General features: G+C 40.7%; 6 protein-coding genes across 11 annotated transcripts in view; 3 read left to right on the forward strand and 3 right to left on the reverse strand.

Moving 5' to 3' along the window:
• lrba (LPS-responsive vesicle trafficking, beach and anchor containing) overlaps positions 1 to 19560 on the reverse strand; it is a 176210-nt gene extending 156650 nt beyond the window's left edge. For 4 of the 5 annotated variants that reach the window (XM_082537101.1, XM_082537100.1, XM_082537098.1 and 1 more), the window contains exon 1: positions 18355 to 19559. In XM_082537101.1, the coding sequence (XP_082393227.1) occupies positions 18355 to 18540 (186 nt within the window). In that variant the 5' untranslated portion in view covers positions 18541 to 19559. Of the gene's footprint in view, positions 1 to 18354 lie in introns of all 5 variants that reach the window. The other variant, XM_082537099.1, reaches the window with a different exon arrangement.
• A 4091-nt stretch (positions 19561 to 23651) lies between these two features.
• On the forward strand, positions 23652 to 27502 carry rps3a (ribosomal protein S3A). Its single transcript, XM_082537133.1, has 6 exons — positions 23652 to 23775; positions 24352 to 24455; positions 24811 to 24998; positions 26603 to 26811; positions 26953 to 27062; positions 27334 to 27502. The coding sequence occupies exons 1-6, from the start codon at positions 23714 to 23716 to the stop codon at positions 27459 to 27461; spliced, it is 801 nt and encodes a 266-aa protein (XP_082393259.1). The 5' UTR covers positions 23652 to 23713; the 3' UTR covers positions 27462 to 27502.
• A 453-nt stretch (positions 27503 to 27955) lies between these two features.
• On the reverse strand, positions 27956 to 43607 carry sh3d19 (SH3 domain containing 19). The gene is made up of 21 exons (XM_082537105.1): positions 43343 to 43607; positions 37459 to 37501; positions 35668 to 35708; positions 35418 to 35454; positions 35051 to 35156; positions 34603 to 34759; positions 33482 to 34519; positions 32791 to 32904; positions 32505 to 32611; positions 32325 to 32365; positions 32025 to 32235; positions 31865 to 31933; positions 31638 to 31775; positions 31467 to 31518; positions 30344 to 30474; positions 30194 to 30258; positions 29884 to 30107; positions 29066 to 29118; positions 28731 to 28917; positions 28333 to 28436; positions 27956 to 28251 (listed from the first exon to the last, which is right to left on the reverse strand). Exons 1-21 carry the CDS (start codon positions 43404 to 43406, stop codon positions 28141 to 28143), a joined length of 3093 nt encoding a protein of 1030 aa, XP_082393231.1. The 5' UTR covers positions 43407 to 43607; the 3' UTR covers positions 27956 to 28140.
• A 1386-nt stretch (positions 43608 to 44993) lies between these two features.
• Positions 44994 to 80360, forward strand: fhip1aa (FHF complex subunit HOOK interacting protein 1Aa). The gene is made up of 14 exons (XM_082537264.1): positions 44994 to 45258; positions 59919 to 59979; positions 61802 to 62022; positions 65225 to 65905; positions 67408 to 67566; positions 67695 to 67781; positions 68362 to 68529; positions 68781 to 68860; positions 69048 to 69250; positions 76141 to 76767; positions 77026 to 77145; positions 77241 to 77419; positions 77571 to 77691; positions 78355 to 80360. The coding sequence occupies exons 3-14, from the start codon at positions 61897 to 61899 to the stop codon at positions 78552 to 78554; spliced, it is 2751 nt and encodes a 916-aa protein (XP_082393390.1). The 5' UTR covers positions 44994 to 45258; positions 59919 to 59979; positions 61802 to 61896; the 3' UTR covers positions 78555 to 80360.
• A 438-nt stretch (positions 80361 to 80798) lies between these two features.
• Positions 80799 to 99820, reverse strand: gatb (glutamyl-tRNA(Gln) amidotransferase, subunit B). 2 transcript variants are annotated; one of them, XM_082537032.1, is made up of 13 exons: positions 99610 to 99820; positions 96105 to 96258; positions 95906 to 96019; positions 91191 to 91389; positions 90506 to 90628; positions 90281 to 90394; positions 87310 to 87394; positions 86753 to 86797; positions 86276 to 86468; positions 85938 to 86071; positions 81477 to 81555; positions 81216 to 81350; positions 80799 to 81131 (listed from the first exon to the last, which is right to left on the reverse strand). In XM_082537032.1, the coding sequence occupies exons 1-13, from the start codon at positions 99753 to 99755 to the stop codon at positions 81006 to 81008; spliced, it is 1647 nt and encodes a 548-aa protein (XP_082393158.1). In that variant the 5' UTR covers positions 99756 to 99820; the 3' UTR covers positions 80799 to 81005. The 2 variants fall into 2 exon arrangements, with proteins under 2 accessions (XP_082393158.1, XP_082393159.1); XM_082537033.1 differs by lacking the exon at positions 95906 to 96019.
• A 69-nt stretch (positions 99821 to 99889) lies between these two features.
• dctpp1 (dCTP pyrophosphatase 1) lies at positions 99890 to 101359 on the forward strand. The gene has a single exon (XM_082537034.1). The coding sequence runs from the start codon at positions 99992 to 99994 to the stop codon at positions 100472 to 100474; it is 483 nt and encodes a 160-aa protein (XP_082393160.1). The 5' UTR covers positions 99890 to 99991; the 3' UTR covers positions 100475 to 101359.
• Positions 101360 to 144179: the final 42820 nt, after the last annotated feature.

A 144179-nucleotide genomic window follows, 5' to 3' on the forward strand; every position in this document is an offset into this window, starting at 1 on the left:
ATCGGTATGACATTTGATTGATTCCACTGTGCAGCTAGCAGTCTAAGTACATCCCTAAACCTCATGTGTTGCAATACCTCACTACCAGAAAAAAAACATGTAAATGACTCAAGGCCAAGTTCAATTTGTCCTTTACAAGAGCACTAAATGCCAGATTGTTTTCAATCCATTTTAATGTAAATCAAGTCCAAATAAATAAATAAATAAATAAAATACTCAAATGGGCTGTCAAGAGTAACCATGCTTTCACCACACACACACACACACACACACACACACACACACACACACACACACACACACGGCCTACTTTTTCAACAGCTCTCTTAAGTGGATCTATTTTAACAAGCTATCTTGTCAAACCAAATGTAGTTTAGCTTATTCTTCCATGAGAGCCCCCCACTGCATGACCCAAAACAAAGCATCTATCAAAGTGACCCGAAACATGATTTGTGATATGACAACATCTTATAATCCGGCGCTCTTCACTGCTGATAAACACTCACATTTCAAACATATTGATGTGAGATGTTGAAATAGCTCCAGCAGATAAGGAGGTCAACCAAATAATCTGTCCCACTCAAATCCCTCTAGCGCTAGCAGTGATACGGTGGAATGGGCTTCTGATGGAGGAGATGAGGCGAAATAGTGAGCCGAGGTCTTTGAAGGGGCTTGTGATACAAATTTTGGACACAGCAAATTTTAATTAATGTTATCAAGCCCTGTGACCTATAAATCTTCCAGCTTGCTTAAAAAAAAAAAAACAAAAAAACCAAGTCAAAACCAACTGTTGGTAACCACTTCATCACGCAAATCTTGGTCATATTAATTCACCAGCTGTTTGTCAGCTAGAAATAGAAAATGAAGGAATACACAACCCAAAGGTGTTCTATTGAATACAGGTCTGCAGACTGTGGAGTACAGTGAACTTGCTTTCATGTTCAATTAAGCAGTTGAATATGAGCTGAGCTTTGTGACATGGTGTATTATCCTGGTGGAAGCAGCCATCAGAAGATGAGTACCCTGGGGATGAATAGATGAACAGCAACAATACTCAAGTAGGCTGTGGTGTTTAAACAATTGGTAACAGTTGGTAATAAGGGCCTAAAGTTGCCAAGAAAACATCCACCACACCGTTATACCACCACCACCAGCCTAAACCATTGACACAAGGCAGGATGATCTAGTTATTGATACCATTAATGCAAAACTCTGAGCCTACAATTTGAAATCAAGACTCATCAGAGCAGGCAATGCTTTCCCTCCCAATCTTCTATTGTCCAATTATGGCGAGACCATGCAAACCGTAGCCTCAGTTATCAGCTGACAGAAGTGACACCTGGTTTGACCATTCTCCTCTGACACAACATGCCCAACAATTTTAAATCAAGAGAACTGCTGTCACTGAATATTTTTCTCTAGACAACCTGTTGTCTTACAACTTAGAGAAGGTTATCTGAGTAAATCCCATCAGTACCACCGTGCCAAACAACCATGCCCTAATCAAAGTCATTCTGATGCTTGCTTTAAACTTCAGCAGCTCATCTTGACTGTGTCTACATGGCTAAATCAAACTAATAAAGTGGCCTGTGAGTGTATCTTGAAAGCAAAACCAGAGTTTGATGACAGCTGACAAAGTCACTGAATATTATCATTTGGCATTTCACATTATTGATAAGACCCAGCAAAAATCAGTTTTCTATAAAATCAAACTTTGCTGCTCAACATTCATGATCCAGGTGTCAGACATCAGACCCTCCCACCCCCACAATCCTGAGTTGGATAAATGGTTAAGAAAATTGATGTATGGATGGATGTTTACATTTATCTCCACTCATAATTATACTACAGCACATCCAAGTAAAAATGCACTGAATTGTACTAGTTTCACCATGCTGTAATAAGGCTTGTTATTACAGCTTCAGTATTGGAAAAGCTATTCACATACCACCCCATCAATATTCTGCCTTGTGCATGAGCCTGCCACTTTGCATTTTCTAAAGCAGAAGTGGAGAGCAAAGTGGTGAAAATTATGCATGCAATGACCATGAAAACGGCGGTCCAATGATCACAGTGCAACATAACCTTTTAAAGTGGCTCACTCCATTCATCTTGTATGACAATTTGTTTTTCAAAATGTAATACATTGTTTTCCCGAGCCACAATGCTACCTTCAATACCATATGAGACGAACATGATGAGAGGCAGAGTGGAGAGGGAGGAGGGAGATATTTTAATAGCTGGATTTCTAAGAATATCTTCAGAAGTGCAGTCTGCCAAGCTTTTGTTTTTAACAACGGCTGGCATTCATTTTTACACTACAATAGGAGTGATGATGTCTTGGCTTTAGTTTGATTAACACATGATTTCTTTTGTTGCATCATTTATTTATCTAAGAACAGATTTACACAACATGCAGATGGAGTATAACGCACATGAACCTGCAGAGTTTTTGGATTATTTCATGCAATCACACAGCATTTATTTTTACTAAAACTATGTGCACACTGTGAAGGAATAAATGAAGCAGAAACCAAGACAAGAAAAGGGAACCCAAGCCTTAATTAGGACCATTACATCTGATTTAATAGACTGCAGATGAAATGTTGCTTTTACATATTTTACCTGCCGAGATTGTAAGGTGTGTGAAAGGTGGGTCCACAAAAAGCAAATCAACATTCCTGTATGAAACACTTTGTGCCATCGTCCTTTAAAAGATGCCACAAAAGATCTGATAAACTGCCATCAATTCTCATCAAAATATACTACCTGCCTCGAAATAGCCTACATGGAGGGGCGTGACTATGATCTGTAGTAGCTCTTTTCCACATTTGCACAGAAAGATAAATATAAGCACTTCAGTGATACTGTGAGAAGCTGGATTTTGACCTTTTCTCCTATTAAGCAAATACTCGTACACATCACATGAGTTGGTGAGCTATTCAAGTCCCCTGTTTAATGCTTGCACTATCTGGCAATCGAGTTCGAGTTGCAGGGTGGCTGCTATTGTCAACAAAAGGAAAAGGCTTGTCAGGAAATAGTCCTCATTAGTAATCAGACTTCTTGGTTTGGAGCAATCTCTTAGTTTTCATGGACAGCTCTGACCAACTAAACTCCTTTTGCTTCAGGAATAGATGTTCAACATCACAACAATAAAATCCTGCTTTGTACATCACATTTTAGGGGGAAAAATCCTTACATGGCTTCTGTTTGGAGCGGGTTATTGAGCTAATTCTGGGGGATAGGTGTTCTCTGCTACTGTGATGTGACTTCCATAAAAGCAGACATGGAAAGAATGATTCGATCAAACAAAGAAAGTCAAAGTGTAGCAGCTTTGCTTGTGGTTTTAGTTTGAATAGCAGCCGTACAATAAGTTAAAAATAGCAGCTACAGGGCTGAAGAAGGAAAGAGATAAACATTAGTCATTACAGAGGAATTCCAGCCCGTTTTGATACATGGGGTGAAATCAAAATTTAAACACAAAGAAGCCTCCATTAATACATCTCTTTAACGGAAAAGGTGGGCTGTAAAGGTTTCCTTATAAACAAAATACTGATTTTTTCCTCATTCACTGAGGTACCAAAAGGTACCACACTTCAGACTAAAAACATAACTGTACTTTATTGTGCTTGAATAACAAAGCACACTTTTCCAATCACAGGTTTTTTGGTTTTTTTAAACACCTTCAAATCTGTTTTTTATGAACGTCCCATCAAAATAAAATTATATTTTCCAGCACTTTTGTACACAGATTGGGGAGCTTTGGAAACTTTAGATTTTTGAGTACCTTTGTAAGTGGCAAATTGAAGGTTAACATAACATGTCAATTTAAGCCTAAGAGCTCATAGTCATAGTAGTACAGTTACTGTATTGCAGCCACAGGCATATATTACCACCGAAGCAGCTTTTTTATTTAGATTTTATTTATTGCAAGCTCCTGAATGTGACACCAACCTGCTAACCTAAGAAATTTGTACTCTGGTACAAAGTTATAATGACAGCAGCTCTAGTATTGTGCATTTTGCTTTGTTATGTGAAAGAATATTAATGCAGCTTGATCCCAAATGCAAAGAATGGGCTATATGATCCATATCATTTCTGTTTGACCTTTAAAAAAAACAAACAAACAAAAAAAAAAAAAAAAACACAACAGATGTAAACAGATCCAGAATTCAAATTCTGTTCAAAAAGTTACTGGAAGGTTTTATCACCGTTTGAAATCTGGGAAATCCCACATGGGGAGGCAGGAAACCGTCTGCACCCTCCAGCATATCCCAACAAAGTTGCTCTACTCTAACGGACTTCCTGTAGTTTCCTCTGCATATCATAAAATTCTAGTCAACAAAGACCATGCATGAAGGCCACAGAAAATGGCACGATGCACATTTACCTGCAAGTAAATCATTACCCAAGTGTGATTTAGTATTTCCATCCTGATGTAGAAGCACTCTTTTAGTATAGGAACTCAACAACTGTTTTGAAAGCCGTACGTTGTATTTGTATATGTGGTATTATGATTGAGTAGTAGTAAAGTAAACGTGAATTGTGGGGATAAACATTCAAAATCCTAAGTGGCAGCATGGCCTTTAAAAGCAAGAGAGCTACATTTGTGTCAAGTCAACTCAAATTTATTTATTTTGAAGCACATTTAAAAAACAAAAACAAAAAAAAGATTAAAATTACATTAAAAAAGTAGAACAACAGATGAAAAAAAATGTCTATCCATGTTTAATGTATAGACATTTGCCTCTGGGAATCCAAAGCTAACTGCTGAACCTTGATGACTTGAGTGCAGCTCAATAAAACAAAGTGATGTAAGATGTCAAACTGATAACCCCAGTGCGGTACCAGCATGAATACCCTCGACCTTTTAACATTTATTTCAGTGGTTTGAGAGCAGGTGCTGCCTTTCCGATCGTCCTATAGACCTTTGATGGCATCGCTCGACGTCTCAGCAGTCATCGTTTATGGGTTACTGCATCATTCTTCTGACATCTCAGAGAAAACTGTTTGATTTGGATTAAAGGCAGGGTGACTAACTTCATATTCATTGCTGCCCTCTTCCTTTTCCAGCAATAAAGTGAGAAAAAAAGCAAAAGCAAAATTATTTACTCTTTAATTCTGGCAGAACTACTGGGAGAGTCCTCCCTCAGCCTTTCACCTAAATAAGTCGTTCAATAGAAGCTATGTGCACTCCACCTTTTCTAACAGTTTATAATACTACTCCCTGCCTACAGAGCCTAGAACATAAAGAAAACTAATCAAAAATCTAGACTTTATTTTCCAACATAGAATATGCAGTGATCAAAAGCTTCATAAAGGTTTTATATCCATCTAGAAAAAGAGAAACAAAATGCTGCGATGCCCCAAAATCCAGATCTCAACCAGCCTGAAATGCTGAACCTTAAAAGAGCTGTGCATCAACAAATGCCCACAAACCTCAATGAACTGAAGAAACACTGTAAGGAAGAGTGGGCGAAAGTTCCTCCACACAGAAGGTCACACAGGAAGTTATTAATCAGATGCTGATAAATGTGCTTCTACAAGCTGTTGAATCATGGGGTGTACTTAGTTTTTGCCCCCATACGCTGCATCTGCATTTTGGTTTAGTTTGTTTTAAATCAATTATGACATGGCGTAATATGTCATGTGTTGTTCTTCTTCAAAAGTTGTATTTAGAAAACCTAAAACTGAAAAGGGATATACTTTCCTTTTCACTGTAGAGCTGTGTGAACTTGACCTTTTGTTTTTGGGGTATAATTGAATTCTTTCTTCTGCTTTCGAATGGCCAAAATGTGTTTTGTTAGGTCACAGAGAACTTGATCTTCTCCTCCAAAATCAAATCGTTTCATTATGACGGTAAAGTAAACATTTGTGGAAAAAAGTTTGAGGAACGTCCTCCAGATCAGACTTATCACCCTGTGAAAATATTTGATGAATTGTGAAATAAAAATTATGACCAAGTTGACCCAGATCTATTTAGCAGCTTGTGATGTGTCGAATAAGAGTCCAAAACCTTTTCAAAACTAGAGTGTTTTCAAAGAGCTGATTGATGTGGTGAATAACACCCTGTTGAATCTTTCTAAAACATGCTGCTGGCTTCACATTTAAGATGGACATTGAAAAAAATAAAAAATTTATACAATTTTAATATTTTTCTTTTTGAAGTCTAAATCGCAGCAAAAAAAATAAAAAATTTCTGGCACAACTTCACTTGCTTCCAAGGTGCATGGAGAGGATGAAAGAATTCACAAAGTAGGAACTCCAGCAACACTTGAGGGAAGATTAACAACTTAAATAATTGACCAACGCGTTTCGGCTTGTGGCCTTCATCAGGGTCATAGTAAAACATTGTAAAAGAATTGCTTAAATACAAGACAGGAAACAGAAAAAGATTCAAATTAACCAGTCAAAACTTCATAGATAGGTCAGCTGACATATAATAGGTAGGTATTGGTTAATTGGCTAAGTCACGCCCAAGTAAATACCAGACTAGATCATTACTGATTATTCACATTTTGCTCAATGTTCAAGCCTTTTTGAAAATGGGGTTGTACAATAACCAGATTCATACAAATTTTCAGTTAGTGCAGCCGCTTTGACTCCAGCAACCTACGCATTGTGGGTTAGCATGTAGGTATGCAATCACAAGGGTGCAATTTTGCTGGTAAAGTGAGCTTTAACTCAAAACACAATTTCAACACACTGGTTTGAATACACAAGTATTACCTGGGTATTCTACACGTTAATACTTTGATCAGTAAAATAACCGGATAAGTAAAGTCTGAGGGAAAGCAGATGATCCCTTATGAAGGGTAGAATCATTCAATCATGCCCTTTACTAATGCAGAGGAACACGCCTCTAGTTACAGAGCGGCTTCAACTAGAGGAAGTGAATATATCACCAGTGTGTCTGTCTGAAGTGAAGCTGAATATCATTAATTTATACTAACACTTTACAGTGTTCATAGCTTTATGGTAAAGTGTCAAGAGTGTCAATAAACCATCTGTTCTGTGCTTCTAAAACTACTGCACATAACAGACTTCAGGTTTCAATGTAGAAAACCTTTCTGAATCAGAATGACAGCTGACTTGGTCTGAATACAACAGTCAAGCAGCTGACACTGGGACACTTCTCCCCCCTTTCTTAGTTTTCAGCCTAGTCTGTTGCATTTACTCATGTAAAATATTAAGACATGCACTTTATCAACTTGATCTCAGATAGGTTCTGATAAATGTCTCTAAATATTTGCATAGAGTGCAGTAAAACTAAATTAATTTGAGCAATTTGCAAAGCAGTTTACAAAAGGTCAGGGAAAAAAGTTTAGTATTAATCTCTTATAACACTTTTACTGAAAAACAGTTATTGCTGTATGATGCAATTTCAATAGAAATAAAAAAAGTAACTTCTCATGCAATGCTGTGTCATACAAAACAGTTTGCCACATTTTCCACATTCTTAAGTCTATCACAGATATCCAAGGGCAGTTCATTTTCACATTATCTAAGGTTTACCTAAATTGCTAATCAACCTGCCCAAAAACAAAGGAAAAGGTAGACAGCAATGCTATGAAACACTAGAAAGAGAAAAAGCAAGAAAGAACATTTAGACATTAACATTTACATTACTTTCCCTTTAAATCTTTGCTCACACTATATTATGTTGTATCCAGCACATATTATGTTTTAACATTCACAACCCATCTAAGCATCTAGCACTGAAACTTGACTATCTGCCAAATAGTACTGCAATATCATCACTGTGAAAAGAAAGGTTAACACTGCTTGGCCAGAAGCTATAGCGTTCAAACATGTCATTTTAACTAGAACTTCAAGGTGCCAGCATTCAAAAAAGCACATGCTTTTCACATAACAATGCTTAATATAATAGTTAATTATCTCAGGTAGGTGCAACTCCTAGCTGGTCAATGTACAACTTTATTTTAACAACAGCTGACCTGAGCTGTTGTTAAGTCCACTATCATAATTGTCCTTCAAGTGATTCCACTATTGTTACCATAAATGCTGGAACCAATAAAAATGATGAGTAGCCATTTTATCTTTATATCTCCTGAAGTCAATTGTTGATAGTCCTGCAGTCTCAATGCATAAAACACTTAATACTGTTACCCCTCTGAAAAAGAAAGCTATGACTCAGGAGGCCAGTCCCATGGTTCAATTCACACTTTAAAGCATCAAAGCATTTATAAAGAATTTCAGCCAGTCTGGGAAGATAAGCTAGAAGTGCACATTACTCACTGTTATTGGAAGGAAACAAAAAAAACAACATTTTTTTAACAGGCCGAGACAGTCATAGTAACTCAGTTCAGCCTTTCATTGATTTAGCTGTCAGGACTGAGTCTTTCCAAACTGTCACAGATGTATCATCAAATGGAGCCGCTTTAGAATAAGACCAGATTTAGACTGTTTCTCTGTGAGTTAGCATTAACAATAAGTTGATTTAGACCATAAACGGGCCCCAAATGGATTTGACAAATCTTGAAGACATACCTTGCAGACAATACCTGATTGGAACTGAGATTACTCCAGCAATGACCCAAGGCATAGCTTCAAACTATGCAAGAACTATTCAGACAAATGCAATAAAATGCTACTCTGTCTGTCCATGTATCATAACGTATCATACCTCACAGCTACTGAGATGTTTGTTACATAAGGAGTACCTGTCAAACTGAGTGAAAGGCCTCATGAAGCATGTGGGGTAAAGTCTCCAAATAACCTCTGCAAGTTACCAGCTAGAATGTCAAAAGAATCTGGGTGTACTCTGCATCTCTGATCACCAGCGTTTCTTCACTGGCTCTCAGTTTAAAAAAAATAAAAAATAAAAAAAAATAAAAAAAATCACAAATAGCATTTAAAATCCTTTTCCTCATGTACATAGACTTTAATGAACAAGCTTGATAATATCTTAAGCTGATTCCACACATGAACTGAGAAAACTGTCAGAGGAATTGTCCAAAGCTCTCTCAGATGTAGGACACAGCAGGAGATAGTTCACATCAGCCATGCCCTCAGTACTGGAAATACTCTGTTTGGTTCAAGCGAGGGTGCTGCTGGGTAGCGTGATCATGAGAAAGGACACAAGACAACAGACGAACTAGGAAGTTTGTCGGTCAGAGACTGTTGAACATCCAGTCAAACCATGTCAGATGTTTTACATCCTGACATGTTTTTCCACTGGGTAATCTCTATAATACTATAATGCATGAAAACAGCTTTAAAGACTTATCATAATATCATCCTAGTAGAGCTCTTTGTAGTATAGTGCAGACTTCAAGAGTATCCAAATTAGGACGGCAGGCAAAGCTATAAGGATCCTGTGTTGTGGACAGACACCCTGCTCTACTTTAAACAAGCGGCCCAAAACTTCTCTTCGGGGCAAAAATTGCATAAAGATTAAATGAAACTTAAATGAAGTGACCCTAGCCATTTACTTAACGGTACAGTATTAATCTGTGTGCAAGAAAATACAAATGATAGCGGGCATAATTACCCCTGTGGCTCTTGGGCACAGTTTTATTATCAGCTTGTTGGTGTTTGAGAGCCTTCAACAGCGCCTGTTCCCAGTTTCCGCCATCATAACCATTAGCATCTTGACAAAATGCCTTTGTGAGCTGGCACAGTTACAGGCGAAACAATAAGTAGAGATGTAGGCCAAGTAGTAGGCTACACTACCCTGACCCTGTTTCTTAAAAGCAGGCAGTCACTGCAACAACCGCAAATGGCGAGAAATCTATGAGCAGTTAATCTTTTACTATTTGTTCAGCATTCTACATTTAAAAGCAAACCTAAACCAGAACAGTTTGGAGAATGGTACAAGTGACTCAGGTTTGAGTGAAAGAACAACACTCAAAGAATATTAATTTAACAGAAGTTGCAGGAAGACAAAAACCATTAATCAAAAATAATCAAATTAATAACGCAAGTTTTTCTTTTGGTTTCCTGGAATGTTTGTTCTCTGACAATAATTGGAAACTTTAAAACTAACTTTCAATTAAAAAACATATGCGATTACATCTAGACTACTGTGTGTGCAACAAGACTTTAAGTTGGATGTGTTGCCTGCTTGATAAATGTATTCTAGCCACACTTTGCCAATTGTGCATACGAGCTGATTAGTTTACAAATAAACTTGCAGAATGTAGTAATTCTAATAATTGGAATTGTGCTCACTGAAGTAAAACTTGTATAAACAATAAAGCTAATTGGTTATTCACTGCTGTGTGTTACAAGTCTACATTTGGTGGTCGCCTGAAATCTAAGTTTGCTCACTTACAAAGAAATGAACAGTCTCTAATTTTTTGGTAGTTTCATTTTAATACACAGAGAGAATATCAACCAAAAATCCAGAAACAAACCCCACATTTCATTAAAATTAAATATTGCTTTTAGTGTCATTGAGTAGAATGAGTATTTGATACCCTACCAACCAGAATTTTGACTCCCACAGATTGTTTGTGGGCACACAAATTACAATGAATCAATTACAGATACTCCCAACTTCAACTAGTTGTGTGTATATAACACACGCGTCCACAGAATCAATTTCTTCCATTACAACTTCTCCACCACCATAGGTGAGACCAAAGAGCTGTCAAAGGATGTCAGGAACAAGATTATAGACCTGCACAAGGCTACATGTGCTAAAAGACCATCTGCAAGAAGCTTGGTGAGAAAGTGACAATGCTGGTGTGAATATTTGGAAAGGGAAGAAATATAACGCACTTAGAAACGCAGTCTCCAACAACACCATTAGCAACACACTATACAATAAGGTCCAACCGTTCAAGAAAGAACTTGTACAGGTCCAACTTAAGTTTCCCAGTGAACATCTAAATGATTCAGAGAAGGCTTGGGAGAAAGTGCTGTGTCCAGATAAAAATCAAGCTATTTGGCATCAACTCAACCTGTCGTGTTTGACGGAAGAGAAATGCTGAGTATGACCCAAAGAACACCATCCCTACAGTCAAGCATGGAGGTGGAAGCATTATGCTTTGGGGCTGTTTTTCTTCTAACGATACATGAAAACTTGAAGGTACATAAAGGGCAGGGCTATGTAATGTAAAACCTTAGACTTCCTGCCCTCAGCCAGAACACTGAAGATGACTCATGGATTGGTTATCCAACATGGCAGTAACCTGAAACATGCCACTAAGGCAACAAAGGAGTGGCTAAAGAAGAAGGACATTAAGGTCATGGACTGGGTCACTCAAGTACATGTATTGCTTGAGGATCAAATACTTTTTTCACTCAATGACATTTAAATGAATTTATAACTTTTCTGTAATATGTTTTCTTTTTTTTCCTGGACTTTTGTTTGATATTTTCTCTCTCTGCATTAAAAGGAAACTATCAGAAAAAACAGAGACTGGCTTTTCTTTGTAAGTGAGCAAGCATACAAATTCAGCAGGGAACAAAGTAATTATTTTCCCCACTGTACTCCAGAGGTAGTTACCACTAAACTGTCATGTGGAACAAGTTTCCCTAACCACACTCCTGAAGTAGGATGTGACACCAGGCAACTGTTCCCACCCAGTGCTTATCAACGCTCCCATTAAATCTTTTTAAAGCAAAAACAGGAAAAACAAAGCACACTTCTCAGAGATATTTCATGTAACTACAGTGTTCCAAAATACTATATCTCAAGCTTTTAATGGTCTCTAAATTCTTGTTATGCAAGACATTATATCTCTCCGATGACACGCATCTCTTTCAAACCCTGTTAAATCCTGAGGCCATCTGCCTATTTGTCAACAAACAGCAGACAATGAGGCATGATGGGTGCATTATCTGACCTGCTCCAGGGCTAAATAAAGACACTGCATAAAGAAGGAGAAAACAGGCATTCCAGTTGTGGCTTTTTAAACCCACTTACACCTATAGCTCATCCAGACCAGCTAATCCTGTTTACCCTCAAGAAAACTCACTGTGGTGATTTCACTGTTATTTCTATGAAAAAGACATGACTGCCAAAATGGTGCAACGAACACAAATGCCCTCTTTTGTTTAGGGAAACAAAAAGACCATTTACGGAAACAATGAGCACTGAATATTATTCTGAAAATAAAATAAACAGACAGTCATGCTGACAGTCAACAGTCCTATACCACTTCGGACTACCTTCAGATACAGTGATGCAAGAAGAAAGAGGTGTGACCCTGAAATTGGGCTGATGCGACAGATAATTGAGAGAAGCAGATAGCATTTCATTCATGTGACAGATTAAAGGGCTCTTTGTTACTGCCAGAGAGGGCAAAGCATGCCTGGAGAGAGCACAAGCATCGCCCTCACTCTTACAGCTTTTGTGCCAGACTGCTTGCAAATGAAGGGAGAATGTGTGTGTGCTTGTGGGCAACATATGCACACAAGCAGTGAATTATGAAAAAGAAAAAAAGAAAAAAAGACTCAAGTGTTCATATTAACACTTGTCTACCATCTTGGAGATTATCTTATTGCAACCATCGCTAGTTTCTAGTCAGGGCAAAAATAGCCTGTATCTGCTGATAAGAATAAAGCTACTAAACTCAATTTCACAGTTTTAAAGCGTGACACATAATAATTCCACAGAACAACTACTTTTCGGGATTTATTCCTGCACTGGGAAGTAATAAGGGTCCCAGGCAGCCTATTTAAAGAAATAAAAAGGGAAGATGCAAGTTTAGAACAATTAATTTCACTTATGACAGCCTATCTCAAAGGAGGATCCTCTGTGTCAACATCAGTCCCACAGATGATAAAGTGGGCAACAAGGCACTATCAAACACAAACTGCACATGCTCAGAAGCACAAAGACAAAGAAAGAGACCTTAAAATATCACTGAAGAAACAGAATAAAACTGATTTGCCTCGTTGACACAACTAGAAATACAGAATGCCTGGAAAACAGTAGCCTCGTAGAAGGGAAATTAAATGCAAGTAGATATCATAAAAAAGGATAAAGACATGCCCAAAAAGAGGCCATCTAAGCTATAGCTACAGCTAAATACAGATTTAATACATAGTGTTGCAGCAGGTAGTTCAAATACAGTGGCTCAAGACAAACTGAAGCACATGGACAGACAAATTCCAACACTCCACATTTTAACATTTGAAAAAATGAAATGAGAAACGTCAACTTTATGAATGAAATTATGATTTTACTATACGCCATCTTCCAGAAAGCCCTGTAGCATAACAAGATCACTTTGGTTAATGAAGCCCTGTGGCACAGACTGCATTTTCAGATACATGAATAAACCTATCCCATATTAAATAAATCATAACTAAATAGAAACATCACAGAGTTTTATTTGTGGCTTCTTCTGCTACGAGCCTTCAGGCTGTAGTTCTTTGTGATAAACACAAATACTTTGATGTGATGCATCATTTTCATAAAGGAAATCAAAACTAACACTTAAATGATCATAGCCAGTGTATTCATATAGTTGTGGGCTGCATAGCTGTCTGCCATCGGCTCTATGACCTTGTATTCAGGTAATGCCGCCGTTACATTCCACCCATCTCCTGTGTCACCTAACAGAGGAGCCATGATTCCAGCTCAGCCTGGCTCCTCTTCACAGAGCGTCACATTAGTCAGTGCTTTATTGGGCCTAGGAGATTACCTACCCTATGTAAGGCAGCGGTATACCTCTTTCATTCTCTTATATTGGGATAACCGCAAGAGCCCCGACGTCCCACTGCTTCATTTTAAAGTGCCCATGTATTAACAGTATTTACACCCTCTGAGATGTCCATTAAACACAATAAACCCTAATGAAGGAATACTGATGTTGCCTAATTGCAGCCTTTTATTTCCTCATTTATTTCTATCCTATGTAGCAACATGTAATTATGTGTGATTATGCATTACAAGGCTGTCTTTGCAAATCTACAATAAAGTCTGCTAACTAAAAGAGAATTACATCAGCAGACAGATACAGACAGTAACGTTTATTACTGGCTCAACTGAGAATTAACACCCCAGTCTGCAGCTCTTTCCAGCTTTCAGCACACCGTTTCAGTTAGCCAGAACAAAAACAAAACAGTGGCACTTCCTCTAAAGCTGTGGGCAGCCACTTAAAGCACAAGGGCGCAAACAAACCGATTCTACACTACCTGCCTTAAAAAGGGGGGAAACAAGTGTAAACGAGTGACTACTAGACAAAGTCAAACATTTACTCAAGCCCAAGAGACCCACACATTTTCCCCCTCAAAAGTTGGCATGGGGTTAAAACACCAGTGACCATTGGACTTAACATTTTGACAGAAAGCCAGATATCAATATCTCAGACTTGCTAAATGTTGAACTTTGTTCACCAATTCATCTGTGTTTCAAGAAGTGCCATGTATAATCTGTAATCTAGTGGGATGAAAACTGTAACTCAGCTTCCCTTTGTCCTAACCAGTGTGGTTTGGGGATTGTTTGGTTTTTTAAGCCCACTGATTGGCCAATAGAGCAGGCTGTAACACTTTGGCAATAATTAGTTTCACTTCGTTTTAAAGAAATATTCATTACTTTTGTTTTAATAGTTAAAAGGTTAGAAAACATTATTTAAAAAAAAAAAAGCTCAACTATCAATTTGTGTGGCCTGTTGTCATAATGTGCACAAATCATGTTGTACACCCAATAACATCTTGACACAAGTGCTTTCAGTTTCTCTGGCTCCATTCAGGGTGGGTGCTGCTATGCTTTAGACATGCAAAACAAACAACAACAACAACAACAACAACAACTACAAAAAACGTGGACACCTGTTGAACCATTATGAACATGTATGATCAAGAGTAATAAGCACATAAAGACATAGTAAAAAGAAAGTATGCCATCTTTCAGGTCTGTGTCTTTATATATCAGGATATAACAAAAAAAATTCTGTTCCTTAGTGGGTCCGCTAAAGAACAGAGCTACTATTTAATTCCTGCTAATCACTGATAACCTCTATAAAAGCAGACGTTTTGGTAGTTTGTTGGTCTGGAGCATTCAGCTGTGTGTTATCACAATGCCAAGGAGCAAAGACATCCACAGTGATCTCAGAGAAGAAGAATTGTTGCTGCCCATCAACCTGCAAAGTCTAATAAGGCCATTTCCAAATGATATGAAGTAATTCTGCAATGGGAAATATTATTGACAAGTACAAAACATTCAAGACTGTTTCCAGTGTTCCCGGGAATAGAAATCCCAGTAAATTGACCCCAAGGTCAAACATTATGCTGCTTTTGGTTTCTACCTTATTCAGAAGGGGTAGCAACAGCAGGTAGCGCTGCATATTTAAGTTAACAGTTTAAATCCCAGAAAGTTGATTCTGTTTTAGTGGGAGGGAAGTCTCATCAATCAAGTTTCCTGACATCTTCACTCCCAGCTGAACATCAAGTCCAAGTGTGACTGGGAATATGATCCCAAACACAGCCTCAGATCTACAAGCAGAATGGCTGAAAAAGAAAACAATCAAGGTGCTACAATGTCCCAGTCAAAGTCCAGACCTCAACGCAATGGAAATGCTGCAGCAGGACTTTTAAAAGAGCTGTGTATAAACAAATGCCTGCAAAACTCAATGAACTGAAGCAACGCTGTAAAGAATAGAGGGACAAAATTCCTCCACAGTGATGTGAGAGACTGAAAGTCATACAGAGAATCATTACTTCAAGTTATTGCTGCTAAATATGATTGTACAAGCTACTCAGCTCTTCATTCACCGCTAAGCATTTTGACTTAGCTTTTGTTAAATAAATAATGACGTGGTGAAATGTGTCGAGTCTTGTTGTTCATCAGAGGTTGTATTTAAATTATTTTAAAACCTGGTAAGAACCAGATGATTTTTTAACTACGTCTCAATACATAAAAACTTAGAATTCCCATATTCTTTCTTTACCATAAGTGTGAAAGCCACTGCAGAGGTAATCCGTTTGAAGCGAAAATATGCCTTTTTTTGCACATTGTTCCTCTGGCTGTGTGCAAACTTGTGTATTTGATGCAGACTCTGGAAAAATAAAAACTTTCCATACTCAGATCCAAGAAAATAAAGAAACAAAACATGTTTATGCTGTGAAATTCATCCCTTGTATTACACCAGTGCTGCTTTAAACAGATTGAATTTGTTAGCCAAGACAGGTCCAATGAGCCATGACAGGGCAAGACTTCATAGGACCAAAATATTAAAAAAAAAAACTGTCTCTGAATACAGATATTGTACTCTGCCACACAGATTACGGTTTGTTTGTTTTTTTTTTCCTTTCCTCTATTTAAAAGTAAACTTGAATACCGGATTATGTATCAACAGTTCAGCTGTTGCACTGACAAAAATTCAGCTCTCTATTCTCTGGCCTGCTCATCTTTACTTTCACTTTTAACTGACAGCTATATACCCCTTGAACCTTGTATCGAGATAGCGTGAAGCAGATCGACCAACTGGGGGGGGGGGGGGGGGGGGGGGGGGACAAAACAGCGTAACACTCAGACTGTGACTGTGTGAAGCAAACTCTTCTTTGCCCCCATCTATAGCAAATTCCTGACTCCAGGCACAAACAGGGCCGGCACATGAGCCCGTTTTTCTAAAAACAACTGAATAGTGGCGTTTATAACCCAAGCCCACGTGCTGCGAGTCATCACAACCACTGCTGATGAGTTGTGACACAGAGAGACAATACTCTTGGGGAAACCATGTAGTATTTAATCAATGTAGGGCTCTGGCAGATACTACCAAAGAGAAAACTATGACCACTGTGATAAATCAGACTATCATGTGGAAAGCTGTAGAATGTTGTAAGCATAATGAAATGCACAGCACCTCCTGAAAAATGACACTGTCCATGATAAAAATGCAGTCCAGAAGAGCTGCAGTGAGACAGAGGAGCCTGTACAGATCATATTTGTACAATGATGGCTTTCTCAGCTTAAAGGGGAAAAAAAAACACACACACACAAAAAAAAACAATTGTACATATAGTCACTGGAAGCTGCTACTAAAAACAATACTTCCCCGTGATACTGCATTTACATTGTCTGCTTTTCCAGTCAGCGGTCCTCGCTTGCAATCACATGTCTGTCTAAAATTAATAATAGCAACAGACAGACAAGACTGGACACAAAAAATAAAGAAATAAATGAGGAAAAAGCGAAAAAAAAAGCTTTGCTTTTGCAGCATCCTGGTGACACTACAAACGTGTCCAATCAAAGTAGGTCAGTGTAACATGGGTCAGTATAAGAGTGGAAAGACAAGTTAACTGATCGCTTTTTGTCTGAAAGGCATTTAATCATCATCTGCTTTGTTAATCAATTCACCGCTTAGTTTTTCTTCTTGGTTAAATGAAGTTTTCAGGCTCTCAGCTGTGCTGATATTTAGCTGATGGGATAGTTTGTGTTTAGTAGTACTTACAAATATCTCGCCATGAGTCAGACATCTACTTGCAGTTCATTAGCCTCCTCTGTGGGGGTTGGCGTTGGGAGTAAACTATACTATATGACTATAGGCGAGCCTCCCCTATCTAAAGGATTCCATTGTTGTACCACTGTGACAAAGCAGTTTTGCAGGTTCTACCTTCACGTCTCCTCCCTCTCCCTTCCTCCCACACCTCACCAGTGAAAGCTGCAGTTGAGCATGCTCCCATTCATCACGGTAAGTTTCCTTGTTACATTCATTCTCATGCAGACACCGCAAAGTCACTTTGTGAAAAGCTTTGAGGCAAGCGAGGGCTATCAGTACTGCAGACAGGCCAAGCTGGGGTACATGCTTTAAGGTGGCCAACAGGTAACAGACAGATAAGGCACCCAGTATGACTGACCTGGATATGTCACACACTCTCTCACACACACACACACAAAAAAGCACTGACTGATTTGCTGCTGCCGCAGTATTTTCTCTGCCACGATTATTCTCACATTGGTCATCATGTCATGTTCAATAACAACCTTAGCAACATGTTTTTAACACTGATAATTACATGTGTACATGCAGGGGCCCAATAAGACAACAGAACAATGCAGCATAAGAAACTGTATGACATGCATGTCAAAATAATGAGAACCTGCTCTGATGAGCCCAATCACTCCAGCTATCTGTAAACAACAAACCAACAATATACCATTTAATTTACAGGGCCACATGGATAATAAGGGTTCATTAGAGAGAGAGGTCCTATAGCTGTGACTCACTGCAGTTTCCAGTGTAGGCTGCTTGCCTTTAAGTCAATATGGCCACACTTAGTAGAAAGTATCGATTTTGTCAGTGCTGACAGACGATCAACGCCTTTCTTTTATGCAAATATGGGTGTAAGCCAGACTTTCCCAAAGATTCACAGCCAGTACCACAGCGTGACAGTGCTATCTATGGCCTATTCTGAGCCCCATAATCAGCTTACCAGGTTGAACACCGTCTCCACAATGTCTCGGTTGGAAACTTCCCCAACTTCCACCAGGCCGGTGAGCACGGCGAATTTCATTCTTATCCCCCTGATAGGCACTCCGGGGTTGAGCCCCACGGCGCCAGGTCGCCCGTCCTTCCCTTCACCTGGCGGTGCAGCGCCCGCTGTCTCCTCGCTAGCCATTGCTAAGGAAGCGGACGGGACAGGTGGCGTTCACAGGTAAGGCACCTGTTCACCTCCAATGGTGACAGTGGAGCCGATGTCAGAAGAGGGAAATAAGGGGGAGGGGGGTTTATCTCCCCTTCAGCTGAGTTGTTGACAGTCTATAGGCACATAAGCAAGACGTTTCCCTCCCATCCAAAAACAGCCTCGAAAGTGGGTAAAAAAAAACAAAAAACGAGAGAATTTGATGACCGCTGACACCGCGAGGCTGGAAATGTCAGTGCTCCTCTCCACGGTGAACTACTCCTCTGCCCTGTAACTTGATGCCACACGGAGGGTTTTACACTGTTAAAAGCCGTGGAAAGTGTGGTGCAGGTAACAAGGGCAGAAGCAGGTGAAGAAGAGTTCGCCCTTTTACCTGTGTCCTCCCGTGCTCCTGTGCACAAACGGCAAGCGAGGATACTTTAATATCTCCGCACAGCAGTGGAAGTTGCTATTGTCACTGAGTCCACTCACTTGACAGGTAGCGCTTGGCATAATAATAAAAAAAACTCAAACTGAATGGAAGCAAGTCCGCCAACAGCTCCGGAGAAAGCCGACAAAGAGCTGAGGTCCGCTCGGTGACCCCCTCCTCCTCCTCGGGAAACTCCGCACACTTGGCTAAATGGCAACGTTGACCCAGCTGCGCTGCATTTGCTTCCTGATCTACCCCGGTAGCTTCAGCTCGTCACCGCCATGACAGTATAGCCCTTGAGTGAGTGGCGCATGCGCAGTACACAACTGGGGACTGTTAAGCTCAGTGGCAGGTGTGCAGCTCAGGTGGTTTTCTAGCTCCGTGCACAGGGACTGCGTTCAAATCAACAGCGTGTGAACTGAGTTACTGCGAAACGTTAACGGTTTGAGCCCTGCCGCTTAGAAGTCCTCTCTAAACAGGCTCCACACAACAAAACTCGCGATTTCACAGTCTCTCTTCACGCACACCACATCATTAACATCAGTAACACAAGGAGGCAAAATAAAATGCACAACAGTAGTCCGCTAACCTCAGCGAGAGAGCTACATTATCACCGTTTAAGCAATGCCAGCTAAAATTAATGTGGGACTATAAGCTTGGAAATTTTGCGTCTGAGCTGTGTCTGTCGCACAGTATGCATATTTACACATTACAGGTTACTGAAAGTGTCTTTGTTCCGTTTTCGGGAAAAGCAGCTTGCTACCCTAACCTCAGGACAATGCACATGTCACGTGAACCCAATGTAAACTACAATGCTGAAGGGAGGACGTATAATAGTAAGCAGATAATGCTGCACTTTAATATTTCAAAAAGTTACACAGACCATGGGGCTGTTTATGATAATCCAGGTTTGACTGTATGCTGTGTATCAGCATGCATATAAACCTCAGGGGGATATATTTCAAATACTGCACTTGAAATGTGGCTATATTTTGAACATGTTAAAAACATAAGGAAAAGAATAATCACAATGTATAACTTTACATGTTGAAAAGGGAGCAGAAATAAGTCTAATTCTATTAAATCCCACCCCCTTTCCACAAATAGTAACAACAATCATAATTTTTTTCTTCCTGTTTATGCCCTCTCCTAGAGATAGAGAGAAAAAGCAATTAAAATAAGGTAGAGTGTACAAGACAAGTGCCTGCTACATACACACAGAAAAGTAGTAACTGTAACACAAGCACCAACAAATCATGTTCTGAGTGTTGGAGTCTTAATTTAGAAATCTTATGTACAAACTGTCAATGTAAATCACACATCATATAATGGATAAAAAGAGGATGTTATAGCTTAAACTAACACAACAAACAAAATGAAAAGGCAAACAGGAAATACATGCAGAACAACGTTTTTGTAGGGCACAACAGCGCACACTGACAGATGTGTGCATCCCGCGGCGCTGAAAACCAAACATTAAAGCAAAGTGACGGCTCTGCTTTGCTTGCCTTTTCAAATCACCGCCACAACCATAACCCCTGACACGTGAGGGTTTTTTTTTGCACGGCTGAGGAGAAGAGACAAAACTCTAATCAGACACAATCAAAGCAGTCGAAGTCAAATAATGCCCATATTTGATACTATCTGTCTTCCCATCTCTGTTCTTTCTAGTGACTTCACATTGGCTCTGTGGGATGGATGTGCAGCCATGAGTGTTGCCACAGAGGCAGCTGGCGTCACCGTTCCCGCTGACCTCCCAGTAAAGTGTAGCTGAGCCCTCAGGGACCCTGGGAGTCATGGAAGCCAGCAGCACCACCCATGAGATGCAGGCCTTGTCTCTGATTTAATGACCTCAAATCAGCAGTCTTGTTCACTGAGCCCAAAGACTTTCTTAAATACGACCTTCAAAAAGAAGAAGAAAAAAGAACAGAAAAAGAGCAGAGAAAGCTTTTACTGACCTTTAAACTGAACTGTGCCTTCTTATTCTCCTGCAGGCTTTATGCAGCTAATGAGTGGACAAGTTTGTGACACAGCGCCACCGTAATCGTCTCTTTCTCCCCTCTTGCTGCCATCCTGTTGGAAGCTCTTATTATCTCAGAAGAAGATTATAACATCTGCAAATGATTTAGTGTCAGAGATTGCAATTAAACTGATGAGCCCTTGTTAAGAGCTCAGAGTGTGTCAGAGCAACTCTTTGAAAAATATCTTTTTAAACCATCTTGAAAGCAAAGATGACTAAAGTAATGACGGCAAATGTAATAAGCTTCTCATCCGAACCACAAATGTAAAGTTGTTGCTCATGCAAACAATACAGCAGAGGCTGTAGATCAGGGGTGTCAAAGTCATCACGGGCCACATACAACCCTACTTTGATCTCAAGCGGAACAGATCAGCGAAACTCTTCTTTCTGTCTATCTGAATTTAACTGCACATTTAATCCCCGACATATCTCAATATAAGAAAAAGAAGTGCAATTTCAACAGTAGCTCTCACTTTTCTTTACATGATAAAGAAATGCCGCTGTTGTAAATGAACAAACCCATCAGCGCCACTCTTTAGACTTAAACTGTAAGAAATTAATATGTAAAATTACAGAAATGAGTCTGGTAGCTCATTGATAAAACTGCCCTGTAATTATAAAGCAGAAAGTTACTGTCAATTCACAGAAAAATGACCTGTTTTATTTATTTATTTACATTGGACACTTTATAAAAAACTAATAAAACAACCTTGTAATTTCTATAGTAGTGAAAAAAAACGTGAACAGGTGAATCGTATCAGTAGATGGGAAAATGTATGGAGTATGTTGGAGTTTTTGCTGGACTGATTTTTACCCCTGGGCCTTATGTTTGACACACCTGCTGTAGATGAAATAAAGGCAAAAAATGTCAACATAAATCAGATTTTGAATGAGAAGACACAATAAACAGCTGCCACGTCCTTCAAATAATTTTTGAAAACATCTGTGGCACTAGGAGCTGGATTTGTCAAAGTACTAATAACCTTGCTGGCATATTAGGAAGAATTAAGGAGCAAGACTTTACATAAAACAACACCTTTTTACCTGTTTACCTGGTTTACATTTGTCAATATTGGTATATGAAAGATGAAGTCCACTAACGTGTTTACTTTGTGTCCTCCATCAGGAATCAACATCTTCCACAGAATAATATGACCTTCATACAGGTGGAAGATTACAGGACTATTGTATTAGGCTTTGTGGGTAAGTGGATAAATAACCTCCGAAGTGTATTTTCCCAACAGACAAAATTCTTCCCTTTGTTACAGTAATAATGTTGGTGGAAAACAGGCAACACGCCTATTTTACCTGTTTGCACACCTTGAGACTAGTTCATCCTGTTCAGAGATGTGGAAGAACTTGTCTCCCAGTTAAAAAAAATTGGTGTGGATCACTTTTTGCTATATGACACAAATTACTAAATACAAAAATGTTGTACTATTGCCTTTCAGCATTTGACAAATTTTACTTTGAAAACTGTTGTTCCCTATGGCTGTAGTTAGTTATAAATTATTGTTGAGCTTTTTTTTTTCCAGCTTCCATTTATTTAAAAAGATTATTTAAAAAATGTAGGTTTTGTCTTTGTTACTTTGTCCTCTTTGGCCCTTCCACTGTTTTTGCGCTGTGGTCTTCTATAATCTGCCAGTAATCAAATACTTTTAGCAGGCCAGGCTATTTTATGTTGTTGTATTTGCATATCAGCCTTTAATACTAAAATGATTGTGGTTTCTATATGATTTTTATTTTATTGTTTTTTATTCTTATTTGCTTCCTTATCATTGTAGTGGTGGACCGTCAAACTGATTCGCCATTTCTGGGATAAAAAAAAAAGTTTCCTGAATGTGGAATCTGAAATCTTTTCAAGCTTGATTAGACTACCCGTGGTTTAAACTCATAGAATTAAATGGGATGACCAGATCCCAACAAACTAAATGTAGGGCAAACACTGTGTTTGCGTGGGGCAAAGTGGGACAGGTTGACAATGCTGAATTTTATTTCACTGTTATTTCAGCCGCTGTTCTGCCTGGTAACAGTTTTTGGCTTTCAGTTGTATATGTCAATAGACTGATATACCTTTTTTGAGGCATGTCTGACATTTTGGGCAATTTTTTAACAAATCATGACTAATAAAACTGCTACTTCACACTCCTGTGTGAAGCTAAAAAATAAATAAGCTCAGTTTGTCAGTATATACTATGACTTCATTGTCTTTGTAGTTGTTTCTGTCATATTCAGCAGAATCTGCAAAGCTTGTGACTTTTTGATTTGGTTACTGTTCCCTGATGAGTATGGCATTAGAGATGCTGACCTGACTATAATTTAAAAAAAAAGCCTTGCCTTCACATGCTTTAACTTTAACTCTTTATTATACACATTTGGTAAAAACGGTCTCTTTGAAAAAGCATGTCCTGCAGAACCGATCAAAGTGTGGGACACTGTCTGAAGATGTGGGAGAAGGGCACAGGGGATAAAAATGCTGCACATTGCCACATAAAGCGGAACGTCTGCTCACCTTATTGTTGCTGATTTCAAAACTCTATTTTTTAATGTAGTTTGTTAGTTTTTTTACGAGCGTGTTAGACTGTGCTTTCACCGGCAGAGGGAGACAAATGAAACTGCAAAAACACTCGCGAGATGAGACAAATCTCACGAACCCCGAGCCGTCTCTTTAATTCTCGCGGGATTTCCGAGTTCCTCCTCTTTCACTCCCTGTAGCCAACATGGCAGTCGGCAAGAATAAGAGGCTGACCAAAGGCGGCAAAAAGGGTGCCAAAAAGAAGATGTAAGTTGGACATTCAGACATTGTTGTGTGAGCAACACTTCGCTTTTTTCGTTGGTGTCGTTTTGGTGTGAAATGGGTGAAGGATGAAGCCGATTTTAGGTGGATGTTAAGCGGCCAGTGCTAGTGTCGGCACCGCCGGCCCCAGTGGCGCTGAGCTGTAGCATGATGTCTCCTTTCATGCTCTTAGACTTTATGTAGTTAAAGTTGATTTTATTATGTGCGAGCAGCTCATTTGGAGTATCACCAGCACAGTAAGGGAAAGCTCAAGTAATTTGGTTGCTAGCTAGCGCCTGCAATCTTATATGCTAAAGGCTACTGAATGTTAGCTTAACTGTAGGCGAGCTTGTCTGGCAACATGGCAGTCGGATCCTACGGCTAAGAGTTAATGTATCTAACTTATAACACCATGTGGTGCAGACAATCAGTACGACCGAGCTAGTCCGTTAGGAAATCGTGAAATCGATTAGAGTAGTGGTTATTCCACGGTGTTTGCTAATCCGAGCAGTGTCCTTTCTCGTACTGGTATTCAAGCATGGCTGAGATGATTGTGAATTAATACTTTCTACTCTCCTGCAGTGTGGACCCTTTCTCCAAGAAGGACTGGTATGATGTCAAGGCACCAGCCATGTTCAACATCCGCAATCTTGGCAAGACCTTGGTCACCAGGACTCAGGGAACCAGTAAGTCTGCATTGTGCGAAGGCTGTTGTGGCTGTTGTGTGTGTTGTATGCTAATGTTGCTTTCTGTAAAGAACAGAAGTGTCATTCTTTGATTCAGTGAAACTCTGGCAGTAGTAGTAAAGATCAGCTTTAGAATTGTGTAGGTGATGCATTGTTTTCTAATGCTGTCCATAATTATCTGAGAGTATCCTTGGCGTACAGTGGGAATGTGTGATGACAAACTGTTTCGTCCCAAATGAGGGCCTGATTACTTACGAGATCAACTGCCTTTCCCATTATCAGTACTTCAGCTTCCAGAGACTTCTCGTTACCTTTCAACCCTTTAACCTTTTTTCGTACCTCTTGTACCACACAGGAATCGCCTCAGATGGTCTGAAGGGACGTGTGTTTGAAGTGAGCCTCGCTGATCTCCAGAATGATGAGGTGGCCTTCCGCAAGTTCAAGCTCATCACTGAGGATGTTCAGGGCAAGAACTGCCTCACCAACTTCCACGGCATGGACCTGACCCGTGACAAGATGTGCTCCATGGTCAAGAAGTGGCAGGTGATGGTCACATTTTTCACCAGTGGTGCCAGATAGCTGATGATGTCACTTATGCCAATGTGTTTGTTGAGATTTGGCTACAGGGCTACACTATGTATGGTCTTGGTGTGAACATTCAGGTTTGTATACGGTATATTTACGCTGCAGTGTAAATATTGGGACTCAACACATTAGAAGGAAAAGAAAGACTTATGAGAAATGTCTTCCATGACCAGTATAAAGGGGGAAGTAATCCAATGTAATGTGGTATGTTTTAAAGCTTTTTAGATATACTTCTTTAATATACTGTCTTTTAAAAAATAATAATTACAAAACAGGAGCTTTGAGAAGTCAATATAATCACCAATGCTGCTTGGCGATGGAGAATTCTGAGTACTGGCATCCTCACAGGGCTTTTTGTCAGTGCCCCTCATGCTCTGCTGGGAGAGTGCACAGTTGATGTTTGTGCGAAGCTCTTTCACACATGCGATATGGGTTGCTGAGGATACTGGGAGCTTATTTTTGCAATAAGCCTCCACCTTTCCACAGCATTGTGTGTGCTGTTCGTGCTGTTCTTGTTTCAGAAGTGAGTGAAGCCTGTGCTGATGGAACCCTTCATTGTTTGTTAATGACATGAAGTTAATTCTGGTCAGTGGCTTAAATGTTGGGCCTATGAGATGTGTCGGCAGTTAAAATTATCTGAAGTGGTCAACCACTACAGTAGTAAGCTGGTGAGTGCAAGCAATGGGCCATCGCTAGTTAAGTCCATTCACAAAACCCTGTTTGCGTAAACATAAATTCAGGTTCACAGCGGGGTTTCATCCAGTCCCAGAGGCAGAGTGCACTCTAGAACTCAGTCTATCAAAGGACTAACATGTTGTTTGACTTTTGCTTGCACGAAATTAAAATGATAAATCATGTTAAGACGTAAGTGCGTACAGTCATCTGATCTGTAAATTGTATTTATTTTTTGGCCCGAGACAGCGGTTATTAAAGTGTTGGGTCTTCTCAGCAGGCGCTGGTAAAATATTTTGGATTTGAGTGTGTTGGTCATATATTCATAATTTTGTAGTGTTGTTTACAGCAATGGTAGCAGCAAAGTCTGAGTGCACCAATGCTCTTTGAAACGCAAGCAACAAAGTGTCATTTCATGTTCCCATTCAAAAACCAAAGGCCACTTTATTAGATACACCTGGGATATCTAGTGTGTTCAGCTATTCGTTATACTTTCAAGCTTGTCAATGTTGTATATTGGACTATTACATCTGAGATTTCCCAACATTTTATCCGCTCAGATGGCATACATGTGGACAGCGAGCAGTAGAATCATAGACTGTTGTAGAACAAAACTGGAAATGTAGAAGCTTTCTAAATGTAGAATATGTGGCAGAGTTGTCGCATTAGACTTCACAGCTATACCTAGTGCCTTGGCAGACAAGTGTACACCTCAAACCATTTACTAGTGACTCCAGATTAACAAAACTTTCAAGTTGGGTTTTAATGCATTTTGGTTCGGAAAAAGAAACGTGAGAAGCACATTGAAGGAACACGAGCAGAAAAAGTTTGTTACAGACCGATGCGTTTTAAGGCGGCACTGTTAATGTCATCATTATTTTTCTGCTCAGACCATGATTGAGGCCCATGTGGATGTGAAGACCACCGATGGCTACCTTCTGCGTCTTTTCTGTGTGGGTTTCACAAAGAAGCGTGCTAATCAGATCAGAAAGACCTCCTACGCCCAGCACCAACAGGTCCGCCAAATCCGCAAGAAGATGATGGAGATCATGACACGTGAGGTTCAGACCAATGACCTGAAGGAAGTGGTCAACAAGTTGTAAGTCTCATGTTTCTGACTAAAGCACAGATGGCATTATTAATTTAAGATTGAGCTAATTATATCTCTGAGTGCACTCAGGTTTTGTGTGTGTCGCAATTGATGGTTTTAAATGAATGCGTTTGCTTTTTCGTATTCCAGGATCCCTGACAGTGTTGGCAAGGACATCGAGAAGGCATGCCAGTCCATTTACCCTCTGCACGATGTGTACGTTCGCAAGGTCAAGATGCTTAAGAAGCCCAAGTTCGAGTGTAAGTAATGCATGTTAGTATTTACAGTGTTTCTTTTGTTTGTGGGAACAAAAGATGACAATGTTTCGGTCCCATATGATCACCTGATTACCTAATTGAGATCAGCTGATGTTCCCTTGCAACATGCTAGTTGACAAGCAGACATTCTTGGTTTAATTGAATGAAATGTTACAACTATGTCTTTGCCATTACATATGTATGACAAACTGTCATTTGCAAGTTGTCAGTAATGGTTTGATCAGTCAGTTAAATTCCCTGTCCTCCCTTGCAGTGGGCAAGCTGATGGAGCTCCATGGTGAGGGTGGTGCTGCTGGTGCTGCAAAGGCTTCCGGTGATGACACTGGAGCCAAGGTGGAGAGGGCTGATGGCTATGAGCCCCCCATTCAGGAGACAGTGTAAAAACACCCTGATTTGAATAAAAAATGTAAATGACCAACAAACTGTCCTGTTTCTCTTTGTCAGTAAAGTAATGCAGTCGTTCAGTCGGTGCATGTAAGGAGGGGATAAAATGCTACAAAATCCAGCACTCTCGAAGGAACTAGTCACCAGATAAAAGGTGGATGCTGCAGAATTAGCAGTGCATTAGGTCTTGTTTGTATAAAAGGTAACTGACCTGAATTCAATTTATTCTTCAGTGTAGAAGATGCCTGTGTTTCCAGTATCTGTGGTAAAACTCTTGCAGTATGCACAGGTCCTGTTAAATCACATTACTGAAGCTTACTAAAATTATAGCAGTAATATTCCCCCCCAAAATGGTGTCATTTAATTTCATCTCAGTAAAGAACACTTTGAAAGTGAAATTCATTTGTAATGGGAAGAAAATAAAACCACTAGATGGTGCTAGTGTACATCTGGTCAAATCGAAAATGCTTACCAAGAAACCAACATCGTCCACCATTTGTAATATTTTTATTGATTATTCAGTAAACATTTTTCAAGTGGACTTAAAGTTGGATTACTTGTAGGTAAAATACTGCATTCAACTTAAAGTCAGTTCAGGCTTCTGCTGCTGTGAACAAGTCACTGGAGCTTCAGGTCATCCAGCTGTGCTTTGCACCGAGCAAAAGTCCATGTGGCTTTAATCCAGTACTTGCACGTAGTTTTTAGGAACCAAGGCCCGTTTGCCCCTCAGGTCCCCTAAAAACCATTCATCATCTATGGACTCGAGATTGGTTACAATATCCCCAACCTGTAAAAGAAGAGGAAATGTGGTTTTACATGTAATGAGGAATTTATTGTTTACTCATGTAAGATGGAATCACATCAGTACCCGCAGGGAGAGCTCCTCATCACAGGTTGATGCGAAGCTGTACAGAGCCCTGGCTCTCCCGCCTCCAGCAGCTCCATTCTCCTGGTTATTAAACGGCTGCTGGCCTGTAAAGGGCAAGATTTGAAGGAACACTTGCAAATCAGATCTCATTGAGCATGATCCTATACTCTTGTTTCTTGAACTTTTAGAACAGTATTTAGTGGATGCATGTGATAAACAGTGAAGCTTTGGGGGCAAACATTGCTTCTCACTGTGTCATGCTACAGAGCAGCATGACATAAAAAGCGAGGTCTTTGTCCATCTTCTCACACCTGATTTTCTCTACCAAAAACGCACAGTATAAAAACACGGGCGTTTCAAAACGAAACTCTTCAGCTCAAATGTTAATGACATCACACCTGTGGTGCTTTCCGCATAATTCCTGGGGAAGAGGCCCTCCCTGCCGTTGAGCCTGCCACAGCTCCACTCAGCATCCATGTGCTTGGTGACGAGGATACAGTCGCCCTGTTGAAAGGACAGCTCTTCCTCTGTCCTCCCTGCATAATCATACAGAGCCACCACCCACTCCACGTCAGAGTGAGACGCCTACAAAAAAAGAGCAAAATACACAAATGTTCAGTGCACCTGCGGAAAACTTAACTATAACAAAACTATTATATATTTTGCTCAAAACACAGGGTCAAATTGCATGACCAACATTGTCTGGATTTATTATCGTGCTTGTGTTGGTTACCTGAGCAGGTTTGCCAGCCTCAGGGTGCATGCTTGGAGAAGCGGCAGCCATCCCTGTGTGAACAAAATTAAATCAAGGAACAAACAAAATTCTGTGGCCACATTTTGTGACAGTCCTCAATAATGTATTGGTGTGCTATTAATAATTCAATATTGCTGCCATTGAGGAGACTGGTGTCAGCCTTTTTGTATTATTTCTTTTACTGAGCAGGAGTTTGCATTATTCATGTGAATGCTTTGCTTTAACTTTTCAACGTTTTTCCTCAATTTATAGTATTTAAAGCACAGGTGTCGAACTCCAGGCCTCTAGGGCCGGTGTCCTGCAGGTTTTAGATGCGTCCTTGATCCAACACAGCTGATTTAAATGGCTAAATTACCTCCTCAACATGTCTTGAAGTTCTCCAGAGGCCTGGTAATGAACTAATCGTTTGATTCAGGTGTGTTGACCCAGGGTGAGATCTAAAACCTGCAGGACACCGGGCCCTCAAGGCCTGGAGTTCGACACCCCTGATTTAAAAAGTATTTGTAGGACAACAATGCACTACTCGTAACCTCTGATCTGTAATTCTAAACTCCTGTCTATGGCTGGGCTTTTGTAAACAATTACTTAATTAAAGTCAAACACAAGTGCAAATTCTTGACATGCCACAGAGAGTATGTACCAGCCAGCATGAAGTAAAGACGCTCATAAAAGCTCTTCAGTGAAAGATACAAAACGTCGGCATGTTGTAGTGTGGATATTCACACAGATAAATGTATGCATGTACAGTTTAAAAGTCAGCACATAGTGAGCGTCTGAGTGTCTTCAGAAAATCTTACCGGGCAGTGCGACCTTCTTACTGGGTTTCTGACTCGGGGGTGGAGGCAGATCTTCAATGACGTCTACAAAGTTAAGGGGGAAGATGCCAGTGTGGCCGCCGATCTGTCCCCGTGCCCAGTCCTGTCCCATATACTCCTTCAGCTGGATCACATCACCCTCAGAGAACGACAGCTCATCACTGTGCTCCCCTTCAAAGTCGAACCTCGCCATACACCTGGGACCACTTTAAGGGTATATTAAACATCCAGTTAGCCCATCATGCTGGTTTGTAAAGGCTGATCCAAACATTTTATGCTGCAAAGACAGTACCTGACTTTTGCGGGTGTTGGTGGCGGCTTTGGTTTCCTTTCTGGGAGGGGTTTTGGTGAATCCAACTAATCAAAAAGAAAACAAAAGTTAAAAGCATTTGCCTTGCTTTTTGATTGTCACTAAATAGGTGAAGAATGCACTGAAACCTACCAGGACTTTGACATGATTGATGGGAAAGAAACCAGTAGATCCCCTACAGGTGCCCCTGTACCACTCGCTGTCCACCTTCTCCACCATGGTCACAATATCTCCCGCTCTCAGACTCAGCTCTCCGGGGCCCTCTGAGGACCAAACACTTCACAATCAATCATTCAGTGCAAACAATCAAATACAACAAATACATCTACACTTACAGGCCACTTCATTAGGTACACCCGTTCAACTGTTTGTTAATGCTGATGGCTGATCAGCTGATCACATGGTGGTAACCCAGTGAATTTAAGTATATAGACATGGTCATGCTTAAGTTTAAAGCATGGCACACTGGCACACTTTGGGCCCCTTAGTGCCATCAAAGATATTTGATGGTTTCTTGAATGTGAATTAGTTCACTGTACTCAAATGACCTCCACCTGTGATATGTGGTATAGCAGGAGTTCTGCATCGTGGATGTGCAAATCTGCAGTTGTCTATCAGGAATGTTTCCGGCACCGTGTTGAATCTATGCCATGAATAATTAATACAGGCCAAACTGGTACTAGCAAGGTGTACCCAATAAAGTGGCCATCAGTGTCTATGCTTCTTTTCAGACAATATGCATTTTATCAGCAGGAGAGGTTGTTGTTTAGAGTGTTCACTGTAGCACGGACACAAAGAGGCCAGCAGAAATAAGAAACTATTTGTTATTTAGGGAGCATTAGAGGTAGATCTAGGCGTGGTTGTCAATTTTGGACTGACCTCCTTTCTATTGCATTTCTTTTCTGGAAAACAAGCTAGTCTTGGTCAAAGTTAACGCTAATTCTTACTAGTTAGCCCCCATTATCTTGTGCCATATAAACCATCACCTCCTGACTTCACCAGAAAGAATTGTCTCCAAAGATTAAAAGAAAAAAAAAATGCATATGCATATGCATTTCTAAATTTAGTGGGAGGCCCTTGGGTTAGCCCCCTGTCTACAGAGATTACACTATACTAACCTCCCTCCCCTCTTGACTGGAAACCTATAATTGTATTTGTCCTCTTAATTAAAATGCCACAACAAATCCAGACAAAGAACAGCCTGAAATGTCAAAAATATTCTATTAAACAGTTATTCAAGAAACCGATGCTTCACCTGGATCGAAGTCATGTACGACCTGCACCTTTAGCCCAGTTTGGTCAGAATCCTGCACAAAAAGGAACAAAGACTTTAAAGTATAACACATCAGGACAGACTGGTAACAACAGCATCAACGGATCAGGTGGCAAAAAACATTCACTGACTCATAATAAAAGGCTGAGTCACCTGTGGTGAAGATTCATCCGAGGAAAGGGGAGTTATAATCTTCATGCAGGACTTGTGGACTTTTCCTCTAGTTTGTCCAACTTGGCACTCCAATTCATTGTGATTAATTTCTCTGAGCAGCAGCAGCACTTCGTTTTTCTATTGAAAGGCCAACAGTACACAAAGGACTTAATGATGTGCTTAACAATGATGAGCTGCATATGTGCTGGTAAAACTAGTTTGGTCACCTGGAATGACAGCTCTCTTGAACTACTCCCTTTGTAGTCAAAGCTTGCAATCCCATGGGGAAGCTGCAACTAGTAGGAGAAAGAAAAAAATAATATTATCAAGCCCTCACTAAGCCGTTGTAGAAACAAGCCTGGAGTTTTTATGCATGCAGTCTCTCACAGTGTATTTGTTGTAGAGGCGGTGGCCTGGGTTGGGCCTTGGGGGTAAGACGAGTTCTTTCCTGTGGGGCTTCTCTGGCTGGAGTTTAGGTGAAGCGTCCCATGACAGCGACTGAGAGCGACCTGTGGCTTTGAAGCTTTGGGGAGGCCTTCCCGGGGCTATTTTGGCAGCAGGTGGGCGAGGTGGGAGGCTTTTGTTCACACTTGGCTTCCTGAAGTGCAAAATTGTGCACAACTTGAGCGGGACATACTCAAAGTGTCCTACAGTTTGATATCTGATTGTTTTCCCCCCTGCACTTACCGAGGTGGCAGAGATGGCATTGGCATAGCACTGAAAGGCTCCTGGAAAAAGAATCAGGGCAAAAGATGTGAAGCACAACTAGCTGAAGCTCAACAGCAGGCAGCGGGTTTAGGAGGCAAGAGTTTCATCAGAAGATGCACTTTAATGAGGTTTAAGGCTTTCCTGTGATCCAAATCATACCTGGAGGGACAAGCTGGACTGCAGGCTTTTTTTGTGGTTCATTGAGTTGTTTAGTGAGCCCACGGGGTTCTGAATTGGAAGAGGAGGAGGATCATCCCAGGAGGAATCTGACATTAAAAAAAAGGCATACTGAGCAGCAGTGCTTCATGTGTACAGGATAAATAAAGTGAAGGTAGGTAAGAGTTCAGTGCGCAGTTACCACATGCTGCATACATGTCAGATAAACACATCAGTGTTTTGACATAAATCAAACATCAGTCAATCGCTTAAGGCTTACTGAACCTACCTGAACTGGTTTTGCTGGGGACCCTGATGGTGGTTGGTCGTTTCTGCAGGCTTGGCACGGTGACGGAGCCTCCATTGATGTTAGAGTTACGCGGCGGTTTAAATGGCATCGGATCTGAGCAATGAGACACCTCATGAGTGTACAGCTTTGCTTTTGTGTTGCACCAACCTAACTCAGGACCTCCGGTGTACATTAATGTCATAAAAGTCAAGCAGAACGTTGTTGTTATTTGCAATCGAGATGAGAAGAGCTTAAGGTTTACTTAAAGGGAGCATTTGGCATTGTAGGAAATAAGGCTGGGGGGGAAACTGTGCATTCGCATTTCTTAGCCATTCCTCCAGTCACTACATAGTTTTGTGCAGCATCTCTGACCACGATGTAACCAAACAACCATTCATTAGGTTTCTTTAAATGTCAAATATCTGCCAGTGACACCAATCAAAGATTCTGCTCTCTTTTCTCAGCTTCTTATGGTTGTCACTTAAACACCAGTAAGATCTTTGCAGGCAAGATAACCTTCTTAACCACAATTTATAGGATTTCTTCTTACATTAATAAAGTCAAATAAAGGATTTTTATATGAAAGCAGATTGAAAAACCCAAAACAAAACAGTAGGTCGATTAACACAGAAACTGGAGATGAAAAACGTAAACACGTGCTTTTGGAGCAGTGCATTTTATTTGCACTTACTTATTGGAGTCTCCACATACTCTTTCTCTCTGACCACGGAGGCCGAGTTGTGGTTGTTTATATTCAGATTGGGTTTGAGTGGTTCCTTCACCGGAGGTATAGGTGGAAAAGGTGAATATTCAGGTGGAAAAGGTGAAGATTCTTCCTCATACACCTGACTGATTCTGGTCAGCGGAGAGCGTGATATTTGTGACATTGCCCCCTTGCTGTGTAAAGCCTCCAGTTCCTCCCTTATTGATAGACCTGCGGGTTTCTCAGGAGGCTGAGGTCTGGGGGCTGTCATAGCGTTTTTAAAGATGTTTGCCCCCGATATGTTTTGACTGTCATCGTCTATACTCGGGGTAAACGGAGGTTTGAGAGCTACAAAAGGTTTAGCAGCAACCGGAGGTCTAATGGATGGCTTCCTGGCAGGAAGCTGCGGTTTGCTAGATTCATTCCCATTTCCGTCCTCGCCGGTAGCCTGGCTCTCAAAGGCCTGGATCGTGGCCCGGATGCTACGTTGATTGTTGCTGCCGCTCATCTCGTCAGGAGCATCTTCACTTTGCGAGGATTCGTCGGCTTGATCAGTGATGCCACCGCCCTGCTCGCACTCGTTATCTGCACCGAAAACCTCCAACAACTCCTTTAAATACTTATTTGAGTGGAACTCCTGGTTATCAGATTGAATATCCCCAAAACTTTCACAGATTTCAACCAAAGTCTGAACTTTAGCCTCCTCTTCGGGTGCTTGCTTAAGGGATTTCGTGCGAGGGCGTGGAACGGGACGTTGGCTGCGATTGGAGTTTGAAGGTGAAAGAGTGGCGTCACCAGGTTCAGGGGCAACAGAAGGATGGTTTACGGGAATGTTCCAGTGGACAGTTACAGATCGGACGCACGTGTGCGTGGAGTCTTGCTGTCGAAGTTGCTTTCCATCAGAGCCAGGATCACTTTGGTCCTCAGCGTTTGTGAGCGCTGCAGTATTTGTCACAACCTTCTCTGCTGCTTTTCTGTCTGCTTGTTTCGGCAGCAAGGGCCTGGGTGGCTTTTGTGGCTTTGTACCTGGAAACATGAAGAACCACGGTGTTTAGAGTCAAACCTGCTATGAATGCTCAGCAGACAGTAACGATCCTTTTATGCCTCACCAGCAGGTCTTTTCTCCGCTAACGGTGGAGTGTCACCACGCTGTGTGACGGCAGCGGTAGGGTCAGCCTGTGTGGCGCTTGTGGCTGTGCAGCTGCTCCGGCGGGGGGCTGGAGTGGGCTTTACAGTGTGTTCCTCCCCAGTCTTCTCTTTGATCACCTGGTCATTGGATGGTGGGAGTGGAGTCATTAAAAGAGAGATTTTCCCACATTTTCTCAGTTGCTATGACATTTCTGTGTCGTGTATCTAGAATAATAGAATTATTGAACTTTCTACTATTGTTATTATGACTCTTTTCATTAGGCATGCTTTCATAGGTTGATCCAGGCATGTTTGGACCCAACATTTGAACCTTTCAGTCAAAGCATTTGAGTCTGCGTGCCTGTGTTGTTGTTTGTTTGTTTTTTTAAATAGGTAACACTGAGACACTGTGGCTCAGGTCAAACCTACCTGGGACACAGAGCCTGGCTGAGGAGGAGGGGAAACCACCGAGGATCCTGTGAACCAGGTGTTACTTGTCAGAGGCTCTGCTGCTACAAAAGTGATCTGTGGTCGCCTGGAAGACAAATCGCCATAGCACCATGAGGACCCCCCCTCCATGAAACCACCCCCCCGACAAAAACACATCTACACACCCACTTCTCATTTATCTTTAATGCAGTTTATTTACTGATGATTACTTTTTAGATTCGTTAGCAAAAGCACAGTTCTCTGAACCACATGGCACAAATCAGATATTTGGTTTCATTAAGCTTTTAAGAAGCAAACAATACAGGCGAGATGTAAAGAGTAGGAGGATGGGAACATTTTACTGTACCTCCTGTCTCTGTTGTTGCTCTGAGAGTTTGTTCTCGCTAAAGGAAGAAAGAAAAAAAAAAGTAACATGAACTTTGTCACCATTGCACTGTAAGATGTCTGTTCAAGTTAATCATACTACAGATATATTTCTCTCTTAAAAAAAAAAAAAAGCCTGCTGACTCATTACACTTCCACATGAAAAACGTGTGAAGAAACACACCGTAAAAGGCTCTAAACGCTTCTCAGAAGGCCGGTTTAGGCAAACTTACTTCGTTTGATAGCAGCTCGTATTGAGGAGAGAGGTCCTGGACTGAAAAGAGCAGAACAAGAGTCTTGTTTATCATCAACAGCAGGGTCATACTTTTGCAGTGACACCATGGTTAAACAGAAATCTCGTCACTCTTCATTTTAACAATCCTTGCAGTGTAACTCCATGCAGCTCCTCCTTATTGTTGATGATCCAAAAATAGATTGACAATAAGGCAGAGATGAATTGCTTAAATATTTTATAGATGTAAATGATAAAAATGTAAGCCGGCAGATGGCAGACTATATTGGATTATTATGGTTAAGGGAAGAGTAAGGTGGTTTACATCAGGTAAAAAGACAAAAATATTTTATACAAGCAGAAAAAAAAAATGTGCTGAAATACATTGAAATAAGTTCTTAGAAATTTCTTAGAGTCCAGAGTTAATTATGCAATTCACATTTCTTAGACTGGGCTGTCTGAAACGAGTAGTTTCATTTCCTTACTTCTGATTGGCTACCTCTCTCAAACGGACGGTTTAAGCAGCAGGTGGGCAGCAATTCTGCTTAAATACAGACTTATTTGCCTCAGACAGCAGCATTAAATGACATCATAGAGATCCAACAGTAGGAAAAAAAACACTGCTGGATGCAAGTGCTACTTCTCAGCCTCCAATAGACAGTACACACCATGGTATCAAAGTCAATGTCGCCTTGAGTTATTAGATTCAAAAGGTATTCGGAATACTTGACCTCTGACCTTGAGGTCAAGGCCACTGGGATTCAAACTTGTCGGAGATTTTCAGTAGATGAAAATCCAAGGTGACTTCCTTCTTGAGTTATCGCATTCACAAGATTTTCAGAAAACTTGACCTCTGACTTTGACATTGTGATCAAAGTCACTGGGATTCAAAATTGTCCACTTATGATATCCTGCTGGTATCTTACTCCATCAGTATTTTACAGCTGAGGGGTAAAAACTGTCTGAATCCAAATGTTCAGCACAGGTTGAAGCTTTTAAAAACACTGACCACATTTATGAAACTTTATATGCTTAAAAAAAATGCATCCACTTTTACAACCACACACAAATAAAAGGCAAAGAATAATAAGTTTCCGCCTTATAGGACAAGAGTAGTATCCCAACAAACACCGTTCATTAATCTGTTTGAACACATCGGGCTAACAAAACCAGGAATCCCAATAAACAGGACAATTTCCTCTTTTGTAACTCTTTTACAAAATACAGGAGGCGAATGTATTGACATCTTCCGTTTGTTTCACTTTCAAACATTCTTTCCTTTTGATCGCAGCACTCTTTGTGCTGGTTGAAAACTATAGAGGTTGAACTAACGTGACAGGGAATTTTCCCTGCTCGTTAAGACCCGAGTCCTGGATCTAAACTATCTGACAAAAGCCCAACAATCCTCCTTTCCTTGTGCTGGGCGGTTAATTTAATTGACTGCTTGAGTTGGAACCACATGGACTTAATAGGTCACAAACAAATCCACGATGCATGAAAGCTTTAAAATAACTGGACAGATTTTCAGCTCTACACACATTTGTCTTCTTAACATGTGTAAACACCAAGTGAAAAAAGCAGCACGGTGTCTACTCGTCATTGTGTTGACCTCCTGTCTGTCAGCGAGGATAGATCACCGCATTGTTTGGTCCATTCACAACCTCACCATCAGCATATCTGGCTGTTAAAGGGGACAGAGCCCTGCTTCCAGCTACAGCTGAAGTTTGGTGAAACTGAACAGCTGTAGCTGGATCGAACATACAAAACTTCAGCTCGGCATGAAATCAAATACCTGGAATGCAAATGTTCTTGGTTCTTGGTTCTTTCAGCACCATCTGCAGAGGAAAACAGAGAGAAACAGGTTTTATAAGTGACAATGAATGACGTATGAGAAAAGTTAGATGTATCATGATTGATCATTTTTAGTGCAGTGACTGAGATACTACAGGTCAAGTAACCAGAAGCAATGGCTGCTTTCACTGAATCCAGAAACAAGCTATGTTAACATGACCTTCTGATCGATCATGTGCAATTAACTTAAATCTTTCTGAAAAAACTTGTTATAATGATTGTTATGAAATTTCAACCTTATACGTCAGATTTTTTTTTCAAGAGATATTTTTGAAAAATGGTCCATTGGCTCACTACCAGCATGAGTCAGTGTTTGGACATGAATATTTCAAACATTATTAAAGATAAAAGCCTGAGAATTTCACTGGCCTTTCTTATCATCAAAAGGAATCAGGATCTAAAATTTAGTACAGATACATCAAAAAATGTCTTAGTATTGGTCAGTTAAAATATTTAAATAAATAAATAAATAAATGAAGCGGTTGTGTAAAGTCACATTTGAGCGCTTACTTAGAAAAAAGCTTCACAAATCAAAAGACAACCAGTGATAATTTCTGAATGGTACAAAGTTGAATTTTACAATGATGCAATTAAACCTGTAGAATACTTTAAGTTCAATACTTAGTCACAACTATGATATAAATGTTATTATCAGATAGTCCTTTGGGTAGAGTAGGTCTTGAAAATGAAAAAATATGCATATAATCAACAAAATTAGTTTCTCATTTATAATTAGAGTACCATCTGGAAACGATCTACTGATATTTTTGTGGTACAACTTGTTATACTTGCTCAATCCAACTTGAAGTTTGAATGAAAATGGCACTTTCTTCGTTTTTGTAACCAGAAATTTGACATTGAAAAGGATTCTGCACATTTTATTTTGTATTATTGCAAAATACAACTATATTCATTCAGAAATTTTTTACAATATCAGTTTAAAAACAAACAAACAGAAAAAAAAAACAACCCAAACTTTTACTGTGAGTTCAAATACAAGACATCACAGGACTGCTTGATTATTTTTCTTCAAATTTTAACTAGTCAATAATTGGACATTTTTAGACGTTGCTCTCCCAAGTTACAGATCCTTATTGACTCTGATGGCAAGGAAGGTCAGAGAAAATCTCATCTTTAATAGCCTTTCAGTCATCCATATGTAAACATTGAAGTTTGGGGAAAAAAAGTATTTGATAGATAAAATTTCACAGCAACGATTAAATAAAAATAAAATCTGTAAGCGAATCAGAGACGGTTGAGCCGTAGGTGCAGGTTCATTTGAGATAGAATGATCTTTCTAAAACATGAGCTGGTCCTACTGGTAAAGCAACTTCCTGAGGATCAGAATGAGGATAAAAATGCACAAAAGAAGCAGCAGGTGAAGATGGGAGTTTTTAAAAAGGCAACTAAATATGACATCACGGTCCACGCCAAAGGTCTGAGCCATTGTTTTATAAGACACAAACCCCAGACTCTCCCACTGCTTCCAGACAGTGCTGTGTGAACTAGAAATACAAGAACTGAAACCATACCAGCAGGGTGGACAGAAACATGTTGATGAACCAGTTTGGCTAAAATGAACTGGTTTCCTTCAGGAAGCACCATAAACATACGTATAGTTATTTCCTGGACTAATGTGGTCCATGACCTGATCTCTAGGTTTTTACAAACCTAAAGCAGATTTCCAGCATTTATCAGCACAAGCTAAAGAGTAAATTCAGTCATTTAAACTAAAGTCATTTGTCCTTGAAGTTTAATGAAGGCAAGCAGGCAGAGACAGAGGAGGCATTGTTTTTAATGCCTCAAACCTGACGCCCTGACCTAGTTGTTCATGACACGCACCTGTCACACCTGTTACTTGTTATCTGTTTAAGCTATAGTGCTGCTTCCTCAATTTACGCAGCATGTGAGAACACAGCTTCTGTACTTTCACTTGATGACACAGACATTTTTAAGTGGCTACATGATGACACTTTTACACTTAATAAAATGTCAACACTTCATAACAGAAGTCACATAAGTGACACAAAAGCACACCTGCCTGGTCATCTGTATCACTAGAAGTGACACCATGTGCTGACAGCCTTACCTGAGAGAAATTAAAGGAAAAGACATGAAGCGTTCAGCATCCAAAAGGTTATTTCCAATCAATATTTTCTCTCCTGGTCCACCGAGCGTCCCTCTGAACGTGCCAGTGAAGCTGAAGCAAGCAGTCGCACACCCACAGGCAAGAGCAAAAAAAAGAGGGACGGCCGATAATGTCTCAGTGTTTACTCGGCCAATCTGATGAAGTGGAATGTGGTCAATCAGGAAGTGGAGGTTTTCAGTGTAACACTGCACCATATTAATCTTTTACTTGTGAAGTCACAGAAATGTTCACGCGACTCTGTCATCCATACTGTAGGTGACGCGGGTCTACAGCCGTTAAATAATGAACTTCAGCAGCTTTGAATTTACATTTACTCTCTCACCAGGTCAGCATTTATTTCAGGCTTAAACAGTTAACTGTTATATTTCCAGTGCAATATAGAACCTGGCTCTTGAGTATTTGCTTAAAATGTTGAATTAACTAAAGGATTTTAAAAAGAAAATTAAAAATATGATGATAAATGGAAGATCTATTTAAAAAAAAAACAACGATTTCTCAGAGCACCTGAAGAGCACTCATTCAAAGCACTTCAAATATGAGTCCTTGAGTAAATCCAAGTAAGCTAAATGGACTGGTACTTATATATTGCACCTTTCTACTCAGGTGAGCACTCAAAGCACTTTCTACTACTAATCTCATTCATCCAGTCATACGCACACTCATTCAGCACTTTTATCTATGCCTAAGTACTTTCTAGCGTTCACACCCTCACACAGATTTATCATGTGGCAACTCAGGGCAGCTGGAGGAGTCAGGATGAGTTCACTGATCTTCTGATTGATAGACCTGCTGGTCTACTAGCTGAGCAACCAAAAACCCATAGCTCTAATATGAAGATAAAGTAACCAGCAGTGCTGTGTGATACTGCATGATTTGGCATTGATCTGATATCAAGTCAATGCAGGGCCCGTATTGCCAATACTGATATGAAAATTTCTTTATATATTTTAAAACTGGGCTTTTCTGGAGACCTGGAATGTAAATGTGCCTTTTCTCTAGAGCACAGTCAGCTTCTGCTGTTTAAATCTCTTATAGGCTATAAATAAAATAGACATGACAGTCAAAACTAAAAGATTCAGATATTTTCTGAGTTTGCAGGTTTGAGATGTGTTTTTTCATTTTTTTAAATACAAATCGTTGGGCTTTGTTTCTATCTTAGAGGATAGAAACAAAGTATCTGGTTACACTTTAAGTAATCATGTAAGCCAGCTATTTGTGTTCACAGATTCAGGCTTATAGGAATGCAAACGGTACATGTTTTCAAGTTCTTTGAAAGAAAAAGTGAGTTTGAAATATCTGAAAGGTACCAAAGTGAATCCATTTCTCTGTCTGTTGGTGTGAAAAAGAAAGTGATGCAGGCTGATACATTTCGCATGGTTTAAAGTATAAACTCTAAAGCTGAATGCACTTCTAAATGTACTGAATGTAGTTCTGGTTTAATGGATGTCAAAAACCTCCCTATTAGTCATAATTGGCCTCTGCACCAATAACAGCACTGCGGTTTTGTCTTGGTTAAGCTCACCTGTGCGTGAGACGTTAGGCATGAATACCTCACACACACAGAGGTGTGACAAATTAACTGAAACTCTTAACTGATCATGCCTCCCCGTCGCACAGAGATGGACTGATTGTCAAACAACGTGAATCATATGAGTCACCAGATCTCAGTCCAACAGAATGGCTGTGGGAAGTTTGAGACAGACAGAGCTCTCCGCTATCATGTTCAAAACTTCAAATAAGGGAATGAACGAATTAGGTTTCATCCCTCTAGTAGAACTGCAGTGATATAGGGAATCAACAAGGCATAAATGAGATTTTTCCAGAGTCCTGTGGAGGTTTTGCAAAGTGAACACTGATTTTTGATCCCACCATAACCAGCAGCAAATGCCAGAAACGACAGATTATATCAGCTGGTGAAGGCACACTAGTTTGAATAAGCTTCAGGCAATCTTGTACCATACTTAAACATCATGAAGGTGACTTCAGGCCAAGAACTACCTCATTGTGGTAGGTGAAGAGAACAACAGCAATTAAGCTTATAAAGAGATAACATTTATTTTAAGCAGAATTGGGTTCAGCTTATTCTAAATCAGTCCCTATTTCCCGTGTGGCACCCTGGGAAAATGGATTGACCACACATGCATCAGATGGCTGTTAAGGTATATTGATAAGGGCCAAAGTGGAAGAATAACCAACACACTGACCAATGAAGCAACAGGATCATCCCAAATAGAGAAACTGAAACATGTGTTGCACCTGTGAGTAACAATAGAGGCTTTCTTTAAGAGAATTATTTACCATTAGAGATTCACTGACATCAGAAAGCAGCTAAAGTCAGCAGGAAAGGTTTCCCCTTCACAGCCATACTCTCCCTCGAACACATGCTGACGTTACTCAGCACAAGTGGCAGCAGTCACAGAGCAGCTGGTGAAACGAGCACCAAATGGAGAACAATCTGCCTTCAAGTGTCACGCTTCACCAGTATGAGTTAAGAGAGCAGTCAGTTCGATAAGCAAATTTGCTCCCTATCCTGTACAGGTCATCAAGAACATGCTGAAGCACCTTTGGGAGGGAAAAGATTCTAAAGTGTGACTAAGGTCAAAATCCAGGAAGTGCTGCTGCTAACTGTTGAAAACACATTTGCCTTCACTCTAAAAACAAGAGAGCTTAAAGCTGCCAAATGACGATGTCACGAGTGAATAACACAATGTCAGCAGCAGTGTCCGGGAAGATTAGATGGTGTCGATGCAAATGAGTGATTCACAGTGCAAACTTCCCGAAGTAGTATCTGAAGTGGGTCAGACGATTTTCTGTTATTATCACAAGTTCTGTCAATTACATACCACAACGTGTTCATCACACGGCAGCCTGCCTGTTCAGACACTGACAGGAATTTCCATGCAAACAGCTGGTGGAGTCAGGTTGTGGTATGAGAGGGTCTGACACTGCTGGGTTTGACATGGGGTGGGGTTGCTTGCTAGAAAAAACAAAGATTACTTGGGGTAAAACTATCTTGGTACTTAACTGTTGTGGGCAAGCCGGGGCTAAAATGAAGAGCAGCAAATTATGAGTACAGAAGCGGGTGGGAATTTTCTATAATCACAAACTGGATGATTAAAATCCACAGCGCTGTGTGATTATAAGAAACGGAGAAACTGATGTAAATGGCACTTCAGTCAGAGCGTTATTAAATAAAGTAATGGTTTGCTTCCACGCAGAAAATCAGAGCATTACAACAGCCTGCTGCTTTATACTGTGTTCAGATTTCTGAAGCAACATCAAAACATAGTTATTAAAAATCCTTCTGCATTTGCCCAAATTAACCCTAACACCGGTCTCTCAATCCTGCCAGATGGCAAGATCCTGCAGGTCCAAGAGAGGTTTGCACACCTTTTATACATTTCTAGGATTTCTAGGGATCATTCCTCTCTCTCAGTTTCTGTGTTTATATTAGAATAAAACGCTGACTCCTGAATTGTGAGCTTTAAGCAACAGGTTTTATGAATGGAGCATCGTCCCCCGCTTAGCAATGAAGATTTTTCACATTATTTGCTGTTCACATTGCGTTTCTACATGATTTCGTCAATGTTGCAAGTGTTCACACTTGAACCAAGATTCAGCTTTTTCCTAAAAAACGCGCTCTGCAGATAAATCAAAGCCTGATACACCACCATACCCGATGCCTGGCTTGTGCGCTCCCCTTCGTTCTCCTCCTCCTCCTCACGCCTGGATTCTGCCATATTGGTATGAAACGATGTGGAAATTTAAAAAACAGATTAAAAAAAAGAAAAAAAAAGTTAGATCTTGTGAGCAGCTGGCCACTCAGTCATCTGTGAGCATAACACGACGACGCAGTCGGATGTTGTCCTGTCCACTAGAAGTTTCACCGAGTCCTGCCCCGCTGTGGACAGACAGAGGTGACGACATCCAGTGACCGGACCCCCCGGCAGGAGTCGTTACTGTCGATGTTTGTACGCGGCTTTTTTTTTTAAAAACATTATTATTTTATGTCTAATATCTACGTTTATATTGATAAATACCGAGCCGTCAACAGTAATCTTTAGCCTTTATTCTGACTTCATATCACTAATGATAGATACGTGTCGCATTTACGGGTCAACAAGTCAACAATATGATCAATTAGAAAAAGAAAAAAGAGGAAAAAAAGAAAAAGAAAAAACCCTGAAAAAACAAACAAACAAAACTTCAGATGATAAAATAGATACCACCACAACAACTTCATCCAAGGCTCTTGTTGATGGATCCCTCCTCCTTGGATATTTTGTATTGCTGAGACAGATTTTTATTTTTTCGTTTCAAATTTGTATAAATCTTTATTTAGAAAATGTCACCGTCAACCAATGAGATTGATGTAAGCTGAAAGTTCCGGGTGTGTCGATAGTCACATGTATCCCGATCCATTTCACATTCAACATTAATCTTCACCATTAACCACCCTGTATTAATTTACACAGCTTTAATATTCATACGAACCTCCAGTAAGTCAGAACTACACCTACGACCTGCTGCTATAATAACTCTTGACGGTCGTTGACACGTTTCCTTTGAAAGGCTACTCTGGGGAGATGTAATTCATCTGTCTTGCCACCAGATGCCGCTACAGGCTTGCTCATCTTTATAACCATAAACTAAAAAACCCCAAAAACGTCCCTCACTGTCATGGCCAAATCTGTCAAAATATGCCCGATAAAAGTCCCCCTATAAGACTCAATGTAACTACCGGAAATCATGGACAGTTAGATACGTTTGCATCTAACTTCTTAAATTACGACTTGGGCTAAATATATCTTTCAATCAAGCATAAATGGAGGTTGTGTCTCTTCTATAACTCTACAGTATAATTTCATGCTGGAAATCACAATGATTATGATCCCGCTGGAGATATGGGTGGAGTTAGACATGCTGAGGCCCAGATTTATACACAACTTGGAAAGTCGGGGAAGAGTAAACCGTTGTACAGCACCTATTCTTAGCCTGCTTGATCTCAAACCCACACTCTAATCTCGACTTCAGATCTAAATTCTCAAAAATAAATAAGGCGAACTTTTCCCAGATCAGCTCGATTTGGCAGATCTTCTTATGCAGGACGAAAATGATCGAGAGGTTGTGTGCGTCCGAGTGGGACAGTTCAGAAAAAGGTAATAGTTAAAAAAGTACTTACATCTGACACCATTAATTTACAGACTATTATGGCTCCCTGCTTTACAGAATTTACAGGGTGCTAAACGCCGCTAATCATATCGTCACGTGGTTATTTCCCAAAAGGTATTACAAAAAAATGAGAAACACCTCTTCAGTGGACATGACCACTTGGTATTGTGGGAGGAGCGATCAGAAGAGGATCAGTGTGGGCTCACCTCCACTGTGTGCGCCACGGACCAGGTTAAGGATTTTGGTTACGTTTAGGTTGTCTCTGTGTACTATTTCTAAAGTGGGACGTTGTGGAGCTGTGGAAAACGCGGACATTTATTGCGGGGGCTCAGAGAGCGAGTGCGTGTCTGTGGTTGGAAACCTGCTGCTGATCGTCACTGTGCGCTCTTAACCAAGGTGGGGATCTTTACGAGTCCGACGGTAAGAAAAAGACGGGAAAGGCCAGCTCGGCAGGCAACACTTGGCAGTGGTAGTTTGACTTGTATGTTAAGTTTTGCTTGCTTGTTTTTACAGCTCCAGACTCTGTGACTAACATGTGCGGGTGGGTAGGCGGGTGGAAGGGTTGGGTATCTCCAAACTGCGGGGTGTTTTCCTTTGGGTTTACCGGGGGGAGATACCCAGGATCACGGCGACAAGTTTGCATCCCTGTGACGTTAGAGAAGTGAAAACCTAAACTCTGTTTTGCCTCGTTTCCTCTTTGACTACTTCTGCCCGACCGTAGAAAACAAAGTAGACCCACCCTATGTCTAATCTTAGTTCTGTACACCAATAAAAAAACAGCCAATGCTTCATAAAAAATGTTCGCGGATCTGGTTACATAATAACGCAGAATCTTCAGGACGAGACAAATATTGTATCCACGTGCTGCTGCTGTTATTGTCATTGTTATAAACTTTATGTTACGCTCTCTATCGCCTTTCAGCCTGCTCTTTTCTGAGCTTTGAACTCAGGTATCCACTCCCAGGCAGGACGCCGTGTGCGGGTGTTGAGTTACCTGCAAACATCATGAATTTTTCATGTGTGTCATTCCTGTGCAGGTATCCTATTCTACCCGCTAAATCACTGTTTTGTTTTGTAGGGTTTTCCACAATCACCTGATGCAAACTGCGCTTCTGAGCGTCGATTTAGGCAATGAACAGATGGCGGTCATGAGTTACTACAACCTCTGTAGTTTATTAGTTGACGTTTTATCTCAAGGTAGAGGTCACCATATTTTAGTGCAGCATATCAAATCATTAATAAATATTTGAAACAACGTGACAGCGAGACTAGATCTCTTGATATGAGCTTTAAGGGATTCACTACAACTTTCAAACAAAGTCATGGTTTTCTCACTTGTGTGTTGAAATGTTTTTTTTTTTTACTACCAAAGAAGACATTTTTTTTAAAGGAATTTATGACGGGACAAAATGCATGGAGCTGCAAAACAGCCGATTATGCATGTTTAATCCCATAAACCCCACTAATACGTATAAATGGAAAGCTGTGCAGGTTGCTTTAAGTCCAGCCTGTGCTTGTGCAAATTAAAATGAGCCTAATTTTGATAATCAATAACATGTATAGCTGGCTGATACCTTTTAAAAAACGTATGTTAAAAATTTGGAAGTGGTAGGTACTCATTTATGTGTCCATATTCATGCAAGCGGTTCAGTAAAATGACGAAGAGAAGGCTATGATCCACATTTTAATGTTTTTCCTCCTTTAGAAAAATCGGTGTATAGATTATATATACATATGTACATATTTTACAACTAGAGAATAGAATGAGGATTACAAATAGTCCTCATAGTCTATGTTTGTCCTCTATCTCCTCCTAGATGAGTGAACTAATCTTGATGAAAGTGCCAGTATCTTTATATATTTTGCTTAGTCACTGAAAACAATTAAACAGCTGTCAAAAAAAATTGTAGATAAAAGACAAAATCATTTATTGTCAGTATGCGAACTGCTTAATCGACTAATTGTTTGACTGCTACAGTATACAAGTACATTTTCTCCCTAAGTGTTGCGTGCGTGTGAACATAAGGCACTGAAAAGATATAAATCTGTTTGTGCACTTGGTGTTTTAGGCAATCCTGTTATCAATGGTTCACTTTTTATCACTTCAGATCTGACAAATTGAGGTCACTCACACGTCCCTCGCACAGTAAACCGTGTTATCACGTGACTGAAATGCCAGCTTGGGCTATGTGATTTCTGGCAAACTGCTTGATCTTTATTTTAGGACCAGTGTCCTCTTCAGATGTCTGCATGTCATTGTCAGATGTGGCTACTGTGGTGGCTGAACTGGTCTTCAATGGATCTAGTTTAAAGGCATCCCAGCACACAAGCAGTGACCTAAAACCACACTCTGGTCACAGCTGGACTTCTGTGCATGGATGGCATTTAAGCACATCAGGGCTTCTCTGCAGAATCGTCTCTTTAGAGATATTCAGTGAGAACTGTTCATTTAAAAACAAAAACAAAAACTGGATGGAGCCACTGTGATGTCAGCTGGCGATGAAGCCTTGTGCTGAGCATTTTGGATGCTGCAATCTTGCCTTTTCGAAACCAGACATCATGAGTCGGGTGTGGATCTGAGTAGGAAACAGAGGAGCTCATACCGTAGTGATTTGTCAATCACAAGATGGTCCCACTGGATGGTTTTGCAAATTTTGAAGGAGGGCATAGACTTTGTATTTTTAACAGTATTTTCCTATGTAATGTTGAAACTACACTTCTTTGTTCTTATATTAAAATACATGAGGGACTCGATACGTTGTTAAACTTCTTTACGCTGGAAGAAAGGGGAGTTTTACTGGTCCGGCACACATGCAGCCCACAGAGGTCAAAGTGGGCTGCACGTGTGACGTAATGTAAAATGAGTTTGACCTGGCTGGTCTGCCGTATTTGCTCAGGCTTGTTTTTAAAATGCCTCAACTGCAGAGGATGTAAAAATGTGAGGTTGTTATGGCGTCAGGTAATTTGAAAGTTTAGCAAAACTTCTGTAATTCGAGGCAGTTTTACAGACTCTCTTGTTTAACGCAGTCTACTGTCTGTTGTTTATAAGTGCTTATGAGCTGTGGTGGGCCTGCCTCCTACTTTCTCTCTCATCTCTCACATCATTTTAAACTGGAGTAGATTAAACATGCAGCAAGAGTGCAAGTGAAGTTTAAACCTTATGAAGAGTTGAGAGCAGTTTCTGAGGCATGAGAGGAACGTACAGTTAATCAGTCATCTGTACGATTACTGCTGATGTTCAGAGGGGGAGCTCAAGCAGTCCAACAATGTGTTTGGCTAAGATCAATGCTCAGACCTGCTTCCAGGGCCTTTACACACACAGGATCTACTGCAGCATGCTAGACACTGAAAGCTGGTCATGCTGATGTGATTTACATGCACAGCTTCAGGTCACAAGTTTTTGATTTGCTTTACCTTACTTATTTGTGCCTATCTGTTGTTACTCGGTCTGAAAATACTTGACAAGACATAAAGCTGTGAGAAATCTAAACACATCAGTAGGTGATTCTGTGTGTTTTCCCACTTTGCCCTCCATAAACAAGCCAGCTCAGTTGTCCCGTGGTTGGGATTAGCTCCACCTTCCCCTCTTGTGTCTCGTGACCCCGAGAGGTGACAAATATACTAAACTGACCAGTAGGGCTGCTCGATTATGGCAAAAATGATAATCACGATTATTTTCACTGAAATTGAGATCACGATTATTTGACGATATTTATTTAACCCTTTAAGATCTACCATAGAACCAAGTCCGCCAGAGCTTATAATATTTTTTTTACATGCTGTAGTGCCATTTGTGGGAGCATTTCAAGTTGCTATACATCAATACAACTGTTATAGCCCATATTTTAAAAATGTGTATGTATTAAGTCCATAGTAACTACATTAATTGCAAAAAAGTGCAATAAACTACAAAAAAATTGAAAATCGTTTTTGTTTTTTTTACATATATTTCTACTTGGAGAAATTTAAGAGGCTTATCCCTCAAAACTTTAAATACAAAAAAGTTGCAAAAAATAGTTTACAACAACAGGAAATTTATTTTGAGTGTCTTCATAGTTTTATTTTTGGAGATACAGCAATTTTTATATACACTGCAGGAAAAACAAAAAAACAATCCTATGATGCAAATTTGCAAAGAATGTGCATGTGCATCAAAATAAACTATTTCCAGCAGTGCAATTCGAGTTCTAAGGCCTACAAGTAAAAAACTACATTTTCCGCGAAAATGATGTCACTTGCATAGTTCGCATTGACGTCTTTTTCAATGTGGGAAGTGTTAAGAACAGCTGATCGGATCGGCAAAGCGTGTTTCTGGAATATTATGTTTTTGTTCCTGCAAGCGCTTTTTATGCAATTTTTGCAAAGCTATATGTGGAAGGAAACCGTGACCTAGGACAAGCTGATGGCATAAGATGTAAGTACAACTCCTCCGGTTTCATATGGAAAATTTTTTTTATTGTGCTAGCTTAGCGGTTCAGGTTCTACAGGGATTTAAAAATAGTTATACAAAACGAGCATGCTGCTCTGACCGGCTTTAAAGGGTTAACAATAACAATGTATTGAATAATGACTTTAAAAAATAATATAAAATAGTGTGCAAATACTGATAACAGTGCAAATGTTTGCAATAAAAGAAATAAATGAAAAATTTAAACTTTGCAGTGTTGCTCTGTGGTGCAGCTATGACACCATAGCAAAGTTTACACACTGTGTCTACTTGATCCACGTCTGACTCCGCGAACCCATAATGTTTCCACACCACTTAAGTTTTTTTTTTTTTTTTTACCTCTCTTTTCAACCAACGGCAGTCCACTCCTCTCCAAATAACTTCTGCTTAGCTTTCCGAGCTTCCCTCGGGTCCTCTTAATTGTTGTGACGCGTGTTCGAAATGCAGAGCAGTGCGCTTGATTTGCCACACGGAGCAGCGCGAGAGTAAAGCATGAGGGAGGGGCTAATAATCGGCTCAGTCATTTTTAATGATCGTTGAAAGCCCAGATCGTAATCGTGATTAAAATTCGATTAATTGAGCAGCCCTACTGACCAGCAATGGCAGCAGTTAATCTGAGCCTGTTTTTGTTTGGAAGTTGGGTGAGGGTGTTAGTTTGTCATGAATGGAAATGCAACATATAGAGTACAATAGAGAGCTAAATTAACGGCTTAAGCGCATGTAATAAGATGCTGGGCAGGAGGTTTAGGTTGGGATAACTTGGCTGTAAATGCTTCCTTAGGTTTTAAGTTGAGCGTTTTCATTTTCCACTTTATTTTCAACTCCCTCTTAGTCTGATGTATCCTCATCATAAAACTGACTTCTATTACTTCAATTATGATCATTGTTGGTAACTTATGCAGTATGGTCCCGTTTGTTTGCTAGGCCTAATTCTACTGAGAGAACTCCAACAGACTCTGTAGTGTCGTGACTGTGCTGTGAAATGAATACACTGTCACTCAATCTGGTTGAACCACTTATGTTGTCCTACAATGAACTGGAAGAAGGTTGTTTTTTTTTTCTTTTTTTTTCTATCAAGTCAGCAGTTTGTACTCTGATAACATGAAGAGTTATTGTGCAGGTGTAGAGGCTAGTATTTACTACTCTGATAAACAGTTCCCAGGGTATACTGTCTTGTTTTGCATCTGTTTTGCTTTGAAAATTATGTACAAAAAAAAAAAAATTTGTATAGGACGAGTGCTCGGGTGCTTTAAGGCCAATGTTTTTTTTTTTCTTTGACTGAATGTGTTTGTAAGGAAAAGAAAAGTGAAGCGTACAAGACTGAAAATTAAAAAGAAAAGTTCTGCTGCTAGCTGTGAATTATTTATTTATTTGCATAAGCTCCTTTTTTTTATTTTTACAAGAACTTTTCATCTTCTTGGTTAATTATGTCAGTTTGGTGCTGTATCTCTCTCTCGTCTATCTGATAAACATCTCTGAACTTCACAAGAAGCCTCGTATCTTCTTCCTTCTTCCATCCCACATGCAAACATGTCTGCTTTATCAGCAAGGGAGATGCGATGCAAACGAGCTCCAGAGGAAGCAGGAGGAGAGCAGAGATAGGATATACCCACACAAAATGCCCTGTTATCGCTGACAGTCGCCTATTGTAGCGTGAGGACAGGCTAAAGTCTCCCCTGCCAATATGAATGAAGGAATGATGTCACTGGCACACATGCAATGCGGTAATTTAACTTGTGAAGATCAGAGGAAGGGCGGGGGAGGAAGGTAGAGAGGACATGTTTTCTGTACCATTTTTATAAATTTGGGACCTTTAATTACACAGGCTATATAAAAACCAGTCCATTTACCGTTCTGTGAAGAGAACTAACAGAATAGGCAAAAATTCTCATAAACAAAGCTTAAATAATTAAAGGTACACAATTGGTAATTGGTAATTGGTAATTTATTTCAACATGTGAACAATATACAAGTACATTTAGAAAAGAAATGAGAGAAAAAAAAATACTATACAAATTACATACAAAAAAACATTCTGATTAATTTACATGTTGAAAGGGAGTGGGAAGAAGTATACACTTATTTAATCCCACCCCTGTCCCATAAATTATCAGTGAATATTTAGTCAGCTTCCTTACTGATATAATTTGTAATAAAAATAGTGAACAGATTTCTGATATACTATATACTATAATATCACATCATGAATTTTTTGTTTGTTTGTTTTTAAATAGAGACATTCACTTAATTTAAACATTTTCCTTTTCTTTATAGATCGAGAAGATCATATTTTTATAACTCTTTTTGAACAGTTTTATGTTTGGACATTGCTTTAATTCCATATTCAGTTTGTTCCATAGTTTCACTCCTTGAACAGAAACACAAAAGCCTTTTCTTGTAGTACGTACCTTCATTGTTTTGAAGTTACAAAAACCCCTTAAATTATAACTTCCTTCTTTCAAAAAAAACATACTCTGAATATTACCTGGCAGTTCTTTATTTTTTGCTTTGAATAGAATTTGTGCTGTTTGGAATTTCACTATATCGTCAATTTTCAATATTTCAGACTGCAAAAATAGTGAGTTTGTATGTTCCCTATAATTAAACTGCTAATGTGAAATAAGGATACTGTTAGGAAACACTTCCAGAACCTCGTAAGTAAGCTAGCAAATGCTAACACTGAGATTTATAATTGCGATTTATGTGTTGGCTAAAATTTTTTTATTATATTTTATTTAATTTTTTTCTACAGAGTCCAATACAATATTGTCAGACTTTTATCTGTAAGAGTTTTTGAGTGTAACTCATAGAATATGATACTATCAAGTCTACATGATTGTATCATATTGCTCTATTGTTATTGTTTCCCTCAGTAACAATGGTATCGCAGTGTAGCAAGACTCAAATATGCATCATCGTCTACAACAAATCACAGTGTTTGTTCAAAAGAAGCAGAAATAAAATTCTCATTTAAAAAAAAAAGAAGCAAAAAGCAGAATGAAATATCTACTGGTTGCCCTGTGGACTAGCTGAGTCCCATTATGTCATTTAAAGTAATTATAATATTTGTGTAAATCTAATGAATTAGCACCCCAATTTTGAATTGTAAATCGGGATCATTAAAAAATCATTTGTTTGCATGTTTTGATAAACATTTTAAGATATATTGAAGTTAGGTAAAGGATGACCGCATTCAGGTAAAGGATGACTTCATGCTTCATATCAGCAGCATGAACTTATCTACCTCTGATGTAAAAAGCTTTTTCAAGCTTTATCGCTTAAGAGTAGACTAAGAGAGTCACAAGACATTGGATAACGTTGATTAAAAGTTGGTTTCTGTGTGTTCTGGTCAGTCTCTCTTAGTTTTATCCCCTTTGTATAATGAACTTGGTTATTTTAAGTGGCATATTTTTTTTTCTTTCAGGCTTTATGTATTGCCTTTTAAAACTGATTTTTTTCTTCTTCTTTTCCTCTCCTCCTTTTGCTTCCTTCAAGCTAAACTGAGAATCTGCCTTTGAGCACGTTGATGAATCATTTTGCATATAATGGCAAATCGAGCCATTAGCCGTTGTGTGCATGTGAAAATCCACAGGCATGGAGCGAAGTTATCTGCTTACATAAGCTAGTTACCGTCATTACTGAACACATAGTGGCCTAAGAAACAGCATTTCAGTGAATGAAGCAACATATACATGATATAAAAATGTTTTTGTTTGAAGAAAGGTAGCTTTTTACAAAAGTGTTAGCGTGCTATCTGTCTACTTTTCTCAATAGTTTCTAAGCACTGTTCATTTTAGTCAAAGGAAGAGAAGTATTATTTGGATAGGGAACTCTTTTACTGCAATATAGTACTGCTACAAGTACTATATTATACTATATTAAATTAACATTTAGAAAAACTGTAGAGTGGAATGTTGCAGCTAAGCTAATTTAGCATTAGCAAATGCTAAATGAATCACATCTGGCCTGTAGTGTTTACATCTGACAGAATTCACACACATGTAATTTTAGGGGTGAAATATTTGTGCACTAATCACCTAATCATGTTGAAATTTCGTTTTGGCTGGTTAGATATTTTCACAGAAATGTTTTTGCTGCTCGTTAGATATTTTATACCTTTGTTATTGGTATGTGCTGATTTCAAAATGAGGTATTATTGGGTGGTTTGAGATGCTACTTGTGCCTTAACCTCTGTTAAAGTTAAGCTAGTTACAGCTGCTGCTTTCACTTTTTATTTTTTTGTCGAACAACGACTGAAATGAACATAAAAAAATGTAATAATATTATTAATAATATGTAATTTAAGCTTTACTTTAGTATGACACCTGTAAACATGATGAACTGGCACAGTGGTCTGCATCTGGATAATAACATTGGCTTTTCTTCCTCCCTGCTGTGCTGCTGATTGAATTAGTGAGGAGTATTAACACTCAGACCAGACACTACATTACCCTTCAGCGGTTTCACCTACAGCTCTAAATATTTCAGCAGCTGCTATCACTTTAATGGGGCTGTTGGTCTCTGGGTTGCTATGGTTGCTGCGAGTTTCTTCTCTTTAAACAGCACCTTTAAGTTGATGGAAACATTGAAACTCTCCTTTGAATGCTGCACCTTTTAATAAAAGGTAGGTTTAGAAAAGAAGCATAATAAGTTGTATTTTTTTTTTCATGCTCAGCTGATCAAAGCTCCTGTTTAGCGAGAAATATGATCGTTACGCTGAGTTAAAGGTGTGTCCTGCCCTTCAGGTATTTGCACAGGACACACCTTTGTGTATGAAACCTTCTGGGATTGCAGTCGGCTGACAATGCCGAAACCAGATCAGAAAAGAAGAAATGACAAAAGGCCTAGAGGTGAACATTTCTTTCATTTTTACATCATGTTTGATCCTATCTGTTCCCATCAGTTCGTGTCTTTATTTCACTTTGATTCATCAGAAACTAATCTCTTTTTGGTGTTTACCTTTGGAGTGCTGCTCTTTAAGCTTTAGAAATTATGGATGTCTAGTGTGCCGCTGTGTCGTGATAATAAGTAATTACTTAAACTTGTGCAACCATTTGCAGCTGGCACTGTGACAGAGGTGTGATGCAATGCTGTTGCTAAAATGGGATCTTGAATGTTTTCTAATAACATGTTTGTAATGATGCACTGATTCTTATGTTGATGTAGAGGACATGAATTTGCAGCAGGCCCTAAATGCTGCCAGGACCATTTTTAGAAATGATGCACAGCAAGTGTAAAGTAACCCCGCAGAGCTTTGAGTAATGGTGCACTGTACCTGTGAAATTAGTGGGGGGGAAACAGGGCCATTTATGTTGGCTTTGTCACAGCTTTGGATTTGATTTTTTCATTTTCAGTTTTTAATTGAGCATTTTTAATTCAGTGTGGGTGTTAGTTTTCAGTGTGTTGAACATCTAGGATCTGCAGCAAGAAATACAGACGACCACTAGGATATGAAACTGAGCAAAAGTCTGGAGCCACCACCACCCTCATCCAACGTTTTATTCTGCATTTCAGGGTCCCGGGCAGCTGAAGCCCATCCCAGTGTCATAGAGCTAAGGTACAACCTGGACAGGGTGCCAGTCGGTCGCAGAGTTAACACAGACATGGACAACCATTCACATCTACGTTCAATTTAGAATCACTAATTTACCAAACTGTGGGACGAAGGTGGAGTACCCAGAGAGAACCCACGCAGACATGGGGAGAACATACAAACGCCACACAGAAAGACCCCAGACAGTTTTTTTGATTTATCCAGATATGCTTTTACTCCACTGATAGTGTGTTTGGAATCTTTACCTACTGAAAAATGAACCCTTTGCCAATTGGATGGTACCAATGGTGGATCAAAATCTGATCCCCAGTACGGAGAACTGTTTTTTTCTAGAGAACCACTTCCCAGTAGTTCAATTCCTTGGAATTGTTAGTCTGCTTGTTTATATCCATCCTGCTTATTGATTCCAGTCGCACTTGCGCTACAATCAGCTGATTTCAGTTTGTGTGCTGGAAGAGGTAAATGGTGGCACAGTCTGCAACGTGGATATGGACACAAAAGAATGAGAGCACTTTGGCAATGTGCAAACTGCATCCAGAACAGAAACAATCTTATTATGCTGCTAACACAACTTCGGCTCTTTGCAAGCACCTGTGCAGATAGCATCCTAACATTTAAACTAGCCAAGAACTTAGAGTGATGATAAAACTGAGTGAATGCTGATCTCAACCCAGCAGCCAAACCCTGATTTTCAGCTGGTGACAAAGTCAGTGATGAGCAGTCAGGCTGCAGCCTCCATATCTGCCTGTTCATGTTTCTAAAATAGACTCACTGTGGCGATCGCTTTGAAGTCTCTTTGTGTGTTTTTTCATCTTTGCTTTGTGCTGTTGGCTTCGTGTTCATACCTAAATACTAAGGGAAAGATCATATGAATTACTTTTTCTGGGAGTAATTAAGCAACGTACTGCATTACTTTAAATGTAATTAGTGGGTAAATAACTCCAAAAAGCACAAAGATTTGACCACGCAATTAAATTGCACGAATGTAATGTCTTTGATGTGCTGCTTAGCGATGGTAGGTACTCCCAAAGCAGAGCCAATGGGATTGGAATTGCTGAAATGCAGTCCCAACCATGACACAGCATCCACTGTGTTTTATAGATGGCTGTAGACACTCTTCGCTGTACCTCTCTCGTGACCACCTCTGTATATAATGGTGTAGATTTGATGCGAAAAAACCATTTGGATTCATTAATAGAGAACACCTGCTATCACTGATTCTCAGTGCAGTTCTTGTGTAATTGGCATACCTGCCTTTTCTCCTTGTTCATCTCTCAGGTTTGGTGTCAGGTCTTTGCAGGATGTTTTACAGTTTCTTTCTTAAGGACATGAATTTGACATGCTGTCCATGTGCTGTAGGGTTTTTTTTCTCTTGTTGTTCATCATCTACTTTTCCAGCCCAGTCTTTGGTATTTTTAAAGATTCAGCTAAAGAAAGGGGAACGAATCATACTTTCCTGCGGCAGGCTGCTAGTAGCAAAGTACCTAAAGCTACAATTTAAAGTTGGCTCTTTGCTGAGATGTCTGTTATGCTCAGACACAGCGCTAATTATGCCTAAATAGTTCATAGATCAGTGTTAACTGGCATAAAAAAATACCTAAGCAAAAAATAACAAAAAACATTCCTCTGTGGTGTGGTCAGGTCCAGGGACTAGACTGAAATACAATCATCGAAAGACCTTCAGAAAGCCCAGAGTCCCATTGCTCAAGAGCACTTTAAAAAGTGACCAAGATGTCTGGCTCCTTTGAAGCAAAGTATAAAAGTAAAATGAGGGGTGGCTCAAAAATTTTGCACAGGGCTGTAGGAAAAAGAAGGTAGCATCCCAGTCTTTCTGTCTTATTATGTTTGTTACTCTGATGTGGAAGCAACAAATATGTGTAATTATCAAATTACTGTAATTGGATAGTTGCTGGAGAAACTCTTTCAGAAGCAGCTCACAGATTCACACAGACAAAAGATGTTTTCAGCAGCCTGTATTTTAAACCTTTTCATGACTCTACTGTATTTCAGGTTATTTTGAGCAAGTAGAGCAGTGACTTATGGGTAAGAGTGGTCTGTCTCTCTTTGTGCGACAGCAGGTACTGTAAATGAGACCTGTAAATGTAGGTCACGATTTTCCATAACAGGCCTAGAACTGGATTTCTTCAAAAAGCACATTTTAATTCTTAGAAATAAGTGGCTTTGTTCTCATGCTGTGTCGGACGCTCGTTGGATTGTTGGGGTATTAGTTGAGTAGAAAGCGCTGGGGCATAGTCTCCTTTCTGTTGCTGGGCCCAAATCCTGACCTATTTGGCTATTAATAGGTCAAGAAACCTGCTGTACTGAATGGAGATTTGAGAGGTAGTTGTTGCAGGTGTATTGTTGTCTAGGAGCAGCTAATCACTGCTTGAGCTAATCTTGAAACTTGTACCCCCTGACAAAAGAACAAGTGATTCTGAAACGGGAGCTTTTGATATTATCCTGTGTATCAAAAACTGATGGCTGTTTCGACATGGAAACCTGGAGGAAATACAGCTGAAAATTCAGTTGAGAGGCAGTGATGCTGACACACGAGTGAACCTGGCAGTGTGATGTGGACCAGACGGCATTGCAGGAAGGCGAGACGATAGACAGGGTGCAGAAAAAATGTAAACAAACTAATCCAGAAATCCTAACAAACAATGTATAATACAATACTTTAATCTCTAAAATAATCCCATGCTCATACAGGTATTTTTTTTTTCCTATTGTAGGATCAGTTTGTTAACATTAATCTGCTCTTAGACTTAAACTGCAACAGTTAAGTTAGGTGACATATCTAAAGAGTCAGCTGTTACATGACTCATTTTTTCATATAAAAAGAGCTTGAGAGGGTTACTGATCTTATAGAGAATTTAAAAAAGTGAAGGAAATTACTTACTGGTTTACTTTCAGCTGTTTAGCTGATATCCACTTGTGAAACTGGATGGGATGAGAAAGGTGTGGATCTGACTGAGAGATTGAGTGGCAGTGTATATCCCTGATTTATCTTCTTTAGATAGATAGTTACATTTATGTCCCATGACGTGAGTATACACATGCAGTAAAACAATCAGTTCAAGATAAGACATTAGCACGCAATATACACACTTTCACTCTCCTTGCATAGTAACGTTGGTAAAAAATAATTTGAATAGTAATTGTGTTGCTCATGTTCAGAAATGTGATGGTTTGAAGAATAAAAGATACTTTGGACCTTTTTTGTGTACAAGGGTGACAACAGTGCAGTGCAGATGGTAGTCATTTAAGGGAGGAGGCAAGTGGATGCCTTAGAAAATGAACTTCATGCTGTACTAAAGGAAACTTGATAGCAGAGTCGAGAACAAAACCTCTGCTGGAACATATTTATTGAGATCGCTGATGAGGGAGCCTTGGGTCAACCTGAGAAGCTGCTCCTTGCTGGTCATTTGAAAACAATGCTGGTTTGCCCATTGGCTTCACTTTTCAGGGCCACTTTGTATACAGTCTGTTGGATAGCCTGATGTTGCTTCACTATACTGTGTCCCATGGTTATCTATTGTTGTTTATTTATCTCAGATTGTGGCCAGACTACTTTTACACTACCTCAAATATATTTCTAAATATATATTACTGTTTAATGGATATACTGGACAAAGTGCGTTGACTATGGAGTTACCAGGTAGAAGAAAAGGAGGAAGACCACGCAGAAGATCCATGGATGGAGTGAAGAAGGACATGCAGGTGGTGTGTGTTAAAGAGATGGTCCGCTGTGTTGGCCCCTAAAAGGAGCAGCTGAAAGCAGAAGAATCGACTACACTGACATGTGTTATAAGTCAGAATCCACCATGTGTTGCCCAGCCCACTCAGCTGATTCACTTGTTTTAAATGAATCATTTTGTGTAACAAAGATTTATGCCCGCACCTTCACCCTCACTTAAAATGGAATTAATCCCTCTTGATCTTTTCAGGAGGTGTGATTACACAGCACTGTTATCACACCAGTTATAAATGATTAAATCATAGCAACCATTCTTGATTCAACTTCTACAGTCAGCACCTCGCGCCTGTTTGACCAAGCTGCCAACCCGCGTCCTAATATCTGCTGTTAGGCCATAAATAGGAAAACGAAGGCAAATTTGGAGCAGCTGTGAGCTGCATGTAGTTTAATAATTAATCACAAGGCTGGCAATTCAATTTGTAAGCACCTCCTGTCCACAGGTTGAAGAGCTCTGAACAAAACTGCTCCCCGTGTTATTCTTATGTAGACATGTTATGTGGCTTTAAACAGAGTGCAGATGGACAGTTTGTATAATGTACTGCTGGGATTGAGCCAAAGATGAGTCAACAAACGCTTGGATTGGTGTTTTTCTAAGAACTCGTGCATGTACCACACACACACGCACACACCTGTCTCCGTCCGACTGTTGCTGTATACACGACGTCACGCTTTAGGAAAGTCTTGCCCACTTTCCAAGAAAGACACATTTCTGAATTGCATCTGCTCAGAATTTCAACGTGGATTGAAGGCAGCGTGCAGCTTTTGTGGTTTGTGTTACAGTGTACACAACTACAAGTTGGACCCTGAGACTTTTAAGGCTGCTGTCTCAAGTGACATGTTTTACATGATGGGCCGTGCTGGTGCCAGAGAGGGCAGCTGGCCTCTCGCAGCTCAGGACGGCTGCTGTGCAGTGTCACATCACAAACTGGAAAGGACAATCGTGTTATTCTTCTGTGAATTATGAATCTTATAGGAATATTAAGTGCTGCCATACAGTATACGTAATCTTAGTCTTCTTGTGTGCACTGCTGGAATTTGTACTTGTATGTCCTCATTTTTCTGTAGACTTTCACTCAGCTTGTTTTTTTTTCCTTTTCACTCCCTCCCACTTCTGCTTTTCCTTCCCTTCTCTTCCCTCGCTCCCTCCCTGTAACCACCTCCTCTTCATCTCCATCCAACTGGTGCTCGGAGCAGCTTACTCATGTCCAGTCACTTCCCACCATGCCTCGCCTCTCACACAGGCGCTTCCTGCTCCTCTCTGGACATATTTTCATATTTCTCTCTGTCTCTCTTTTTGTTTTTTTGTTTTTTTTGTGCAACAGGAGCAGAATGAGGTCCTTGTCTGCTTAGCGACCTGTGCCAGTTGAAGATGATTCACGTGAGGTAAGAAATCCTGCCAGCACGCTCGCTCCACGCTGCTTTCACATTCCTTCTTGAGAATCTAACCGGCCTGCAGTCACTCGTAACTGAAAGCAGATGGCTGAAAAGTTTTGCCTGGCAAAGTGAGCCTAACGTGTATGGGTGGCGGAGATGTTTCTGTGTGGTATTGGGGCAAAGTGACGGGTGGGCGGGGGTGGTGAGCTCTGATTCGTCAGGAGATGTGTTTAGGGGCTGGGGACTAGAAGCCGTAAATTGGGGCCCCATGTTGTGCAGCTGCTGTGTGTTTTACAGTTGGTCCCCTGTGGTGACGGTTTCCATATCGCCCTCCGTATTGGGACTGCCTGACTTGGTCCCATCATTGTGTTAGTATTCACAGACAAACGCACTTTGTCATGTCATTGTGTAGTGCTGGAAAGTTTGCTTGTAGCCAGGCTAGTGGTTGGGTTGTAGGGGTGGCTCTGTCAGTCTGCTGGTTCGTATTGAAGTATCTTAACAACCTGTATGTTTTCCCAGTAATGAATCCTAAAGATCTCCCAACACAACTTGTCAACTCAAGTGGACACATATCAGCTCAACAGGTAAAACATCAAGCCTTAATAGTGGCTCACTGGCTTTGGGACTTTATCTTTAATATAAAACATTAAAACTGTTCTAGTTTTTAATGTTTAACAAAACATTAAGGCAGATCTACAGTTTTAAAAAACAAATCTGAGCTCCCATGAGCTGCTGGGCTTCTCATACACAGGTAAAAAGCCTGTCGCATTTATGTTAATAGTTAAGTAATGCTATTGCTGTTGATATATATTAAGTATAATTAGTTTATCCAGGTTCATCCGGTAAAACTGATTTCTAGTTGAAAGTACTCTCCACGGCTTGGGCTGTGGACCTTTTGTTTGATTGTTGGTATCTGTCGGCACACACAGGAAAGGGATCCGTATTACATCCTGATGTTCTTTCTTGTGAAGCAAAGGCCTGCACAGTACCTGGAAGCGTGTCACAGGGAACTGTGTGGCAGGGAACTCGTATTGTTTTGGTTATATGGCAGCTCACATGTTTCTGTTTCGAAAAGCCCTACTCTCATTCTGTTCGGTTTTGGCTGTATGAATCTTTCCATGAACATGCTTTCCAAGGGAAACAACAAACTAGTTCCTTTCTTACGGGGGAAAAAGATTGAGTCTCTTCCAGATTTTTTATGGTGCCAGTGTGAGTGTTGGAACTGCTGTGCGAAGCTGCCCTCAGGCTAAAATAATATATGTTCTTCATCCAAACAAGCGGTGTGAAGAGTGCTTTCATACATTTTGTAATATTTCTGATCCAGAAGTAAAAGCGGGACATGCAATTAATCACGTGTGATCTACAGAACTAACATTGTCCTGTATTTTATTTAAATCTTTTTACCCTCCTTGATCCCCACACTCAGCCATAGCAGACACACCCAATTGCTGCTCGCCTTCTGATGTCACAAAATATTTCTGTAATGAGAGTGATGTCCAGGGGCCTGCAGGAATCCAATGGGGGCGTATGATATATTCCAAAAGCGATTTGACAGCTCGGTGTGAAGCGCAGAGTTGCTGCAGGAGACGGTAAAGTCTAACTTGAAGCAGCTTCTCTTTCTCTCCTCGACTGACTCCTCTGACTTGGCTTGTTATTGTTCTCTCTCCTGCATGCTTGTCATAGCTCCTAGCTGGCCATGCAGAAGCAAAGAGGGGTTGCAGTCTGCAGCAATCACCAGCCGTATCATTGTGCTGCTATCCTATGAAGCAAACTTTTTTTTGGCTTTGTGTATGATGTCATTTTGTGTTTCCTCTTTTATTTGACTCCTCAGGTCTCCTGTGATCATCTCTCTTTCTCTGGTTTTGGTAACGCCCAGTGAGCAGCCAGGAAAGCCCTCCCTGTCCTGCCTATGACATGGTTTAACCCATGTGCGATCCGGTCACCATGATGGCCTCTGTGGTTGCCAGTGGAAACCGTGATGGACAGTCTCTGGTCTTGAAAGGGGTGGACCCAGAGACCTGCATGATTGTGTTCAAGAACCACTGGGCTCAGGTAAAACACCAGCGCCAAGCTAACAGTCTCAGAACTGTGAATTCTCTAGCCAGCTTAGTTTTTCACACTAGAAGCAAAGAATCTGGATCTCTTAACTTCCGAAGTATTCACCTGATATCCTCTAAAAAGGTTAAACAAACATGTTCACAAACAAAAATGTGGTTAAAAAGCACCCATTTTCCATTTTCCTTGGAAACGATAATGCGGCATAAGATTTTTGTACAGTAGAATATAACGAAACCCTTGTGAAGTGAATATATTAAAATCTTGTAAATAAAGATGCACATTCTATTTAGTTCCTTCCTCAAAACCTGATGGCAAAAAATGACTCATGTAGTCCCCCTATAACAGTAAACTGCAGTGTGAGCAGGGCCAGTGGAATCTTGGCGGTAAAAGGCTGACGGTCTCAGACTTCTGGTTCTTTCCAGCAGCTTGTGTCCCTGTTCACTCCCCTGCAGGACATGGCAGCCTGTTAATCCCACTCCTCCCACACAGAGATGAACAAACTCTGCACACATTAACATGGGGCAGGGGGACACTGAATAATGAGGACATAGAGGAGCATAATGGTAACTGCCATCTACATTTATGGTTGTCAATGTGATGACTGACCCGAATTTATCAAAATCAAGCAGAATCCCACTTTTGGTTTCATTAGTGTTAAAACTATGCAAGTTTAAAGACATTGTGTTAAACTCTAATCTAAATATGTGGCAGATGGCTGCCCCTTCCTGAGCATGGTTCTGGTTTCTTCCTGTTAAAAGGGAGTTTTTCCTTCCCACTGTCACCAAAGCGCTTGTTCACAGGGGTTTGTGTAATTGTTGGGGTTTTCTGTTTTCTTTGTATTAAGGGTGAAAAAAACCCCAAAACGCTTGGACACTGCTAGCACGGGGCGCCCACGCAAAGCAGGAGATGAAGCATAGCTGAATATGTTTCCAAACCAACTTCATTCTAAGCCAAAGACTAGAAAATATGGTGAAGCATATCTTCCCTTTGGTTTCACCTGCACAAGTGCTGAGGTAGGTCTCCCCTGTAGAATTGGTTTTCCCTTGGTCGGGAGCACGCACTGGGCTCTTCAAATCATGGACAAACAGTATCCCACATTCTTGATTTTTAGTTCACAAACACTTCTCATAATGACTAACTACTCCTGACATTTTAGAGATGTTAGCTCTTTATACAGCTCTTTATTATGTGAGTGGTTGTATAACTAATGTGCCAATGTGAAACATCTGGGGATTTAGTGATGATAAACCGTTTAATGATGTACAAGACATTCAAAGCATTTAAAATTTTGCACAATTGTAGATTTTACACTTTTCAACTTGTGTTGATGGGATATTTTTAATAACAACTGTAACTGTGAAATAAACACGATCAGTCTGTTGCAGCTAATACTAAGCAATGTCAACAGACACCTCATGAGTCATGTGGCCGTCTTTGCTAGCTGTCTGCTCAGCTTCATATTTTTCATCCCCATCTTGACAGTAGCCGTAATCAAAAACTCTGGGCTCAGATTAAATTTCGATTTGCTTCAGGCAGCACAAATCCACCTCACACAGAGTTTTGTTTTCATTCTTACTTAATCTCTAGCCTGATAAGAATGCTCTTGACTTGTTTCAGCTCAGAAAACAGTGAACACGCTGTAAGTAATGACCTTGTCTTTGTGTGAGAAGCTCTGGCTGTTTCAGAGTTGAAGATTAGCTTTAGGTTCATTTGCTGGCTCTTATCAGCTTCTCTCCAGGCGTCACGGAGCTGTGTGTTGCGTCACGTTAAGTGATCTGTCAGTTGCTGGCAACAGTCTTTAACTGTAGTCTGTGTGTAGTGTGGGCAGCGTGTTTATGGTGATCCTGTAAAGGTCTCTGATTCATTTTAGTCGTCAAGAAAATCTGGCAGTTTTGTCTGAATTTGCTATGACACTTGACTTTTCCTTCCTCACTGGCGTTTGCAGTCTTGATTTTTCATAATTGAGTACAATGAAGATCTGTCTTTAAACCATGAATGTTATTCTGAATGATTCAATGTGTCCATTGCTCTGTCTGATGGTTAACTGAAGTTACTGTCACAGACACAGTGAGGCACTGGGGGCTGGCAATATAATACTACTGTCATTTGAGGATCCTCCCATATCTATGGCACTATTATGCCAGCATCCATAGCATAACAATGACTGACTGCTCTTGGGAAATATTTGACATTGATCCAGCCTGAGCCTACTTCTTCGTCACATTTTAAAAGGCCTCTGTATCTCTCATGTTCCAGCTTAATATGTAAAATAATGCCACCAATCAGCATCGTTGGGCAAATCCTGAAAAACAACAACAAAAAACACTGTGAATACTGACCCCTTTTGGAACCGACCATAACGTCACCAGTGTAAGGTGGTTCATGATCATGGTTCCATTCTTCCAGCTGTTCAGTTTGGGAAAATCTTATCCCCTGCCTCCTTCCTGTTACTTCAGAATTGGAAGGAGAGCCTGAGCTGGACTGATCCCTGTGGCTTGTTCCACTGAGCTCAGGCTGGGATTACAGACTCTGTTCTCTTGCTGCCATTAGCCATGCCCAGTTATCTCATACACAGACTGTTATTGTCATGGCAGCAGCGTCAGCTTGGGGACACTGGCTCCATTATTGTGACACTGGTTTCTACACAGCAGACACACACACACGGGAGGGACTGGATACACAAAGGACTGTATTATTCTGTGCAACCAAAGTGAGTTTATTCATACAGTGCTGCTTGTCCCCACTCCACTTCTGTTGAAACTGAACCTGTCAGGAATAAGGAAGTGATTGTACCTATTTGTATTGCATACAGTCCCACTTCCAAAAAAGTTTGGACACTGTGTAAAGTGTAAATAAGAACAGAATGCAATGATTTGCAAATCTCACAAACCCATATTTTATTCCCATAAGAACATAGAAAACGTCTGAGAAGTTTAAACTTTAGTATTTCATTAAAAACAATTACACAGTTTCCCCCACAAAGTAGGGTCTGTTTGTCTGTTAGCAATCCAGCATGTGTGGTTTTCATGGCATCGTATTGTAATAAAAGCATCATAAAACGCCAACATTTCAGATCTAACCTCTTATACCACAGAGGTTAGATCAAAGATAACAGGAGTTTATCTGTATGACAGACACTTTCTTGGGTGACGTAAAAGTCTAAGATCTCATATCATCCTCTTCTCTTGTACTGTAGGTAGTGAAGATCCTTGAAAAGCATGATCCCCTGCGCAGCAGCTCCGCCCTGTCCTCCCTCAGTGTCATCAACCTCACCGCCGGCTCTAGCGGCAGCTCTCGTTTCGGCCCCATCCCTGGAGACGAGGCAAACGCGGTGCAGAATTATGTGGAGCACATGCTGTTCCTGCTGATGGAGGAGGAGAGCGGTCAGGCCGGAGCCATGGGCCCCATCCTGGAGTTTGTGGTGATGGAGAACGTGATGGAGCGTCTGTTTGTGTGGAGCCTCCGTCGAGAGTTCACGGACGACATGAAGCTGGAGCAGCTGAAAATGTACGAGATGCTGGTGGGCCAGGCGCGCCAGCCTCTGCTGCACCACAAGCCCATCCTGCGGCCTCTCATGATGCTGCTGTCCTCCTGTTCGAGCACCACTGCGCCTGCGGTCGAAGCCGAGCTGGTGTTGCTGCTCAACCAGCTGTGCTACGTCCTGGCGAAGGACCCTTCAATTCTGGAGCTGTTTTTCCACACGAGCGAGGATCAGGGAGCCACCAACTTCCTCATCTTCTCCCTGCTCATCCCTTTTATTCACAGAGAGGGCACGGTGGGCCAGCAAGCCAGAGATGCCTTACTGCTCATCATGTCTTTGTCTGCTGAGAATGAGCGAGTGGCCAAACACATCGCAGAGAACACCTTCTTCTGTCCGGTCAGTCCCAAATGGAAGCTCAGCGGCTCACTTTCCGTAAAATTCAAAAGGAATCGTTTTGTCCTAAATACTAAATAATCCCACTCACGCACTAACATTGGCAGCATTGTTCCCTGACATTTCTGTGTCTGGGTGTCATAATTAGTCAGAGAGCAGATGGTGATTAATTCATGGGCTCGCTTAAAAAAGCAAAAAAACAAACAAACCCCAAAACAAGGGTAAATAAAAATCTGGCACCAAATGTGTGGCATTTATAAGATTACAGCACAGCTGCAAGATAATCCCATGTAAATAACGTCATTAATTCACGGCTGCAGACAGTGCTTTCAAAATGAGGTTTGAATGCAGACAGAATTTAATTGGTTCCACTGGCGTCTACAAGAAGGGCACAGCGGAATAATGCTGCAGAGGAACGTGTACAATACTACAATACTAATAATGTCACTCATCTTACACTTTAATTTGGTTGCGCTGGTATAGCCTGTGTTGCATTTGTAAAGCAGTTCTTGGTACTTACAATGCAGGCATGCCCAGTTAAAGACCCCTGGGCACAAATATGCGATGGGCACGCGCCAACTTGATTTGATGATTACACGTTTTTTGCTTCTTAAGTAATTAGACAGATCATATGGGAATGTGTGCCTGTGGAGAGCAGGGTACCTTACACTGCGCCCATGATATATGTTTTTATGATCCAAAAAAGTTTAAGAGAATCAAAATCTGGTATTATTTTTTCTTTTTTTTTTTATTTGGTGCTTGGGTGGGCCCTCAACTGTGTCTGAGGCCTGTGGACATATGCCCAGAATGCCTGGATAATCTGGCCCAGAACACAAGGATTTCAAAATAAGATGGAATCTTATTTTGAAATGAAAGCATTAGTCACGTCGCATCTCAAATACTGCTAAAGGTCTCCGAGCTGAGCTGATCCATAGGAGGCATAAATCTGTGCAAGGAGAAAGCAGCAGGCTGATATGTAGACTGCTGCATCCGCTTATATTTGCATTACAAGTTACAAAGCAGAGGCCAAGAAGTGATTTACACCAGTGTTTTAGCTTTGTAGTAAAACACAGTAATAAATCTGCTGAAGCTTAAGGTAAAACTGACAGCAGAGGAGGTGTGTGTGTGTCTGCATCTGCTATATGGTACACTACCTCGTTAATGTTTAATGAAGTTTATAACATTCTCTCTGTAATCAATTTATGGCAGATGATTTTTAATAGACTTCTTATATTACATGATGCATGTATGTGCAACACAGTGTGCTTTTTCCTATGTTCAGGTAAATGGGCCGTTATAATGTAGCTGTACTTACCTCATGCATGAGAGTAATGGGAATGTCATTATTTTAAACAATTTGTCTCAATGATTCAATTAAAGAAAATTAATTACCCAAAATTAAAAGTAAATTATACTTAGAACCACAAATTTGAATTATATTTTGGTTCTGGAGGAAACTTTATATGAACGGTGCATAGATTAAATATAAAAACCTCATTTGGCAGGTGCTGGCCACAGGGTTGAGCGGCCTGTATTCATCTCTGCCCACCAAGCTGGAGGTCCCCAATGAAGAGTGGCACTGCCTGCACAAAGAGGACTGGCTTCAGATGCCATCACTCATCCAGTTTCTCAACTCACTGGAATTCTGCAACGCTGTTATTCAGGTGAAGACGTGAGCCGCACGATAAAAGCTCTGCCTCATGAAAAATGCATTCACGTGTGATAAATGGCTGCAACCTCCTGCCTGGCTACACGCTTGACTGACATGCTCCTTGATATTGACTGCTCCCAGGTGGCCCACCCTGATATCAGAGACCAGCTGGTTAGTTACATCTACAATGGTTTCCTTGTGCCTGTCCTTGCACCAGCACTCCACAAGGTTAGCAGTAGCACAATTTCTCTTCACCTGGGTAAAAGGAAGTACTTGCCATTTTGCTGTTTCATTTCCCAATTACAGAAAGCGGTTATTCTGCAGGACGACGCGGTGTGTCAACAAAAACATACAAGCATAAACACTCCAAAAATGACTCTTATTTCTTCCCCTCTACCCAAGAAATTAATTGAGCTGATAGCTATCACCGTCACTGTCATCCATTAAATAGGAGCTTGGCATCAGAAAATCCATGAACTGGGCTGTGTCTAAAGGTAAAAAGGACACTAGTTAGGTTAAACTATCAAGAGAGAGAGTTGGAAGAAAGTGTAAGACGACCCATATTCTAGGCTATTTAATGTATAGTCAAGGACATCATATTTAATTCTATATAATGCAATGATTTGTTTAGTTCTTTTATAATGAGGCAATACCGCACGCAATAATTAAATTACCTAATTACCTAATTTCCCTCGCTTAAATGAATCCTTAATTCAGTACTGCTACGATACAGAATCAGGTTTTAATATTTGATCATTTATTGTGGCACTCACACAAGCTCTGCTGACTGATTCCTGCGTGTGTACAGGTGACCCTGGAGGAGGTGATGACCACCACAGCTTACCTGGACCTCTTCCTGCGAAGTGTAACCGAGCCAGCACTGCTGCAGACCTTCCTCTCCTTCATCCTCCTCCACCGTCACGAGAACGTCCATATCTTGGATACTCTAGTCAGCCGCATCAACACACCTTTCCAGGTAACCCAGCACACAGCTAAGGGAACGAGTTTTGCCATGCAGCACATAGAGCATGGCTCAGGTTTAATAAGCCAGGAACAGGTTTTACAAATGGTCCCAGATGCTCTTTCTACTGTTACAGGAAACATATGTGATTGTTTAACCAGTTCTCCTATATTGTGAAATTTATTGTGCAAATATCTTCAGGACTGAATAAATTAGTGTTTAAAATTTGCTCTGTTGTGTCTCTCTGACTTGATTAAACTCTACAGTTGGGGATTGTGTCCTTGGCACTCTTCCGCACTCTCATTGGTTTATACTGTGAAGATGTGATGCTGCAGCTCGTATTAAGGTGAGCGGCCCGCACGCTGACACGTCCCACTCGTGGTAACATGCTGCATCTAATTGCTTTACATTACGATGAGCTTTTACTCGCAACCTCCCGCTGTTACCATCTGCCCGCTGTCCCCTCCTCACCATTCTCTGCCTACAGCCACACGTTGGCTTTCCTGACATCTCCCTCTCATATGCCTCCCCAGGTACCTGATCCCCTGTAATCACATGATGCTGAGTCAGAGACGTGTAGTGAGGGAGCGGGACTGCTATTCGGCCTCAGCAGCGAAAATCCTGGCGTTAACGCCATCCTGCTGCTCTCCCGATCGCAGCCCGCCGCCACTCCGGCAGCTGGACTCCATTCTGTTTTCCAAGGGCGGAGAGACTCCTGACAATTCGGGAAACACAGGTAACAAATAGAACAATCGAGTATTACTTTTGCAGGTTTTTTGCAGGTTTTTTTTGTGTTTATAGTAAAATGTATGGCCACAGTGACTTTGGTATGATGAAGTCTTTCGTCCAGCATGTTTACCGCCTTCCTGAAGCCTAAATTATTAATTTTGCATTAACTACACTGCAGTTAATTCTGCGTTTTCAGGCGGTTGAATAAGTTGGTTGTGTTGCTTTTTGGCATATTTCCAAACATCAAATGATGATCTGCTTCAAGGGAGAAGCTCTTCGCCTCCTGCTGTGCCAGACATTTGATTGTTGTTTAGACGGTCTGTTATCTGTTGTTGCTCCGTTTTATTTTAATTAATTATTAATTTTTATGTTTTTTTATTGATCCAAGCTAAACCTAGGGAAGTTCATGCAGTGCACTGCAGGGAACATCTGTGATTGGCTCATGCAGGCAGATCCTCACACAGCGACTTGCTTTTGCTTGCTGTTTAATATTAAGAAAATTCAATCAACTGCTCAGCCCTAACCTGATGGTGTAAAACAGTTTTTTTCTATTTGAAAAGCTTGATTCTTTTTGCTTACTATGTTAAAATGCACACTGTTAACTGTATTTAACGTTACAGAACAAAAATAATAAATTAACTGTTAACACCTTTTCTTTTCCCAAGGAAAGATTAATAGACAGTGTCTGTTGTCATGGCAACAACAAACTTGTTTTAAATATTTTTATTACTTTTTCAACAACATTCAAAGGTAGTTTCCCATAATATGCTGTTGTAATAGAAACCCTTTTCCCCCACCCTCACCTCCCGCTCTGCTCTCTTCCGACCAAAGAAAAAAAAACAAGCTCAAATGAAATATATATACAATTGTACCATATGTGGCATTTATACATAATTCAAGAGAAAAAGAAAAAAAAAGGGAAAGAAGAAAATATAATCAATAGGAACAAACAAAAATAGCATGCACAATGCTAACAATTTCCTCCTACATAAGTTGTTCTATATTTACTACTTTTAAAAAATGTTTAAATGGCTTCCAAATTTCATCAAAATATATTAACTTATTTTTCAGAAAGTACGTAATCCTTTCCATTTCCATACACTGTGTCAAGGAGTTTATCCAAGCGCCAATAGCAGGAGGAACTGATGTTTTCCAATTTATTGCAATCATACGTTTTGCCTGTAATGTACAGTAATCCATAAACTTAATTTGATAGGTTGTTAATTTAATATTTTTAGGATACACTTGTAGTAGCATCATTTCTACGTCTAAAGTGATCTTTTTATTTAAAATTTGGTTTATTTTGTTCATCACCTCCTGCCAAAAGGCACAAACAATTCTACATTCCCATATACAATGAAAAAATGTTCCACGGGCTTCTCCACATTTAAAACATGTATCTGGTATTCTATTATTATATTTATTCAGTTTCACCGGTGTTACATATGTTTGCATGATCCAATTGTATTGTAATAATTTTAAATTACTATTAATCGATTGTTTTTGTGCTTTTAAGCAAATTAACTTCCATGTCTCCTCAGAAATATTGATATTTAGGTCCTTTCTCCAAGCTTCCAACTTAGAAACTGATGTTTCTGAAGAGGCAGAAACAATCCAATTATAAAATGTTGAAATTAAGCCTTTATTACCACCTTTTTTCACCATAAACTCCTCTAGCTTACTTAATTGGGGAAAATTAAGGGACTTATTTTGCATAGATGAAATAAAACTTCTAATTTGTAAATACTTAAAAAAGTGTTTTTGGGGGATTTGAAATTTTGAGACTAAATCCTCAAATGAGACCATTACTCCATCACAAAACAGATCACCCACTTTCTTAACACCTTTTACTGCCCAATCCTGAAACCCTGCATCCAACTTTCCTGGTACAAATAAGGCATTTCCCCAGATGGGGCTAAACTGAGAGAGATTGTTCTTAATATTCATCATTTCTTTTATTGTAAACCAGACTTCAATCATGTTTTGAACTATAGGATTATTTGTTTCTTTCTTTAACTGTTTGGATTTCGCAGAATATAAGTACAAATTTAATGGCATTTTAAGAGCATTTGCTTCCATCCCCACCCATGACGGGGTATTTTGGGATGAAAAATAAAATCTTATTGTCCTTAATTGAATAGCCAAATAGTACCAGTAAAAGTTGGGGCATTTCAACCCCCCTGTATCAAAGGGAAGGTACAACAAAGACAAACGAATACGTGGCTGCTTCTTGTTCCAGATAAACTCTCTGATTAGTGATGTTAATTTAGTAAATAATCCAGCAGGAGGAGCCAGTGGGACATTTTGAAACATATACAACAGTCTAGGTAATACATTCATTTTAATAACGCTTATCCTTCCAATAATAGATAGTGGTAGACTTATCCAACGCTCCAAATCTTTGGAAATTTTCTGTAGTATTATATTATAGTTAAGTACCACCACATCTTTTAATGAAGGAACTATTTTAATACCTAGATAGATGAATTCAGAGTTAACAGTAAAGCCAGATATATTCTGACTTACATTTTGAATGTACCCTTGATTAAGTAACATTAATGACGATTTTGTTACATTAACTTTATACCCTGAGAAAACCCCAAACTGATCTAATAAATCCTTTACAGCGGGCACAGAATTTTTTAATTGCTTTAAAAATATTATGATATCATCAGCAAATAAAGCAATTCTATGTTCCTTTCTACCAATCCTAACACCTTGTATCTGTCCGCTGTTTCTAACAGCTATTGCCAAAGGTTCAATAGCTAAAAGGAATAAAAGTGGAGATAAGGGTGAACCCTGCGGGCACCCTCTTTTAATATCAAATTGTTCAGAGATTATCTCATTTGTCTTAACCTGAGCCACAGAATGACAATGTAATAGCTTGATCCAATGCAGAAATACGTTTCCAAACCCAAATCTAACAATGACATCAAAAAGATATGACCGCTCAATTCTATCAAAAGCCTTCTCCGCGTCAAGCGAAAGAATGGCTGTATCGTCCTGCTCACTTTGATTATGAAGAATGTTTAAAACTTGTCTTACATTATGAAAACCCTGTCTATGTTTAACAAATCCATTTTGATCATCCCCTATAATAACTGGAAGAATACTTTCTAATCTTTTAGCAAAAATTTTACAAATAATTTTAGTGTCTGTATTGATTAAGCTTATAGGGCGCATATTTTCACACTTATTATTTAGTTTTCCAGGTTTAGGAAGCAGTATTATCAGGGACTTCCTTAATGAGTCAGTAAGATTGCCATTATTAAAACATTCTATATACATATCTAAGAGGGGCTGTGCTAATTTATCTTTAAAATATTTGTAAAGGTCAATTGGCAATCCATCTGGACCAGCTGTTTTGCCAGCATTTAAGGAGTTTATTGCATCTATAATTTCATGTATACTAATTTGCCTATCAACATTTACTTTGTCTTTTTCTGAAATTTTTGGTATTTCAAGTTTATCTAGAAATAAAGATTGCATTCTAGTTACATTATTGAGTTCAGAGTTATATAGCGTTTCATAAAATCTTTTAAATGCATTATTTATCTCTAATGGGTCTACTATAGTATTACCATTTGAATTTTCTAATTTTGTAATTGCCCTTTCAGATTCCATCTTTTTTATACGCCATGCCAGGAGTTTGCTGGGTTTTTCACCTTGGTCATAGAATTGTTGCTTTAATCTCAATAAATTAACAGCTGCTTTTTCACTTGTCATTTCATTATATTGCGTTCTCAACAGTAATAGTTCTTTTACAATATACTCATTGTTTTGACCTGATTGAAAGCTAATCTCTTCTAACTTTTTTATTCTTACTTCCAGATATTTTATCCTTTGATTTCTTTCTCTTGTTTTATTACTAGTATAGCTTATAATTTGCCCTCTTAAGTATGCTTTAAAGGCTTCCCATCTTACACTTGCCGATGTTTGATCTGAGTTATATTCAAAGTATTCATTAATTTGCTTACCTAAATAATCAAGAAACTGTTTATCCTGCATCCACTTCAGTTGAAACCTCCATTCAAATCGAGTCTTGATCAGTTTTGGTTCTATGAAAGTCAAAGTAACGGCGGCATGGTCCGAAATTACTATTTCCTTATACTGGCAATCTTTTATAAAATGAACCAACTCATTTGATACCAAGAAGTAATCTATTCTAGAGTACGCTTTATGTGTACCTGACCAGCAAGAATATTGTAACTTGGTTGGATTTTGATCTCGCCATATATCACTTAAATTTAACTCCTTCATGAATTGTTTGATCACCTTTCGTGTTCTATTGTGAGTATTATCCATGCCTGAGGATTTATCCTTCTGTGGATTCAGAGCACAATTTAAGTCCCCAGCAATTATACATTTACCTTGTAAGTCTGAGATTTTAAGAAATAAATTGCTATAAAAGTTTGGATTATCTTCATTTGGGCCATAAATATTAATTAAATTTAGTCTAGTGGAGAGTAGATTACCTTGTATTATTAGAAAACGTCCATTGCTATCCTTAATCACGTGCTCAACGTGAAAAGGTATAGATTTATGAATCATTATCATGACGCCCCTGGAATTGGAGGAGTAGGGCGCTGAAAATATTTGACCTGGCCATCTACGTTTCATTCTATTTGTCTCACTATCTAGCATATGAGTTTCTTGTAGAAACACTATTTTGGCCTTTAAATTCTTAATCCTACTAGTGACTTGTTTTATTTTTACTAACGTGCGCAAACCTCTACAATTCCAAGAAGCACAGTCAATCAAGACTTCTGTCATGTATATTTACTTATATTAACCTATACTATTAACTAAATACACACATATATATACACAGAGAAAAAAAAAAAGGAAAGATATTATACCATGTTGAGCATTTATCGATTTGAGAGAGCAACCCTTCCCACCCCCCAGCCTGAATACGAACATACAGGTATCCCTTAACCCCAAAAATACTTCCGTTCTCTTCTTGAAACATGACCACTCTAGGCCGAGGAACTAATTACCCGCGTTTAGCAACAGTTGTTACATAAAAAAAAAGAAAAAGAGAAAAAAAAAAAGAAAAAAAATATATATACATATTGACAATAGAAATAAATCCACCTTATCAAGTTTTAACTCTCCCACATTTAACACAATAAGTGAAATTACTAGTAACTCTTATTAAGAAAACAAAATAGCCAATGTCTAGCCCAACATTATGTAGTAATCCTTTGGCAATATAATAAATTGTTCTTTCCATTAGAGTGCGTAAATATAGTTAGAGCAGAGTTATTGATCTACCATCATATGCCTTATCAGGCATTTTGTGCTTGTTCAAGGCTCTTAATGTAGACGTCCACGTCCGCTGGAGTATCGAATACCTGCGTACGTTCCTCGTTGGTCAAAAGCAACCTCGCCGGGTAAATGATCCTGTGTTTCCATAATCCAATCTCCCGCAGCTTCTTCCTCACACCATCATACTGGCGCTGTTGTCTATATGTCTCTGCAGGTAGGTCCGGCAGAAAGGCTATCTTGTTGTCCTTATACGACAATTCCTTTATTGTCCTAGCGGCTTTCATGATGCCTTCTCGATCTCTGTAGCTTAAGCACTTAATTATAAAGGCTCTCGATCGGTTTGCAATGGAGCTTTGCCTTGTATTTATCCTATGCGCTCTCTCCAAGACAGGAGGGGGAATTTTCAAAGTATCCGATATAAACTTCTCCAAGAAAGATCGTGGATCTGTACCTTCTTCTTTTTCAGGAATGCCGAGGATCCGAATATTATTACGCCGACTTCTTCCTTCCAAGTCCTCCACCTTTTTGGAAAGAAATTTAGCCTGTCTTTCAAGACTTTCCATATCATTTTTCAATAAGGTGATTTCGTCCTCCGCGTTAGAGATTCTTTTTTCAGCCTCGTCAATTCGCCCTCCACATTTTTGTATATCAACTTGAACAGCTCCTATTGCTGACATAATTCCGCCCATTTCAGTATGGAACTCTTGCTTGAACAAACGAATAGCGTTTAATAAGTCCAAGGTAGAAGGCATATCTGAATTTGCCGGTTGTTTTTCTTGTTCGTGTTCATGCATAGCGTCCATCTGCCCTTCCTCCACCCCGCTTTCATCTTGTGCCTCAAACGTAGTTTTTTGTTTGTCTTTGTTCAATTTTTTAGGCATGATAGCGTTCTCTTATGATCCCAAGCTAGCTATATTAAACGTAAGTTCTATTTGGACTTATAGAGAGTATTTAAAGAAGAAAAAACAACTGAGCACGCGAAGCACGGGTCTCCTCACTTTGCCGCCATTACCGGAAGTCGGCAACAACAAACTTTAAATACATGTAATACCTTAAAAATTATTAAATGCTCTCGGATCTTTCCACATATATTATATTCCTGAGAGACATGGATAAGTATCCATATCTGTCAATACCCAAGTAGAAAAGCATGGTCAAGTGCTCCAGTTATTCCAGTTGGTTAGTTAGTCTAACTGGCTGAATAATGGGCTCAAATCAACTCACTCAGTCAGGTAACTGAAACGTTGGATATTATAACCTAATAACATGTCAGAAAATTTGGCATAAATGGTGAAAAAAAAAATCCTTTAATGTGGTGGTTGAGGAACTAAAATGAAAATGGGATAATTTATTAATGGAACGTTTCCCAAATCTGTTCAGACATATGGCGCACTGTAAGGTGTAGATCTGCATTTAATTGGGAAACCAACATGTAACGGGGCTGATTGTGAGTATTTTATCAAATGGCGAGATCTCCCGCTGTTTCGATGCATTACATCACTTTACCCCCTGTAGTTACATGTCAAACTCATTAGTTGTGCTCTGTGTGAGTGCTGTGCTGAGGCACACCAGCTTTTATCAACAGTTCTTATCTGTTTTTTTCTTTCTTTCTTTTTTTTAAATCAGAGGAAGAAATGAGTTTCTCTGAAGAAAATGATGGCTCAGGAAACTCCTGCACCATCGGGTCAGAAATCTACCTGGATGTCAGTTATCTTCATTACCTCTACGACGCCCGTCTGAGCATCAGCAGCTGCATACGTGCCTGCCGGGTGTGGTCAGCCCCGTACGATGGCGAGGACCCACCTCCTGAGAAATACCAGCCGGGCGTCCTCGAAGAGCCGGGGCTAACGAGTCGGCACCCCCAGATCGCTCTCAAGAAAGCTCAACATCCCTTTGCATCGCAAGCAGGATCCTGCGTGCTGCCGGGTACAGACCCGCTTCCTGTCAACCAGCTGGAGCTGGAGTGGGACGACAGTTACGACGCGTGCCCCGTGCAGACCGCCGATGCTCCGGCAGAGAGCAGACCTCCCCCTCCGCCTCCTGCTGAGCCCCCGAAGCACATCCAGGAGATGAGGAGAACAGCACGAATGTTGGTTAAAGGCTCATACATCGAGGAGAACGACTTCCAGGATGACGTCATGGTGTACGATCTCATCGCAAAGAAAGACTCCGGCAATGTCGAGCGCACCAGTAAACCCAGTAGCTCGCAAACGGAAGAAACCAAGCCAGGCTCAGCTGACATTCCCCTCAAAATATTTCTTTAAATTGTAAAACACTGTAACTTGTCTTATGGAGCCATCATCATTAATTTTATACTCAATCCCACAAAACAGTCACTATAAATGTGATGTTTTTATTTCAAAGGCCAAGAGAATATTCCAGCAAGAAGTCTGTGTTAGTCCATTATTGTGTTGGTACAGTAGGGAGAAGTTTCACGTTATGTCTCCATCACTGGTTCAGATCATTGACTTCAATTTATTTCAAAAAAGAAGACTGTAAAATTGTTTTCAGTAAAAGTGGAAATACCATTTCTATTAATTTTACTATGTGTACTACAATCTTCACCATTTGGGACAATCAACAGGTTTCGCAGCGGGAGTGCGACTAAAAACCATTCACTACCTTTTACAGGTGAGCTGAGGAATATCTTAGCTCTGTAGGACTCTCATCATTTGTTCAAAAATGAATTTGGAAAGAATTTTTATTTTGAACCTCCTTCCCTGCAGGTCCATTCATCAGCGTGCTTTTATCTCGTCTGGAGAACATGCTATCCAACTCGCTTCATGTCAACCTGTTGCTGACGGGTATCTTGGCCCAGTTAGCTGCTTACCCTCAGCCTCTGCTGCGCTCCTTCCTCCTCAACACCAACTTGGTTTTTCAGCCGACTGTTCGCTCTCTTTACCAGGTAACCCCTCAAGTTTTGAGGTCTTAGTTGGGGGATTTGGAAATACTTGGCACTTTTAGTTTTAAGTCGCTTGTCTTTATCTGAGCCTTAATCATATCACCTCTGTAAATGGTGCACATGCAAATCATGTTGCTTTTGCTTTGTGTTTTAGGTACTAGCCATTGTAAAGAACCAGATAGAGGAGCTGGCTGCCAGCAAGAAGGACTTTACAGAGCTGATCACTGCTGCCCAACACTGTCTAATGGCTCGGGAGCCCTCGTTCATAGAAACAGGTGACAACAGCTCAGATTCTCCTTTTCTGTTTTAGCTCTTATTGAAATCTGCACATGGCTCTATAACAGTATGAAAAATCAAGTATCTATTTATATATGTATATATCTCTTTGATTATACTGTGAGAACCCATAAGCTACCCTGCTAGCCCTGCCAGGAATAGTTTGTTTGTAAAAGCTTTCTGGGAAGTATTTTGGTAGATTCCAGATGGTTAGTAAGGCAGATTGCATTAGATTTACTGTTTATTATTCCTGAGCCTTACCAGCATGGTGTTAAATATGGTTCAAGGCAACATCGGCATTCCTGATTGGTTGTTTTTGGGCTCCTGTTTGGTACCAGAATAAATCTAACTGCCTGTGCTGAGTTCTTTAAGTTGTGTGTCTTTGGAGTTGAGCTGCTTTCTCTTTCTAGCCCTGAAGCTTTAGCCGGGGTTTTGAACTATATTCCCTGTAGGTTCAGAGCTGAGCAGGCTTGAAAAACTGTTGTCAGAAGAAAGGAATTTTAAAGGGAATTATTTAGACGAGCAGAGCGTAGTATTTAGAAATCAGGAAACGGAAATATGTTTAGAGAATATCTTTGAATCCAGACTTTTGCATGTACAGTATGTCAGCGTATTCACGTGGTTGTTAGTCGGTGCAACTCATTCAATCTTTATCCTCACAGACAAAAGCGGCGGCAGCAGCGGTTCCAACCACCACGAGGGGGGAAGGATCCTAAAGAATTCACCCCCACCAAAACCCAAAGCTATCTCCCTGGAGCGGACCGAGGTCTTCGCTACCATCCTCTTCACTGAGTTCCTTAAAGAACTGGCTGCAATTGCACAAGAGCACTCCATCTTATCTTACATTCCTATGGAAGAGTAATTGTGTCCCATTAGGCCTCCGTCAAGAGTCCAGCCTAACTAGGAAAGATTATAAAAAGAGTCTCTTTTGATATTTATGTCCTTTTTGGGCAGCGCTTGATAGAAACCTTTTTAGATCCAGTGATTTTTATACAACTACTTTTTAAAAATATAGAGTATTTATTTTCCAAGCAAAAGAAAAACTTCATGAACTTTTTAAATGTATTCATTCCACTTCTGGAAAGAATTTGGCAGCCAAGGAGGATTTCTAAACTTTGACCAGTTTGTTGCCTTTCACCAGCCGAAATGTTCATGACTAAGGCTCCAGCTCCACCACTAACCAAAGACTGTAGACATTTAAAGAATTAAAGCAGTCATCAGCCCTTATTTGAACCGTCTGGGTCCTGACCTCAACCCGAATGTCTTCTACAACCAGCTCCATCCACAGTACGACATCCGCTGCTCAGTGTGGTACTCGATATTACTCAGGTGGCCTTTCAGAAGTGTTGCGTCTATGGATCACTGCAAGGTGCAGTGCTGGCAACTTCACAGAAACGCACCCAAACTTTGTTCTTATGCAACTGTTGTGACACTTAATTCTTTGGCGAAAATATGTCTTCACGAAGGGGCGTTTCCACAAAATCATCGTGTTAGATTTAGATTTTGTTTCCTTCCCTGTTGATTCACGACGGTACCTCAGGAGATTTTCTTAAACAGCTGTAGGTGAAACGATGCACTAGATTTCCACACTTGTGGCCTCTGCGCCTTTCCATATCTGCGAAAAACCGACAAACCAGGTTCAGCAGTGACGTATTTAACTGTCTGCCTTACCTTTATGATGCCTCATAATGTACATATTGTATGTTCTGGTGACAATCAAGAATAATTAAGTTCAGCATGTTTCGTAACGGGATCGGGGTATTTAAGCTCTTTTTTTCTGTTGCCATTTTTTTTCTTGATGAGGTTAGTTGCTTTTTTTGTTTGTTTTTAAGCGTGCGGTCCTTCGTCTGCTGAGGGTGTTGTGTTAGCTGTGATCAGTTTGAAATTTCAATCATAGTTCTACATCTGTTGAAAATCAGTTTGGATTGTGTTGAAGGTAGCCTGCTTTGAATTGCCTTTAATTTAGTCTGCACGTGGTTATCAGTATAAGGAGATGCTATGAGATATACATATATATTTTGTTACAAAGCATGCTTCTTCTGAATGAACCTTCCAACATAGAAATACTTGCAAATTGTTGTCTAAGTTATGATTTCACTTCACAATGTTGCCTGATTTGTGAAGGAGTTAAACAAGAGCAATATGAAACTTTGCAGCATGAGCTGAAAATGTAGGGTTTTTTTTTTTTGATTGAGCAGAGGAATGTGTGAACTACACCGAGTAGGTCAATGGTCTTATCTAGAAGTTGAGCTGAGAAGGTTGGATTTTACTTTTAGGTTTAAATCTGAAACATGAAACTTTGTGTTTCATTTTAAATTGTTTGATTCCTACTTGATACAAATACGTTTATTTTTTCTTTACAAAACGGCTCAAAATCTACAAGTCAAAGCCATTTTCAGGACCGCTGAATAGGTCTTTATGAATGTTGCAGAGCACTTTATCAGCCTTCTAATACCACAGTGCCACTCACTGTCTAACACCTCTGTGGCACGACTGCAGTTGATCAACCAATTTCAGTAGATTTATCTTCCAAAGACTCATCTGATACGACTTTTGATCTGTTTTGTGTTCAAGATTTAACCAGGCTGCTGTTCACTGTTGTCTCAGATACAAAGGAATGCCTCTGTTAATAGTAATAATAATAATAATTAAAAACCTTGAACTTGAAGTGTGTGTGTGCTGAGTAAACATTTTCCATTTCCAAGCAGTGACTAAGACAACCACCAGAGGGAGCTCTCAGACTGGGATCCTTCCTGGATTCTTGAGCTGGCAGGTTTTCTCAGCTCCTCTCAATAAGCCAGCGAATGTCATGTCAGCAGTTTCATCTTCTGCCTCACAAATGACCATAATGGCCAACATAGCAATAGCCAAATGGGACATTAAGTTATATGGAACGAATTAAACTGAATTACACACATTCGCTTTAAGGGAAATAATACTTAAGATCAGCTTTTCAGCCATCCCTGATGGCCATGACTACTAGATTTAAATAAAAGAACTGCACATAAAAGCCACCTTGACTATCTTATCACCATGAGTGGACATCCTAAGAAAGATTCGAAATTCTGTTTGTTCACTGGCAAAACAAACTGAACGGCAATGCACCTCCGCTACAGACAGTCACAGTCTGAAAACTTTATTACTTCTCAAACATATAAATACAGACGAGAATAGATTTCAATATTTACAAAATGTCAAAGTCAAAAATAAGAATAGGGGCCTGATTTTTCCATTAGGCCAAAATAGTTTTTATTTTTCTAACATGTCTTATTGTCAGACTGATGCAGTTGCGTCTCACACTACAGTGCGATCTTCACGAGGTCTTCTTCTGTAGAATCGCCCTCACCAGAACTGGATCAGCTCTTCCTTTGGTCTCTTTCTGAACCAGACCCATCAACTTGTTCAGAACTTTTTTGTTCCCGCTTCTGATCGCGTGAACCTGCAGAGAGGCACACAGAGGGATTTTTGGACATGTTTTTGAGATGTTTCACTCGTGATTACACGCGACATTGTGAGCCCTGACCTCATCTGGATGCGAGTCCACCACCTTCTGGCAGATGATGTGCAGCTGTGCGGTGTCACTAACAAGCCCCAAGTCCTGCTCTTGGGTGATCTGCAGGGCTGTCTTGCCTGGCGACCTCCACATCTCCTGGAACACCTAAGAACACGGAGAAACCCGTGAAACGCAGGTGAGAAGCAGAATACAAACAAGCGGTAGCTGGGTTGCGTGTGTTGAATGACAGACCGAAAGGGGATAATTGCATTGTCTGTGTAGCTGACTGACCTGCTTGGCAACTGAAGAGGAGATGTGTCCTGTTTCCTGGAGCTCCAGCAGCTCCGCCAGGGCAGAAGGAGAGATTGGGCTAAAATCAAATTAAAGCGGTAATTTAATCACACTTTAATAGATGGACTTGAATTTGTGATATAAATGGTAGAAGAGATGGGAAGAGGATTGCACCGAAAGGACAAAAGAATCAATCAACATTTGTGATTTGCCTGCGATGTTTTGTCTTTTCCTTGCCTCCGTGTTTATTCCATAGGCCAGCCGTTCCCAAAGTGGGCTTCATGGAGCACCAGAGGTCTACGATCCATGACCGACACATCCGAAAAATAGTTTTCTGCATCAATAAAAATGTACCCTTATATTGTGTGCATTACTTGCACCAACAAAAACTCTGATATGTTTGTGACACATCATCTCCACCTGTCATGAGATCACCCATTTTTCCTCAGGGGGCAACGAACCGTTGCTGCTGTTGCTGCATATGCAGCTATGCGACTGACAAGCACGGCGAAATATTCGACTCAGTCCACGCTGCGAGCACAAACCAGTGACACTGAAATATATATGCAGGGTTTTCTGGAGCACAGCAATACTAAAATGTATGATCGTTAGAAAAAGTATTCGTCGTTATAAACAAGGGCAGTGATTGTTAACCGCCACACGTTTTTGGTTTAATAGCAAAAGAAAAAAGAAAGCTAAAATGGATTATGAAACTCCCAAGCTGTCCGTCAGCCTCAGAGACATCTGTAAGACAACTGCTGCACTGCAATCAACTGAATAAAAGCAGAGATTTTTAAATAGCTTGAAGTGATGAGATGAGATAGCCTTTATTTGTCAGTTGCAGGTCTTTTGCCCACAACCGAGATGACAGACGTTGCCGACCGTACATATAATACACAAACATCACATTGGGGAGACAGGTCAGGCTAGGTAGCGAGGAAAAAAACATCGAAATGTGTAACACAAAAGGATAATACAGGAATGCACAGATATCAACACACCATAGCACAATAAACGCAGACAAGCAACATGGGAAAGAGTTCCAGTGTGTACATCTGATCTGGGACTGATCTTCGACTGCGCCTCCAGCTGACCCGATGTCCACATCAGAGGGGAGGTAAGCGTTGGAGGTGGTGTTGGTTAACTCACTTCACTTTACACACCAATCAGGGAGAGAAAGCACAAACCTAGCCTCAGGGCATCTCGAGCTAGTCTGCTCCAAGTGCTGATCTCAAGCCTGGAGGGTTGCATCAGGAAGGGCATCGTGGGTAAAACCTATGGCAGATCAAATAAGTGGATCCGTCTGCTGTGGGAAGAGATTGGGCTAAGATGCTACATGGAGCAAAATGAGCCGTGCCTTCTAGGTCTCTCATTCCACGAGAAAGCACAGGTGACTGGTGCCGCCTATTGGGAGCCTTGACTCTGTTTACTACCCATGTCATTTATGAAATGCAATAATCCTGGAGTGGATTTTATATACATATATATATATATTTTTTTTTTTTCACTGTAGACAGATTAATACTTCTGTCCAAAGTATCAGGTAGTGTTATCATTTCATATATCCAGCAGGGCTAATATTCACATCATCGCCTCATCTTGTAATATTTCTTTTCAGCTTGTGAGGACAACTGATCAGGATATAAATATACATGAGCGCACTGAACGTATCGGCAAGATCAAATACTCAGGAAGGCACTAAGCTTTTGTGTCTCCTGTCGCTGTTTCCCCATCACCCAAGGCCAAGACAAACTACAAAGAGAACGTGAAAAGGACAGCAGCAGGTTTTTGACAAGCATTCGAGTTAGGAATAAGAAAACAGCCGAGTCCAGTGGACTGAAGATGAAAAAGAAAACATCTGATAATAGACCGCCTGTGAGCAAGAAAACTCTCCTTGTGAGCAATGAAGTCGATTCTTCAGAATCCAGAAAATGATGTTAAACTAGATGATAATTCAGAGGATGAAGGGTGAGAGTGGTAGCACAGCTGAAAAGTTAACAGAAATCAAAGAATGAACAGATGAGATGAAAAGAATAATAAGGTGTGAATATTCTGTTAAAATAGAGAGCTAAAGGTAATGCAATAAATAGTTGATACATCCAGAGTCTGCCACTTCGAGCTGCTTCTTCTTCTCTTTTTTGATAGAATTATGCAAACTTAATGAAAGAAACCTGAATATTTCACGACAACTCAATTGAAAAACCTTTTTGTAACAACAGAAGCTTCAGCTTCAGATTTAAGTTCAGCAATAATCTCCCCATATGAATTAGGTGGTTCACATAAAGGGATACTTTTGCTCATCCAGCTGTTGGGGACAAAACCCCCCCCAAAAAGGAAGCTGGGATCGAAATAGGGGACCCTCATTATATTTTTTTTCCACATCTTCATATTTTTAACATTACCATCATGTGGGCCTGGTGAGACATTTCACAATTCTGTCATCATGCTGTCGCCATCCTGCCACAAATATGCCACTTAGTTTCACTCACAGGCAGCCCCCAGCAGTTTCCCTGGTGGGTGGGAGGGGGGGTTCTGGGACAGCGACATGTCTGAGCTGGATGAGCTCTTAATGACATGTCTGGAGTTTCACTTCTCTAGCTGTCCCACCAATATGCTTCCCAATTTCTCATTTCATTAATCCAAGTCAATGGCTTAGAGCCAGAGGAGCGAGAGGAAATGCGGGCAGGCCTGACAGGGCAGCAGAGGTCATGCATCAGACATTACTGTAACACTTGGAGAACTTTTATTTGCTAACCAACTTCCGGTTATTTCCTCCCTAGCTCCGAAGACTCAAAATATTCCTCCAAGTACTTATATGACTCAGTTTCTAAACCGCTTGCCACTCTTTGTTTTTCTTCAACCCTCCTCCTTTCAACCAAAGCCAGTGCAACGTTACGCATAAATAAACACGAGCTTCTTTGGAGTTTATTCGCACACAAATGCTTCACAACAGTCTGGCAACGGCAGATAAAGCAAAGCTCACACAGCATCTATGCTGACGTCAGTCCATTACTTAAACTTCATGTGTTGTGTAATGACTCCGGCCTTTAATGAGTTCAAAGAAATTATCATTGTGCTCCATTGCTAATCTCAGTTGGACCAACAGCTCAGACGCCTTTGACCGCCCTCATTTTTCTTTTAGCTGCAGTAATTATTGAACTGCCACTGTAGGAAAATTGCTAGACTGAAAGCGCTGAAATTAGTGTCGGACATTTAGCGTCACACAGTGCCATAAACAGAAACGGTGGGAGACAACAGGTGTTATTTATTCATAGCTGGTGGCCTGAAATGTACCTTTGTCTGTGTGTGCGCGTGTGTTTTTTTTCTTTAATGTTTCAAGTGTAACTCTTTTCATACCAAATCAAAATCTCTTTAATGTCAAGAGTGTTTTAGAAGATCTTCAAGCTAACAGGCTTTCTTATTTAGGGAGAGATCAAGCCTTCAAAAAGCAATTCTCCAAAAAGCTTTCTCACTGACAGAATTAATGAATATCCCAGCTTGCTGTTGTATAGTTATGGATGAGAGTTATTTATGTATCTAAAGCTGTAGTGCTCTCCCTTTCAGATAAACATAAAAAAGCCATCATTCAGAACACTCCACCGCAAAGATAACATCTTTTTTTGGGGGGGCTGAAAGGTCATTAATCCAGTGCAAATCACCTAGGGTGTAACTAGTTCAATAACTTTGGCTTTAGTGGCATCAGTCAAAAGTCTGCATCAGCAGTTCGTTTGTTTTTTTCTGAACAACTGCACTGCTGTTAGGATCAGCTGTTTGACTTGAGCCTTACAATGATCAGCTTATTCAAAGCTATGTGTTTATCAGTTGATGAGTTACTTCCTATCACACACACACACACACGCACACGCGCACACATTTCCCTAGCCGCTTACCCTAACCATCAAAAATGAATGCCTAACCTAATTGTAATCCTGACACTAAAACCACATTTTGAGTCTGAATAATGCCTTCAAACTCGTGAGGACAGGCACTTTTGTCCTCCTAAGTGACTGCTGGTCCCCACAAATATAGTAACGTTCCAATTTCGGGTCCCCACAAAGATGTCTAGTGGAATTTATTTGTAACACAGAATCAATTTCTTTCATCTCAATGCATTGCAAACATTCAGAATATTCTTATTTTTTCTTTACATGAGTTTCCTGACACTCAAAATCCAGTTTATTTCTTTTATTTAGTAGTTTTCAGTCTGAAACAGACTGGGTGCTTCAGGGTCTAATGAAAAGGTGGAACAGAAAGAACTGGTTCACTCATTCAGTCACAGGAAGAATGTGGAAATCCCAAACAGCCAACTAGGAGGTTCAAAAAAAAGGGACTTTGCTACTGTGAGGCAACAGTGCTAACCACTGCACCACCATGCCACCCATGAGACCCCAAGTCTTTACCTGGCGGTTAGATAAATGCTCATCCTGGAACTTGGAGCATGTTTATGTGTCTGTGTCTCACCTTTGGCACACACTCATGTCTTGCTGTTTGAGGTGACCCAGCAGCTCATTTGTTACCCAGCCAATCACCTTCCTTGGCTCCTTCTTGGTTGCCTTTAACACAGCCTCAAAGTAGTCCACCAACCCATCTTCATTCTACATTGACATAAAAAAGTGATTCCTTCACAAACATATAATCTAATTAGAATCAAACAAGCAGAGCTCATCAGTATACAACTACATCCTGTTAAAGTCCAGCAAGCTACACAAGTAAGACCTGATCAACTGGCTTTTAAAGGAAAGAACTACCCTTCCTCCCACTGGCTGGTTTCACCCAGTTTCTCCCACTCAGAAACTCACCACCAGAGTGAAGCTGTGCTCAGGTAGGATGCCGTACGTTTGCACCAGCCTGTCTCTTTTGACACTTGGTAGCTCTGGCAGCCCTTCCTTTATCTTCTGCACCACTACCACCTGGCACGCATCAATGCCAGTGGGCAGTGATGCATCATCCTCATACAGAATCAGAGGGGGCAGGTTGGGCTCTGGCATAAACCTGAAAAAGGCAGGAGGGGTGAGTGAAAACAGGGAACAATGTTTTATCAGCAGTACGGGTAAGTTTGGGGAAAAAAAGGTCGTCTTGTGCTGTCACTTGGCCACCTGATCATTCGACTCCATCAGCCTTGAACCTGTCAATCATTCCCCTACCTAAACTACAACACATTCTTCGTCTGTTCACACTTTAGGTGAGGTCTGTTTAGCTACCTGTCAATCTCCAGACCCCAGTAAGAGGATCTTTCTCTGATTTTATAAACACTTACAATATGAACTTACACTCACCTGTAATCCTGAAGACCCTCTTTGTCCCTCATAGGTAGAGTCTCCCTACAAGACAAGGTGGCAGTATCAGAAATGATAGCTCAATATGTTTGTTTCTCTTGATGAGAAGATCAAACAAACATGAAAATACTCAAAACAAAGAATGAACATATGTGTGGGGATCCCTTTCAGTGGGCCTGCTTTTCTTCAAACTAGTGGCATCAGATCTGTGACCACTTTCACAGGAATGAGAAGAAAGATCCACAGGTCATCACCCCACACTGTTTAGCATGCTTCACCATGTACCTCGGATATACAAGACCTCATGGGAGGGAGGTACCAGAGGATGATCAAGGCCTCAGCTGCCTTATTCTGTGAGCTCATAAGCTTGTGAGTAGCACATAGCTCACAGATAACACAGAACGACGGCAGCATCCAAATGGCTCTATTCATCATCATTACCATGATGGTTTGTCCTCAGCAAAGCTCACGACTAATGAAGCAGGCAGAGATCCCAGTCACAGGGTGCTGTAGCAGTTACATCTTGGCATGAAGACGCTGCTTTTTCATCCTCTTACCCTGATTTGGAATCATACGCCCGGGTCTCGTTTTGCACCGTCCCTCCTCTCTGCAGGACATCAATCTGTCTCTGGATCTCATAGTCTGATGAATATCAAGGAGAACATGAACACAAATACAGAACCGCAAATATAATTTGGTGCTAAATGCCAAACACCTGCTGTTATACGCCGGTGATCGTTGACTCTCTGAGTGCTGCCACATTATAACTCTGATAAACAGCCTTTTGTTTTCCCTGTGACTTTTAAATATCAGTTCAGCCGCAGAGTAAATGTGAAACAACTTAATTGATAAATAACTGAAGAACAGCGCTGCTATATGCCAAAACGCACTTCCAAAACCTGCATCTCAAGTACTGAAATTTTCTGAGACTACTAGCTTGTTTGAAGTGAAGCTCAGTTAAAAAGTCAGCAAAGTTATAGCTGACACAAAATCTATGAACAGCTGCAAGAAGTCAGTTAATCATCACATGCTGCTATCACGCAGCTAATTGTTTGTGAATAGCTGTCAGTCCAAAAAACGTACGCTTCACAAGTTACTGTCAGTTTCAACTATACTTCCTGTCTTAATGCCTCTACATGAATCCAGCAATTTTGCTTTTACTAAACTGGGTCTATTTCTAGGCACTGACATAGTAAAAATATGATGGTTATGTCACACTACGCATGCTTTTTCTTTGCTTTTCTATAGCTATCAAATGAAAAAGAGGACTGTATAAAGCCTCATGAAAGGGAAATATTGGAGTCAAAGTAACGAGATTTATTCCTTCCAAGGTAACCAGACTGATTGGAGACTTCGGGAAGTTAGGGGTTCAACCAAGTAATAATCTGGTACAAGTATTTAGTTCATGGATTTAATTAATAAATGCAGCATGACAATTATGTTTTCATAGAGCTGCTAGTCAGATTAAAAATGACAAAAGTTAAAACTTTTTATCCCAACTTTGCTTCTTTCAGCTGCTCCATTTAGGGGTCAGCAGAGGGAACCATCTGCCTCCATCTCACTCTCTTTCTGGCAGCTTCCTCTGACACACCAACCCTATGCATGTCATCCTTCATGACCTCAATGAATCTTCTCTGTGGTCTTCCTCTTTCCCTCTTGCCTGGTTGATGTCTTCAACATCCCCTATCCATTATATCCACTTTCTCAACCTTTCCTCTCTAACCTTGTCTCCAGACTGATCAACCTGATGTACTCATTTCTAATCCCGGCGGCTCTGGTCACTCCTAATGACAAATAAACATCTTCAACTCTACCATCTCCAGCTCGGCCTCTTGTCTTTTTGTCAGTGCCACCATCTCCCTCTCACTGCCATTTCATAAACTTTGCCTTTCACTCTTGCTGCTATCCTTGGGTCCAAAAATCACCTCTCTTGTGTACCGTCCTTTGCTTTGGATGGTTGACCCAATATATTTAAACTCTTCTACCTTTACTCCTTGCAGCTTTGTGTTACCTCTGCCCCCTTCTCACTCACGCGCACATGTATTCTCTTTTGCTTCTACTGACTTTCATTGCTCTGCTCCCCAGAGCACACCTTCACCTCTCCAGCCTCTCTTCCACTTGCAATGTTGTCTGCAAACATCATAGTCCACAGAGTCTCCTGCCTGATCTCATCTGCCAACCTGTCCATCAACACTGCAAACAAGAAGGGGCTCAGAGTAGACTTACCTCAATCTTGAACCCATCAGTCACTCCTACTGCACACCTCACCACTCTGTACTCATAAATGTCCTGTACCACCCTCAGTTTTCTGCCATTCCTGAGTTCCTCATGCACTTCCACAGCTCTTCTCTTGGCATCCTATCTTATGCTTTCTCTAGGTCCACAAAGACCTCAGTGCAACTCCTTCTGACCTTCTCCATCCTTCTCCATAAACCTGCTCAAAGCAAACATATCATCTGTAGAGCCCTTTCTGTGCATGAAGCCATACTGCTGCTCACTGATCGTCACCTCACTTCTTAGCCTTCCTTCAATAACTCTTTCCTATAACTTCATGGTATGGCTCATCAAGTTATCCCTTTTTGGTGACTAAAGCTCTGCACATCACCCTTGTTCTTGAAAATTGGTATCAGTGTGCTTCTTCCTCATTCCTCAAGCATCCTCTCGTTCCCCAGCACTGTGTTAATCAGTCTGAATAAAAAGTGCATTGTTCTCTCTCCTAAACATCTCTGTACCTCCAAAACTATCTGTACAAAGTTCTTGGATGCTGCCTCTTAATTCTCTTATTCATCTTTGGCAAATGAAAAACTGTCTAGATTGTATTCCTCCACCAAGCATGGGTGAAGTTTGCACCCACGCTATTTTATTATGATCAAGGGAACATTCAGCAAATGTTTAATATTTGTGACACAGGGATGTAAAAATAGAAGTGATTTTACTTGATTGATTGATTGGTTGTAAAGGAAATGTAAGTGTAAAAATTTGAGAGTCAGCTTCCAAGTTTTGGATTTTTGGCTAATAAAGCCAATCTATAGAACATCTGCTACATATGTCATGTCAATAGTTCAGCAACTTAATAACTGTCCTAAAAAGCCGTTCACGCAATCTGAAGAAGAAAACACTGACAGCTTGTTCATTTTACCTCCGCTTTTAATACAAGAGCCATAATCAAAGTACAGCAGCACTGTGGAGAGCATAGTAACCAACTGTGAAGTATTACAATAGAATAGCTGCACTACAGCGTGTGTCAAAATCAGCTCAACATATCGTAGGCACAAGACATCTTGACCTGGACAATATTACCACAAGCTGGTAGATGCAGCTACCACAAAACGCAAAACTCTGAAACACCATTTCATCTGAACATGACCTGTTTAAATGTCAACTAAAAAAGGACTAAAATGTGTGAGCAATCATGCGTGCAGTTAAGACCCTTTCAGATAAAGTAAATTCAAAAAATAAATGAATAAATGCCTGAGGCGCTTTCTGCTATCCTTGCTACTGAGTCTCAAACTTTTTATCGGTGCTTACCTATAGCTCTGGCAAGGTATCGAATGCTGTTGATGTTCTTCACCTCTGTCCTGACGCCCAGTGGCTCTCCAGGTCTGTGCACCGAGACATTGGCATCCACTCTCAGCTGCCCCTCTGAGCAAAAAGAGGTAAATAGATGCACGCGGAGAGAGTTAAGTTTAGGTTTAGAAGTGTGGCAGCTTGGAAGCACGAGAGAAGGAGAGAGACAGAGAGTGATTTCCATACCAGACATGTTGCCTTGACAGGTGCCTAGAGCTTGCAGGATGAGCTGCAGCTCTCTGACAGCTGCAGCAGCCTCCTCTCCACAGCTCATGTCTGGCTCCATCACCAGCTCCATCAGACCTACACCTGAAGACAGCAACGTTTCACATCTCAAGGGTCTGAAGCTCAGTGATAAACCCTTGCTTTGTTGATTAACCTAATATTAGTTTTTAAAAATCAAAACATTATCACTGGAATTCTATGACTTTTCCAGCTGCTGCTGCTGTCTGTCAATCATAAAAACATCTTCTTAAAAATAGTTTAATTTCTTAATCAAAAGATGGTTTAGGAAAGTCAACTGCCAAACACCTGCTGCTACACGCTGGCAGCCCTCAGGCCTCTGACACATTATAACTCTGAGGTTTTTCTTCCAGTGACTTTTAAATACCAGTTCAGTGGCGGAGTAAACAGCTAATCAATGAGTAGTAAATACGCAGTAAATACAGTATTTGCCGGTGTCCATTTTTTAGCTGAAGTTCTTGATAAAAATATAAATCAAGCAAAGACCGGTTTAGCTCAGTGACGGCTTTTAAATGGCATCAGGAGAATCACAGGAATAAGCTGCCACTATTGGATGTACAAGACATGAGCAGGACTGATTTATCATTGATTTTTTTCCATTGAGCAGACTCTTCCTCTGTATTGCTACCTGCTCTGTTGAGGTCTATGAGTGTCTGGCTGCGGACGTCATCGTGGAGACTCTTGCCGCTGTCCTGTTCCAGCTGAATCTGTTTGATGGTCACATTTTTTCTCATCACCTGGTTCCTCTTTTTCCCTCCAAGGAGGCTGTAAGTAAGCACGCCATCTACTGCGATTGGCAAACGTTGTTGAGTGATCTGGTATCCAGCCTAAAACAAGAAAATACAATACAAAAAAATTCAATAAAAAATAGAACCTGAAAACATGCCCCAACTTACTACGTGATTAAAAGACATGTCCTATAATTATTATGTTAGCTGCTATGTGAATTAAAGTATAGTGAAATATATGAGTGCTGGATAGCTGGTTGGTTGAAGACTGGTTTGTTAAATGCCAATATGGCCCACATATCTCTGAGGAATGTTTCCGGCACCTTGTTGAACTGGTGCCATGAAGAATTAAAGCAGCTCTAAAGGCAAAAAAGGGTCCAATCCAGTACTAGCAAGGCATACCTAATAAATTGTCAGTGAGTGTATATGTGTTTAAAATAGGAATTTCATCTCCTCTTTAACTGAATGAAGAAATGATCCTTCACTTTGTTTAACCAATACATCCTTTTAATTATAGAAGAAAGACTGTTTCGTGAAGTCTTGCAGTAGAGTTTTTGCAGCGTCATGGCTGCGTGTAAAGGTCTGGCGGGGAGCGTCAGTTAGACACGGCGATTGGCTTGGCTGTCATAATGCAGGAGGAGCTGGCATTTCACTCAAGGTTTCTGCTCACAAAAGCACAATATTTCATGAGCTCCTCTATTCCTACAAGAACCTGCTGCCCCGAGTATTAATTTCGACGTTACCACGGCAACCACATCACAAGACCTAAACATTAATCACACTTATGCTAAGGAGACTGAGGACGTGGGAGAAGAGATTGGGGGGGCTGTTAGTCACCGGCTTTTTGTACAATGCGCCTGATCGACACAATCAATCACCTCCACAACTCCTCCTTTTAAAAGAAACAGGAAGAAAACAACACAAGATTCCTGGGGATGTTCTTTTTCAACTTCTGCTCCTCTTGGTGGATTTGATCTGTAAATCTGCAAGATTTTGTGACTACCGTTGCAGCTCATCAGAAATCCCCCCCTTTCCCACTTAATCCTTTCACGAGTTTTGTCTCTGGTCATTGAAAATGACAATTTCTGCAGGTGAAAGTGCAACCAACTACTGACATTAGGGAGCATCTGAATAAGTGGAGACCATTTACATTTCCTGCATAATAAATCAGCTGCTTTTTGGATGAGCCATGTTTGCTGTTAACAGCATCCTTGTACCCACATTAAGCTTTCGCAATTACTCTGTGACAGAACACGGAGCCCTAATGAGCGCTTCCTGAGACTCGTACAGATGCATGTCTGCTCACACGCCGTTTCAAGCAGGATCAAACGCGCACACACACACACTTTCAACTCTTTTCCACATTGTGAGCCCCTGAGTCATTTTCTGACTCATTCCAAAGTCTAAACAAACAAGACTCAGTCGGTCGTCTAATTCCTCACCCCTGCACACTGATGTTTTTCCTCGGCTACCCCGCCGAGGTCACAAAGACATTTCATTTCTCTCATTAAACACAAGTCAAAGCTTCAATGGCCAGGCCATGTCTGTTTATTTGGAAACTTAATATCTCAAGGAAATTGTAATTATTTAGATGAGCGTGGAGCTGCTGAGGCATGTTATTAAAGGGCTGTTAAAAACTTTATATATGTGCCTTGCCTGCCATTTCAATTCAATGAAGGAATGCTGCTCGGACAGCGGCATTAATCATTTAATGAGCAACTGTGGTGTTTTACAAAATGCAATCAGGGATTTCTACTGGAACATATCAATAATGTACAATGCAATTTACAAATGTATTTTTCAAGGGCGGGATAATTTCTCCCTCGATCCTGTTCCACGTTTGGTTTTTACGAGCACAGACTGCACTCAAACTTTTGGTCGAATGTGAAGAATATTCCATCATCTGCATAATTAAAGCCATTCTGACTCTGAGATTATCAAGCTGCTTCACTGAGACAGACCACCCTCTTTAAGCAGCTGTGAGAGTAATGGAAACTAAGTGATTATAAAGCAGACTACACTAGGTATTTAAAACATCAATAAGGCTTTGGGATAAAACCTACTGGCACGAGTTCTCAAAAGAAAAATAATAATCTTAATCCTGCCGTGTGTGTTGAGGATGAATCCAAAGGAGATGATGTAAAGTTCTACAAACATGCAAGGAAGCGAGAGGAGCCCAACAATAATCCCCGCGCTTCTGGAGGGGATTTTGCTGGAAGATTGATGAACTTTGAGAGGAGACAATGTATCATTTACAACAGTGAAAATGTGCACTGCTGCCACAAAATCAGTAATTCCCCTAAAATTAAACGGGAGAACGTCAATCTGTAAAGATCTGCATATAATGGATGTTCTTCATCATGCTTATGCAGTCACATCTGCTCACAATAAAGTCAAGTTAGATGAGAAAGTAAATAAATAAAACCACCAGCTAAAGTTTTTTGTTTTTTGCTTGCTACTTCAAGAAAGTACTCTCCATAATGAACTTCTTTGAGCAGTTTCATTGAAATATGGTACACTCCAAAGAAAATGAAACTTTTATTTAGTCCATAATTACCCTCTTCATTACTTTGCCCAAAGCTCTGTTAGCAAAATGTCTTACCAGGGCTGGCTACACTTTGAAAACAAACTTGAAAAGTAAAATTCTCTTACACCTTTCTTTTGAGAAATTTCTAGATTTATTAGCAGGAGGTCTCTGTTGGCTAAGTCACTCCCATGACATTTTGTCTGTTCCACCCAAGCCTTAAAATGTCATTTATAATGGCAGTAAAATTACCCCAGGGCTACTGAAGGGTTGAGAAACCTTTCCATGCAAGCACTCCATTACAGAAAGCAAAGTGAATATGACTTGGGCAAGACAGTTTAATGGAAATATCACCGTTAAAGAGGGTTTTTTGGGAGGTTGGGGTATCTCTTCCAGTATTGCTACTATTCAGCTTATACATCCTGCCGTTAGATATTTAAATACTGCATGCCCTGCCCCCCTGTGACCTACTCCTGTGGGGGCCATGCCTGCTGGGGACGTTTAGCAATCCTCCTTACCTTCTTTCATGTTCTCTCTTACATGTCCTGTTTTTTTTTTTTTTAATTTTAAATAATATGTTTAATTTAACATTCACTTATTAGTTTTTCTTCTCTCACTTCAAGATAAAAAGTTTTTTTTTCTCTGTTTTTCTATTTATGCATGAATTTGCATGTTGATACACACCACAGCATATAGACATTCAGCAGCCAACTACAACATTAGAGCCTGCAGTCACAAAGGCCTTGTCACTTTTGTTTTCTTCTTTTCCCATTCGGTGCATTTTTCTTTTCTTTTTTAAAGCCAATCCCCAGTGATTTAAAAAGTGCAGATGAGATGAGAATTAGCACATCCAAGTCTGAGTGCGTATTCCAGGTCATGGAGCAATTACTGCACCAAGTGAAGGGAGTTTAAGCATCTTGGGGTCTTAAAAGCTAAATTAGGAGTGTGTTTGCTTTGCAGCGGGATGCTGTTTGGCAACACCTTTGAAAGTCCTGGTTACTGAATTGCATCTCTTGGCTGCATTTGTGGTGTTGATCTCTACTGGCATGTTTTAAATGCAATTTTCTGACCACCAGTTTTGGTGGGTCAAAATCTAGTAACTTTTGTATTATGCTTAGCAGGTATCTGTGGTTCTGTTTGTGAGATGCTTAGCACTCTACTCTCTCCTTCGAATATGGGCTTCAAACCAGCAACATGATATGATGCTAACAAAATCTCCAAGCAGAGCTTCAGAAACCTATGGCTGACATCACAATGGCTTTGTCCATTTTTTTTCTTTACATACACTCTATGAGTTTAGCACACACTCGAACTTTACACTGCTACAAGTTTTGGTTTGGCTGGATCCGTTCTGCTGCTTTAAAAGGGGGCATTCAACAGTAACCATATGGATAGTTTCAATTAAGAGTGCGATAGCCAACATTACAAAACACAAACATCCACTTTAAGAAAATGGCCGGCAGCCAATATCCAAATAGAGCCCATTATTGGTTAATGACTGGAGATCATTCAGCCTCTGCTCACCCAACTATTTTACTTTCACTATTTAATTTACAATTTATAATATTAGCTCACAGTTAATATGATAAGTTGTGAATCTGTGCAGTTCCATCCAGTTACTTTATGTTTGGTTTTTCCAATTCTGATAATGACTGAAATTAAGTAAATAAAAGAGAGAAAGCACAAACTTAACAGCATGGAGGAGGCAATGACCTGTGGATAATAAAAAAAATTGAAGTGAACTGAAGGAAATGAGCTGGCAAGTTAAAAGCACTGGTCATTTTCAGTGTTATTTTTCTGTGTATGTGAGGAAAACACTGCCTTTTTGCTTTTTGCTTCTTCTGCAAGACTTGCTCACCATTTAAATTAGAGCTCACGGCTGGGAGAGTTCACCGGAACAGTTGTGATGGAAAGGCGGGAAGCAGACGAGCACAGCTTGCATAAAAGTCAAAGCAAGGAAGCAGCGTGGAGGATGATAATGAGTCCTGTCTCTTAGATAACCCCTGTCTCCTGTGCTATCACTCTCCTTCCCACCGATCCATAGATGCTGCACAGAAAGTGACAACCGAGGACAGGAAAACGAGAACTTACAGGGAGGTCAGCGTAAAAGTAGTGTTTCCTGTCAAAAAGCGACTTCCTATTTACGGCGCAGTTAAGAGCCAGTCCTGTCATCACCGCTGCTTCGACGCAGCGCTTGTTCAGGACCTGGGGACACACGGGGACATTATGGGGACAGATGATCTAAGAATGACAGGTTACGTTTATTCTAATCACATGAAGCATAACTTACAGGTAATGTGCCGGGTAAGGATGCATCGAAGAATGACACCAGGGAATTCGGAGGAGCCGAGAAGCGAACCGGAGCGCCAGAGAACAGCTTGGTACTGGAGTTAATCTGAGCATGAATTTCCAAACCCACCACGCCGACCAGCTGCTGGGGAGCACTGAGACACGCGGTACAGAAACAAAAAACATGAAAGAAAATTCAACTACACAGGTGGGCTGTATTTGTGTACTATGGCAAAGGAAAATACAATCTGGCTTTGAGGTGTTAAGGAAATGAGCAAATTTCGTGCGGGTTATGGGTTTGAAGTGTGTTTAGATGCCTACAATTACACTTTATAATTGGCAGCGCTTTTGATGTACACTGTTTTCTCACAAAGGAAGCAAAAGCACAAAAGAAGTAGAAGAAGAAGAAAAAGAAGATGTTTTTGTCCTTTTCCAAAGAGTTTGCAAGGACATCTTCCCATATGGCTCTGAAACTACGTTCAGACACTGGGACCTTTCACCTTGAAAGGCCTTATTCTGTCAGTTCATATTCTGCTTTAATAAATTCTGCATTCAATAATGTATGCAGAAACCTGTGTTTTGTTTTGTTTACAGCCCAGAGGCTGGGCTTGGAGACTATAACTTAACTTAAGCCCTAAAAACTTTATTCTGACCTACTATGTGGCCGACAGGAGCAAATGCAGGTAGGCTGCAAATGACACAACTTTATGAAACTACACTTTCTCAGTTCATTAATAAAAACTTGAAAAACGCCATAACAGACTCAAAGATGAATGAACGGCACAGCACGAGTCAAAACAGCTGTTCAGTTTCTGGCTTTGCTTTTGAAAAGTTAGTGTTTCCACTTCTGGTCCCACTTACAGTTTCTTGGTAGTGTCGTGGTGTCCTGACAATATGAAAGTTAAGCTCACTTTCAGGCACTGAGGATTTTTTTTTTAAACAATCATCTAAATGAAATATAATCCTAACAGAGAGAGTAAATAATAATCTTCTTTAGAGCTGTTCGATATAACGATATATATCGGATGATGATATAAAAACATCTATCGTTTCATTTTACGCTATCGTTTGTTTGGTGGTGTGGCAAAATAAACTGTTTACGGCAATATTTTTTCATCGTTCTGATGGTCACTGTAGTGGCTATATTAATTTCTTAAAGTTCTCTCTTTCTCTTATATTTAATATAACCACACTACGGACGGACAAGCGCCTGTTTTTATGCGTTGTGGTTAGCAACAACGACGGTAACACCTTCGCGTGTCCGCTTGTTTATGTTCCACATAAACCTTTCACAATAAAGCTCAAGATCCTGTTGAGACTTTTCAAAATAAACTGAATCACGTGAAAGAGCAGATTATTTACGGATGAGAAGTACAAAAAAAAAAAGCCGCTTTTTGCTTGTATCTAGATACAAGCAAAAAGAATTGCAGCCACGGTTATATCTGTGACCACTGAGAAAAACTAGTAGGAAAGCTTAGTGTCTGCAACAGATGTTCTACTCAGGTGCCACTTGTAGTAGTGCCAAACCACAACCACAATTGCCTTAAGGTGCTTATACTAAAGTAAAGACCCTATAATAATACAGTAGTTATTTAAATTGCATTATGTTGTAGCCTTGATTTAATATCCTAAAGGAGAATGACTGGTACATAGTGGACTGATATTGTGTAGTTTCTCTCAGCTGAAACATGCACGCAATCCTAAAGCACTCTTCAGAGATGAAAAGCTTAAAATGTCTGTCTGCATTAATCTGTTTAACTCGTGGCATCCTGTTATTCAGACACAGACTGCATTTGATGTATGATACACTGCACGACAGTAACATGATTTCTGCCACAGATGTAAGAGGCTTGGTGAGCATCCTGAATGAAAGGCTCCATATTGTCTTATTCTGTCTCCGTGTAATCTTTCACATTGCACCACACGTTGACGTCATCTGTTATTACAGTGTTCTAACGGCATCCTGTGACCATGGCAGATGGATAGCTTGTATCTTCGAGTGACTCTATGGACAAAAGCACAGAGACTGCTGTCTGTACTGTTGCCTTAACCCTTTGAAAAGCTAAATAAAACTGATAAAGACAACATCGCCTTAGCAAAAGGCACCCCCTGGTATCACCAGGTCTCTAAATGTCCTCCTTCATTACACCCATGAATTTTCTCTGTAGTCTCCCTCCATATTCAACATCCTTTATCTAATATGGACACACAATGTGTGTTTTTTCCTTAGCTGCTCTATAGATTTCACATAAAACAGAGTAAAAAGAAAAATAACTAATTTTAAATTGGGCTAGAAGCATAAAGCCACATGAAACTGAACTACTTAAGTAGAATAAAAGTAACATGACTTTTTTTTTTTTGCTCCAAGGCAACCGGTTGAGTATCCAGGAAGTAGTAAAAATCTGGTACATAACCATACCTAAACTGAAACTATGATGGTAGTTTTTTAACAAACTTTTTAACAAATTCACAACAACCCTCAGCATGTCCTCCTCTACCTCCATGAATCTTCTCTGTTGCCGTGCCTGGCAGCTCCATCTTTAACATCCTTTGTCCATTGTATCCACTATCTTGGCCACTCTGTACACATCTAAACCACCTTGGCCTTGACTCTGAAACGTTGTCTCCAAAATGGTAAAACTTGAACTGTCACTCTGATTAACTTATTTCTAATACAGTCCGTTCTGGTTACTCACAAAGGAAATCTAAACACCTCCAGCTCAGCTTCCTGTCTTTTTGTCAATGACACCATCTTCAAACCATACATCCCACTACCATCTTGCTGCTATCCTTGTGTCATAAATCCCTTCTTGACACTAATCTCCGCTGCTCCACCCTGCCTGCACTTTTTTCTTCACCTCTTTTGAGCGTTGTCCTTTGCTTTGGTTGACCCCAACTTCTTTACCTCTGCTTCCTGCAGCTTTACTGTTGCACCTGCTGTACCTCTCTTCCATGCATACGTTCTATCTTGCTTCTACTGATTTTCATCCATTATTATTCCTCATCTATCTTAGGTCAAGCCCTAAGAAAATCTTTGCACCGTTAGCTCAGCCACTAGATTTGTATCACCTTCATAACTCCACAGCAGAGTGGCGCAGCGGAAGCGTGCTGGGCCCATAACCCAGAGGTCGATGGATCGAAACCATCCTCTGCTAACTGTTTTTAACCGAGCCACAAGATAAAGCTTATACTCCAAATGCCGTTTAAAAGACTAATAAACGTATATTAAGCTGTTCGACCACATGAATGCATAATGTTCAGGGCGTATTTTGTTGATGAAATCGCGAATCATGTCGCATACGCAGTAATGTTCTTTTGTCTGCAGTGTTTTTTACCAGGCTGACAAGTGGAGGCTGCCGTTAATGACTTTTCTCACCCGGCTGCTGTTAATAAGAAGACCCTAAAGAGGTATTATTATAGCTCAACACCAAGGCAACATGCAGGTTAACCTGCAGGTCAGAGACGATAAACACACGCACACACAATAACTCAGCACCCTTTCTTACCTTCGTGCCCTCTGCGGGAGTTGAGCGTGGCACTGTGGGCTTGTGGTGCTCACGGCCCTAACTGCGTACGAAGCCTTTGGACGCAAGGCTGATATTTGTTTTATATTATTGAGCAGCTCACTTGCTGCAACACAGGAGGCAGCCATGTTGGTGTCGCGGCTCTGACAAACACGGGAATTGTAGTTTTTTTAAGTAGCAGTTAGTATATAGGCCTACGCCGCTAGCTGAGGTTTAAAACTACAAACCCCAGCATTGTGTATTTTCCAGCTTCCGAGTAAAGAGGCATCATTTCCGGTTTGAGAACTGGCGGGACTTCTTCACTGGATAGGAGAGAGGCGGGTTGTTTACAAGCCTCGGAGTTTGTTTAAACACACAGAAAACGATGGCAACAAACGGAAAAGACGCGTATGGGGTCAATGAAGAGGCGCACACAGCTGCGGTAAACGGAGATTGTGCAGAGGCGTCGCCGCAGTCGAAGCGGCCGCAGAGGTTCACCTTCAGCTCCGAGCCCTCCATCGAGGATATTAGGCGCATGCAGGCCGATTTTACGGACGAGCGAGACTGGAACCAGTTTCACCAGCCCCGCAACCTTCTGCTGGCCATGGTCGGGGAGGTGGGCGAGGTGGCAGAGCTCTTCCAGTGGAAGGGAGAGGTAGCCGAGGGCCTGCCGGACTGGACCGAGACCGAGCGGGAGCAGCTGGCGCACGAGCTCAGCGACGTGTTGATCTACCTCGTGGAGCTGGCCGAGAAGTGTCGCGTGGATCTCCCACAAGCGGTGCTCCGTAAAATGGCTCTAAACCGTCTGAAATACCCCGCCAGCAAAGTGCAGGGGTCAGCCAAGAAGTACACGGAGTATAAAGACTGATGGACGAGGGGGAGAGCACTGGGGGAGTGTGTTTGCTGGACCTGCTGCTGTTTAATAAAGACCCACAAACGCTGCACAATCACAGCTCGGTTTAAATGACATTTTCTGGGTTTACATGTTAGGAAACCACGAAAACCTTCAACTGTTGTGTTATCTGGGAATTATCCGAACTCAAGGAATATGTTGGCTTTTACTGAAGTTCACTTTTAAGTCCTGAGTTTTAGTCTGACCTTAGCTGTGCCTCTGTTAGTTTAAGGTGGGACTGTTGCGCATCGCCTTTCGGGGGTTTATTTGTCACTAAACATTTTAAGTTATTTAGATTGGCTCCAGTGTCAGCACGGAGTGGAGTGTTGATCAGTGCCAAACTGGCAGTCTCGTCTCTTTTTTTCCATCCAAATGTATCAGCATATTTTTCAAATTTGGATGTTTTTATCATTTTGTCATAAGTAAAAGTTGAGTCTGAGTCATGTTTTCACTCAGCAGTTTTGTGTTTTAAAGGATGAAACTGGATTAGTAATCTGTTAACCAGCCTGCAGTTGATTAAGCAGTCTTGTACCTTAATCGATGTTTTGATTTCAGTCACATGTCAGGTCATCTTTCTGTCCACTTTATTTGCTGATTCAATAATGTCTTATTATTCATGAAAAGGCAAGTTACGTCCATAAATCAGGACATTTGTATTTGGGCTGTAATAAAGAGCAGTTACAATCCATCCTTTTTTTTTCTTTTACAAGTTCTTTCTAAGACACTATAATCACGTGGAAGTGTCCCACACTCACATGAAAACGAAAGGTTAAGTGAAGTAAGGATGAAAGGATCCTGTATTTGAAATTGTGTATATATATAGCACTGTGCAAAAGTCTTGAGCCACCTTTAATTTTTTTTTTTTAAATTCTGTTAAAACATAAATGTATATGGAAATTCAGCATATAAGACAAAAGCAGTTTGTATAATTCTGCCAATCTTAATGTCCATATTTGGTATGATCGTCTATTTTTCAGCACAGTCTAAACTTATTTAGGCAGCTTTCTTGTCATTTCTTTAAGTAGTCTTCAGAAATAGCTCTCCAGGTATCTTCAAGGACATTTAAAGCTCTTCTTTGAATGTTGTCTGGGTTCTGGTAAGACCTTTCCATGCGATATGTGTGTTTTTCTATCCAGATATGCTTTTACTACACTGACATTGTGTTTGGGATCATTTTTATGCTAAAAAATGAAGCTGTTGCCAATGAGATACTTTCCAGGTGTATCACATAGTAAATCAAAATCTTATGATACTTTTCTGCGCTCATATTTACATCAATTTTGACAACATCCTCTACACCACTGGCTGCAACCCCAAACCATGACAGCCTAAACTGTGTTTTATAGATGGCTTTTTTTTGGTAAACAATGTTGTTAAAGGCTAAACCTACTAAATCTAAACCAAATGAAAGACTAAAAATTGCAAAAATTATGACAGCAATAAATCACCACTTCCCTTTTCTGAAGTGCTTTTTTATTTAGTGTACATTTGGCTAAATGGATTTACAGTTTTACCTCTTGTTCACCTATTCATGCTTCTCCATGCTGGTAGTTTAGTTGTTTTGTCTAATTTAAATCAGCATTTTTTTCAAGAATCGGGGTGAAAAGTGAATCTCTTGCTATATTTCTGCATGCAAAGATTTTAAAAGTAAAATGCATTTGGATGCTCAAGTGAGGCATTTAGCGTAACGCTGAAGCGTCTGATTTTCTTTGTTTGATGTGCTCCGAGATGCAAACATTGCCATCAGCTGTGTATACTGGCGTTCAGCTGGAAGAATGAGTCATCCACAGGCTGCAAAGGAGAACAGCCATGCATCAATAAGATGCTGCTGTATGCGAGCTGAGCCTCACTTCAAAGTAAACAGCTTTATTTGCAGCGTCTATGATATAGCTTTCCACTTTTAAAAATAGGCAGTTGCCCATATCTGGTGGTATGCATTTGATATGAAAACTCCTCTCTTCTTAATGTTATTTGCGCATACAACTTCTTTATTTGAAGTGAAGGATTATATAGAAGAAAAAGAAGAAAGTGTTGTGTTTGTTTCTGCGTTAATCAAATGAAGCGCAGAGCTACCCTAATTTGTTGTACATCATCCATAACTCCCACACTAGTGCGAGTTTTGTTCCTCGGCTGAAAGTGAAATCCGTTTTCGTTTCATCCAAAACAACAGGCAGAGCAGACAGCAGACGTATGTGCTGCACAGGGAACATCATTGCACAACAGCAGTTTGCTCTTAAATGGATGATCGTGACACTTTGTAGGTGCTATCGCAATATTCACCGTCTAGATGAATGCCAGGCAGGTAGCAAGCTGCAATTACAGCTGTCTCAGGAGGGTTAAATGTAGCCATTTTAAGCCTACCCCCTGTTCTACCTGCAGGCTTCTGGTGTGCTGTTTCTCTGAGACCACCTCGGGACAGATTTAGTAAGAAATCTTTACTTTAAGAAGCCTTGTTGGCTGTGAACAGAGTGGAACAGAATGTGAGGCTTCCCACATTAGTGTTCACCATCAAATTATGGTATATGTGAGATGCCTGTTTCTGAATATCCTGATCAAAGAGCTATTCTTAATTTAACATTCACTTGTTTTTCTAATCTTGTGGGAATCACTCACACTTTTTAATTAAATCTCTTAAATAAGTCAATGTCTGTAAAATATAAGGAATAGCACGTATAACACTTGTCTTTATGTTTCTACCCCTCAGGACTTAATCTTCTGCCAGCATGTATTCACTGCAGTGTGTAGTGGCCAATATTAGCAAACTCTATGGACCGACATTATTAAGTTAATTTACTTGCAGCCACAATGCCTACTGCTTGGCAGAAAACTATGCACACACTGGCTTTAGGATTTTACAGTTGGGTGGTGGCTTTTGATACTTTCCAGGAAGCAGAAGGTCTTTTATTTTAGAGCCACGTGTACCCACACAGAAAAGTAACAGGAAAAAAAACGAATTGTAAATGTTTACAGCCTAAATGTATTGTGTAGGATATCTACTGAGACTTATACAGTATTTCTTATACTATAGTATAAGATATACTGTTTATATACTGTAAGTTTCCTGATCTTAGATGACAGGAGTGACACCTGGTGTAATCTTCTGCTGCTATAGCCCATCTGCTTCAGGGTTCTATTCATTGTATGCTCAGTAATGTTCTCCTGCGTACCTTGATTATGAGTGTGAACCACTTAGAAGAAAAGAACACATGCACAACTAGAATACACTGCATAGATGCATCCATGTTCCTTCAACGTCCATCCACTTGCCAGGCAGAACCCTGAACCGAGCCACTGACTGAATACCAGTCGGCACTGTGTTATAGTTCACACCTCGTAATTTTGGAGAAAAATATCTGTGTCTGTGTAAAATATTTAACATAATTCGCTTATGAAAGCCTGCTGTGCCGCATATGGACCGTAATCTTCCAGAGCTTTCTGCATGTTAAATATTTGTTGGAACCCAAAACAAATGAGCACCATAGCAAATTAAAATACTAACGTTTCTTCATAAGTTGTCATATGTAAATGTTTTATAAGTTTTTTTTAGCACCCATGCTTTAAAGGCTGCAGTAATTGGAATAGCCTAGAAATCCCAAAAATCCTTGTAAGTCCTTAAGACCTTAAGTACACTTAAGAACTAATATGTAATGGTGGATTCCATTGACTGTTGATAAGCGTACTTCATGTACCCTCTACCTGCTGTTTGATGGAAGCTGTATTTTTAAAGCCAAAGTGGGCAAATGGCTTGGAAATGCTACAAATACATCAAAGTTCTCCGGGAGCACAAACCATCTCACAAGTGTCACAGCAAATTACACGCTTGCAGGCAGGGTTTGTATGCTTGGACTGCTCCGAACCACACAACAATAACAGGCCCACAAACTGTATCGACGTCTCTGTTTGTTGCTGCATTTGTCAATATGTTGTATTTCTTTGACTTAAAAGTGGGAAATGAATGTACACCCGTTATCTTGCGGTGCAGACCCGTGTCCTTCTGTGTGCTTATACGCCACTCTTTAAAAACTTTATAATTGTTGCTTGAAAGCAAGCTGGGGGGAGGCTTTTTGTACCCTTGTGTCTTCATATTTTTTTTAGAAAGAAATCAGATGGTTCCTATGGTGCTGTGCCTTGTTTGAAGACAGCACTGGGGGCATAATTACATTTAAGACTTTTGATGACTTAAATCTTAGATTTTCTTCGTCTTGTTAACAGCTCAGCAGATACCATCGCGCCTGCAGTCGCTTGTTGTGAGTTTCAAAGAAGTGTGGGACATCTAGTTGTTCATGCTCAAACAGATAAGCTTTCAAAGAGACATTTACTTGAGTGAACATATTTATTTTTTTGTGTGAAAAGGCTTTGGTTTCTCGCTTTCTTTGTGGCCACTTCCTCCTCCTTTTCACTATCTGAGTCTCTCACACACACAGGCGCTCTTTTATCCTGTCATAGAGACAGCAGTGGGAGCTGTCAGATCTCACACAGTGAGGTTATCCAGCAGCAGGGGTTCACATCACATCCCATACACATGTACACGCAGATGCACACGTACAGAAGCACACAGAGACTCTTTCTGTAACCATCGCTAATGGATAGCCACGATTTCTTCCTTTTTGTGTGCTTTAGCCACAGACAATCATGTCCTGAATACCCCAAACGGATCCATTCTGAGCATTGACTCCTTGGCACTTTCCTTCCTTTTCATCCAGACCAAGCAGCTGAGCCAATGCAGCAATGGAACAAGTCAAATTTCCTGCCAACAATTAAACATTTATATGAGTGCCTTGGTGGTTTTACGGTCAAATCTATCTTTATTGTCTGCATGGTGGCATTTGGTTCCAGGCTGTTGCTTATTGTAGACTGCTAAAATATTGCACTACCTCTTTCTAATTTATACATTGTATAAATTATATACACACATGCATATATGCTGCACAATTTACCTACCTTAATACCTGTCATTTCAGACCAGCTTTGAGACCAAGAGAAGAGAAAACCCTTTAGGCAGCCTTTTCAAATATGCCTCCTTTTAGTGGTTGATGATTACTTTATTATTAATTAACTTTGTTATATTATTACAGCCTTGGCTTACTTAGACACTTTGGGAACAGAGCAGTCTTTATTGTTATTAGTAACATTTGTGCTTTTGCTCATATGACTAGTCCAAATATCTTACTTTACCTTATGATAAAGTTTCTTTGAAAGTAAGCCAAAGCATTCAGGTGCAGCCATCAAGTCTGAGTAAAACTGCGACTGAAGATCAAAGTTCTCTGGACACATATAAAATACATCATTTGTGTATATTCATCAGTTTTTAAATCTAAAGGAAAAGAGCACTGAAATGGGGAAGAAAGATCACAGTGTATGGAGATATGTGTTAAAAGGGAGTAATTCACATTTTTTTTCCCTGCAACATAGGCCTGAATGGACACTTACCTTGACTTTTGACACAGAGAGGTGATGATTTGCATGATTTTTCTCTCCACACTCCACACATTTAACCAAATCCAGCAGGTAAACATGGCATGTCTGTGTGCTTGCATGGCATAAGGGTGGAGTGGTTTGCATGTTCTCCTTCAGACTGTGTGGGCTCCGTCCGGTTAGTCTGGCTCCCTCCCACAGTCCAAAGACATGCACATTAGTTTAACTAATGGATTCAGTGCAATCTGAATGTGACTCGCTAAAATGTGACTTGAGGGGTTAGTATAGAAACTATCTACACCCTCACTTATCTTAACTGCACTACTGTATAGCTCTGTGTAAATAATCATTCTGTACATTCGATAATTTTTAATCCTACAACTGTTTATAACTTGCATAGTTCCCACTTCTGTATAGCTGTATATCCCAGATTCTGTAAAGTTATTTATTTCATATTCTGTATAGTTTTTCATATTTATATCCTGTTCATAGCCTGTACATAGCTTGTACTCACGACAGCCTGTACATACTTATAGTTATAGAATATTCACAACATACTTCATACCGTGTACATTATAACATACTATAATGGACCCATTTCTGTAATATACTTACATATCTATACTATTGCTAATATATATTGTAATATATCTATATCACTAAAGCACTTCTGGATGGATGCAAACTGCATTTCGTTGCCCTGTACCTGTGCATGTGCAATGACAATAAAGTTGAATTCTATTCTATTCTATTCTATTCTATTCTATTCTATTCTATTCTATTCTAGTATGACTAGAAAAGCCCCATATACATGCAAGTACATTAAATTGACAGTTTTTCATATTACATTTGGAGAAACAGCACAGTTCCAGTTCCAGAGTTTATACTAGAGCCCAGTCTGGTTGGCCAGTCTTTGTATATGGTGTCCTGTATTTGCTGATATAAACATTATTTTTTAAAATATACGGATCATAAGGCAAATAAAGATGCATGGGCCGGCTAGCGCTCAGCCTGAAATGCAGACACCACTTCTACCCTCCCTCTGCTCTTTCAGTATTTCATAAGCCCGGCCTCCACCTGTAGGCTCTGATTCTCCTGTGGTGGAGTTTATCACTGTCACTCGCCAGTCTCCTCTGTGCTGAGCTCGGCGTTTGCTTGCAGGGAGTGTCTGTCTCAGACACCAAATAAACTCATTACTACTCCGCATCCATTTAACAACACATCAATTCCAGATGCAGGTGGCTGACTGAATTCCCTTTGCTTATTTGCTGCGCACTACTGTATCATACTTATGTATTTAACTGCATTCAGTTGTTCAGTCGAAACACTGACTCCACTCCAGGCCTCCCATGACCCGTGGTGATCTGCTTTATTGTTTCGCAGTAGACACTCTGGCTCATTTCTATGGTCTGTTGTCTTGTATGGTTCAATGTAGTTCATATGCATAAACAAATTGCCTTCTTGAGGCAAAATATAATGCAAAATGGGCTGCACTGAGCTCAACTAGAACTAATAAACAATTTAATGAACTTTATTTACAGGGCAGTTTCTGACTATGCCATTTAGAGAAGTGATGCAGATGATGCCTGCTTTTTTCTTTGGTAATGAGTCTCAGTGTAAAGTGAGGAAACTGTCCTGTCTAGCAGTGAGCGGTAACTGAAATGATGGTGACGGTGAGAGACAGTTTTGTGGCAGGTTTTGGTAAAACCTCCTGTTTATTTAAATCGAGTTCTCCAAAGCTCGGAAAATGGGACGACTAGCGAAGTGTGAAACTGATGAGTTAATGCTGTTGATTTTAATGTGCGATTGTGCAAACTCGTTGTGAGAAGTGCTGCCGCCAGCACGCAGGTTTTAACAGACTTGATTGCCACTATCAACCCAGACAAGTGCAGCCCGACAAGCTGTTCAGCGTTCCTCGACAGTGTGGTGATGAGCTACCGCCACAAAATAAAGCAGTTTCTCTGCTTGACAGTTCTCCATCCTCACAGCTCTTTTCCATCTGAATTGATTAAAAAAATGCTTTAATGATTAACTACATACCTCGGCTCTCTGCATGAGGCTCAAGCCTGAAGACCAATTGTGGTTGTATCTGGTGCTCACAGTAGGTAATGGTTAATCTGTTATGCTAATATTATTGCAGAATTTATGCCGAGTACACCAGAGAGACCCTTCTTGGATTCACATTCATCTTTCAAAAATGAAAAAGAGAGAGAGAGAGAGAATGGATGAAGCAACCAGATGGTCTGTGGTTCTATGAAAACGTCTATTTTTGTCTACAGCTGGGTCATGAAATCCCAGAGAGCTCACCAAGGTGGTGAAGCTGCATTTCTACTGACAGAAACATTGGTATCTCTGCTCCTTTTGTCATCTTCTCATCTTTGACTGTGTCAGGTAGACATGGATCCAAAAAAAAAACAGAAAAAAGAGGATCAATGCATCACTTTATCTGTATGTAGTACAAATAAAACAGGCTGACTAAGTACAGAGTTTCGTGAAACTAAGGCCTAAGAATTTGACACAGCTGAAACTTAAACAGCGAATAAAAGTGAAGCGTTATCCTCACAAAGATTTAAAGGTTTTGTTGCAGAGCTACAGCACCGGATTGCATTAGGTTGCACAGGTATTGCTGGTATTATGGCAAACCCCTGTAGATAGTTGACATTGTGATTTGCAGCAGGTGCCTAATGGTATGAAACCATAACTGTAAAACATCTGACAGATGTATCTGGTGAGTGGTTAATAACAGGAATGATCAAAGAGCGACAGAACAGGCACAGACTCCATTCACATAATGGCCACGGGGAGCCAAGTGCAACAAGGCTAATGTGTGACAGTGAGAGGCAGGAAGATTGTCTTTTGATTGAGCCGTGCGGCCTTAAAAAACACTCCGGCCTAGCTCACATGCAGCGCTATTCAAACTATACAGTTTTGTATGTGGAGTAAAGGATGTAAAAGAGCACTCAGTGTGAATGTGACACACACACACACACACACACACACACACACACACACACACACACTGAAGAATATATCAATCTCTTCAATGCATTTATTGTAATATGAAGAGTAAAATAATATGATTCTTCTTTTGCCTTTAACCTTGAGTTACATTAACAAGGACACACAAGATATAAAAATTTTAGTACAGTACCGTGCAAAAGTCTTGAGCCACACCTAATTTCTTTGTTTTGCTAGGGAAATGGGAAACAGATGCAGTGTAATTTGGCATACTTCAGCCTCTCCTTCTTGTTTCCTTTCCTTAAGGATGGCTGTCCAGAAGCCACTTTAATATGACAAGAGGCAAAATACAAAGAATCAAGGGGTGGTTCAAGACTTTTGCACAACATTGTGTCTAAAAATCATCTGTCTCTTGGTAATTTCTTTTATCTTTGTTACTTTGCCCGTGGCTTTCAGAGTAGTCGATGTCTTCCTGCTGAGAATTGAAGTTTATGTGTAAGTTCAATAATGAAGATCTGTAATCGCTCATCTACCAGTTTTCTGGGTGTTTAGTCATCCAACTTATAATTTCCCACGCTGTCAAACTCAATACTGACATCATTACTCTGGTCCAGTCATTTTCTGGCCTGCCCTCTCCAACCCAATCAGTCTATGGCCTCTGTGCTTTGAATCTCACCTCACCCTGTTCACTCAGTCAAGCCTCCATCTTTATCTTCACCACCACTATTGCTTCTACAGTCTGGGAGGGTGGGGGCTTCAGTTCTAATGCTTTGATGTTCAGGTTTTTCAAATGATCTCTCCTTTTTGAACTTTCATTCGAAATTTTGGCTCAAACAGACCGACATTGTGGTTTAAAGTAAATGATACTTAAGGTGATGAGATTGGTGTATTTACTGGAGAATGCTTTTATTTACTGGTTTGGTAATCTTGTTAGATCAACATCACCAGTCCAAATTACTTTTTGTGGGACTGACTTCAAATAGCGCTAATATTCAAAATAATGGTAAACAACATGGGGGTTTGTGGATATACGCTGTCGACAGGTTTTGGTAAACAGCAGAGGGTTGACCTACAGTGTAGTACTTCAGGCTTTGGCTACAAAGATAAATCTTAATAGAGTTTTGCCAATTTACTTTTAGAATTTGCTGACAAAAAGTAAAATACAGACAGAGAGAGGTGGTGCCAGGGCAAATCTGGCTTGACATGCATCTTCGATTTACATCCGGTCTGCCATCTGTCACCCTATTCCTGATTTCCTGGCATGTCCCAACCCCGGCATTCTCAGCTCGACTGCTCCTAGAGGCCCTGCGTAGGAGTGATAGACAGTTACTGGTGACACCCTAAATCAGCCATAAATTCTGATCAAAGTGCCGCATTGTTGGGCTGAAATTGGAGTTGGGCTGGCTGCTGCAAGCTCAGTATGAGGGAAGTTTCTGTCCCTGTCTGGTCTCATTTCGAGCCCGGGATTTTGAATGATTCATCATAAGGACTGTGGAAAAGACGAGGAAAAAGTTCAAATAAGGAGTGACAAATTCTCGGTTCAGACGTTTCTACCAGAGGGCGCTGAGAGGTGTTGTTATTCAAATGCAGAGCTTAAATCTTTGAACGCTCGATGGCAGTCATTTCTGTTCTGCCTAGATTTTCCAGTTCCTGCTTTTCAGTTTTCTTTTCCTTGCCCAGCATGAATCAGAAATAAGCACCTGACTTTTTATTTCACAGCCTGCAGTTTGAAAAAAAAAAAACAACCCTCACACTTCTGAACTGAAGTCGCATACAGTCACTTCCATAAACCAAAGGAGAAAAGTGGCAGTGAAATTAAAGCTAAGCAGCCTGCATTATGATTCTGCGCTCCTTACAATGTCCTCTGTTTCTAAGGACTGAGTGAAGATACACGATACTCTCTGAATGGCATCCAAAGCTATCTTGGCTGTTGCTATGTTGGACTGTTGCTATGGAGTAGGGAGTCTTCCACCCTCTCCTTGAGATGGACAGCTGAAGCCTCACCACAGGGAGGAGCCCTTTCTCTCTCTTCCTCCTCTGTGATCTTTCCGGAGAAGTCCAGTCTGAGGTAGTCAGTTGGGGGGTGGGGTGGGTGTTCCTTCAAGGCGATAAAAATAAAACGGTGACTCACACATACAAAGACAGGAGGAAACTGACCAAGTTCAAGAAGCGACTCATGTATGCAAGTTTTGTAGTAATGCAGCAGATATTCACAGCAGCTCCCGACAGGTCGGGGCTGTTAATGCAGCACGGCTGGATCTTTATTCCTCAGCTTTGTGAATGTTAAAATCTCCCCACGCCTTAGTTTATACATTTTAAATTGCTTCAAGCCACAGAGAGAATATCATTAAGCTTTTAATTTTATGCAGATGTTTGAAGTACTGAAGGAACAACAACAAAAGTTTGGTTGGATGGGTGCTCAGGAGCTCGTACTGTCAAACATAGGGCAGCTGAAGCTTTTTACAATAATATATTAACAAGACTTCCTTCTCTGGATGTTAAAAGAAAGAGTTAAATTATTATTCCGTTTCCTCTGGACAGCTGTTTTTAAAGAGAATTATTCTTTTAATGATCTTGAGTGTGATATATTGAAAATTGCATATAAATATCAGTTAAGGTGTTGGGGGGGTCACACAGTGTGAAATGGAAGTCGCAGCAACAATGTGCAGACTGACTTATGGAAACTGCCTTTTTACGATACCAGGCTGGGGTCTTTAAGGGACATTCATCAAGTGGGTAGTGTGCAGTTTGTGAAATTGTCCCAAAATGTAATCTTTTGATTCATGTTTTTTACTTTTGTGTGCACGGATATAAAAACTCCATTACATACAGTACTGTGACAAGTCCACAAGTCCACTTACGGAACCTTCTGTTAGCACCGGCATGCCACAGGTCATTCGCAAAAGAGAGGCATTAGATTCCATCGTGGGAGCGTAATTTAGGCGTTCATTTGTTTTATTTCTACACTTAAGTTTTGTCGCTCACAAACAGCTTTGCAATACTGCATGAATGCCATTCTTTGTGTGTCATTCCAAGCCACAAATTAAACAAAGTATTGCATCAATTTTGCCTTTTAAAATTAACGCGTGAAATACATAAATAGCAAACACATGACAAGCAAAATGTGCTTGAAAGTGGTATAATGTGTTTTTCCCCTTCTGTGATCATATTGTTTTGCTTATTTTGCATATCCTCTTTGCAGGTGTTACAGCAAAACAACAAACTGTAGGAGTATGCATTTTATAATCATCTTTAACTTGTACTACAGCATAATGCAAAAGTCTTGAGCCACCGCTTATTTTATATTTTATTAAGAAAATGGGAAATAATTGTAGGCATTTATTTAAACATATGCTAATATATGTGGAAATACAGTATATAAGGCAAAAACAGAATTCTTACAATTGCAACAACCTTGAAAATGAAAATTTGGTATGAATACCGTTATTCTTCTCTCCTAGCTTTCTGCTCATTTCTTTGAGTAGTCTTCAGGAATGGTTCTCCAGGCTTTTCAATCAAAGCTCTTCTTTGGATGTTCACTGTCTTTTGTTCTGTTCTCTGTCAAGATGATTCCACACTATCAATAATGTTGAGGTCCAGGCTCTGATCCATGACTGATGGTGTACTATTGTGTGTTTTTCTATCCAGGTATGTTTTTACTGCACTGGCAGTGTGTTTGGGATCATTGTCATACTGAAGAATTCATCTGTTTTGTGTGTGTGCGCGCGCATGTGTGTTTTTCTGCATTGATAAATTCACAAATTTTGACCAGATCTCCAACACCTATGGATGAGATGCAGCCCTAAACCATGACAGAGCCTCCACTGTGTTTTCCAGACGACTGTAGACTCACTGTTGTACCTCTCTCCTGATCTCTCCCGTGCTGCGATTTTCACAGTGCAGTTTTTATGTAATTTGGGATACCATAACCGCTTCTCCTCCTGTCTCCCTTCCTTAAGAATTACTCCTTGATACTTCTTCCACTGAGACCATTTCTGATGAAGCTTCGGTGAACAGCAGCTGGATTAACTGAAGGGTCTCAGGTCCTGTGTCAGTTCTTTGCTGGATGTTTTCTATTTCTTAAGGACATTTGTTGTGTTTCCTGAAGTTTTTTCTAAAGACACTCTGCGCACTGTGCTCAAAGATGTCAGATTTTTAGCTCTTTGGGAAACACCTTGCTGGTGAAACAAATACATTTTCATGACTAACAAATTTTCTCATCTTTGACTATTTAAATAAATTTAACTAAAGAAATGGTAACAAATGACGTATACGTCCTAGGCAACACTGTATCATACGGAACCTCAGTGCAGTATGGGTGTGTAGCCACAAACTGCGTAAAGGAGTACAGTACCAACTTATGCGCTAAACCTTTCGTACACTGTCAGACTCTTTATGGATGGCAAAAATTAAATCGGATTTAAAAAGCACATGTTTTTCCTTGTTCCACACTGAAGCCCTGCATGATTTTGTGTAAGCTGTGGCCTACATAACCTCCAACCACTAGCCTAAAGCAAAGGTTGGGCGAAGGCGAGAGGTCAGTGAGCTCACCTCTGTCCAACTCCACATCACAGATAGATTTTTAAATTTCCCATAAATAAATGAGTTGAACAGCTATCTCTCAAAGGTAATGCTGCATACTTCCAAAATGATATACATAACTGTTTCTCAGCCTAAAGAGCAACTCAGTTCGACATGCAAGACAGACAGGTTGCATCCTGAGTCGTGCCCGCAGTTCAGTAAACGCATAAGAAGCTGTATAATGTTCCAGGAAAAGATTGTGGATTTGATTAAATAATTTAAGCATGTTCATGTTACTTAAAGGCCCTTTAGACTTTTTCACTACTTCACCAAGATTATAACGTTTGTCCGTGCTCAGAGAACCTACAAAGAGCCATGGAGAGCCTTAGTATTGCTTTAGTTTCCACAAGCAAAGCCTGGAGACAAACTGATTAAAACCAGGCTGTCAGAATCATAGATATAGTCATTAAAGATGTTTCCTAATGATATTATAAATATATAATCCAGGTGCTCTCAAAGGTAATCTGAGTTTGTAGGACTGTGTAGAATAAATGATTAATCAAAAAGATTAGACCAAAATCCAAGATGCAGATTATATTTTACCCACCTGCTTCGTTGAAGGCCTTCTGAATCCCAGAAGAGCTTCTATATACGTAAGCTAATATCCCAAACTATTTCAGTATATGTTTAAACAGGAAAAACAGCATATCACTGAATTAAGCAGGTGTTCTTTTTAGCGTCGTCCCTCCACGGAGATGTGAAATCAGAGAACCCACTGAGAGGAAGCTGCTGCTGTGCTCAAAGATCAGGCCTGTAGGGACACATTTAGCATTCCGACGTTCCTACCTGGGGCAGCTGTTTTTGACTGAGACCAGTCCTATAAGCCGCGCCAGCTGCTGCGGTATCCTTCTGGAGCGAAACCAGCATCATCATGGCAGCCCTACACGCTTCACGTGAAATCGGCGGAAACTATCCACACCTGATTTCACTGTTGCTCTGCTGCCAATCCTCACAACGAAAACTGGCACCGAGCATGTTTGGAGCCAGCAGTGTCTCCAAAGATTCCCCAACACCAACTGTTGTTTTTAGCCCAAATTGCTGCTTACTCAAAGAGAAAATTTAAGATCAAACCTGAGCAAGTTTGGTGAATTTAGTTTGAGCTCCTGTTTTAGGTCCTCGTACAACACCTGGCATCCCCAAGTAGCAGAGTTTGCTCTTAACCCCTGCTCCGTGGGTGTTTGAATTCTTGATCACTCTCAGAGCAGCAGCTGTGGCTGATGCTCTTTGTATGAATACCACCCGCTTGTGTTCCACGAAGCAGGGCCAGAATACAGATGAGCCCTACTTAGAGCTGCAAACACCTCCCTTTTAGTCCCCCCATGATAATGTGCGCTTCCCCGTAGCAAAAGACACACCTGCTAATCTGTGTTTACACACAAAAATACAGGCTCAGTATTACCGATACCGATACCGATATATGTAACTTATAAAGGCAGTGTGAAATTACTTCTAAGATCAATTTGCAAATTCTAAACAGATTTTAATTACCAGTAGATCACAAAACACACCTTTCAGCTTTTTAGGTATTTTGAAACTGGGTTTTATTTAGACCTGGAGTGTAAACGTTTAAATGTGCTATAGGCTGTAAATAAAATAGATTTGACAATCAACACAAAAAGGTTCAGGTATGTTTTTATAGTGCACGTATATATTTTTATTTCCCCCCAAAATAATTAATTAAACACAATTCAGTGGGCTGCATACTGAACATAGAGGACATAAAGTGTCGAGCCTATTGTGCTAATATCGATCAAATACCAATACCAGCGTTGGTATCGATACTTTTACTCTCTTTTACTTGTTTTTCCTCTCTGGTCATTGCCTCTCTGCCCTCCCTTCTCTCCATGGTTCCCTGGTGGTCTCTCTGTCTCTTACCCCCCACCACTCACGCAGCGACAGGCTAAATCTTGGAGCAGCTTCCTCAAGTTGGACTTTAGAAGGGGTCATCAGATCTCTCACTGCGTTTTCACTGGCAGGCCATCGCTCAGTGCCACCGCAGGGAAAACCGGCAACTGCTAATACCTCACACCGACACAACACCTCCCCCTCTTCAATCCACCACAGCTACTCCAAGTTTTATTTGAAAAGTGAACTTTAAATAGCGAGCGAGATGACTGAAACAAAGTTATTGTACTGTACTTGGAGAGGGAACCACAAAACCCTTTATGGCTCAGTTGTACCGTACTCCAGAGTAAACTTCCAGCTAGCTCACTGCATCACCCACAAGTGCACATTATCTCTGCCAGAGTGAGGTTGGTATTGTTGCCCACTCGATGTTGTAACATTTTATTTTAACCACGCCATAACAGTTCACAAGTGGTGTATTAACAGACCATAAATACGCAAGACGAGGCAAGGCAGCTTTATGTATACAGGCAATTCACAGAGCTACATATTCAAATATAAAAAAAGAAGTACAGCGAGAACAGTTTAAAAGCAGTAAGATAGAAAGTGATTTTAAATTTTGAATTGAATTAAAATGAGGTAAAACACAACAGCAAGCACATAAATGTATATATATATTTGGAGCCTGTGCAGAAGGCAGCTTGGTCACTAGAAGCTGATTGTGTGCTCTGTGTCAGCCCCAGCCTCCCTGATTATCTGAGGTCCAGCAGAATTTAAGAGTTCAGAAATGTAATTGTGGTTTGATTTGAAGACAAATCGAAGCATTTGAAAACTAACTGGATGTCAGGGTTTTAAGAATGTCTCGCTACATCATTCTGCATGAGCTGTAATTGCAAAAGTTTCAAGAAAAGAGTTGTAGTCCAGCTGGCTAAAAAAGAAAGCAAGAATCATGTTTTCCAAGTTCCAAATGTTTCATTCAGGTAATTTTAAAATCTGATTTCACAGCTGATATTACATGAATGCTAAAACTATTATCCGAAAGTTCACAATGGAACTGATATTTTAAGACAAGCAGACACTTTGAAAAAAGATCCAATCAATGACTCGTGTTGAACCCCACAACAGTGGTCAGTTTTAAGGTGGGGTAATTAAAGGCAGGACAAAATACGTTGCACTGGTTAGGAATGTTCCTCACAGCAACACTGGCTCCACTGGCTGGTTCAGGATTTTCTGCGTGGCATGTGGATGTTCTCCCTGTATCTGTGTTGGTCCTCTCCAGGCCCTCCAGCTTCCTCCCACAGTCAAACACTTCATGTTTGGTTAATTGGTGTTTCTAAATTGACAGGTGTGAATGCTAGCGTGCATGGTCGTCTGTCTTGTTGTATCAGCCTCATGATGGACTGACGACCTGTCTAGAGTGTGTCCTGCCTCTCACCCTATGACAATTGGATTAGTGTCTTTTTTAGCCCCCCTGTGACCCTGAATTGGATGAGTAGATGAAAATGGATGGATGGATTGATGGAGCTGCAGTTTTGAGCTCCTCTTTATATTGTTTCCCATAAATGTACGGTTCCCATTATTAAAGAAATAAAAGTACAGAAAAACATGTGCACACGTGCATTCAAATGCATTTCAGAGCTTTGAATTTTAACATTTCTTTTTAAATTAGCAGACAGTAAACCTTGCAGAAGCTACCTTCCACTGGCCCGTGAAATTCTGCATTGACACGGTTGTCCTGAAGTGCCAGCCACAGAGTCTGGCAGAGCAGCCGAGCAGCCTGTTCATCTGTTTTTACAGCCAAACATGGCGGCTCATATATTATACATGTTTCATGTGGTATGGGGCAATGCACTGCCACAGATAATGGGGAGGCATGGTGCTCAACACACACGTGGAACCTGCAGTGTACATAAAGCCCAGTCATTATTAATGCCCCCGGATAGCTATGATAGGTGCATGCAGCACATCACACTTCCCGGTGAGCAGAGCTGAATGGATTGTAGGGCCTGACAGAGGCTATATTGGGCGTGATTACCTAGAGCTAAATCATGTTCTCCACAAGACTCTGATGAAAATTTCCTCTGCTGCAAATTGGTGCATGATATTTCCACAGTTTTTGCTTTCACTTTTCCAAAAAGTAAAGTATTGTAGTAATTTAAACCAAGAGTGAAAATACACTGTCTCTGGACACTGAGTTGTGTTCCCATGCCTTCATTTTCATTATATTCCTGTTTTCTCCATATATTATGAGACGTGAGTGTATTTTCAGGATGTGCTGGGGCTTCGTAACTGTTTATTTGTCTATTTATTCATTCACTTTAGAGCCCTCTGGCTCATTAGTGATGTTTTAAAGGGGAGCTTTTCAAAAATAAAAACCATGTCTCAGCTCTGAAAAAGAGTATTTCAAGGCAGTAGTGGGGTTTTTTTTGTTTCTTTTTTCATTTCGATCTGGCTTCATTACGTCTCCAAATGGGTTTTCATACTGTATTAGACAATAAAACATTTGAAGTTGCAATCAGCGATTTGATTATTGTGCAATGGGACTGAGGGAACAGATTTGACAGAGAAGCTTGTAGGCATAGTTGCACACAAACATATCTCTGCAAATCTCTCTCTGTTGTGCAATCTTCTTCTTCTTCTTCTTCTTCTTCTTTGGGAAACCAAAAATACATTTTACAGACCTTTTACCAATGCATTGCCAAAATGCTGGGCAGTCTTTTGTTTATTAATGGGTGCTGCCAAAGCCACTGCTTTTTTGTCCTCCACCCTCCCTCTTCAACCCACTCAAGACTCTTATGGCAGGGGGTGGTATGTTGGCCAAAGCAGACGGCCCTGCATCTATAGGTGGGGATAAATCAAGCCTCCGCAGGCTCTTAAATCACCCTAGTTTAATATACTTTGTCTGTTTTACTGTGTTTAGGAGCAGGCCTGGTAAGCCCACTGAGGAAAGAGAAGAAAGGAATGCGGGTCTGGTTTAGCTTGGACTAGCTCCAAGTGACCAAGTCCAACTCTCCACAACACAGCTCAGCCTCCAGGATGGCTTCTCTGGAGAGCTGGTTATGAGATGTCTAATTACTACACATAATCATTGTCACTTCTTTGTCTTTTACCTCCTGTCCTAATAATTTCTCAAAGGGCAGAGGACAGAGCAGAGGAAGGGAGCACTGAGACAAAGGTGACTACAAAAGAAGTGGGCAGAAAGATGAATGAACTTTTAAAGAATGGCTGTGACAAGTGTGTGGGCAACAGAATAAAATAACCAGATGAGAGTAAAGAACAAAGAAGGAAATGGTCCAAAGCCTGTTTGCTGGCTGATCCACTTACATATCACCAAAAGAGGCGAAGGCCCTCTATTCAGGACATGCCACCAAGTGGGCTGTTCCCACAGCTAAACACAAGCACAGCCGGGGGTACCACGGAGGCAGAAGTGGGGAGTCTTTTCTCTCCCTGAAAAGGAAATTTCCCTGAGACTAAGAGTACCTGTACATTTTTAAATCAGTGTTTCCGACCATTTCTCAGTGCCACCTTTTAATGACTCTTACAAGCTTTTGTTTGATATAATAAAATAGTGCTTGTCCATCTTCCTTAGAAAACAGAGTTTAAACACACCATTCTCACTGGCTCTTTCATCTTTTGCAGGGAATAAAAACTACTGCATGCAGTTACGCTCATGGCTACTTTATTGGGTATACAATGCTGGTTAACAAATGTCCAATCAGCCAATCACGTGGGAGCAACTTAATGCAGTTAGCCATGTAGACAAGTTCAAACTGAGCATCAGAATGAGGAAGAAAGGGGATTTAAGTGACTGCAAATGTGGCGTGGGCTGAGTATCTCAGAAACTGCTGATCAGCTGGGATTTTAATATAAAACCATCTTTAGTGTTCACACAGAATGGTCTTAAAACAAGGTAACATGCAGTGAGCAGCAGTTCAAAGGTTAAAGGAAAACTGCTGGACTGCTTTGAACCACTTGCAGAAGAGCATCTCTGAATGCACATCATGCTGAACCTTGAAGCAGATGGGCTACAGCAGCAGAAGACCACACCAGGTCCCACTGCTGTCAGCTAAGACCTGGAAACCGAGGCCACGGTTTGCACAGGCTCACTGAAATGTTGATAACAGAAGACTGGAAACGACCAGAAGACTGGTCTGAACTGAAGAAGCTTCTCGGATGAGAGGTGAAACGTCTTCAAGCAACTTAAAGAAGTCCAGACACTTTTCTTTCCAAGCTCCTTAGGTCTGATGAGTCGACTTTTTCTGCGTAACACATATCATAGTGGCCTAACGATAACTACTTTTAAACTTTATCCAGAGTACATTTAAAAATACATATTTTTAGCATTTTTTCAGTGGTCATTCCTTGCTACACACACACTGATATGATGTATCACCAGTAAATGAATGCAGAGGGATTCATAGATCTCCATTAGGTTATTACTTTTTTCTGTCTGTCAAGCTGTACCTGATTTACTAAAATGTTATTGTGTTTATTAATCAAAATATGGACGTGAAGTTTTCTGTGTGTCACACTTACCAGACTTCAGGCGTTTCAGGCAAAAGGAGAGTATTTCATAGGTCTTTTACTGAAGTTAAAGATCTATGTAGCTCCTCTGGAATTAATTTAGTTCATTATGGTTATGCAATAAATAATATAGTTGAGAGTATAACTGTGTGAATGAGAAGTCAGGGATAGAGAACGCTCGTCTGAGAAAAGGAAATTAGATGTAAAATACTATAAAGTGGCAAAAATGAGAGAATCTTTAGTTTCTTGAAGTGTCATATTTCCTTTCTGTCTGTCAGGGTAGCGAGACGGAGTGGAACTGCAATTTCACAGGACTCCTTTTTGAACTCACTGGGGCCAAATATCCATTCTCTGTTATACGTTGTTCAAAAACTCCTCAGGAAGTCACAGTGCTTTCTAAAAGGCCACAGTCCTCTTTATCTAGTTTGATAAATGTCGCCTGGGCTGATGTACAGTACGTTGCTCATATCAGACACTGGATCAGTATCAAGGAATCAAGGAAAATATTAATGTTAATCTAGACATTGTGAATATTGTGACACTTGTTATTTTAACGTGATTGATAGGACCACTCTGATCACAGTCTTTGCTAGGTGATGTTTGCATTTGGAGCATTTGGTATTGGCAAGCTTAACAGACTTTAGATTGTTAAGCTTTTCAGTAATTTATGCTGCATCATTTCATATCAACATCAGCTCTACCCATTACATCAAAATGATTTAGGCACCCATGACCATCTCTTTATTCCTTGGATCACTTTTGGTATGTACTGATCACTGCATACATAAAACAACTTGAATTCCAGTCGGGTATTTGAAATGGATCTGAACTGTGGGCATAATGAATGTTATTTACTTCACCTGTCGGTGGTTTTAACATTGTGTCTGATTGCTGATCAGTGGAAAGCCTCTTTTGCATTTTTCCAACACTACAGGCATCTGTAAGAGGAAAACAAAACTAGAGGATAAAGCATATTTCATATTATTTCTGCAGTGTTGATTTTATTTTAGCTTATGTGGATTCTACAGCTGTAACAAAGCTCCACGTTGAGGAACAAATGCTGTTTTCCCCCCGCCGCTAGAGAGGTAAATGAATGTCACAGACAGAACAGTGAAAGCCAGACACCTGTGGCTCTCAAACTGACTAAAAGGATTCCTCAAGGGATTTGAGAGGATTCTGATTTGATAAGCAGGTTAAGAACCAGAAAACTTTGCATAATTAGCACGAGATGGACCAAAGGTGCCTTGAAAACGAGTTAGTAGGACTTAGCACTATACATGCGTGGTTATTTTTGTCAGTATTTTCCAGTGTCCTATATTTTTTGTGCCCCAAATAACGTGCAACGCGCAGAGTTAAGTTTGTGAGTTCTGACACTGCAGCATTTCCACAGTGTATGTGGATGTTTTTCGTCGCCATCTGTAATGTGATCTGTGAGAGAGTCGCCGTCACTAACAAGGCCATAACACTTCGATTTACTAGAGATAGGAGGAGCTTGACCTTGGTATTTTCTGTGAGGTGCTCTTGGGTGGTTTTTTGATGAGAAGCAGGTGATTGTGACCCACAGGTTAGCTGCTATGAGAGATTGGACTTGTATTCTGATACCGACTGCCAGTGTTTAAGATGTCATGCTGGGATTCATGTTTTCCAAAGGGAGTCGGGGGAATGAAACGAGATGAAAACAGCAGGGAGAGGTGAGGAGTGTCCTGAAGTGGTTGTTACCGAACTACTGCATGGTTGCAATTTTGGGGGACCTACATGAGATTTCTTACACAGTATTTCAGCTGTATAAAGCACATCCAGTCCCTCAGCAACTTCTAGATTGCATGATACAAAGAAGTTTGGGACAAACACCAAACACTCCTAAGGTTTCTATATCACTATTGACTAGTAATTTTGGGTCATTGCTAGTATTGCAGGCATTCAGCTAAAGTGACCTACTCTGAAAAGACACGAGTACATTCAAAAACACATAACATGAGCGTATGGGAGCAACATTTGCTTCACAAAATGAGTTTTTTTCCACAAAGATTGTTTGTTTGCAACATCCACATCCAGCTGGTGTTCAGTTGGCAAGTATAAAAGTTTTCAGATAGTTTAGAAAGGCATACTCCTGTGCAGAGTCTCATGGTGAGCCACGAATAACTCCAAACTCTCATTAGATGTCCATCCATCCTTCCATTTGCTTCCGCTTATCCTTTTTCAGGGTCGCGGGGGGCGCTGAAAGCCTATCCCAGCTGTCATAGGGCAAGAGGCAGGGTACAGGGTAATTTAGACTTTTCAATTAACCTATCCCCACAAAGTCTCATTAGTCTCATTAGATGTCTATAATGAAAGTATTCCACAAACACTGTTACTGAACTATGGCATGATATAGCAATTTGTGAGGTTTCTAGTGTGTTCAGAAGCACACGAGCCTCCAAAATTGTGTGATAGAGCTCATTTGGAACCACCAGAGCGCTTCCTAGAGATCCCCCTGTGTCGTCAAACTCCAAAAAGAGCTAGGAGTGCCTTGGTGGAAGTGGTGACAAGAGGCACATCAAGCTTTCTAAAATAGCTTCAGAGGCTGGTTGTCTATAGAGACTGGAGAACATTTCTTAGGACTTTAAAGGCCCCAGGCCGCCGCAAAAGTTGGTTCACTCGCCCCCGCAGAATTGTCTCAAGGTTGTTTTAGACTTCTGCTGGAAATTTACGTCAATTTACGCAGTAGCCAGAAACTTCTTTTATCCCTACTCAGCAACCTTCCACACCATTCAAGTCGTTGTTGTATCAGCCCGACGTGTCGTTACATTTCTCGGTGAGGTGCTCGTCAGGTTAAGTAGAAGGTTGCGGTTAGAGTTAAAATGGGGTTATGGCACAAGTTACAATGTAGATCTGAGGCAGAAATATAATGACTCAGTATTCTCCTGAACGACAGGTGTTCCCACCTAGACAACAGAAGTCCTGATATAGGAAGAGAAAAATGTCTCTGAGCTTCTGTACTGGAACATCATTAAAACTGTGGAAAAACAACAACATAATTGTACACTTGTGTTTTCAACTTGCCGAAGTGCAGCAAAGATTGCGACACATGATGTGATGTCAAAATCAGCGCACAACACCCGTGACAGGCGGCGCACGGTGAGCATAAAAACACCCTGAGGATGACCAGAAAGAAAACAGAAAATTTTGTAAGTTAAAGTAAGTTAAGGATTCATCACAGCTTGTTTTGGTGTTTTCTTTACAGATTTTAGAGAAGAGAGAGAACTCTGAAGAGTTCTGCTCTTCACCCACGACTTCCAATCCTACATCACATGGTGGTGGTAGTATCTGGACACTGGTTGGACGTGAAGGAAGGATGAATGCAGCAAAAGCGCAACAATGAGCTGAAACAAGAAGCATAGACAGCACTGAAGTGGCTTCAGGACAAGTGTTTGACAGTAGTTGAGTCGGGCAGCCAAAGCCCAGCGTTAAATCAGATCTCCAAGGAAGAATAAAAGTGCCCAAATCCAGTTGTGCAACGCCTGTGGAGATTTAAGAAGACAAAGTTGTACCTCGTGCCTATGGGACAAAACATTGAATACATGATTTGAACACCTTTGAAAATAGTGAAAATGAGACTTTTTTCTTCTTCTTCTGTGGCTCTCGTATGTATTTGATGAATAAATTGATTCACCTCCCAAGTCGTGCTTCTTTGTGGAACTAGCGCTTCCTTTTTCTGTGTTTTCCAGCAGCCTATTTCTTTTTTGCGCTTAAAGTATAAGTGTACCCTTAAATTGGAGTAAATCGTGTTATATTAGAGAGACTTTTATGTAGATTCTTCATAGAAAATAACAACTGCGTGAGGTGCAGCACAAAGTGTTAGAGATCATTTACCTTACTTGACATCAAACCTCTTATGTGCACAGTGTAAAAACCAGTGCTTAAACGATATATTGTGTAGCCTTTAGCCAAACCTTTCATATATGTCTGTGCAGTCGCTTGGTGAAAGGATCACTTAAATGTCAAACGTTTGTACGTGAAAAAAAGAAAGAAAATCTGTGGCACCTAAAGAGCAGAGACATTTGTTGTCCTGTGCTCAAATTAGCAGAAAAAAATAAAAAGCCACCGGTGTAACGCATAATAGCTGAAGGATACGCCATGAGAATAGTTTGTGTTAAAGGAGAAACACTGAAGACAACAGCAGGGCAGGGAGCACAGGCCCTGGGATGGGAAAAAACAAAACGGATCTATTCTAACTTTGCCGCACGCACATGTACACACTTCTATTCCCACATCTCGCCTCTTCTTTTTTTCCTCATGTTCCAAAATAGTAATTAGTACAGAATCAAACTGGCGCCCGAACACAAAAACACAGAAACATGGAATCCGAGGCTTTTGGGGGCAGCTGCCTTTTCAATAGCAAGCATATGGCAGACACCCCTTTTTGTCATGCTACACACTCGGCTGAGGATTGCTCCTGCCCACCCTCCTTTCCCATCCCCTCGCTTCCTCTGCTTTTCATCAAATTAGCTTAGAATAGTTTCCCGCTGTAACTTTTCACTTGGACCAAATATGTCAAAATCAGTCAGCGGTGAGTATGTGGTGGGAGTGTGTTAGCAGAAGATGGGCAGGTATCGGTTTTATTGGAGTGTGGCACCCGGCAAGACTGCTGAGCCGACACCGTTTTGGAGATCGAGAAAGATGCTCCTGCTCTCTCTCTCTCTCTTTCTTTCTCTCTCTCTCGCTCTCTCTCTCTCTCTCTCTCACACACACACACACTTTATTTTTTTCATTCCCCTTGGCCTCTACGATCGGGGAATGTTAATGAGTGGAGCCAGCCTTCAAACTGAGCTCTGTGCCATATGGACTGGCTGCAGGAGTGGCACTAATCCTACTGACGAATTTAACTCAGAAACACACACACACACACACACACACACACACACACACACACACACGTAGTTAGATCTAAAACCAAAAGAAGTATTGGACTACTTGACGTTTGTCCAAATACCAATATGGGTTTGTTAACATTAAACACTGGTTTACAGTAAGGTTTTCTTACAATAGCCAGCATACGGTCTGCAGTATATGTGAGCTGTGTTTTGTGCTTCCAGTTTGAAACTTCACATACACATATGCACACATCAATAATCAAGAGAAAAGTTTGCAATGTAAACTCACGTAACTTTTTAGGGTTAGTGAACTTCGAATCAAAGTGTCACGGAGCGCTGTGCGGCAGGCAGGAGTAGGACCCAAAATGCAGGACTCACAGGCACGAGGGAATGAACTCAAAACTCAGCTTTATTCGCTGGCAGAACAGACATATAAACTAAACCAAACTGGGAAACCATAAACTAAGAACTCACAGAGAGACACACAGGGAGATCCACACAGCAAGAGGGACGACGTCACGCTGAACAGAGGGAGACGCAGACAGAAATACACAGAGGGTTAACGAGGGGAGTGGGAACACACGGGGAACACAGGTGACACTGATAGCCATAACGAGACAGGGCGGGGTGAACTGAACACTGACGGGAGAGGTGAAACAGGGAGCACAGAGGTTCAGACAGGAGGAGAGAGAGCACGAGTAGAACACCAACATAACAGGCAGGGGAGACACGGAATAAACACGAAAGGGGACGAGGGCTCATAAATACATAGAGGGGCACACAGGGAGACATGAAGGGCAAGGGATCAAAACTAGAAGCCATAGAATAAATCACACAAGTACAATAATACGAAAATCACAAAGAACTAAAAACGCTGGGTCAGGAGACCCAGGACCGTGACACAAAGTGAATGTGGGCTTTTTCATGAAAGGCAGAAAGCATGTCCTGTATAAATAATAGAAATTTGCACACAACATTCGAATTTTTAAGTCCTTAGTTTCTTTTTTAGCGCATCTCCTCCTCGTCTTTCTTCTCCTTCCCAGTTTCTCTGTCAAAGACTTTACGGCTTGGCGGGAGGTAGGTTTCGCCTTTAGCGGAAGCCAAACTCACACACTCCAAACACTTGTTCACACTGAGCCTTTGTGTGACTCACTCGGCATGACGTCTACAGACCTTAATGTGTTGTTTCCATTGTGATCTAGCTCTCGTGTATAGTCAAGAGGTTCTTTGGTAGAAATCTCAAATTGCTGCTTAAAAAAGACTGCGGGGAGAAGACGTATGTTTTATCATTGTATGTATCATATATTTTTATTCCCTATGTTTGCTTGGATTGCACTTGTGTGCTTGTATAAATCCATGATTTCTTAACAGATTTGACACACTAGATCTTGTATGCTAGATACTCAAATTTTAAAACACTGCAACAGCTGATGTCAAGAAATTGAAACGAACAGCTTTTTCATGTTAACAGTTCCCCCGAGACCACTGAAAATTCATGAAAGCTTGAGGCTTATTCATCTATCTGAGAAACATGCATGCGGTTTGTCTAATTAATTCAGTAGACCTGGAAAAAAAATGCTTAAAAGATGTATAATTAGGAATTTCACCCCAAATAATTGAACATTAAAATATATTTACAAAGGTAAGGCAGGCATAGCTGCACAAAAACTGTGTGGGGTCTAGCTATGCCAAGACTTCATAATATCAAAACATGGAGTACATTCAGCTATCACTGCTAAAAAGCCAACACCACTAGGGCTGGGCTATATCATACCGTTCACAGTAATACCGGTGTAATTTTAGGGCAACAATAGGAAAATGAAGTATCACGATAGAATATGGGTAAAACGCGCGTGCTCAGTGCCTATGTTTACATATGCACATGGCAGCGACGCAGAATGAGAAGAGCGAAAGCAGATCGTTGAATGAAACGGATGAACCAGAACTGGTTTGTAAAAATGCTGCAACTTCAGTGGTGTGGAACTGGTTTAGCTTTCGTCCGTCAGATACACAACAAAGCAGTATTTTTGGTAGTGCATGCTAGCGGCCGTCGTTATTACCGTGTATTTTGGAAAACACGGCACACTTAAAATCAATCCTTTGATTTTTCTGAAAATCGACAGTGCCCCTTATAATCCCGTGTGCCTTATGTATGAATTCCGGTTGTGTTTACTGACCTCGAAACGATTTTATGTCGTACACGGCGCTCGAAAATCTGTCAAATGTTTTAGTACGACTTTGCTAAACTACAAACCCGCACCGCTTGATTGATTGTCGGAGCATTACGGCAGGCGCCTCGCAGAGTGATACGTACTTCAACATAATATTACCGTATTGTGTGTGTATAACCTCTTTTTAAGTTTTGTGGATATTATACATGGTTATGCTGAGGATATGTCGGCCAATTTCCACTGGAAATGCCTTTTGGTTAAACTGTCAGCAAGGAATTTGCATTTTCACTGTTACATTTTTATACAACTTTAATGCACATAAAAAACAGCTGCTTGTTTAAGTGAAAATACATTGATGGGTTTTTTTGCACTAATAAAGTTGAGGAGTTGTAAAGTATTTTGTCTAGTGTCAATTATATTGTCAGTTATATCGTTATCGCAAATTTTCAAATGTATATCGTGATAAATATTTTTGGTCATATCGCCCTGCTCTAAGCACCACACCCCATTTTTCACTGTAAACACAGAAGACTCTCTATTGAACCCAGGAGCACTTCATGTGCATTTTGTCCTTATACAGACTTTATTTAGCGAACAGAGAACGCTCTGCATTGTTACCGAGTTATTACAGGTAATTTGTGTATTATCAGAAAAGGATTGCATATAATTGTCAACAACAAACTGAGCAGAATGACTCTGTCTTACTTTTTTTTTTATTGTTGTCTTGTCAGCAATAAAGTTGCTGCTGAAGACAACAACTGGCATGAATGGTTGCAGACTTCAAACCAACCATTTCCAAGGCGACAAAGATACAAATTCAATGCCCAGAGTCACATTATTTTTGGTAGTGCGGTGGTCTCCATCAACTGTTTTCTCCATCAACTAAAGGAATAAAATTACTTTATTTTTTAAATCTAATGAAGAATTAAAGATCAACAAACAGGCAGTTTGTTGATCTTTAAAGGCATTAGTTCAAATTCTTCACTCATTATGTGCAGGGTTGCGCACATACAGTAGATCAGACTGTGTCATGTTTTATTAAAATTCCCCTTCGTATTAACCAGTGTTTATCAAGCACATAGTGGGAAAAGGCATCCACAGTCGAGTAAAATGAAAACAGAGTGAAATACATGCTAATGCAATCAGCACAAGTAAAGTTTAAAGCTGATCATTAGAGACTACTGCTGCTGTTGCCAGTTGAAACAAATGTGCTGAGCTCTAATCAAGCTTTCATCCTGATGTAACAGGTTACACACAGCTGGGGAATACACTGCAACATTTCTGCAAGTCAAATTTCTAAAAACTGCAAAAATATGCAAAACTGTGAGCAAGGATTTTCCCCTTTGAGATTCCATAATTAATTCTACTTTTCTCATTTCTGTTTTAAGTTGTCAAGATATTTTGTCACTTAATTACACAGCAAGGTTATTTTTTTTGTACATTTCCCGATTTTTAAATGCACGTCACTGCAGCTGCACAGGTCTGGCTTCTTTCTTGTATTTTGGTTGTGCTTTTTACTCTTTGGGGAGAATTCACAGATCTCCGTGGTAAGGGCAGCTCTCACAAACCAGCTGCTGACATTGGAAAAGACCTTTTGCAGTAGCATCACGTCATGTTACATTGTGCAATTTTAAGTTGATGAGGCATCGTCTCTATGCTGCTTTTCAGTCCATACACATTTTAGCTGTGCTATGGATCTCGAGTGACACTGTCAGTCCGTCTTTCAGTTGGCTGGTCCACTGATTCGGTCGTGACTTTTCCTAAACTTTTCTTCCAGCTCCACGGCTGCATAGAGTTTTCATACATCCTGAAATGTATTCCAACATCTACTGAAGAGATTTCCCAAAATTAGTAAATTCCTTGATCCTCAAAAATGAACCCTGGTTACATTTGATCCTCTCACCTCTTCTCTGTACCACCATCAGGTCTACATTTGTTATGTTGAGTGAAATATCTCAACAAATATTGGCGGATTTGCCATTAAAATTTTTTAGTCTTTTTAATGCTTTAATACCTGTATAACCAATTCCATACATACATACATGCTACTTATTCAGGTCCAGTTCACAGGGGCAGGATCCTAAGCACAGATGCCCAGACCTCCCTCACCATAGCCACCTCCTTGAGCTTTTCAGAGCGGGACACCAAGACCTTTCCAAACCAGCTGAGCGATGTGGTCTATACAGTATGTCCTGCATCTGTCCCGGGGCCTCATCTAACCTACATGATTCCCAGCAGATGCTCAGACAGTCTCAGATCCATTCTCCCTTCATTTGTGGACAAGACCCCAGGACACCTAAACTCCTCCACTTCGGGCAGCAGCTTTTTCCTGACCTAGAGTGAAAAATTTCAGACTGAGAACCGTGGTCTCAGAATTTAGGTGCTAATACTCATCCTAACAATTCACATTTACTGATATTTGCTATTTATTCTTTATTATTTAACTGTTAGCATGTTTTTAAATCACTGAGCTGTTTCTCAAAAATGTGTACTTCCATATTTACACTTTCTGCTTTGAGTCATTTTGTCTACAGACAAAAATGGCTCATTGTGACAAGAAAGTGAGTGCTGAACTTTGTGAAAATCTCAGCCTTAATGGTCACCATTTTGCTGCATAGTTTCGAAGCAGGGACTGCAACTGTGTACAAAATGTGCCACTGTAAAGTCTGTGGATGTAGCATGCTCCTTTTATTTCCTGGTGGCAGGAAAAAGTAACAAGTAAGAAAAAATTCATTTGAATTGTGTTTCAGTGCAAATACAGAGTCAAAGGTGGCAAAGGTGGACCTGATTTGTCCTTTTTATTCGCTTCTTTTATTTAGACTAATCGGGCCTAACCTTCACCTGACCGTGGTGATAGCACTTATATTATATCAGCTGGCATTGGCCCAAGACATACAAGCTTGCATTAAATTATTTATTGTCAGATTTATCGTCAGTATCCTCACTCAAAACCCTGACACGTACCTTGTTTATGTCACTGCTGCTCCTCCACTGCAGCCTTTACCTCTTCTGATTTTTCCTCCGTGTCCACACACCCCAGAGGGTCTTTATTTTTCAGCTGATTCCCTCTGGTGGCTTTTACTGCATGTTAGCTTTTCTGTGCCGTGTATCTGTATTGTCATTCAGTACTGCCATAGCTGGTAGGTCCTCCAGGAATGTAAGTCTACTGCCCAATCAGACTGTCTATGTTTGCTGTGTTTCTTTTGTCGGTGGTGCTACTAAAGGAGAATAAGAATATTAGTAATGCATCTTGCAGAAATGTGAAGGCTTGTGTAGAAGTTTGGTATAGGTGGCGATATATAAGCACTGCATGCTCAAAGTGCGGGGTAGTCACCTGTGCAATCAGCAACATCAAAAGCCCAGCATGCAGAGAAACCCGGCGCCAGGCCCGCAAGGAGCTCGGCTGCAGTTTAGCAGATGTGGGTAGATCAAGGTAAAGTTCCCGGAGCGCAATGCTGTTTACAACGCTTCCCAAACATGATCACTATCTGTAGTTCCATCAAGCATGTGATCCAGGTCACCTGGATGATGGTGCATGATGCGCAAACACATGCTGATGCTTCCCAGAACATCCCTAACAGAGTATATATGTCTCCGTCTCCTGGTTTCCTATTGATTATTTATTTATTTTGCACAATTCCTTAGTCTCGGTTAAGCCTGCAAATATGATAAGCACAAAATTTGAGTGGCTGGTTCACTTGAAATTGCTTTTTGTTGTATATCCGTCCCAATCCTAAATATGTTTTATTTTTACTATTAAAGAAGACTAGAAAATACATACATTTGCAATACAAGATTAAGCATTTTAACTTAAAGCTTAAACAAACAAGTTTAATTTAACAATACGGTTATTAACCAAAATGCATTGTTTGTACCCTTAAGCTGTAGCAGCAAAATTTGTTTATCAGCTTGCAGTTGCCATTTTCCCTCATGGAGAGTTGTTGATAGGATACTGCATAAATATCTACTGAGAGAAAAGCAAAACTCAGTCTACGAGGAACAGATAGAATTTTTAATCTTCACATTTATTCAATATCTGTTGACTAATGAATTTATCAAGCACTCTCCACTAAGTTCTATATACATACATACATACATACATACATACACACACATATATATATATATATATATATATATATATATATATATATATATATATATATATATATATATATACATATATATAGATATATGTATATATACATAAATATATATCTATATGTATATATACACATGTACATATATGGACAGCACCAGGCCCTGACATGGTTCACGCCTACTGGCTGAAGAAGCTGACTGCACTCCACGAGCGTCTGGCAGCACAAATGAACCAACTGCTAGTTGACGAGAGACACCCGGAATGGCTAATCGAAGGCCGGACAGTCCTGATCCTCAAGGACCCCCAGAAGGGACCGGTCCCAATAACCTGCCTCAGCACCACGTGGAAGCTCTTATCAGGCATCATAGCGGCTAAGATGAACAGGCACATAGGTCAATACATGAGCGGGGCACAGAAAGGGATGGGCAAGAATACCAGAGGCGCAAAACACCAGCTACTGGCAGACCAAGCAGTCAGCCGAGACTGCAGGACCAGACTGACCAACCTGTGCACTGCCTGGAGTAATTACAAGAAGGCCTATGACTCAATGCCCCACACCTGGATACTGGAATGCCTAGAACTATATAAGATCAACAGGACCCTGAGAGCCTTCATCAGGAACTCAATGGGGATGTGGCGGACAACACTGGAGGCCAACCTCAAGCCCATAGCACAAGTCACCATCAAGTGCGGGATCTACCAAGGAGATGCTCTGTCTCCACTGCTGTTCTGCATAGGCCTGAACCCAGACTGGCTACGGATACCGACTACGGAATAGAGCAGTTGTCAGCCACCTCCTGTACATGGATGACATCAAGCTGTATGCCAAGAGTGAACAAGACACCGATTCACTGATCCACACCACCAGGATATACAGCAATGACATCAGAATGTCGTTCGGACTGGAGAAGTGTAGTCAGATGATAACAAAGCGAGGGAAGGTAGTCAGAACTGAGGGGATTGAACTACCAGAAGGCAACATTGCAGACATAGAGGACAGTTACAAGTACCTGGGGATCCCGCAGGTGAATGGGAACCATGAAGAGGCCGCTAGAAAAGCTGCAACCACCAAGTACCTGCAGAGGGTCAGTCAAGTCCTGAGGAGTCAGCTGAATGGTAAGAACAAGATCCGGGCCATCAACACATACGCCCTGCCCGTGATCAGGTACCCTGCTGGGGTAATAGGCTGGCCAAAGGAGGAGATAGAAGCCACTGACATAAAGACAAGAAAGCTCCTTACCATGCATGGAGGGTTTCACCCCAAGTCCAGCACCCTGAGGCTGTACGCTAAGTGGAAGGAAGGGGGCCAGGGACTGGTGAGTGTCAGCACTACAGTCCAGGATGAGACAACGAACATCCAAGAATACATTGGGAAGATGGCCCCAACTGACCGAGTGCTCAGTGAATACCTCAGGCAGCAGAAACCCAAGAAAGAGGAGGGAGACGAGGAACCATCATGGAAGGACAGGGCCCTGCACGGTATGTACCACCGGCAGATAGAGGGGGTGGCTGATATCCAGAAATCCTACCAGTGGCTGGACAAAGCTGGACTGAAAGACAGCACAGAGGCACTAATCATGGCAGCACAAGAACAAGCTCTGAGCACAAGATCCATAGAGGCTGGGGTCTATCACACCAGGCAAGACCCCAGGTGCAGGCTGTGTAAAGATGCCCCAGAGACAATCCAGCACATAACAGCAGGGTGCAAGATGCTAGCAGGCAAGGCATACATGGAACGCCATAACCAAGTGGCCGGCATAGTGTACAGGAACATCTGTGCCGAGTATAACCTGGAAGTCCCGAGGTCAAAATGGGAGATGCTCCCAAGGGTGATGGAGAATGACCAAGCTAAGATCCTGTGGGACTTCCAGATACAGACGGACAAAATGGTGGTGGCTAACCAATCGGACATAGTGGTGGTAGACAAACAGAAGAAGACGGCCGTAGTGATCGATGTAGCGGTTCCGAATGACAGCAATATCAGGAAGAAGGAACACGAGATGCTGGAGAAATACCAAGGGCTCAGAGAAGAGCTCCAGAGGATGTGGAGGGTGAAGGTAACGGTGGTCCCCGTGGTAATCGGAGCACTAGGTGCGGTGACTCCCAAGCTAGGCGAGTGTCTCCAGCAGATCCACGGGAAGAGCGCAGTCCTGGGAACAGCTAAGATACTGCGCAGGACCCTCAAGCTCCCAGGCCTCTGGTAGAGGACCCGAGCTTGAAGGATTGACCGCCCACAGGGGCGAGTGGGGAATTTTTATTTTTTAAAATAAAACTCTTATATATGCGCATAAGAGTGCTTACTGGCAGCTGTTTTACAAGTGAAAGACAAGGGGAGAGTTGGCATGGAGGCAAAATTTGATAAGGAAAAACACATTAGAGGAGTTGAAAATTGAAATTGGAGATAAAGAGAATCAAGGGAGAGGACAGTATTGAAGTGAAGCCTGATTGACTTGGGGAGATGCACTGGCACACGACGTGGAAAACAAAGGATGAAGGAAAGACAGAGAGAGAATGACAGGAGTAAGATTATGTTCTCTGTGGCTGTCACACAGTCCGGCAGAGATGCTCAGACACAGGCAGAGGCTGTGCACCCATAATTCAGTCTGATTTAGGGCTGCGATAGAGCGCGTAAGGATAATAAGCAGTATAATTTGCAGGAAGGTGTGACCAGACTGGATAAGAAGGATAGTCGTGTGTAGCAGCGCATCCCTCTCATTCTGTTCCTCAAATCAAAGTCTTTTCAGTGCACCTCTGTTGCATTCAGTGCTGTCCAGTCAATTTCACTTTCACACATCAGTACTTTCTTCTCAGTATATTCTGACCTAATTGCAGACAAATTGTATTGTGTGTGTTTTAGTCCTTTGATGGACGGACAGCCTGTCCAAGGTAGTAATAATAATAATGATTATTATTATTATTATTATAAACTTTTATTTCCCTTTCAAAACAAAAACAAAAAAATGTTAGTAAAAAAAATACACCTGAGAAAAAAAGGCTTCAGGCACCCAGAAAAAAACTGAAGCTACAGAAGAAGTTAAGACAAGAGATCAATGGATGTAAACAGTGGTTTTAAAAAGTTGGTGCAAAAATGTATTGCAAAGCAATTAAATATATATGATGGAGCTCCAGCAACAAAAAAGAAATAAAAAGACAGAGTTAAAAATGTGACTGAAATACTCTACACCCCCCAGTACTACCTTGTAACTCCTTCCCCTCACCCCCAACCAGTCACAGCAGATAACTGCCCCTCCCTGAGCCTGGTTCTGACAGTTTCTTGTTGGAAAAAGGAGTTTTTGCTTCCCACTGTCAACAAAGTGCTTGCTCAAAGGTCATATGATTGTTGTATTTCCTGCTGTCCACTTTATTTGGTAGGGTTCCATTTCCTGTGCAAACATTTTCAAAACCCTCAATGTCCACGATCATCTTCACATCACCTATTTATCTGTTTCAGTTTAGGCCTCAGTTACGCAGGCCTAAACCGAAACAACCACTGATCTTGAGGGGAAAATGTCTACAGGGAGTGCAGAATTATTAGGCAAATGAGTATTTTGTCCACATCACCCTCTTCATGCATGTTGTCTTACTCCAAGCTTTATAGGCTCGAAAGCCTACTACCAATTAAGCATATTAGGTGATGTGCATCCCTGTAATGAGAAGGGGTGTGGTCTAATGACATCAACACCCTATATCAGGTGTGCATAATTATTAGGCAACGTCCTTTCCTTTGGCAAAATGGGTCAAAAGAAAGACTTGACAGGCTCAGAAAAGTCAAAAATAGTGAGATATCTTGCAGAGGGATGCAGCAGTCTCAAAATTGCAAAGCTTTGAAGCGTGATCATTGAACAATCAAGCGTTTCATTCAAAATAGTCAACAGGGTCGCAAGAAGCGTGTGGAAAAACCAAGGCGCCAAATAACTGCCCATGAACTGAGAAAAGTCAAGCGTGCAGCTGCCAAGATGCCACTTGCCACCAGTTTGGCCATATTTCAGAGCTGCAACATCACTGGAGCGCCCAAAAGCACAAGGTGTGCAATACTCAGAGACATGGCCAAGGTAAGAAAGGCTGAAAGACGACCACCACTGAACAAGACACACAAGCTGAAATGTCAAGACTGGGCCAAGAAATATCTCAAGACTGGTTTTTCTAAGGTTTTCTGGACTGATGAAATGAGAGTGAGTCTTGATGGGCCAGATGGATGGGCCCGTGGCTGGATTGGTAAAGGGCAGAGAGCTCCAGTCCGACTCAGACGCCAGCAAGGTGGAGGTGGAGTACTGGTTTGGGCTGGTATCATCAAAGATGAGCTTGTGGGGCCTTTTCGGGTTGAGGATGGAGTCAAACTCAACTCCCAGTCCTACTGCCAGTTTCTGGAAGACACCTTCTTCAAGCAGTGGTACAGGAAGAAGTCTGCATCCTTCAAGAAAAACATGATTTTCATGCAGGACAATGCTCCATCACACGCGTCCAAGTACTCCACAGCGTGGCTGGCAAGAAAGGGTATAAAAGAAGAAAAACTAATGACATGGCCACCTTGTTCACCTGATCTGAACCCCATTGAGAACCTGTGGTCCATCATCAAATGTGAGATTTACAAGGAGGGAAAACAGTGCACCTCTCTGAACAGTGTCTGGGAGGCTGTGGTTGCTGCTGCACGCAATGTTGATGGTGAACAGATCAAAACACTGACAGAATCCATGGATGGCAGGCTTTTGAGTGTCCTTGCAAAGAAAGGTGGCTATATTGGTCGCTGATTTGTTTTTGTTTTGTTTTTGAATGTCAGAAATGTATATTTGTGAATGTGGAGATGATATATTGGTTTCACTGGTAAAAATAAATAATTGAAATGGGTATATATTTGTTTTTTGTTAAGTTGCCTAATAATTATGCACAGTAATAGTCACCTGCACACACAGATATCCCCCTAAAATAGCTAAAACTAAAAACAAACTAAAAACTACTTCCAAAAACATTCAGCTTTGACATTAATGAGTTTTTTGGGTTCATTGAAAACATGGATGTTGTTCAATAATACAATTATTCCTCAAAAATACAACTTGCCTAATAATTCCCCAACTGTCTGGTGGATCGCTGCTGGAGGTCACTAAAGCTGCATTCATGCAGGACTGCAGACCAGTCAGTGACCTTCAGCAACTGCCAGTCGCTTTGCAATTGCTTGCAGCAGTTTGCATGACAGCCTCCGACTTGTTTCTATATCCTACTCGTAACTACTCATCACCTGGTAGTGAAACTGTGCGACGGTCTTGAAGTTCAACTTAGTTGTGCCAAACATTTACTTTGAAGGTGACGCGTCTCTCTGTACAGCTTACGTAAAAATGCAAAACGGCCAGACAACTTGGTGTCTTTCATGCAAACTACGGTTGACCATAGCAATCAACTAAAGCAGTCACATGGAGGCTTCTAGAGCACACACGACTTCCCCCAGTGTCAGCCAGCAGCCTCCAGATACTCACAAACAGTCGGGGAATAGAAATGTTTCATGTCTCCCTTGATATCTAACAGATATAAATACAACTTCATTAGAGATTTATAAATAATATTCATTTCAGTCAAACATATAATAATTCCCATTCACCCCCAAGAAGAGATACTCAAGAGATACTCCCAGCTATAACTGAAGATGTGATAATGTGAAAAATATCTCACAAAAACCAAACCAAATAATTAAAAAAACCAAAGTTAATTAGTCTGCCCTGAAAAAATGCACTCTCAGATATTTTCATCCACTAAACATGCAAGGCTGGTCGGACTAACTTAATAAAAAAAAAAAGGGGGAAAAGGACATCAGGAAACTGTAATAGCAGCAATCACTGTTTCTCCATGTGCAGTGGATTTAGGTCTCAGACAAACTTCCCCTCACATAATGTAGTGTGGCTACACATGAACCAAATTCCCGCTCAAAATGAGATCAGCATCTTCCAACCTGGCATCCACCCCACACACCTTTCACAACTTCTCTGCCAATCCATGTGCAGCAAACGGAAAACCAGCAGGTGCTGCTGGTTAAAGTAACCTTGACAAAGATCTCAGGCCATAACAAGCTGATTAGGGCTTTGGCTTTTGTGCAGCTGCATGTGTATCTGCATCATGTGTCTGCTTAGAGCACATTTTCCTGCGAACATCAAAACCACTTGTTGCATTTTAAACATATTTTTTATTCTCTAATTGGTGCACCTCTATTCTTAAATTCTCCTTTTTCCTCACATGATAAACTTCCACTGGCCTGACTGACAGTCAGTGCTCCGCTACAGTAATAGCTGCTTGTTCAAGGATGGGACACGGCATTAAACTTGTCAGCACATATTAGGATGTCGGACAGATGAGTAGGAAAGAGCATTCTGCTTCTTTGCCCCCTCATCTTAATAGCGGCCATCTCCTGCTTGGCATGTCCCCAGACAGACAACTCATTTCATCTCACCATTAATTCTGAACTGCCAGGGTGACATTGTGTCTATCATGTGTCTAAAACATGATCCAGTGTGTCGTGAGTCCTAATGCAAAAATGTGCTCAGGTTTGCCGCGATGAAGCCACTTGGCAACAATAATCTGATACATAATAAAAGTAATGCTAAAGTATGCAACCACTGATTTTAATGAAGTAAATAAGAAATGGTAAACAAATGATAAATCACCAGTCAGAGTGGTGACAGTGTTGTGAGACAGTGGGAAAACAGTAGGTGGAATCATATATTTACCTATGTATTTCATCTTGCACTGCACCGCTCAGGAGCACTGTCTAGCTGTCCAGTGGGGCTCATACCCTCCTGTTTTATAGATGCCTCCCTCTGCTTTCAGTTAACATGGTATCAGCACCTGGTCTCTAAGAATTCATTAGTGAGGACCTCAATCATACAGCCGAGCTTACCAAAGGGACAGGCAGAGAGGGACCAATCAATTTGGAGGCATGCAGGCGCAGGTGGAATTATCTGCCAGTGTGTGTGTGTGTGTTTGTGTGTTGCTGTATTCTGTGGTGGGCTGAACAAGGTGGTCGAAGGAGATTGAACGCTTTGGGTGGGTCAGTGGAAAGGAAGTCAAGGCGACCGTGCCTACTGTGGGGAACAACAACGGGATGCTCTGAGACAAAATGCTGAAGTTTAGCTCAAAGTGTGTAAGACGATGATCCAACACACGCAGACACGATGGTGTGGGTGTTATAGCTTTATTGAAACTTTACTCTAAGACAAACACACAGTAAATACAGCAACTGTAATCAAAGTGCAGCAATCCAGTTTATTTCAGTTGGATTTAAACTGGTGTAGCTCTGTTGGGGAGGCGTTTCTGAGATTGCTGCATTATTCCTCGCTTACTGCCATAGCGAACCCTTCCTGATGTAATGAACTTCTTTCTTTTTTAAATTTTTTAATAAGCCAAATGTGTGAGACTCAAACTACACCGCTTATTAGTTCAGAACTGTTGGAAAGCTTTCTAATGAGAGAAACGTGGCTCTAAATCACAGCTGTTTATATGATTGTTTTACAGATTTTTTTTTTCCAAATGTGCTGGTAAATATTTGATGGACTGACTCTTCAGATTCTACAAAGTTCATGACAGTAGAATTAGAAAAAGACAGAACAAGCGGCGGAAATGGGCTTCTTCCACAGGGTGGCTGGACTCTCCCTTAGAGAGGGGTGAGATGTTCAGCCATCCGGGAGGGGCTCAGAGTAGAGCCGCTGCTCCTCCACATTGAAAGGAGCCAGTTGACGTGGTCTGGGTATCTGATAAGCATGCCTCCTGGGGGTCTCCTGAATGAGGTGTTCCTGGCATGGCCCTCCAGAGGAGGCCCCGGGGAAAACCCAGAACACGCTGGAGAGATTATATTTCTCAGCTGGTCTGGGATTGCCTTGGTGTTTCCCTGGATAAGCTGAACGAGGTGGCTTTGAAGAGGGAAGTCTGGGCCTCTTTGCTTAGGCTGCTGCCCCTGCAACCCGGCCCCGGATAAGCGGAAGAAGATAGATGGATGTATGGATGAACAAGTATAGCATATTTGGAAGGCTTGCCAGGAGAAAGTCTTATCTGTAAAAAGAAGGTGGCAGCAGAGCTTAAGGTAACAAAACTGCATCTGAACAAACCCCCAGACATCTGGAACAAAGTCCTTCGGACAGATAAGACCAAAGTGGAGAAGATTTGGTCAAAATGCAAAGCGCATGGTGAAGAAAACCAAACGTAACATTTGAGCACAAATACCTCACACCAACTGTTGAGCATGGTGGAGGAGAGGTGATGATTTGGGTTTGTGTTGCAACCACGGGGCTTGAGTACAAGCAATGGTTCAGTAGAAGTACTTTTTGCCCTCTCAAATGTAGCCTATAAGTATGAAAATAAGTGAAAGTACTGCAGACATTGGCTGAAAAAATGCAATGAATAACTCTTTACTGCTGTTTTCATTTAGAAACAAATATATTTACAAGCAGAAGATGCCTTTTCACAGGATATACCCAAGTGTATATCCTCAGCTCAGCTAACATTTAAGATTTAATCAACATCCTGAGTAATAACAGCAACGCTGCCCTTTTAAGCTCCGGCTTGAAGATGTTGATGATCAGTATCTGTTTTTCAGGAAGCATCATGTGCAACATCTTTCACTCTCCCCTGACATTAAAATCTTTAAAACAAATGTCCATGTGTGCATGCATTCTGACAGCCTGTGAATAGATAGACAGAGCCACAGAGAGACACACTGAATTCACAACCTTAGATCTAATCTGGCGCTTGACGTGAAAATATATGACTCCACGTATTTTGTATATCGTTTGATTCATATGTTTTGGCTGACCCAAGACCTTTATCCCTCCCCCTCGGTGTCATATCTCATTACTCCCAGGCTCCTTAGCAAAGGGAAAATGGTACTGGCTTTGCCGCCCTGCAGAGAGAATGCGCATGAAAATGTCATTCCCAATGAGATCTTAATTAACACACTCAACCATAATGAGATTGCAGCAGCCAACACGGTGATTCGTGAAGAATCACTTTACTATTTAAATGTAGAATGTGCTAAAGCATTTAAGAAGTATCTTCTCATCCAAAAGACATGTCAGGTCTTGCTATAATAATTTGTGCAGGGAAATCACGGGGCGGTTACCATATTTCTTTTTATGTGTGCCTGCCGGTTGTGTTGGAAGCAGGCAAGAGCCATCATTTGACAGCTGTTGGGTCTCATTCACTCACCACTTTGGAAAAGTCACGATCTGGGCTTGTTAATACATTTGCACGTTAATGTTTGCATTTATACCTGGATTCATAAAAATGGCCCTCCTCTTAAACCAAACCGGTCACCTCTTTTTTCATCCACCTTCTTAGGAATTCAGCAAGGCAGGAAAGATTGATGTCCAGGAGTGTTGCAGGACTGATTTGTATCCTTTTCCATGGCAAATGGATGGATTCCGCATCGCCCCGAGTCATTTAGCATCAGGCAGCCTATTGTGCCGTTCATCGCGCGCAATCAATCAAACGTACTGTATAGATTCTAAATTATAAATTGAAGCAATTCTCATCAAGCGCTGGCCATTAGTGGTAGAAACAGAAAATGTATTTCTTTCGCTGACAATAATGCCGCAGTTATACGCAAGATAGAGACACATAAAGCTCTCAGTACTTAATACAAACAGGGCAGCCTATAAATATATTATTTGTCACTTCTGTTCTGTGGGGCACCCTCATTAAGTGTTTTATTCAGCCACACCAATTACAGCAGACAGCCCAGTTGGGGAACCTACTGCTAATGAAGCTCAGTCATAATCTACACCGTCTGCATCAGTTATCAGGAAAGTTTTAATTTCCTCCCTGCCTATTTCCTTCAAACTTCCTCAGCCGTTTTACTGACATGTTGAGAGGGATAAAAAATGTCTTTGTTTCCAGTGTTTGAAAACAAATAAATAGCTCTCGTGGCTTGTTCTTGGATGCATTAAGACACAGACAAAATGACAAAGCGGCTCAGAGAGCGTAATTTACGACGAGGAAGGGGAGCAAGACAAGGATGCATAGTTATTGTTTATGGTTTGATTTTCAATATTTCCAGGGTACAGCGTATTCCGTGGCCTATGGCTTTAGAGCACGCTTCACAGTCTGAGAGAAAAACTAATAAAGGCTAGCTTTATGTCCTGTGAAATTAAATTCAACTTATAGCCATAGATTTTTTTTTTGTCCTTTTATTTCTTTGCCATCCCACCTCCCAAAATAAACACATCATTATGCACCTTTGGATTTCTCTGTCTGCTCTGCATATTTTGTTTGATGATATATCCAGCACCCTAAGAACAGAGCAGTTAACATTATAGCCCAGTAGTAGTTTGCTGATGTATGGGTACACAACAGAACCCTTGTAGGAATGCTGGGGCGGTAACATATTTCTTGTACCCCTGCCGTTGTTAGAGTCATCCTAAGCTATGGAAGAAACTAATCACACGGACGTCCCTGTGGTCCAACAAACAGCCCCCAGCAGCTCTCACTATTGCTGCGTCTCTCTGCTTCTGGCACCGACTCCTTCCCGTTCTCTCCTTCACTACAGAGGACTTGTTTTTTCATGGATCCTTGTAACCAGAAAATTGGCCAAAGACCTGAGCCATAATAGGCCCAGATGCTCTGGTCACGTGTATCATAGATGTGTATTTCTGAGACTAGATATTGAATGTGAGCAGTTCAAGAAGTAAATACAAGCACTGGGCTTGTGATCATAAATTGCTGGAGTGTCGTGCTCCTGCCAGAGCTGGTGCTTCATATCTGTTTTGGTCAACAGCACATTTGATCTAATTATTCTTAGATCTTTGTTGGCTTGAGTCTGACTGCCTGCTTGTAGGATCAGGTCTCTTTGGTTAATTGACTTCATTATGCACACTGAAGATTTCACAGGCCCGTTAACGTGGTCTCAAGATTTTAAATCAGCTTGGACCTCTGCAATGTACTGTGCAAAGTTACCATGAGTATTTCTTAGTAAAAGACGGTGAGAAGTATTTTTTGCACAGTTAAAATGAAAAAAATAAGAAAAAAGAAAATCAAGGACAAGCTGTGCTTACCAGCCACTTTGTTAGGTACACCTGCTCAATTGCTCCTTAACACAAATTCCTAATAAGCCAATCGTGTCTAAAACTCATTGGATTTACACATGTAGACGTGGTCAAGACGATGTGCTGAAGTTCAAACTGAGCAACAGAATAGAGAAGAAAGGTGATTTAAGTGACTTTGAATGTGGCATGGTTGTTGGTGTCAGATGAGCTGATCTGAGTATTTTGGAAACTTATGGAGTACGGGACAGGCAAAAAAAAAGAAAAGAAAAAAAAAAGGAAACTTATGGAGTACTATGATTTCACACAGAAGCGTCTCATTGGTTTACCAAGAATGGTCTGAAAAACAGAGAGCAACTGGGTGAGCAGAAGACCACACTGGCTGCCTCTCCTGCCTGGTAAGAACAGGAAACTGACGCTACAGCTCACACAGGCTCAGCAAAATTAGACAACAGAAAATTGGAAAAAGTCACCTGCTCTGATGAGTTTCCATTTCTGCTATGACATTCAGATGGTAGTTGAATTTTGGCACAGTGTTTATGACCATATCCTTGGTATTTCTGCATTGCAGTTTTTTGTTAGTAGTCATCTGAATGGCTACATTAAATCACAGATGCATCTGTGATTTAATAATGGCAACAGCACAGATTACAGCTGAAGCACTAATGTGATGTGCGACTAAATCGCGTTTTACACTAACCCAACACATCTTGGTGCAGCGCGTAGGTGCTGTGACAAGTAAATTGAGCAATCTTTTAGTAAAAAATGACAATTCAGTGTCAAATAACAAAACTGAAGACAACAAACAGGAAATTTACCCGCGCGATTGCCTTCTCCTTTCTCCCTCTTCTCTGAGTTGTGATCCGATGTGTAATTCCTAAGACAACATTGTGTTAAACAGCTTTTAGAGAACAAAAGCCGGCGCAAGGTCTCTGTGGTGATAACACTCCAGAGGTGATACCTTACCATTGCTTACATCTCACCTTTGAAGTTGACCAAATGTAATGAATAATGCATAATATTCCCGCACCTTCCAAAGACAATATTACCTCTAGCAAACTTCTGCCTCTGAGCTCTTCCCAGAGGACAGGTGGGAGAAGTTTTCTTTCCTAAATGTAGCAGTGTATATAAGGCAAACACTATTATTTTTGGAAACTCGTCTCGTGTAACCCTGACTTCCGAGGATCAAAGTTTTTCCCCTTTGAATTTGAGCAGTTTTAACCTGCGCTCTCTGCGGGCCCGAGCTAATCCTCGCAAGAAACTCTTGAAACTTCTCTGATTGCATTGCTCTCGCAAGATGCTCGACAAAAACAATTCTCAGAGCAAAGGAAACACGGTGATCAAGCGCGCTGTCACACTAGTACTCAGGAGTCAGGGGCATGTGACTGCCTGTGAGAGGTGAGCGCTTCATGTCACGAGCTCGTGCAGTATTTCACCACAGACTACAGAACTTTATGGCGCCGCCGTCTTCCTCTGTGCTCAGAAATAAAGCCTGCATGATCATCGCTGTGGGGGGAGGTAAAAAACATGATTCATCCTATCTCTGCAGCACAACTAATTACAGCTTTGCTTGGCACGCTGATGTGGAAATGTCACACCATCAATCAGTTTTAAAGACACAGACGTGATTGAAAATCTGTTTATTTCTTGGCCCGTTCTTGCTGTTTCGCATGGAAATTGGAGAGCTATTCGACATCAGTCCCGTTGCATCATTACTACAATTCCGTTTATGCCCCTCTGACACTATTAATAACTGAGCGTTTGTTTACCCAGCTCATCTAAACATCACAGTTAACAAGCATTTTTCCTGTGATGTTGAAATTTGTTGTCCTTCATGCCTAATTCCAGCGCCTTTGATAGAAGACACCATTAGCACTGTCATTATGGCCCTCTCAGTGTGAAGTGGGCAAGTATCTGTGCTCGTGTGTGTGTGTGTGTGTACCCACCGAGGTATGTGTGTGTTGTGGTGTGTACTGCCAGTCTGGCCATGCTTGTCTGCAATTACTCCCCTTAGTGGAAACATTAAAATCTACTGCCATGGAAAGATGCCATGGCTGAGACATTCATGCCCATCCGCACATACTACAAAGACCCTGGAGTGGGCTGGATTCGCCACATATGCATGTTCCCTCCATCGGCTGAGAGGCAGAGCAGATGCCAAGACGGGAATTACTACTCCAGTCGGAACAAGCGGTGCAAGAATTCTGGGTGCAGTAAAGG

The sequence above is a fragment of the Aulonocara stuartgranti genome (assembly GCF_965226115.1).
Source record: "Aulonocara stuartgranti genome assembly, chromosome: 6".
Classification (NCBI taxonomy): Eukaryota; Metazoa; Chordata; class Actinopteri; order Cichliformes; family Cichlidae; genus Aulonocara; species Aulonocara stuartgranti.

What these genes read in the sequence shown, in the direction of transcription:
- rps3a (XM_082537133.1), top strand. Translation starts at nt 23,714, where the DNA reads ATGGCAGTCGGCAAGAATAAGAGGCTGACCAAAGGCGGCAAAAAGGGT. An exon ending in CACCAGGACTCAGGGAACCA is followed by an intron (nt 24,456 to 24,810) that starts GTAAGTCTGCAT and finishes TGTACCACACAG; the next exon opens with GAATCGCCTCAGATGGTCTG. An exon ending in CCATGGTCAAGAAGTGGCAG is followed by an intron (nt 24,999 to 26,602) that starts GTGATGGTCACA and finishes TTTTCTGCTCAG; the next exon opens with ACCATGATTGAGGCCCATGT.
- fhip1aa (XM_082537264.1), top strand. Translation starts at nt 61,897, where the DNA reads ATGTGCGATCCGGTCACCATGATGGCCTCTGTGGTTGCCAGTGGAAAC. An exon ending in TTGCACCAGCACTCCACAAG is followed by an intron (nt 67,782 to 68,361) that starts GTTAGCAGTAGC and finishes GCGTGTGTACAG; the next exon opens with GTGACCCTGGAGGAGGTGAT. An exon ending in CCATTCACTACCTTTTACAG is followed by an intron (nt 77,146 to 77,240) that starts GTGAGCTGAGGA and finishes CCTTCCCTGCAG; the next exon opens with GTCCATTCATCAGCGTGCTT.
- gatb (XM_082537032.1), bottom strand. Translation starts at nt 99,755, where the DNA reads ATGGCTGCCTCCTGTGTTGCAGCAAGTGAGCTGCTCAATAATATAAAA. An exon ending in CTGTCAAGGCAACATGTCTG is followed by an intron (nt 90,395 to 90,505) that starts GTATGGAAATCA and finishes CTTTTTGCTCAG; the next exon opens with AGGGGCAGCTGAGAGTGGAT. An exon ending in ATACCTTGCCAGAGCTATAG is followed by an intron (nt 87,395 to 90,280) that starts GTAAGCACCGAT and finishes GATATTCATCAG; the next exon opens with ACTATGAGATCCAGAGACAG.
- dctpp1 (XM_082537034.1), top strand. Translation starts at nt 99,992, where the DNA reads ATGGCAACAAACGGAAAAGACGCGTATGGGGTCAATGAAGAGGCGCAC.
- sh3d19 (XM_082537105.1), bottom strand. Translation starts at nt 43,406, where the DNA reads ATGGCAGAATCCAGGCGTGAGGAGGAGGAGGAGAACGAAGGGGAGCGC. An exon ending in ATGCCATCTCTGCCACCTCG is followed by an intron (nt 32,236 to 32,324) that starts GTAAGTGCAGGG and finishes TTTGCACTTCAG; the next exon opens with GAAGCCAAGTGTGAACAAAA. An exon ending in TTATGCGGAAAGCACCACAG is followed by an intron (nt 28,437 to 28,730) that starts GTGTGATGTCAT and finishes TGCCCTTTACAG; the next exon opens with GCCAGCAGCCGTTTAATAAC.